This window comes from Zootermopsis nevadensis, unplaced genomic scaffold (genome assembly GCF_977971745.1).
Source record: "Zootermopsis nevadensis isolate Lab colony 2312 unplaced genomic scaffold, Znev_1.0 Znev_ptg000007l, whole genome shotgun sequence".
NCBI classification, from domain to species: domain Eukaryota; kingdom Metazoa; phylum Arthropoda; class Insecta; order Blattodea; family Termopsidae; genus Zootermopsis; species Zootermopsis nevadensis.
This window is the reverse complement of record NW_028259139.1, coordinates 19,084,437-19,192,542: the sequence shown is the minus strand read 5'-3', so window position 1 is coordinate 19,192,542 and position 108,106 is coordinate 19,084,437. Positions and strand designations below refer to the sequence as shown.

The following is a 108,106-nucleotide window of genomic DNA, read 5'->3' as shown; positions in this document are numbered from 1 at the left end:
AAGATACCAAAGACCACGAACAAAAGTGCTTTCAAGTATTTAGGCTGGAAGAGGGTTAAGAATTTTGATTAAATTTTATTTATTAATTTGTGGTTTATATAAACACACTGTCAGAAGCTCTTACATTGTAGCATAGATGACAATATTTACATTCCTGCTTTTAGGTTCATGAACATGCTCTTTCTTGCATGGAAATTTTAGAATGCCGTCTTCTGACAAATTATCAACAAACTGTGAAAGTGTGGAAGAATGGAGTCATGTTTTCATATTTGTTATCTTTAATTTCTAATGCATTAATCTGTTACCAGAATAATGGTTAATTGCAACTGTTGGTAAACAAACTGCTAAGGAAAATATTGTTGAATGAAGATTTCAGTCTACAATTATTACACGTATAGCACAAAATTTCTCAGGTTATGTGCATCTCATGTTACTTGTAGGATAATAAAAGGAAGGAAGGTGGCATTTCAATAATATTGATGCACAAGGCATGCATGTACTGTGTTTGAAAGAATATTTATTGTAATTGGCCACTTCAGTGACGGGGGGGAGGTGGCATGGAAACATTACGATGGATTTTAGGGAAATATTTTTTGAACCTCTGAGATGACTGGAAATGGCTGACCACGGATTCCCATGTGCAGGCGTTGTTATTACTCGTGATTAATCTTCCAACTGTGGGCTACGACTTATAGTGGCAATGACATAAGATATTCAGATAGTTTATTTTTTCTGTACTCCTTAGCTTTTGATTTAGGAATGATCATAATTTCCTGCATTGGAGAACATGACCACATTAAGCTACTGAAAATTTTATCAATGGATGGTACCACACCAATGACCATGGAGTTGTTAACCCAACATCCCCGAATTAGAAAATGAAGAAACACAGTAAATATTATTGAAGAGACAGCATTGGATACATAGGAAGATAATATTAAAATCATCTTCTAACTGGTTCGAACTCAGCAAGTACATAAATTATTGCTCCTGTCAGTATGAGATCTGAGTTCTGAAAAATTACCTCACAATTACACTTCACATTCTGACAGCAGACCCTACACAAAGAGGCGAAATAACACGTGACGTTTACAGAAATTTGTTAAAAAGAGTTACAAAAGACAGGATACTACTCTACCTGTACAAAGGAAAGCACATCACAGAAAAGCGTGGGATACGAACCCACGGTCCCTGCGACCAAGAGGCTACAAGGACCGCGCGGCCACTTTGACGCAATGTACGATGTGACATTTCAGGTCCTAAGGTTTTTTTCGTAATTTTGGTGGCATTTTTCCTCTGGACACGGCGATATTTTGCGAATGATTTATGTACATTTTACAAAATACACACCGCAATGTAGAACTTACGTTGCCACTTATCAACTTCTCGTTACCTTGAACTTGAGGTCGCTGACAGGAAGTTTGGCGTACGGAATTCCAAAGAAACGCCACTTACTATTTCTTGTTTCGGATAGATGCTAAAACTTTTCCCTTCAGCAAACCTTGTTGCCCTCTGACCATTTGTTTTCTTGAGGTCTGCCATCTTCAGAGGCGAGGCTGCCAACGCGCAGATCCGACGGCCCACCATGTCTCCACGTCTGTGCGCTGGACTCCAGAGATCCAGATCCATTTTAAGTTACTGCATTATTTAATAGTAGCATAAATGGAAAGAAATCAATACTTTCGAATGGCATCGAGGACTAATCAAAAGTCAGACAGTACTGATTCTGTCTTGGAACAGTCGGCTGGTAACATTTGAATAGTCGCCATTAAACTACGGTTGGAATTATTTGATTTCAGTCGGTCAGTATCAACGTAATATTGTGTTCTAGAAATAGAGTTCTACGGGACCATCAACAAGATTAATTACCACCGTTCAATCACGTATTAACGCGTGATACCTATAATGAATCTCAATGTTAGGAAGTCTTCTCGGTGACGTGACAGAATAGAAACAAGTGAAACAACAATCCAACATAACACGCAAGAATATGTGCGGTTCGCCACATTGAGACATACGACTTCAGTGAATGGACATTTCCATGCCATGTGTGCTCAGTAAAGACGTTTGTACGAGTTAGTAACACGTAAATCATATACAGACATCGCATATCTGCAGAAGCTGGACCTATGTAATTTGAGAACATTTATTCTTTATAACGATGACTGGGGTCACTGTAGTAATTACATGTAGTGTAATATAAAATTAAATAAATATTTTAATAAATTATTCTTCGTGTGACAACATATATACTTCCACAATGAAATATTCAATAACATCATATTTAAGTGATAAGTGATTGGTGTACTTGCAAATACTGAAAGTATGTGTCCAATAAAATATCCTTGTAAAAAAATTAAATCAGGTATGAAAGTGAAGCCCAGAATATAATATACTTTTTAAAGTGACGGAATCGAATTTTTGAGTGTTTAATAATATACAATTAACCATAACGAGCTCAAGGTGCCCTCACATGCGCAAGTCATACGACTGCACTGCGCAACAACGTATGCGCAGGTGCCCCACTAACATAACCTAACCTAACCTAAACCAAACCAACCAAAACGGGGTAATCTGCATCAGTGCAAAATGGTTTCCTGTGCACGAATTTTGGAAAAAGCGAATGGATGCTCAGAAATTATTGAAATTTTGTATGGACGTCATGCCACAGGTAAGTTAATGATATTCATACTCTATTATGTCTTATCGCTTTTTAGAAATTCGCACGAAGGCATCAAAGTCGTGAGGTGGATGATGCGCAGAGTCGGCCACGACCACTTATCAATAACAATATTAAGCGCTCACACAATCCCCATATAATGAAATTAGTGCTTATAAGCGTGTAATACGTCCTAACACGTCTAAAATTACATAATGTTTCCACAAGAAATATTTCTTCCAAAATTGATGCAGTGTAGATGTTGACGCAAATACGTAGCAGATTCATGCGTAACGATGACCCAATCTAACTCACTATAAATAAGTATCATGTAACGAAAGAATCGAAATAAACATACGTGAATGATAGTACGTCATTTATTAATATAAATTGCCTCACAAAGAAAGTGAATATAAATCTCTGGTACATCAATTGCAATGTTTGGTGGGCGCGGAATTCGTGGCGCACGACAAACTTGTGGTAACATATTGGTGACCTATGTCAAACTTCTACAAAATATATCGAAAATATTGCCTCACATTTACTCGAGGACACGACGTACAAACACAAGGACGCAGTCTATCGCAGAAAATACGGAACCAAAGATAAGACGTGCCACCTGTGACGAACTAAATGGAAAGAAATCAATACTTTCGAATGGCATCGAGGACCAATCAGAAGCCAGTCACTACTGATTCTGTCTTGGAACAGTCGGCTGGTCCCATTGGAACAGTCGCCATTAAACTACGGTTGGGATTATTTGATACCGGTCGGTCAGTATCAACGCAACTTTGTGTTCTAGGAATAGAGTTCTTCGAGACCATTAACAAGATTAATTACCACCGTTCAATTAAGTATTAACGGGTGCTACCTACACTGAATCTCAGTGTAAGGATGTCTTCTGGGTGACGTGTAAGAAAAGAAACAATTGAAAAACAATCCAACATAACATGCAAGAATATGTGCGTTTAGCCACATTGAGACATACGACTTCAATGAAAGGACATTTCCATGCCATGTGTGCTCAATAAAGACGTTTGTACGAGTTAGTAACACGTAAATCATATACAGACATCGCCTAACTGCAGAAGCTGGACCTATGTAATTCGAGAACATTTATTCTTTATAACGATGACTGGGGTCACCGTAGTAATTACATGTAGTGAAATATAAAATTAAATAAATATTTTAATAAATTATTCTTCGTGTGACAACATATATACTTCCACAATGAAATATTCAATAACATCATATTTAAGTGATAAGTGATTGGTGTACTTGCAATTACTGAAAGTATGTGTCCAATAAAATATCCTTGTAAAAAAATTAAATCAGGTATGAAAGTGAAGCCCAGAATATAATATACTTTTTAAAGTGACGGAATCGAATTTTTGAGTGTTTAATAATATAAAATTAACCATAACGAGCTCAAGGTGCCCTCACATGCGCAAGTCATACGACTGCACTGCGCAACAACGTCTGCGCAGGTGCCTCACTAACATAACCTAACCTAACCTAAACCAAACCAACCAAAACAGGGTAATCTGCATCAGTGCAAAATGGTTTCCTGTGCACGAATTTTGGGAAAAGCGAATGGATGCTCAGAAATTATTGAAATTTTGTATGGACGTCATGCCACAGGTAAGTTAATGATATTCATACTCTATTATGTCTTATCGCTTTTTAGAAATTCGCACGAAGGCATCAAAGTCGTGAGGTGGATGATGCGCAGAGTCGGCCACGACCACTTAACAATAACAATATTAAGCGCTCACACAATCCCCATATAACGCAATTAGTGCTTATATGCGTGTAATACGTCCTAACACGTCTAAAATTACATAATGTTTCCACAAGAAATATTTCTTCCAAAATTGATACAGTGTAGATGTTGACGCAAATACGTAGCAGATTCATGCGTAACGATGACCCAATCTAACTCACTATAAATAAGTATCATGTAACGAAAGAATCGGAATAAACATACGTGAATGATAGTACGTCATTTATTAATATAAATGGCCTCACAAAGAAACTGAATATAAATTTCTGGTACATCAATTGCAATGTTTGGTGGGCGCGGAATTCGTGGCGCACGTCAAACTTGTGGTAACATATTGGTGTCCTATGTCAAACTTCCACAAAATATATCGAAAATATTGCCTCACATTTACTCGAGGACACGAAGTACAAACACAAAGACGCAGTCTATCGGAAAAATACGGAACCAAAGATAAGACGTTCCACCTGTGACGACCTAAATGGAAAGAAATCAATACTTTCGAATGGCATCGAGGACCAATCAGAAGACAGACAGTACTGATTCTGTCTTGGAACAGTCGGCTGGTCCCATTGGAATAGTCGCCATTAAACTACGGTTGGCATTATTTGATACCGGTCGGTCAGTATCAACGCAACTTTGTGTTCTAGGAATAGAGTTATTCGGGACCATTAACAAGATTAATTACCACCGTTCAATCAAGTATTAACGGGTGCTACCTACACTGAATCTCAGTGTAAGGATGTCTTCTCGGTGACGCGTGAGAATAGAAACAAGTGAAACACCAATCCAACATAACATGCAAGAATATGTGCGGTTCGCCACATTGAGACATACGACTTCAGTGAAAAGACATTTCCATGCCATGTGTGCTCAGTAAAGACTTTTGTAGGAGTTAGTAACACGTAAATCATATACAGACATCGCGTAACTGCAGAAGCAGGACCTATGTAATTTGAAAATAATTATTCTTTATAACGATGACTGTAGTAATTACATGTAGTGTAATATAAAATTAAATAAATATTTTAATAAATTATTCTTCGTGTGACAACATATATACTTCCACAATGAAATATTCAAAAACATCATATTTAAGTGATAAGTGATTGGTGTATTTGCAATTACTGAAAGTATGTGTCCAATAAAATATCCTTGTAAAAAAATTAAATCAGGTATGAAAGTGAAGCCCAGAATATAATATACATTTAAAGTGACGGAATCGAATTTTTGAGTGTTTAATAACATACAATTAACCATAACGAACTCAAGGTGAACTCACATGCGCAAGTCATACGACTGCACTGCGCAACAACGTCTGCGCAGGTGCCCCACTAACCTAACCTAACCTAACCCAAACCGACCAAAACGGGGTAATCTGCATCAGTGCAAAATGGTATCCTGCGCACGAATTTTGGAAAAAGCGAATGGATGCTCAGAAATTATTGAAATTTTGTATGGACGTCATGCCACAGGTAAGTTAATGATATTCATACTCTATTATGTCTTATCGCTTTTTAGAAATTCGCACAAAGGCATCAAAGTCGTGAGGTGGAGGATGCGCAAAGTCGGCCACTTATCAATAACGTTATTAAGCGCTCACACAATCCCCATATAACACAATTAGTGCTTATATTCGTGTAATACATCATAACACGTCTAAAATTACATAATGTTTCCACAAGAAATATTTCTTCCAAAATTGATGCAGTGTAGATGTTGACGCAAATACGTAGCAGATTCATGCTTAAAGATGACCCAATCTAACTCACTATAAATAAGTATCATGTAACAAAAGAATCGGAATAAACATACGTGTATGATAGTACGTCATTTATTTATATAAATCGCCTCACAAAGAAACTGAATATATATCTCTGGTACATCAATTGCAATGTTTGGTGGGCGCGGAATTCGTAGCGAACGTGAAACTTGTGGTAACATATTGGTGTCCTATGTCAAACTTCTACAAAATATATCGAAAATATTGCCTCACATTTACTCGAGGACAAGACGTTCAAACACAATGACGCAGTATATCGGAAAAATACGGAACCAAAGATAAGACGAGCCATCTGTGACGAACTCAATGGAAAGAAATCAATACTTTCGAATTGCATCGAGGACCAATCAGAAGACAGTCAGTACTGATTCTGTCTTGGAACAGTCGGCTGGTCCATTGGAATAGTCGCCATTAAACTACGGTTGGGATTATTTGATACCGGTCGGTCAGTATCAACGTAACTTTGTGTTCTAGGAATAGAGTTCTTCGGGACCATTAACAAGATTAATTACCACCGTTCAATCAAGTATTAACGGGTGCTACCTACACTGAATCTCAGTGTAAGGATGTCTTCTCGGTGACGTGTGAGAATAGAAACAATTGAAACAACAATCCAACATAACACGCAAGAACATGTGCGGTTCGCCACATTGAGACATACGACTTCAGTGAATAGACATTTCCATGCCATGTGTGCTCAGTAAAGACGTTTGTACGAGTTAGTAACACGTAAATCATATACAGAAATCGCATATCTGCAGAAGCAGGACCTATGTAATTTGAGAACATTTATTCTTTATAACGATGACTGGGGTCACTGTAGTAATTACATGTAGTGTAACATAAAATTAAGAAAATATTTTAATAAATTATACTTCGTGTGACAACATATATACTTCCACAATGAAATATTCAATAACATCATATTTAAGTGATAAGTGATTGGTGTACTTCCAATTACTGAAAGTATGTGTCCAATAAAATATTCTTGTAAAAATATTAAATCAGGTATGAAAGTGAAGCCCAGAATATAATATACTTTTTAAAGTGACGGAATCGAATTTTTGAGTGTTTAATAATATACAATTAACCATAACGGGCCCAAAGTGCCCTCACATGCGCAAATCATACGACTGCACTGCGCAACAACGTCTGCGCAGGTGCCCCACTAACCTAACCTAACCTAAACCAACCAAAACGGGGTAATCTGCATCAGTGCAAAATGGATTCCTGCGCACGAATTTTGGAAAAAGCGAATGGATGCTCAGAAATTATTGAAATTTTGTATGGACGTCACGCCACAGGTAAGTTAATGATATTCATACTCTATTATGTCTTATCGATTTTTAGAAATTCGCACGAAGGCATCAAATTCGTGAGGTGGAGGATGCGCAAAGTCGGCCACGACCACTTATCAATAACGATATTAAGCGCTCACACAATCCCCATATAACACAATTAGTGCTTATATGCGTGTAATACATCATAACACGTCTAAAATTACATAATGTTTCCACAAGAAATATTTCTTCAAAAATTGATGCAGGGTAGATGTTGACGCAAACACGTAGCAGATTCATGCGTAACGATGACCCAATCTAACTCACTATAAATAAGTATCATGTAACGAAAGAATCGGAATAAACATACGTGAATGATAGTACGTCATTTATTTATATAAATCGCCTCACAAAGAAACAGAATATAAATTTCTGGTACCTCAATTGCAATGTTTGGTGGGCGCGGAATTCGTGGCGCACGTCAAACTTGTGGTAACATATTGGTGTCCTATGTCAAACTTCCACAAAATATATCGAAAATATTGCCTCACATTTACTCGAGGACACGACGTACAAACACAGGGACGCAGTCTATCGGAAAAATACGGAACCAAAGATAAGACGTGCAATCTGTGACGACCTAAATGGAAAGAAATCAATATTTCGAATGGCATCGAGGGCCAATCAGAAGACAGTCAGTACTGATTCTGTCTTGGAACAGTCGGCTGGTCCCATTGGAATAGTCGCCATTAAACTACGGTTGGGATTATTTGATACCGGTCGGTCAGTATCAACGTAACTTTGTGTTCTAGGATTAGAGTTCTTCGGGACCATTAACAAGATTAATTACCACCGTTCAATCAAGTATTAACGGGTGCTACCTACACTGAATCTCAGTGTAAGGATGTCTTCTCGGTGACGTGTTAGAATAGAAACAATTGAAACAACAATCCAACATAACATGCAAGAATGTGTGCGGTTCGCCACATTGCGACATACGACTTCAGTGAATGGACATTTCCATGCCATGTGTGCTCAGTAAAGACGTTTGTACGAGTTAGTAACACGTAAATTATATACAGACATCGCGTATCTGCAGAAGCTGTACCTATGTAATTTGAGAACATTTATTCTTTATAACGATGATTGGGGTCACTGTAGTAATTACATGTAGTGTAATATAAAATTAAATAAATATTTTAATAAATTATTCTTCGTGTGACAACATATATACTTCCACAATGAAATATTCAATAACATCATATTTAAGTGATAAGTGATTGGTGTACTTGCAATTACTGAAAGTATGTGTCCAATAAAATATCTTTGTAAAAAAATTAAATCAGGTATGAAAGTGAAGCCCAGAATATAATATACTTTTTAAAGTGACGGAATCGAATTTTTGAGTGTTTAATAATATACAATAAACCATAACGAGCTCAAGGTGCCCTCACATGCGCAAGTCATACGACTGCACTGCGCAACAACGTCTTTGCAGGTGCCCCACTAACCTAACCTAACCTAACCTAACCTAACCCTAACCAACCAATACGGTGTAATCTGCATCAGTGCAAAATGGTTTCCTGCGCACGAATTTTGGAAAAAGCGAATGGATGCTCAGAAATTATTGAAATTTTGTATGGACGTCATGCCACAGGTAAGTTAATGATATTCATACTCTATTATGTCTTATCGCTTTTTAGAAATTCGCACGAAGGCGTCAAAGTCGTGAGGTGGAGGATGAGCAAAGTCGGCCACGACCACTTATCAATAACGATATTAAGCGCTCACACAATCCCCACATAACACAATTAGTGCTTATATGCGTGTAATACATCATAACACGTATAAAATTACATAATGTTTCCACAAGAAATATTTCTTCCAAAATTGATGCAGTGTAGGTGTTGACGCAAATACGTAGCAGATACATGCGTAACGATGACCCAATCTAATTCACTATAATTAAGTATCATGTAACGAAAGAATCGGAATAAACATACGTGACTGTTAGTACTTCATTTATTCTTATAAATCGCCTCACAAAGAAACTGAATATAAATTTCTGGTACATCAATTGCAATGTTTGGTGGGCGCGGAATACGTGGCGCACGTCAAACTTGTGGTAACATATTGGTGTCCTATGTCAAACTTCTACAAAATATATCGAAAATATTGCCTCACATTTATTTGAGGACACGACGTACAAACACAAGGACGCAGTCTATCGGAAAAATACGGAACCAAAGATAAGACGTGCCATCTGTGACGACCTAAATGGAAATAAATCAATATTTGGAATGGCATCGAGGACCAATCAGAAGACAGTCAGTACTGATTCTGTCTTGGAACAGTCGGCTGTTCCCATTGGAATAGTCGCCATTAAACTACGGTTGGGATTATTTGATACCGGTCGGTAAGTATCAACGTAACTTTGTGTTCTAGGAATAGAGTTCTTCGGGACCATTAACAAGATTAATTACCACCGTTCAATCAAGTATTAACGGGTGCTACCTACACTGAATCTCAGTGTAAGGATGTCTTCTCGGTGACGTGTGAGAATAGAAACAATTGAAACAACAATCCAACATAACACGCAAGAATATGTGCTGTTCACCACATTGAGACATACGACTTCAGTGAATGGACATTTCCATGCCATGTGTGCTCAGTAAAGACGTTTGTAAGACTTAGTAACACGGAAATCATATACAGACATCGCGTATCTGCAGAAGCTTGACCTATGTAATTTGAGAAAATTTATTCTTTATAACGATGACTGGGGTCACTGTAGTAATTACATGTAGTGTAATATAAAATTAAAAAAATATTTTAATAAATTATACTTCGTGTGACAACATATATAGTTCCACAATGAAATATTCAATAACATCATATTTAAGTGATAGGTGATTGGTGTACTTTCAATTACTGAAAGTATGTGTCCAATAAAATATCTTTGTTAAAAAAATTAATTCAGGTATGAAAGTGAAGCCCAGAATATAATATACTTTTTAAAGTGACGGAATCGAATTTTTGAGTGTTTAATAATATACAATAAACCATAACGAGCTCAAGGTGCCCTCACATGCGCAAGTCACACGACTGCACTGCGCAACAACGTCTGCGCAGGTGCCCCACTGACCTAACCTAACCTAACCTAACCTAACCCAAACCAACCAAAACGGGGTAATCTGCATCAGTGCAAAATGGTTTCCTGCGCACGAATTTTGGAAAAACCGAATGGATGCTCAGAAATTATTGAAATTTTGTATGGATGTCATGCCACAGGTAAGTTAATGATATTCATACTCTATTATGTCTTATCGCTTTTTAGAAATTCGCACGAAAGCATCAAAGTCGTGAGGTGGAGGATGCGCAAAGTCGGCCACGACCACTTATCATTAACGATATTATGCGCTCACACAATCCCCATATAACACAATTAGTGCTTATATGCGTGAAATACATCATAACACGTCTAAAATTACATAATGTTTCCACAAGAAATATTTCTTCCAAAATTGATGCAGTGTAGATGTTGACGCAAATACGTAGCAGATTCATGCGTAACGATGACCCAATCTATCACACTATAAATAAGTATCATGTAACGAAAGAATCGGAATAAACATAGTGAATGATAGTACGTCATTTATTAATATAAATCGCCTTACAAAGAAACTGAATATAAATTTCTGGTACATCAATTGCAATGTTTGGTGGGCGCGGAATTCGTGGCGCACGTCAAACTTGTGGTAACATATTGGTGTCCTATGTCAAACTTCTACAAAATATATCGAAAATATTGCCTCACATTTACTCGAGGACACGACGTACAAACACTAGGTCGCAGTCTATCGGAAAAATACGGAACCAAAGATAAGACGTGCCATCTGTGACGACCTAAATGGAAAGAAATCAATATTTCGAATGGCATCGAGGACCAATCAGAAGACAGTCAGTACAGATTCTGTCTTGGAACAGTCGGCTGGTCCCATTGGAATAGTCGCCAATAAACTACGGTTGGGATTATTTGATACCGGTCGGTCAGTATCAACGTAACTTTGTGTTCTAGGAATAGAGTTCTTCGGGACCATTAACAAGATTAATTACCACCGTTCAATCACGTATTAACGGGTGCTACCTATAATGAATCTCAATGTATGGATGTCTTATCGGTGACGTGTTAGAATAGAAACAAGTGAAAAATCAATCCAACATAACATGCAAGAATATGTGCGTTTCGCCACATTCAGACATACGACTTCAATGAAAAGACATTTCCATGCCATGTGTGCTCAGTAAAGACGTTTGTAGGAGTTAGTAACACGTAAATCATATAAAGATATCGCGTAACTGCAGAAGCTGGACCTATGTAATTTGAAAATATTTATTCTTTATAACGATGACTGGGGTCACTGTAGTAATTACATGTAGTGTAATATAAAATTAAATAAATATTTTAATAAATTATTCTTCGTGTGACAACATTTATACTTCCACAATGAAATATTCAATAACATCATATTTAAGTGATTGGTGTATTTCCAATTACTGAAAGTATGTGTCCAATAAAATATTCTTGTAAAAATATTAAATCAGGTATGAAAGTGAAGCCCAGAATATAATATACTTTTTAAAGTGACGGAATCGAATTTTTGAGTGTTTAATAATATACAATTAACAATAACGAGCTCAAGGTGCCCTCACATGCGCAAGTCATATGACTGCACTGCGCAACAACGTCTGCGCAGGTGCCCCACTAACCTAACCTAACCCAAACCAACCAATACGGGGTAATCTGCATCAGTGCAAAATGGTTTCCTGCGCACGAATTTTGGAAAAAACCAATGGATGCTCAGAAATTATTGAAATTTTGTATGGACGTCATGCCACAGGTAAGTTAATGATATTCATACTCTATTATGTCTTATCGCTTTTTAGAAATTCGCAGGAAGGCATCAAAGTCGTGAGGTGGAGGATGCGCAAAGTCGGCCACGACCACTTATCAATAACGATATTAAGCGCTCACAAAATACCTATATAACACAATTAGTGCTTATATGCGTGTAATACATCATAAATCGTCTAAAATTACATTGTTTCCACAAGAAATATTTCTTCCAAAATTGATGCAGTGTAGATGTTGACGCAAATACGTAGCAGATTCATGCGTAACGATGACCCAATCTAACTCACTATAAATAAGTATCATGTAACGAAAGAATCGGAATAAACATAGTGAATGATAGTACGTCATTTATTAATATAAATTGCCTCACAAAGAAACTGATATAAATCTCTGGTACATCAATTGCAATGTTTGGTGGGCGCGGAATTCGTGGCGCACGTCAAACTTGTGGTAACATATTGGTGTCCTATGTCAAACTTCTACAAAATATATCGAAAATATTGCCTCACATTTACTCGAGGACACGACGTACAAACACAAAGACGCAGTCTATCGGAAAAATACGGAACCGAAGATAAGACGTGCCATCTGTGACGACCTAAATGGAAAGAAATCAATACTTTCGAATGGCATCGAGGACCACTCAGAAGACAGCCAGTACTCATTCTGTCTTGGAACAGTCGGCTGGTCCCATTGGAATAGTCGCCATTAAACTACGGTTGGGATTATTTGATACCGGTCGGTCAGTATCAACGCAACTTTGTGTTCTAGGAATAGAGTTCTTCGGGACCATTAACAAGATTAATTACCACCGTTCAATCACGTATTAACGGGTGCTACCTATAATGAATCTCAATGTAAGGATGTCTTATCGGTGACGTGTTAGAATAGAAACAAGTGAGACATCAATCCAACATAACATGCAAGAATATGTGCGGTCCGCCACAATGAGAAAAACGACTTCAGTGAATGGACATTTTCATGCCATGTGTGCTCAGTAAAGACGTTTGTACGAGTTAGTAACACGGAAATCATATACAGACATCGCGTATTTGCAGAAGCTTGACCTATGTAATTTGAGAACATTTATTCTTTATAACGATGACTGGGGTCACTGTAGTAATTACATGTAGTGTAATATAAAATTAAATAAATATTTTAATAAATTATTCTTCGTGTGACAACATATATACTTCCACAATGAAATATTCAATAACATCATATTTAAGTGATAAGTGATTGGTGTACTTTCAATTACTGAAAGTATGTGTCCAATAAAATATCTTTGTTAAAAAAATTAAATCAGGTATGAAAGTGAAGCCCATAATATAATATACTTTTTAAAGTGACGGAATCGAATTTTTGAGTGTTTAATAATATACAATAAACCATAACGAGTTAAGGTGCCCTCACATGCGCAAGTCATACGACTGCACTGCGCAACGACGTCTTTGCAGGTGCCCCACTAACCTAACCTAACCTAACCTAACCTAACCTAAACCAACCAAAACGGGGTAATCTGCATCAGTGCAAAATGGTTTCCAGCGCAGGAATTTTGGAAAAAGCGGATGGATGCTCAGAAATTATTGAAATTTTGTATGGACGTCATGACACAGGTAAGTTAATCTTATTCATACTCTTTTATGTCTTATCGATTTTTACAAATTCGCACGAAGGCATCAAATTCGTGAGGTGGAGGATGCGCAAAGTCTGCCACGACCACTTATCAATAACGATATTAAGCGCTCACACAATCCCCATATAACACAATTAGTGCTTATATTCGTGTAATACATCATAACACGTCTAAAATTACATAATGTTTCCACAAGAAATATTTCTTCCAAAATTGATGCAGTGTAGGTGTTGACGCAAATACGTAGCAGATTCATGCGTAACGATGACCCAATCTAACTCACTATAAATAAGTATCATGTAACGAAAGAATCGGAATAAACATACGTGAATGTTAGTACGTCATTTATTTATATAAATCGCCTCACAAAGAAACAGAATATAGATTTTTCGTACATCAATTGCAATGTTTGGTGGGCGCGTAATTCGTGGAGCACGTCAAACTTGTGGTAACATATTGGTGTCCTATGTCAAACTTCTACAAAATATATCGAAAATATTGCCTCACATTTACTCGAGGACACGACGGACAAACACAAGGACGCAGTCTATCGGAAAAATACGGAACCAAAGATAAGACGAGCCATCTGTGACGACCTAAATGGAAAGAAATCAATACTTTCGAATGGCATCGAGGACCAATCAGAAGACAGTCAGTACTGATTCCGTCTTGGAACAGTCGGCTGGTCCCATTGGAAAAGTCGCCATTAAACTACGGTTCGGATTATTTGATACCGGTCGGTCAGTATCAACGTAAATTTGTGTTTTAGGAATAGAGTTCTTCGGGACCATTAACAAGATTAATTACCACCGTTCAATCACGTATTAACGGGTGCTACCTACACTGAATCTCAGTGTAAGGATGTCTTCTGGGTGACGTGTAAGAAAAGAAACAATTGAAAAACAATCCAACATAACATGCAAGAATATGTGCGTTTAGCCACATTGAGACATACGACTTCAATGAAAGGACATTTCCATGCCATGTGTGCTCAATAAAGACGTTTGTAGGGGTTAGTAACACGTAAATCATATAAAGATATCGCGTAACTGCAGAAGCTGGACCTATGTAATTTAAAAATATTTATTCTTTATAACGATGACTGGGGTCACTGTAGTAATTACATGTAGTGTAATATAAAATTAAAAAAATATTTTAATAAATTATTCTTCGTGTGACAACATATATACTTCCACAATGAAATATTCAATAACATCATATTTAAGTGATTGGTGTACTTCCAATTACTGAAAGTATGTGTCCAATAAAATATCCTTGTAAAAAAATTAAATCAGGTATGAAAGTGAAGCCCAGAATATAATATACTTTTTAAAGTGACGGAATCGAATTTTTGAGTGTTTAATAATATACAATTAACCATAACGAGCTCAAGGTGCACTCACATGCGCAAGTCATATGACTGCACTGCGCAACAACGTCTGCGCAGGTGACCCACTAACCTAACCTAACCTAAACCAAACCAACCAAAACGGGGTAATCTGCATCAGTGCAAAATGGTTTCCTGCGCACGAATTTTGGAAAAAGCGAATGGATGCTCAGAATTTATTGAAATTTTGTATGGACGTCATGCCACAGGTAAGTCAATGATATTCATACTCTATTATGTCTTATCGCTTTTTAGAAATTCGCACGAAGGCATCAAATTCGTGAGGTGCAGGATGCGCAAAGTCGGCCACGACCACTAATCAATAACGATATTAAGCGCTCACACAATCCCCATATAACACAATTAGTGTTTATAATCGTGTAATACATCATAACACGTCTAAAATTACATAATGTTTCCACAAGAAATATTTCTTCCAAAATTGATGCAGTGTAGATGTTGACGCAAATACGTAGCAGATTCATGCTTAACGATGACCCAATCTAACTCACTATAAATAAGTATCATGTAACGAAAGAATCGGAATAAACATATGTGAATGATAGTACGTCATTTATTAATATAAATCGCCTAACAAAGAAACTGAATATAAATATCTGGTACATCAATTGCAATGTTTGGTGGGCACGGAATTCGTGGCGCACGTCAAACTTGTGGTAACATATTGGTGTCCTATTTCAAACTTCTACAAAATATATCGAAAATATTGCCTCACATTTACTCGAGAACACGACATTCAAACACAATGACGCAGTCTATCGGAAAAACACGGAACCAAAGATAAGACGAGCCATCTGTGACGAACTCAATGAAAATAAATCAATACTTTCGAATTGCATCGAGGACCAATCAGAAGACAGTCAGTACTGATTCTGTCTTGGAACAGTCGGCTGGTCCCATTGGAATAGTCGAAATTAAACTACGGTTGGGATTATTTGATACCGGTCGGTCAGTATCAACGTAACTTTGTGTTCTAGGAATAGAGATCTTCGGGACCATTAACAAGATTAATTACCACCGTTAAATCAAGTATTAACGGGTGCTACCTACACTGAATCTCAGTGTAAGGATGTCTTCTCGGTGACGTGTGAGAATAGAAACAATTGAAACAACAATCCAACATAACACGCAAGAATATGTGCGGTTCGCCACATTGAGACATACGACTTCAGTGAATGGACATTTCCATGCCATGTGTGCTCAGTAAAGACGTTTGTACGAGTTAGTAACACGTAAATCATATACAGACATCGCGTATCTTCTGAAGCTGGACCTATGTATTTTGAGAACATTTATTCTTTATAACGATGACTGGGGTCACTGTAGTAATTACATGTAGTGTAATATAAAATTAAATAAATATTTTAATAAATCATTCTTCGTGTGACAACATATATACATCAACAATGAAATATTCAATAACATCATATTTAAGTGATAAGTGATTGGTGTACTTGCAAATACTGAAAGTATGTGTCCAATAAAATATCCTTGTAAAAAAATTAAATCAGGTATGAAAGTGAAGCCCAGAATATAATATACTTTTTAAAGTGACGGAATCGAATTTTTGAGTGTTTAATAATATACAATTAACCATAACGAGCTCAAGGTGCCCTCACATGCGCAAGTCATACGACTGCACTGCGCAACAACGTCTGCGCAGGTGCTCCACTAACCTAACCTAACCTAACCTAACCTAACCCAAACCAACCAAAACCGGGCAATCTGCATCAGTGCAAAATGGTTTCCTGCGCACGAATTTTGGAAAAAGCGAATGGATGCTCAGAAATTATTGAAATTTTGTATGGACGTCATGCCACAGGTAAGTTAATGATATTCATACTCTATTATGTCTTATCGCTTTTTAGAAATTCGAACGAAGGCATCAAATTCGTGAGGTGGACGATGAGCAAAGTCGGCCACGACCACTTATCAATAACGATATTAAGCGCTCACACAATCCCCATATAACACAATTAGTGCTTATATTCGTGTAATACATCATAACACGTCTAAAATTACATAATGTTTCCACAAGAAATATTTCTTCCAAAATTGATGCAAATACGAAGCAGATTCATGCGTAACGATGACCCAATCTAACTCACTATAAATAAGTATCATGTAACGAAAGAATCGGAATAAACATAGTGAATGATAGTACTTCATTTATTAATATGAATTGCCTCACAAAGAAACTGAATATAAATCTCTGGTACATTAATTGCAATGTTTGGTGGGCGCGGAATTCGTGGCGCACGTCAAACTTGTGGTACCATATTGGTGTCCTATGTCAAACTTCTACAAAATATATCGAAAATATTGCCTCACATTTACTCGAGGACACGACGTACAAACACAAGGACGCAGTCTTTCGGAAAAATACGGAACCAAAGATAAGACGTGCCATCTGTGACGACCTAAATGGAAAGAAATCAATACTTTCGAATGGCATCGAGGACCACTCAGAAGACAGCCAGTACTCATTCTGTCTTGGAACAGTCGGCTGGTCCCATTGGAATAGTCGCCATTAAACTACGGTTGGGATTATTTGATACCGGTCGGTAAGTATCAACCTAAATTTGTGTTCTAGAAATAGAGTTCTTCGGGACCATTAACAAGATTAATTACCACCGTTCAATCACGTATTAACGGTAGCTACCTACACTGAATCTCAATGTAAGGATGTCTTATCGGTGACGTGTGAGAATAGAAACAATTGAAACAACAATCCAACATAAAATGCAAGAATATGTGCGGTTCGCCACATCGAGACATACGACTTCAGTGAATGGACATTTCCATGCCATGTGTGCTCAGTAAAGACGTTTGTACGAGTTAGTAACACGTAAATTATATACAGATATCGCGTAACTGCAGAAGCTGGACCTATGTAATTTGAGAACATTTATTCTTTATAACGATGACTGGGTTCACTGTAGTAATTACATGTAGTGTAATATAAAATTAAATAAATATTTTAATAAATTATTCTTCGTGTAACATCATATATACTTCCACAATGAAATATTCAATAACATCATATTTAAGTGATAAGTGATTGGTGTACTTGCAATTACTGAAAGTATGTGTCCAATAAAATATCCTTGTAAAAAAATTAAATCAGGTATGAAAGTGAAGCCCAGAATATAATATACTTTTTAAAGTGACGGAATCGAATTTTTGAGTGTTTAATAATATGCAATTAACCATAACGAACTCAAGGTGCCCTCACATGCGCAAATCATACGACTGCACTGCGCAACAACGTCTGCGCAGTTGCCCCACTAACCTAACCTAACCTAACCTAACCTAACCCAAAAAAACAAAAACGGGATAATCTCCATCAGTGCAAAATTGTTTCCTGCGCACGAATTTTGGATAAAGCGAATGGATGCTCAGAAATTATTGAAATTTTGTATGGACGTCATGCCACAGGTAAGATAATGATATTCATACTCTATTATGTCTTATCGCTTTTTAGAAATTTGCACGAAGGCATCAAAGTCGTGAGGTGGAGCATGCGCAAAGTCGGCCACGACCACTTATCAATAACGATATTAATCGCTCACACAATCCCCATATAACACAATTAGTGCTTATATGCGTGTAATACATCTTAACACGTCTAAAATTACATAATGTTTACACAAGAAATATTTCTTCCAAAATTGATGCAGTGTAGATGTTGACGCAAATACGTAGCAGATTCATGCGTAACGATGACCCAATCTAACTCACTATAAATAAGTATCATGTAACGAAAGTATTCTAATAAACATACGTGAATGATTGTACGTCATTTATTAATATAAATGGCCTCACAAAGAAACTGAATATAAATCTCTGGTACATCAATTGCAATGTTTGGTGGGCGCGGGATTCGTGGCGCACGTCAAACGTGTGGTAACATATTGGTGTCCTATGTCAAATGTCTACAAAATATATCGAAAATATTGCCTCACATTTACTCGAGGACATGACGTTCAAACACAATGACGCAGTCTATCGGAAAAATACGGAACCAAAGATAAGACGAGCCATCTGTGACGAACTCAATGGAAAGAAATCAATACTTTCGAATGGCATCGAGGACCAATCAGAAGCCAGTCACTACTGATTCTGTCTTGGAACAGTCGGCTGGTCCCATTGGAACAGTCGCCATTAAACTACGGTTGGGATTATTTGATACCGGTCGGTCAGTATCAACGCAACTTTGTGTTCTAGGAATAGAGTTCTTCGAGACCATTAACAAGATTAATTACCACCGTTCAATTAAGTATTAACGGGTGCTACCTACACTGAATCTCAGTGTAAGGATGTCTTCTGGGTGACGTGTAAGAAAAGAAACAATTGAAAAACAATCCAACATAACATGCAAGAATATGTGCGTTTAGCCACATTGCGACATACGACTTCAGTGAAAAGACATTTCCATGCCATGTGTGCTCAGTAAAGACGTTTGTACGAGTTAGTAACACGTAAATTATATACAGACATCGCGTATCTGCAGAAGCTGTACCTATGTAATTTGAGAACATTTATTCTTTATAACGATGACTGGGGTCACTGTAGTAATTACATGTAGTGTAATATAAAATTAAATAAATATTTTAATAAATTATTCTTCGTGTGACAACATATATACTTCCACAATGAAATATTCAATAACATCATATTTAAGTGATAAGTGATTGGTGTACTTGCAATTACTGAAAGTATGTGTCCAATAAAATATCTTTGTAAAAAAATTAAATCAGGTATGAAAGTGAAGCCCAGAATATAATATACTTTTTAAAGTGACGGAATCGAATTTTTGAGTGTTTAATAATATACAATAAACCATAACGAGCTCAAGGTGCCCTCACATGCGCAAGTCATACGACTGCACTGCGCAACAACGTCTTTGCAGGTGCCCCACTAACCTAACCTAACCTAACCTAACCTAACCCTAACCAACCAATACGGTGTAATCTGCATCAGTGCAAAATGGTTTCCTGCGCACGAATTTTGGAAAAAGCGAATGGATGCTCAGAAATTATTGAAATTTTGTATGGACGTCATGCCACAGGTAAGTTAATGATATTCATACTCTATTATGTCTTGTCGCTTTTTAGAAATTCGCACGAAGGCGTCAAAGTCGTGAGGTGGAGGATGAGCAAAGTCGGCCACGACCACTTATCAATAACGATATTAAGCGCTCACACAATCCCCACATAACACAATTAGTGCTTATATGCGTGTAATACATCATAACACGTATAAAATTACATAATGTTTCCACAAGAAATATTTCTTCCAAAATTGATGCAGTGTAGGTGTTGACGCAAATACGTAGCAGATACATGCGTAACGATGACCCAATCTAATTCACTATAATTAAGTATCATGTAACGAAAGAATCGGAATAAACATACGTGACTGTTAGTACTTCATTTATTCTTATAAATCGCCTCACAAAGAAACTGAATATAAATTTCTGGTACATCAATTGCAATGTTTGGTGGGCGCGGAATACGTGGCGCACGTCAAACTTGTGGTAACATATTGGTGTCCTATGTCAAACTTCTACAAAATATATCGAAAATATTGCCTCACATTTACTCGAGGACACGACGTACAAACACTAGGTCGCAGTCTATCGGAAAAATACGGAACCAAAGATAAGACGTGCCATCTGTGACGACCTAAATGGAAAGAAATCAATATTTCGAATGGCATCGAGGACCAATCAGAAGACAGTCAGTACAGATTCTGTCTTGGAACAGTCGGCTGGTCCCATTGGAATAGTCGCCATTAAACTACGGTTGGGATTATTTGATACCGGTCGGTCAGTATCAACGTAACTTTCTGTTCTAGGAATAGAGTTATTCGGGACCATTAACAAGATTAATTACCACCGTTCAATCACGTATTAACGGGTGCTACCTATAATGAATCTCAATGTAAGGATGTCTTATCGGTGACGTGTTAGAATAGAAACAAGTGAGACATCAATCCAACATAACATGCAAGAATATGTGCGGTTCGCCACATTGAGAAAAACGACTTCAGTGAATGGACATTTTCATGATATGTGTGCTCAGTAAAGACGTTTGTACGAGTTAGTAACACGGAAATCATATACAGACATCGCGTATTTGCAGAAGCTTGACCTATGTAATTTGAGAACATTTATTCTTTATAACGATGACTGGGGTCACTGTAGTAATTACATGTAGTGTAATATAAAATTAAAAAAATATTTTAATAAATTATACTTCGTGTGACAACATATATACTTCCACAATGAAATATTCAATAACATCATATTTAAGTGATAAGTGATTGGTGTACTTCCAATTACTGAAAGTATGTGACCAATAAAATATCTTTGTAAAAAAATTAAATCAGGTATGAAAGTGAAGCCCAGTATTTAATATACTTTTTAAAGTGACGGAATCGAATTTTTGAGTGTTTAATAATATACAATTAACCATAACGAGCTCAAGGTGCCCTCCCATGCGCAAGTCATACGACTGCACTGCGCAACAACGTCTGCGCAGGTGCCCCACTAACCTAATCTAACCTAACCTAACCTAACCCAAACCAACCAAAACGGGGTAATCTGCATCAGTGCAAAATGGTTTCCTGCGCACGAATTTTGGAAAAAGCGAATGGATGCTCAGAAATTATTGAAATTTTGTATGGACGTCATGCCATAGGTAAGTTAATGATATTCATACTCTCTTATGTCTTATCGCCTTTTAGAAATTCGCACGAAGGCATCAAAGTCGTGAGGTGGATGATGCGCAGAGTCGGCAACGACCACTTATCAATAACAATATTAAGCGCTCACACAATCCCCATATAACGCAATTAGTGCTTATATGCGTGTAATACGTCCTAACACGTCTAAAATTACATAATGTTTCCACAAGAAATATTTCTTCCAAAATTGATGCAGTGTAGATGTTGACGCAAATACGTAGCAGATTCATGCGTAACGATGACCCAATCTAACTCACTATAAATAAGTATCATGTAACGAAAGAATCGGAATAAACATTCGTGAATGATAGTACGTCATTTATTAATATAAATGGCCTCACAAAGAAACTGAATATAAATCTCTGGTACATCAATCGCAATGTTTGGTGGGCGCGGAATTCGTGGCGCACGTCAAACTTGTGGTAACATATTGGTGTCCTATGTCAAACTTCTACAAAATATATCGAAAATATTGCCTCACATTTACTCGAGAACACGACGTACAAACACAAGGACGCAGTCTATCGGAAAAATACGGAACCAAAGACAAGACGTGCCATCTGTGACGACCTAAATGGAAAGAAATCAATACTTTCGAATGGCATCGAGGACCAATCAGAAGACAGACAGTACTGATTCTGTCTTGGAACAGTCGGCTGGTCCCATTGGAATAGTCGCCATTAAACTACGGTTGGCATTATTTGATACCGGTCGGTCAGTATCAACGCAACTTTGTGTTCTAGGAATAGAGTTATTCGGGACCATTAACAAGATTAATTACCACCGTTCAATCAAGTATTAACGGGTGCTACCTACACTGAATCTCAGTGTAAGGATGTCTTCTCGGTGGCGTGTGAGAATAGAAACAATTGAAACAACAATCCAACATAACACGCAAGAATATGTGCGGTTCGCCACATTGAGACATACGACTTCAGTGAATGGACATTTCCATGCCATGTGTGCTCAGTAAAGACGTTTGTACGAGTTAGTAACACGGAAATCATATACAGACATCGCGTATCTGCAGAAGCTTGACCTATGTAATTTGAGAACATTTATTCTTTATAACGATGACTGGGGTCACTGTAGTAATTACATGTAGTGTAATATAAAATTAAAAAAATATTTTAATAAATTATACTTCGTGTGACAACATATATAGTTCCACAATGAAATATTCAATAACATCATATTTAAGTGATAAGTGATTGGTGTACTTGCAATTACTGAAAGTATGTGTCCAATAAAATATCTTTGTTAAAAAAATTAAATCAGGTATGAAAGTGAACCCCAGAATATAATATACTTTTTAAAATGACGGAATCGAATTTTTGAGTGTTTAATAATATACAATAAACCATAACGAGCTCAAGGTGCCCTCACATGCGCAAGTCATACGACTGCACTGCGCAACAACGTCTGCGCAGGTGCCCCACTGACCTAACCTAACCTAACCTAACCTAACCCAAACCAACCAAAACGGGGTAATCTGCATCAGTGCAAAATGGTTTCCTGCGCACATATTTTGGAAAAAGCGAATGGATGCTCAGAAATTATTGAAATTTTGTATGGACGTCATGCCACAGGTAAGTTAATGATATTCATACTCTATTATGTCTTATCGCTTTTTAGAAATTCGCACGAAGGCATCAAAATCGTGAGGTGGAGGATGCGCAAAGTCGGCCACGACCACTTATCAATAACGATATTAAGCGCTCACACAATCCCCATATAACACAATTAGTGCTTATATGCGTGTAATACGTCATAACACGTCTAAAATTACATAATGTTTCCACAAGAAATATTTCTTCCAAAATTAATGCTGTGTAGATGTTGACGCAAATACGAAGCAGATTCATGCGTAACGATGACCCAATCTAACTCACTATAAATAAGTATCATGTAACGAAAGAATCGGAATAAACATACGTGAATGATAGTACGTTATTTATTTATATAAATCGCCTCACAAAGAAACAGAATATAAATTTCTGGTACATCAATTGCAATGTTTGGTGGGCGCGGAATTCGTGGCGCACGTCAAACTTGTGGTAACATATTGGTGTCCTATGTCAAACTTCTACAAAATATATCGAAAATATTGCCTCACATTTACTCGAGGACACGACGTACAAACACAAGGACGCAGTCTATCGGAAAAATACGGAACCAAAGACAAGACGTGCCATCTGTGACGACCTAAATGGAAAGAAATCAATATTTCGAATGGCATCGAGGACCAATCAGAAGCCAGTCAGTACTGATTCTGTCTTGGAACAGTCGGCTGGTCCCATTGGAACAGTCGCCATTAAACTACGGTTGGGATTATTTGATACCGGTCGGTCAGTATCAACGCAACTTTGTGTTCTAGGAATAGAGTTCTTCGGGACCATTAACAAGATTAATTACCACCGTTCAATCAAGTATTAACGGGTGCTACCTACACTGAATCTCAGTGTAAGGATGTCTTCTCGGTGACGTGTGAGAATAGAAACAATTGAAACAACAATCCAACATAACGTGCAAGAATATGTGCGGTTCGCCACATTGAGACATACGACTTCAGTGAATGGACATTTCATGCCATGTGTGCTCAGTAAAGACGTTTGTAGGAGTTAGTAACACGTAAATTATATACAGACATCGCGTATCTTCTGAAGCTGGACCTATGTATTTTGAGAACATTTATTCTTTATAACGATGACTGGGGTCACTGTAGTAATGACATGTAGTGTAATATAAAATTAAGAAAATATTTTAATAAATTATTCTTCGTGTGACAACATATATACTTCCACAATGAAATATTCAATAACATCATATTTAAGTGATAAGTGATTGGTGTACTTGCAATTACTGAAAGTATGTGTCCAATAAAATATCCTTGTAAAAAAATTAAATCAGGTATGAAAGTGAAGCCCAGAATATAATATACTTTTTAAAGTGACGGAATCGAATTTTTGAGTTTTTAATAATATACAATTAACCATAACGAGCTCAAGGTGCCCTCACATGCGCAAGTCATACGACTGCACTGCGCAACGTCTGCGCAGGTGCCCCACTAACCTAACCTAACCTAACCTAACCTAACCTAACCCAAACCAACCAAAACGGGGTAATCTGCATCAGTGCAAAATGGTTTCCTGCGCACGAATTTTGGAAAAAGCGAATGGATGCTCAGAAATTATTGAAGTTTTGTATGTACGTCATGCCACAGGTAAGTTAATGATATTCATACTCTATTATGTCTTATCGCTTTTTAGAAATTCGCACGAAGGCATCAAAGTCGTGAGGTGGAGGATGCGCAAAGTCGGCCACGACCACTTATCAATAACGATATTAAGCGATCACACAATCCCCATATAACACAATTAGTGCTTATATGCGTGTAATACGTCATAACACGCCTAAAATTACATAATGTTTCCAGAAGTGTTGTTTCTTGCAAAATAGATGCAGTTAAGATGTTGACCCAAATACGTAGCAGATACATGCGTAAAGATGACCCAATCTAATTCACTATATATAAGTATCATGTAATGAAAGAATCGAAAAAAACATACGTGAATGATTGTACGTCATTTATTAATATAATTCGTTTCTGAAATAAGTTATAGTTCCTTAGAATTTGACGTAAATACGTCTATACGGTAAGGAATTTTATATATTGACTTTATTTCAAATATTTTCTTTATACACGCTTTAAAACTGATTAAGTTTTGAGTAAGTCATTACTTCCTACCTTGAATTAGTTACGCTTAAAATGGGTCTGTTGTAGCTAAAATATATTATAATATTTGTACATTTTAGAATACCAATATATCGTGCAAACTCCATATCTATACAAGATTTTAATCTAGTAGCACTACATTGAGGATTTGACATCAATATTAAGCCAAACGTTTCCTCCATAAATGTGACAAAGCTTTGATTTTCCTCCTTCTTTAAATCAATGTTAAAATCTCCTGTCATTATTATCGGCATTGTATTAGGATCTTCAGTTTCCATAACTGAAAACATCTTTGTATAATTTCTCAAATGACTCAAAATAAATCTCTTACAATCATCAATAGGTGTGTGGTTACATATATACAGGGTTACAATTAAAACTTTTTCACCATTGACCATACACTCTGCCGCACAAATATCACCTCTCCTTTCAGCTGCAGTTATTCTGTAATCTGCTCCATCTTCCTTAGGTATGGGGTAGCCATGGTAGTTGCTCCATGTTTCTCGTACATAGCCACTCCTCCTGCTGTTTGTTCGTCACGCATAAATTGCTTGATGAATTTATAACCTTCCAAATATACAGTTTCATTGTTGTGCATCGACGTTTCGGTGAGCGTCAGGATATCGGTATCAGTTATCACTGTATCCGTTTCTATGTCTTGCACGTGATTTTTTAAACTCTGTACGTTTAGAGTAGTCGTTTTTAGATCACGAATACCAGCACTCCTTATGAATGCTCTCACCGAAGCAGTCAACGTGGGCAATATATATGGTTAGTATGTTAGAAAGTTTTACGTCACTTTGCCTCATTACTTGCATCAGAGGAAAATACGACAGCGATTGCCACAGATTAGCACCAGCCAAGGAATTTTTGTGAGGCTTTTATATGGCTTTCGCATTTACAGGTGGTAAATGTCGAAGATCTCCACAAAATATTACATTCATATCCCCAAATGACTTATCATATTCATTAGATATTGGCTGAAATCTCGCATTTATGTTGTGTAAAATGTCAGCACAAATCTTGTATGTAGTTTATGACGTCACTCATATCGTAGTTAGTATGTCGAATGATTCTAGGGGCATCTCTACATTTGTACGTTCCATCTGTACTTGCCGTATACATGGCACCAAAGTCTGCCAGCGCAACATTTTCCCTGGAGTCTATAGGACGTTTTTCATACATTTGTATAATATTATCATACCATACAACAGTAGAGTTATCATCAAGATTTTCTTGTTCCATCTGTTTCAGTGTTTTTCTACACTTTTGTCTCTCGTGAAGCCAACATGTGGGAATGCATTTGACAAATCTGCTTGATTCCGACATATGTTGCCTCACCAAATACCACGCTGCTTCCTGGCTACTCAACTCGACGCTATTTAAGACATTCAAACTCACCTTCTTCAACAGTTCACAGTAGTCTTGGTCAGGGTAATCCTGTTGCAGTTGAATCATCTCTCTATGCAAGTTGCTTATGCCTCTTATTGACATACTCCACAACATAGGAAGCACATGAATATTCTTCAAGTATGAATTGTAGGTCCATATTGGAATTCAAGATTTCAGCAATCCACGGATTAAACGTATTCGTCCTGAGCTGCGTCATGTTACGCTTTACGAGGTCCGTGGGTCTTTGAACGCTGGCTCCTATTATATTTAAGTACGTGTCCATCTCCAATTCTTGATCGTCCAAGAAGCGTTCCAGAGTGCCAAAGTTTCTATTTTCCAACACCTCACGTAGCTTCGATGATCGACGCTTGTAGATTTCTCTCCTGCCATCTTCAGCATTCATCGGAAGACGAACCATGGTCTTATCCATTGGCCAATATGGAATATTAAATCTACAAACCACATCATTCTTTTTATAACATGTGAACGTGTGACTATGCACTTGATTGTTGTATGTAAATAATGATTCTTCACTAACAAAACATAACTCGTCTATTAACGAAATGGTTTGTGGTATTTTTTCAGAAATTTGTTCCCTCGGATCATTGTCCAACCACATCAAGATGTGTGCATGTGGACTGCCTCTGTGTTGAAACTCAATTCTCTTCAAGTAATCCACGATGCAATATTTACCAAACGGACTATTCTTTTTCAACTGCAATGCATTCATAATTACCTCAATCAACTTATTGAAGTAAGCAATGCACGTTACTGAATCCTCGTTTACCAAAGTCGTTCTTTGTACACATGACAATTCTTTCATAGGCTCTTTTACATCTGTGCCATGTTTTAAGCGATGCAGCGCATTTAGCAATCGGGGCCAGCGAATTTCATTTGCGCTCGTTGTTAAAAACATGGTAGGTTTTCCCAATTGCCTTATCATGGCAAATACTTCTCGCTTCCTCTGAGCCCAGTAGTGTACAGAATTAGGTATGGACATTAGAAACGATAGGTTTTCTCTACGCACGTTTCTAAAAATTCCTTATCTTCAATCATCTTTCTTGTAATGTTATCTGTTTCTCCTATACATTTGAACGTGTTGTGCAAGCCTTCGCTAATTGGCAATCGCATTATTTTCATTGCCATGTACAATATGTCTTGAGATGTTCCACTCTTCTGTCGCTACGGCGAATTTCGCTGGTTGCCATCATGAATGGTGTTACCTTGTGATGTTCTTTAAATTGCCTCGATCTTCCCAAATAGATGCCTGGAAATGACAACTCTCCCGCGTGTTCATCGTATATGATGGATAAGGGAGCAATTTCCAAGTATTTGTCCTCATTCCACAAGAGAGTTTGCTGTTTCGCTAGCATCAATTCTACGTCACTTGACAATTCAGTGTCTTCTATCCATTAATTTCTTCTTCAGTAGTTTCTTGTTTTTGGAAAAATGCATCGTTAATTCTAATCTTGTAATGTTTGTACAATGGAGTATTAATAAAATAAGTAAGCCAACGTTTTATTGTATCTTTTTCAAGGTTCCTTCCAGATACTTAGATTTGTGAATCAAGTTTCTCTTTATATGGACGTTGAAACTATAATCATCGTCCAATTCTCTAGGAAGTAACCTTACCATATTATTAACATCTACTGGAACATTGATTACTTGTCCCAGTATCCCAAATGCACCCAATTGATGTCTTAACCTCCTAATTTGCATAAATGGAAGTCTGGGAGATATTAATCTTTCGCTTATGCAATCTGGAGGAGGCAAATCAATCCATTACTCCTAGACAATATAGGTATTTGCTGCTTATTTAAAGATAGCCAGTGTGTTGTGCGTACCTTAAATTGGGATACATTTTCATTTACAAACTCCGTACCCAATATATCTAAATGGCTATCAGTAACTTGTTTCAAATTTTTTTCAAACCATAACCGATCACATACATTGCAAGCGTATCCAAATCTATTTTTATTAAAATGCTTATGAAAATATTCTGTTGCGTTGTCATACTTTGGTTGTGCGATTCTTGTAGGAAAGCTTGTACTTGCTAATGATGTGGAATCATTAAGTTGCAGTAACTGCTTCTTGCGATTCCTATATTCACTTGTACGTTCGACATTAGTTTTTGGAATTTTTTGGGGGAACTGTAGTTTCATTATTTAATAGTTCTATTTTCTTACGTTTTCTGTACTGTCTCGTATATTCTGCATTACGGACTCTTTTAGTTTCAATGTCATCCGTCTTGTTATCTCTACGTAGTATGACGCAACACACAGACGCCGGAGAAACGTGAATTGCGATGCGCTTCTATTTGTATAAATAAATGTTTGTAGAACCTAAACCATTTGTGATATGTAAAATCCGAAAACAGATATGGAAAGCTCAAGAGGTAATACATATTTCGTATGCAAAATGTCCACTAGATGCTGTTATTCACAGGAGTAAAACTTGCATTTAGTCATTAATCCCGTGTTCGGTGGCCGCCGCTGGTCCCGGCGAACTTTAGTTCTGGCCAATTTCAAAGATAATAATGGTTGAAAATATTAAGTCTTAAGAATCGGGAAATTGATATTACTGCTGCCATCTACTGGTATATTATTAAATAGAATAAATAAAATTTAATCCTTGTGAATCTTGGAAGTCATGAGTGGAGTCGAGTGGAGCTGAACTTCTTTTTAAGCAGAGGAGGTACTGATAAATAATATGTGTGCAAATTAGAATATATTAGTACTAATTCTAATATATTTTGTTGTACCAGAAAAAATACTGATCAGGAAGCTGCAGCTTGGGTAATAAATTATTTTACTATGAGTTATATCAGTGAAATAAACCCAAACCCCATTCAAAATATGAATTGAGGGACACGGAAATACAAATGCCTGTAAATAGTGTAGTTCATAAGAAGATATTAACATAGTTTGAAAAAATTACGAGAGGTTTAGATATGATTGGACAGATATGGACAGGATTCGACAAGTTTTGGCAGGTTTCCACAGTTCTCAACAGGTCCATGCAGGTTACAGTTTGTTCGTATAAACCAGTCTTTACAAGTTTACCACTGTATGAACACATACGGAGAAACAGACATGTTTTACCCCGCAACTATTGATCATCTTTCCATGTTGCAATGAGTGGGACATACAACTCCAATAACTCACGATATTAAAAATCATTTGTGGAAAAGTATGTAACATTAAGCCAATGAGTAAATAAATGACCATTTCATGAAGCCAACAATAAATATTTGCGACATGCATTTGTATAAAATTCGAATGATTTTCTACCACAACACACTAGGACTATATAAAATTTAAGCCTCTACAATATTCCATATAAATCATTTTGAGAAAAACTCACTAAGACACGCAATTCAATTCTGCCTCAATCTCTTTCTCCTGAGCTTCATTTCAGATCAGAAACATTGGTACACCGCTAACCGCTTGCGGTTTACCTGCTCGTCTTTCAAAAAACGTCTGTAACATGGGACATACGTGCCTTCTCCAACTTCTACAAGAATCCCACATGCAAGAAATTATCAAAACCTCTCTCGAAACACTTCAACACGTAAATCGTGAAAATGATAATTTTTTTTCAGTAAAATTCTAATATTATAAAAGAAACATGATAAGAGACGTATACACAGGGTGAGACAGAATTATTTAAACAAACTTCGTGTCCTTGTTCCAGGATCAAGAATAAGAAAAAATATTCCTATGAACATGGGGTAGCAGATGTTTCATTTTCGAAATAATAGCCAAAAATAAGTTTCAATAAATTGTCTTTATATCAAAGTGAATCCAGCTTCCAGCAAAGATTTTCAATTAATGTTTGGCAGGAATTCTTGGAGACATGCTTATTGGTCCACACATGCTTCGATCGCGTCTAAGAGGACCTACTTATCGCTGATTCTTTAGAACACACTTGCCACGTCTCCCTGAAGATGTACCACTGAATACAAGAAGACAAATGTGGTTTATGCACGACGGGGCCCCAGCACACTTCTCCCATCGCGTCAGATATCATCTCAATGAACAGTACCCTTAAGGTGGAGGTCCAGTAGCATGGCCAATGAGATCACCGGACACCCAACAAAGCATTCACCTCGGAAGGATTTCTTAAGGAGAAACAGTTCTATAATCTAGTACACACGTAAAACTAAAGTCAACCCGCTACACGCCATGTAGGCGCTTGGGGAGAAGAACCCTGCATTTTGAACTCTTCGGTCATTTTCGACATGACTTGGGAAATTTCCTTCTGTATTTGGCCTTGGTTCTTCGGCACAAAATAATATTGTCCCTTTTCTACCTTATGGTGAGAGTGGTGTATGCTCCTCGTTGTTCCAGCGACCGGTAGATGGTGACGCTGTACCTGGAGCTCGTCTAACAGTGGCTCCGCCAAGCACCGCATTAGCACACTCGCTTCTGACATAATAGTTCCACTTTAATCTTGAAACACGAAGGTTGGTCACTAGATCGCTCCACCGGACACTATCCTGAGCTATCCTGTACGATTCCATGTACTGAGCCAAAATATCACGCGACACTTCTCAGCATCAACACACACGTCCTAATATCTACGATTTGGTCACCGAGGCTTTATGATTAAAATTTTGTTTACGCTTCACACACGCATGGCTCTCAAATTTTGCTCAATCAGAAACAGATACCTTTCAGAATTTCAATTATTCGGCAGTTTTTCTCGCTTCCAACCACAACGAATTCATATTAATTTAAAAGTAATGTGAACAGAATCATTAGAAATTTTAAAGCATTAAAATTACAATAGTCGATATATTAAAAACGATAGACAAACTTTTAATTTGAATTTAAAACGAAAACCAATTCTGTATTGGCAATGTGCACGTAAACTCCAGTGAAACTTCAAGTATAAACATAACTATGTGAGTTTATGGTAAAATATAACAATTTGTAACTAAAAAGATACGCCTACGATTTAAAAAATTCGTATAATGTTATCTAAATATTTACCCTTGAAGAGGCGGCTAACACCTGTTACATGACGCCAAACGCACATTCCCAATTTGAACTTTACTTCAATCTTAAAAAATTTCGAAAGTTTCTTTTCCCACTCTCATATTTCACGAAATTTGCATATCATTGGAGTCCAAATTCAATAGAAATCCGGCTTTTATCATTTAAAATTTCATAGGCGATTTATATCATTCTTCGAAATTTTTTTGCGTAACAAAAAAACACTCGTTCGAAAACAATTTTGGTTCCACTTTCCACAAATTACTTGTCATTAAATATACGTGACAGCCGACCAAAAAATTCCTCATTTCGTAGCCTCTCTCCATAAATACGACACTGCCTTCTTACCTTATTTTGCCTTTGATGGGGTACGAGAATTATTTACACTTCCCAATTAAACACAGATTTAAAATCCCGTAATTATAAATCAGGTAAATCGAGGTTCGAGATACATTTCAGATTTCACTGCACGACCGACAACGACCAACGTCCAACGAGGAACTGACTGGGTCTGCTCTCGCTACTGAAGGCAACAGTCAAATGGACACCTGCGTCTAGATGACGTCACACATAAACTCAATGTGCCTCATTGCTTCGGACCGGGTGATACGGAATGTACGTTGGTTCGAGTCTCGGGGGAGAAGAAATTTTCTCATGAGCTTTCGACCGGTGCCAACCCAGCATCGTGAGGAAATTGGGGAGCTACAATCCGGTCATGAAAACTAGCAATGGCCGGGGGTTCGTCGTGCTGACCACACGTCATCCTGTATCTGGTTGGATGATCGTTCACAGACGTACACAATGACAAGAAATCGGATTCTGAGGCTGGCCGTCCTGTGTTCTTCAGACGGAAGGTTACGAGGAAATCTCGTTCTAATGCCTGACACAATCGATACCTGAGTCACACGTTGCTTTTAAACATCAACAAACGAGAATTAGTTTCGTATTTCATTCGAAATTCGTTGAACACGACACGCACATCGAAGTCGTCGTAACCGGCCGGAACTTGTTTTGACGTCCGAGCTCAGTTGTTCTTGGTATCTAGCATTTGTTTACAATTGAGTATTGTAGTTGTTCTCTTAATGAGGGTTGCGTTTCTCACGATCTGGACTGTGTGATGTCTCTTCAAGGAAGGAGTCGTAATAAAGATTCATTGATTTCGACGCAATTGTTGGTTCATACGTTTACCTAGGTTCGGAGATAGGGATTAGCACCATATAGCCCAACAGAGTAGGTATCTGAAGAAGGAGATAGAGCCCATCTCCGAAACGTCGGTTCAATTTTATTCTGATTTTTATTATTTTTTACGATGGAAAATATACAAAAATTTTCTTGTTTGGATATCTTAAGAATGAGCGAAAATTTGTTTTCGAAGGTTAAACTTCTAGAATATATTTTCAAAATACTGCTTACCTATATTTCAATCATTTTTTGCCATAATTTATGATGCATTTCGAGTGGAACGTAATAGAACCGACGCTCACAAGACACAGAGAGTAAATTAAATTTACGTAGTACATTATAATTAAATTATCGTCTTCTCTCTAAGGTATTCTAAATTTCCGTTGTTTCTGTAAGAGTGTGGACCTGTAAATGACGAAAAGTATGCCAAATGGAGACAATTGAAGCACGAGAAACTGTGAGTGAAATATCTTATAATTATAATTGCGGTGGTTGCGATGAGTTACAAGTTAAAATGCGTACAGAAGTCTCTGAAGCGTATGACACGCCAATCATCAAATGAATCAAGATCGGCTCCTTCCATCTCCTGCATATTTAAAAATAATTATCATATTTCATCTAATTTCACTCTTTATAGTCTCAGTGGTTTAAACGGCGTCATTAATACCCTGAGAACTAGCCACCCTGCTCTCATCAGATTTCTTCATGATATAACTGTGACCGGCACGAAAAAGCCTAAGGCCAGTATTTCGATACGGCTAGGCTAAAAACCATGACGAGAATCAAGAAAAGTGAGGAACTGTGCCTCGTTCTGGAAATGTCCAGTTTGAATCCAGTCTGTGTCGAGCTAAGCGCATAGGTTTATTTCTGCATTTCGACAGAAATTTCAGGTAACACAGAATAGGGCCTTAATATTCTTCAATTCAACACTCTCAACATGGTGATATAAATTCGTCAGTTTGAACTGTTTTGTAAAATAAATACCAGAAATAACATTTTAAAATACACACCGGCCATTTCATCTTACATACCTCCGAACTTGTCACTCAGAAGTTACTTCATGTTAGAAAATGTTAGCTGTTGGCGCAACATTATTAAACAAATGGACTCTGCATAACAGAATTTATAGTGGACCACTCCTTTCTCCCTCGTCTCCCGATTTGATTTTGCATAACAAGAGCAGTTGGTTCAGCGCAGTATAACTGATTAGCCACGTGTGCATGATGAGAGGTAAACATCTTTCTGGTTTACACAAAATTAATTGTTTTGTTAAAAATATTAATGCATTACATGTAGTTCGAAAAATGTGTGAGGGTGTGGACTTTATGCTCTGAAAGATCGAATCGTGTTAACAGTTTCTTCATAGCGAAGTGAATTGGAAGCCCTTATTCCATTTATGCATTTACTCTTTCAATTTACTGCACGAACAGAAATCGACGTTTTCGCTTATTGTACAATCGGCTTCATGGCCTCACTCTCTCCTACTCGAGCGAATTAAGGCTTTCGCGTGTGCCTGAAATGACCCCCGAATTCCTAGCCATCGGCCACCACTGAAACTTTGTGGCTGATGCATCAGGAGATTCACATGCGATGGAGTCAGAGCGTTTATAGCAACCTTTATCAGTTGGCTAGATTCCGGATCATCTTCAGGTCCGTCTTTCTGTAACAAGTTTATATCAGTTCCTAGCGTAGTGTGACCCGTCTATCTTGACGGGAATGAACCTTCATATTGTTCGACAGTAAAACAATTTATTCCAGCAGTATCAATACAAATCACATTAAAATTACGCAATTTATAATATTTCTCTTTAGAGTAAATTAAATGTAAAAATACCTTCACGGCGACTACCAAAAACACGTAAATAAAACCGAGCGTCTTACTCCAGACTCCACCCAGTTCCACAAGAGGCGCCACCATTACCTCGTTTTCATCTCGTGCTACCAAGGTCTCCTACGTCGCACTCGCATAGCAAATTATGATGAGCATTCACTAATATATTAGGAGCAAACCTTCGTGTGTTTTTAAACATAATTCTCGTGTGTTCTAATGGTGGTGCAATGTATTCAGTACAGCTGTTTCTCTGTCGTTCAATATCCTAGAAACAGAGCCAGCTCCTGAAACGTAATGGCCGCATTTTTGGAATACTGAGCGATGGATGACGTCCAGATAAACACAAAAACTTAGGACTTAGCACCTCGTATTTGATTCTGTCTGAAAATGTTGTTTTGAAATTGATGTTGCTAAAACTTCTGTCATTATTTACGAGATAAATTATTAGTATTAACTGAAATTATGAATTGTAAAATAGTATCAAAGATACTGGACTGAGAACTGTTTTAAGTCCACCCTGACGTCATATATTCAGGGGCTTAAAAAGTCGCGTTTGATACATTTCATTGCCTCATCTTTCTCAATTCCTCGTGGCGTCTGTTTCGATTCTGTCTCTGAGAGTTTGTTTTTGTTTTGTGCGGTCGAAATTAGGACCTCCATTACGACAACGGAATCATCCAAATTCGAAAGATTGGATTTGAAGCGAGTAGCGACAATCAGTCGCTTCAACGTCTTTCCTCGAGACCTTCCGTGACACTCACAAAGCTTTCGCCTCGTAAAAGTTGTTTACGAGGCGAAAACGTAAGCCTTTCCAGATATAGAATGACGTTTGCCCTAGAACAGACGCCTCACTGCGACTGGGACCAATGAAATTCCAATGTGGCTTTTCGAAGCGTTTCCGGCGTTATGGGGTGATTTTGAGGGACGAATTGGATCGCCGCATTCAATTCAAAATTTAAGAACAGTTTCTGTGTTGGGTTGGACTTCAAGTCGTACATTACAGCCGATTCATCGTTCAAACGTCAACATCCGATATCGATAGGTCGAAGCAATGCCAGGAATGACATTCCAAACGCAGGGAAACTTTAACAGAGACAGTCTTTTGGACATGATCCATTTCATCGGCTTTCATGTTCATATTCTGTAACAGACTTCATCTTATTAACCCTTTGAACCTGTTTGTTTTGCGTTTCTCGCGATTCTGAGAGTAAACAGCGATTATTTCCTTAAACAGCGTTAAACAGTTGATCTTTGTAATGGTGAAGTGTAGTGTTTTCTTCGCGGTACGGACTGGATTCTTAAATATTATTTAAACCACACGTCGACACAGGTTTTCTTAGTTTTCCTCCGTCTTTAAGCAAATTCTGAGCTAGTTCCAAGTTGCCACTTCATGCTTCACATGCAGCGATCCGGATTTAAATTCATCAAAATTTAAGCCATTTCAGTGGAGGCCGGTAAATTACTTATTTAACTTTCCAAATTATGGCTTAAAAGTTCATTAAGAAACAAATCAGAAGTCAGAAGTGTGTGCTATGAGGGTGTCAGCTTCGGTTACTTTGTGGCTCTAGCCATGTTCAGATCCGTGCATCGCCGCAGCCGATACAGACGCGAGACAGAGATCTACCCTGGTGGAAACACAAACCACTAATAAAAAATATTCTATTGATCCATCCTCCCCACCGCTCTCCCCAACTGGGAAGGAGGTGTCGAGTTCTGTGTCGTAGGTTCGCTTGGCCCACGCCCCAGACAATAAGGTACTCAAACGCACATACATCCAATAGGCAATGAATTTAATTACTTAAAACAAGTGCCACATCAATACAGTACTTAATATGAATGTCATATATATATTACTTGGGCCACTGAAAACACAAAACGATTACCAACAAAATCTTGATTAAAAATATTTAGATACAATCAAAGCCCACACAACAGCCTCACTATTGGTAATACCCCTACGTCTCCCTCAGCTGGGATCACCCTGAGAGACCAAAAATATCAACCACACGGCAGTTGCCCCGTCAACTGACAACAAAACAACAGGACGGGCAACTACTACAATAAAATACAATACCACCTCACAGGGCGTACCCAGCCGGAGTGGGGTTGTCGACCGACCTGCAGCTACTGACCAGCTGAGAGAGTGTCTCACTGACTTCTTTCTGTGTTCTGGAGAGAAGGGTTGGTCCGCATCAGTTCCCTCTCCAACAAGCTTAACCTCCCCGCAGGCATGCGCACCGTCCGCCGTCTCAAACACCAGAGCCAGCTCTACCTTGGCTCGCTTGGAAATAAAAACAGTAAGTAGACATCAATCTGTAGTCTGTATGAGTGATCATTCCAGAATTTCTTCGTTTTCCACAGTTGCTGAAGGAAGTTTGGTTACTTTACAAATTCTACAACGAAAGATAAATTTATGATTTTATTTCAAAGTATTCATCTGTTCATGTATTGTCTCCTCCAGTAACTTATGAATCAAATAACAGATTGAATGGATCATTTCTGAGAGGTGACCCAACCTTTGTATCTTTTAATTATCTTCACAATAAATCTGCATGGCGTGGTACTTCATTAAGTGCCAGGGACAATTTAACCTTTGCAAGATTTAAGCTTTTCACTGCTGGGAATCTGAGGATGGCTGTTTTCTGGGTTGTTGTGCCTTGTAGTCTGGTAGAATTTTACCGATATTTCAGAGGTCCTTGCTGCCTCAATCATCATTGTGATAACGGAGGCAGCATTGCCCTAATGATGGATTCAGCAAGGACCTCTGAAATGAGTAAACTTCTACCGCACTGAGTCCAGGATAGACAGCGCTCCGTAATTTACACTGCCGAGGGAACTGAAATATCAAAGGTCAGACCTTGAAATTCACACAGGTCCAAGGTCTGTGTACGTACCCAGTTTACCGACTATTCAAACTTTGAATCCCGAGGCTCCTCTAAATAATGCTCACAAATACAGCTGCAAAATTCATTGTTACTGAATGTTAATGTTGGTGGTATAAACAGTTACCACCGAGCTTCAAAGGGTTGGGTAAAAATATTGCGACCGAAGAACATCCACGCCTTCAGCACACCCAAGCAAGCCCACGAGAGATTTCCTTCTCCCGACAGACGAAAGGGGTCCTGATTCCGTTTCAACCCTTCAGCACGCAGATAAGTGACGGGCTCTTTTGAAAAAGGTACTGAACTTTCGGGTTCCATAAAGATCGTGGAATATGTTGACCATATGAACTACCACCAGCTTCTCAGGAAGATTTATGCTCCACAGAATTAGTCTCCGCGTTAGCTGACTAAACAGAAAGACAGTTTGTGAGTCATGACTTGCAGTTTCCAATCACACGCGGAGAACCTGCTATCCGAAATGAGAATTAACCTAGACTTTTCTCAGACTTAGTATTTCTGCTCCGTACCGGTGGTCCAGCGGTTAGAACGCTGGCCTTGTAATCCTGGGGGTCTCGGGTTCGATTCCCGGCGGTGCCCGAATTTATAACTTGTGTTGGGCAAGGCCGTGGTCTAGGCAACGCGGAGTTTTCCTCCGTGGCATCCCAACAATTACTCCATTCACACACAGAAGAAGGCAATAGCAAACCACTTCTGGATCATCTGCCAAGAACGTATATGAACAGGTCCCAGTCCGAGAAAAGGATGGAAGGATCCTGTTCATATGGACCTGTCGTCAGACAGAACACTAAATAATAATAATAATAACCGGTGGAGGTTCCAGAAACAGGCCACACTGAGGTTTCCCGTGGCAAATGCCGTGACTGTAAGCCGCTTTTAATTAAGCCACGACCACTTCCTTCCACACCATTTCCAATTCATTACTCATTCACCAACACGTCGTTCGACACTCATCAACCCAGCCACTAGCATCAGCGTCGTCACATATGACCGTGGAATAAACAAAAGAAAGACCTTAAGTGTATCCTGAGAGGTCTGTAGTAAATGTGCACCTCAATCCAGAAATCGTGATTTGATCCATAGGTTTCCTGCTTGGAATTCAAATTTCGCTGGTTCAGAGTCCAGGACCCACCACGGTCTTTCCCACTGTCGCAATGCCTCAAAATTGTTGTTGCTCTAGTATCAGAAAAATAACAAAGAAAAACCATAACCATGTTCACCAATGGACCACATCCTGAGCCAGATGAATCCAGACTCAAAACTCCCACCTTGCTTCATTAAGATCCATCTACATCTAGGTCTTCCTTTCACGTTTCCTAACAAACTTTGTTGTAACATCATAAACCAAATACAAAACCAACAGACGAACAGGTCCTACATTCCAACATGAAATACTTTTAGAACAGGTTCTTTGTGATTCTGAACTGGAGTATTAGACGACCACGTCATGTAGTCTGGAAAAAGGCGGCAAGAGTTTCACATTTGTTTGCTGCCTCCATCTTCAGGGCAGAATCAGCAATCGTCGACAAACTTCTACCAGACCACACCCAGAAGACAGTCATCTTCAACAAGAAATGATGTTTGCGTTCAGCTGTCAGATAACTTGGGTTCCTCCGCAGAGGATATGGACCCAAAATGACATACTGTAATTAAAAATCAGTTTAACACTTTAACTGCGACCTCTGAATGTACAACTACGTGCTTTTTGTAGTCTGGAGTATGAAGAAATGTCCGTTACATAAACAATTAATCTTCCTATGGGCATTCTTTAAAAATATATGAACAATATAAAATTCCCAGTTATTTTTGGCCAAGGCCCTGGGTAAAATTACGCACTTACATTTTTCTCATAAACTATTAATACTATTGTGTTTACTAATAAAGATGACACCATAAATAATTTTATCAAGATTAACAACATTTTATGCACAGAGGAGCTAAACAGGAAACAGAGGAATATAACTCAATAAAAGAAGCGCTGTCCTATTAACAACAAAGTAAAAGCCCTGCCCCTCGCTCCACCTCACACTGCGCTCGCAACTTTAGACCGGCCAGCCGCGCTGAAATCCTTGCAGCCGGAAATATTAAAATAACGATACAGAGGAAATAAAGTGTTGCAAATTATATAAACACAAAAAATAATTTTTTTTTTCAATTTTTGAAAAATTATAAGGGGTGCTGCAACTCTGCAGCTCTTATCGAGGGGCCACCACTGGCAAAACCACAAGTTAAGAGTATATTAAAAGTTAACACCTTCATAACAACGTCTGAAAGCACAAAATTCAGCATTGTCAAACAAACATATTGACTGACAACGTTAAATACTCTGTGCTCTTAGTTTTGTGTACCGGGTTCAAACACAAAACCTCGTACATCGTTTAAACCAAAGTCGGCTGAGGGAGGAAGGAAAACAAACATTAATATTACTTAAGTCTTACTTACACAGTCTTCATTGGAAATCCTTCTTAATAAATTTATCACAGATCTTAGGCTGTGAATGTTGACGAGTTTTACTGAAATTCTTCGATCTGTTCATTTCTACCAATTCCTCTTTTGCAACACGTTACACCATTTCCAGAACGTGTTCTTGCACGCACGTCAGATGACATTCGTTCACAAACTCGAAGCACAAATCACGTGATACGGATGCTGTGTATACGATTACGTCTCCACGGAGTACCCTGACAATGAACCGACGTGTTACACGCACGACAGGACAAACACCAATTCATACATTAATGGTTCTCGAGATCACTCTGTTTAGAGCACGTACACACAGAAACATGGACACTTCAGAGGACTCCACTGACTGAATGATTTATTACACACGTCACAGGAATATGGACGTTCGCCACTATGTATCTTCAAATGATGATTCTGCACACATTACAGGTACAAGGATACTCTCCGCTATGTGTGCGTTGATGTCTCTTTTGACCACTTGGCCAACGAAATGTTTTACTGCATGCATCACAGGAATTGGGATGTCCCCCACCATGCTTAAGTTCACGTTCATTCCGAGGACTCTGCTGAAGAAATGAGGAAAGAATTATGATAAAGTTAACATAAAGAAGAAGAAGAAGAAGAATGAGATCGAAAGCAAACACGAGAGGTTTTTCTACCAAATCCCATTACCTGACCCAAATTTAGTGGAACGTGTGCAAGAATTTGAAGTCCACATTCACTGAGGTATGTGACGTAATCTGGAACCCCTGCCCCCAATTTAACATCATACTCAAACAATAAATGCCAAGTCACTCAATCATCTTGGTTCTTATTCTGTACCAGGTTGGATCTGAATTCCATAGCAAATGCATTTTTACACGTAAATTTGTTGGTTCAATCGCTTGATGGCTACTTATAGCAAGAGATTAAATATTTTGGAGCCCCTGGTCTTCCATCGCATAACATGTTCTAACTCTGAATGGTAGGTCACTGTATTAAAAGGTAAACACAAATATATTACTCTAGAAGCAGTGGGATAGGAAAATGTTGGATGTTAGTTCATTTAGTTCCTTGATACGAGGCGCGTCCCAAAAGTAAGTTTCCCACTCGTCCCACAGCTAGCAAACCTTATATTGCGCGAAGCGACTGTGCGTACGTGATAGAGCAATGACGTAGCATGGCGCATGCACTAACGGCACCTCCCGCGTTCTCACAGTAGCATCGTTGCAGCTGTTGAAGATGGAGGTTCTTATTCCAGCTTCCGCCGACTGTGAAGTGCGGTCAGTGATAACGCTAGGCCGCACACGGCTCGACGGACAGCAAGTCTCCTGCAGGAGTTCAGCTGGGAGGTGTTTAATCATTCACCCTACAGCCCGGACCTCGCTCCCAGTGATTTCCATCTTTTCCTATACCTCATGAAATTCCTGTCCGGTCAGCGTCAGCGTTTTGAGAATGACAGAGAGGCGGAGATGGTTGTCACACAGTGGTTCCAATCCCAGGTATTCAAAAGTTGGTCCCACGGTATGACCAATGTCTCAATTCCGGTGGCGAATATGTTGAAAAATAGCTGGACACTTGCTGTATCTGTTGCAATAAATATTTACATGAAATTGTGTTTTGTTTCTGTAAACGGCCCCAGGGAAACTTACTTTCTGGACGAGCCTCATACTTGTAACAGAAAGTTGGGTTTCTTGTCAGGCCTGAACTCGGATACATATCAAATGGACTCCCAAATGACAGCATGGTACTTAAGAGGTTCAAAAAAAAATCTCTAATGCACGGAATAGAAGAAAAGTCACGTATGCCAACTATCCCCGAATTCTCATCCTATTTCATAACAAACATACTCAAGTTTTTTGTATCCAGCCAGACTTGTTATTAGAAAACCTATAGCAAAATGATTTGGCTTTCTGCAACAGGCAAGCAGAGTTAACCAATCAGAGTCAAAGTACCAAGGAGTGGGGATATATGAAGTCATGATTTGCTAATGCAAATTTAAATTCAAAAAATTAACCTAAATAAATAACCCAGATTTTTAGAAATGTTTTGACTGACAACAGGAACCTTTCTCTATTTCCAGCGTACCTTCACGCCTTAATAAGTAACAGAAAACAAATAAAATTTCCTGCTCAGACGAAGTGATGTAATAAACCACTTTCCAAACTTTATAGTCTACTATAAAAATTTGTGATTCCTCGTTGTCGTCAAAAAATGACGTCATCAACAATGTCAACTTATGTTTGTTTATACTCAGAATTGTTGTGGAACACAACAATGCCGAGTACAACACAACAATCTATCTTCTTCTCTTCTCTTACTATAAAAATTTGTGATTCCCCGTTGTCGTCAACCAATTTGTTGTCAAAGAATGACGTCATCAACAATGTCAACTATAAACTAACTCGGCATTGTTGTGGAACACAACAATGCCGAGTTTAGTGTCTTACTTAAGATTTTAAAACGCAACCAACCCCCTCGAAGGAGGGGTTGGTCAAGTGTTTTAACCCTCCATTCGGGGGGTTTAATTTAGTTTCTTACACAAGTTTTTAAAACGCAACCAATCCCCCCCCCCGAAGGGGTTGGTTGCTTTTTAAAAACTTTACCAGGCCCTCCAAGGAGCTCCGAAAGGAGCGTTCTGCCCTAGTTGAACTAAAAGAGATGACCACTTCTTAAAAATTTTAATTTTAAAAAAAAACATATTTCTACCAATAGAAGTAGCCACGTTTGGATTCCATATTTTAGAGAAAAATAAATAGCAATTTCCAAATATTATTTAACATTTCCATATTCTCCCTTTTGGGAGCTTGTCCTTTAATTTCATGTTCAAAACATTTAGTAAAACTATCAAACAGCGCACAATATTCCATGTGCTTGTCACTGTCAGAAATTATAGTGCCACCATTAAATCTAATATCCCAGAAATAACGTAAACTGCGAGTGGAGATTTCAGTCCACCTCACTTTTTGAGAAGTCTCTTCTTACACCACAAAGCCCCTCTCTCCCCTACTGACCATCATGCTGCAGTTACAATACTTTCAATCTTAACGACAAGACGAATGACGCAAAAACAACAAACTTGTTCAGAGTGTGGATTTAAATTTTATTCTCTCGGTGATATCACTTATGATGAGAAAAAGGCAAATGGGAATACATAAGACATCCATCCTAAAAAAGATCTACTCTGAGTACAATCTGGTAATTCAGCGTAACATATCCTTACTTCAGAAGGAAGGGGTAGAGCCTGAGTGCACTGCGAAAACAAACAGTGCTCTGATTCCATCTGTAGAATAATTATCAGGATCTACGAATGTCTGAAGATTGTTTATACCATTCATAACCTAGAAACAATTCCAAAATTTATTCATCAGAAGGGACTTTTTTCATTTGGGTGGACAGACACACATGAGGACAATTGACACTTTAATGGACATACCTCCTGTTCAACTTGTGTTACTGAGGTGTTCCTCAATATCTATATCTGAGACATCCTCAGCTTTTACAATCATGACCTGATTTCCATCCTGCCAAGTCTCACTGTCTGAATGAGGTTCATCTTTCACCGAATCCAAACGGTTCTGTAAAACCACAATACACATTACAATTATTACGTTGCAGAAATGTTGTTTTTATAAAAGTTACCCAAAAACAGCATGCATGTATGGATACATTTGTACATACACACAAACAGATAAGAACCATAAATAATTTGGTTAAAGGGAGGCTTACCTTCCATTCATCATTCATTATAGGAAAAGCTGATGGTGTGTTAACCTCATCATTTCTCACGCCAACGGAATCCTCTTCCCTCAGAACATCCCCGTCATATTCCACTTTGATTTTATCAATATTCTGCTGTAAAATTATGAGTTAAACATAAATTCCTTGAGATGATATGCATCAAATGCAGGTATAAACTGGATGGGAATCTACAATTTGGGTATCTTCAGGATAAAATTGTACATCACAAATCAATTTCACATAAAAATTTCCAGAATATAAGAAACTGCTGTAATGCAATGTGCGACAAGAAATTTACTGGAGTCTTACTGTAGTGAAGCCACGGTACATAGCATCTCACATTCAACCCCGATAGATACACATGTTCTTTCTTTCTTTTATAAAGTTAATTCCACACTGTTAACTGTGTAGCGGTCATGCTCATGGTAGCCATAACATAATGAACACAAGACGGGAATCCTTTTCAATCACATTATAACATAATGACTCGAGGCCTTTTCATAACTATTAGCCATCTTTGTTTCTATACACACAAATACTCACCAAGGTCCCATTCAGAGATTGAAATATTTCTTCAGCTCTGTGCAATATAATTTTTGGAATAGTGTGCAGAATTTCTTTACGGTAAGAAACTGTTTATCACACATCATGGTTTGTAGGTTAGGTATAAAATGGCTTGTAACAATTCAGCTTCACATAAATAACATATGTATCTTCGAATATCTGTCCTTGTTCGCAATATAAAGAAACAAACACACACACAATCGCAGCAACGAGACATACACGAGCTCACAACGATTCCTGCCGAACTGTCATGGCGACTAGACGCTATTACGAACAGAAGCCGGTCAAACACGCGAGAGGCAGGAGAACCCGGCCCCGTCAGGTAGTCTTGTCCCTGCACAGCAAAATGCTTGTTTCCCGTGCCGGGGACAAGCATTGCCTGCGTCGCCAACACTCCGACTGCACATACAGCGAATTCGAGCCCAAACAAAATTATTTCTTCGAAGAACGCAAATAATGTCGTCGACAGAGAGACTTTGAAAGAGTCCCAGAATCTCACATGATTTTATTCCGTCTAGCTTCATACTGTAATATCTAAATTGAAACTTTCAGCCATCTCAAAATTCGAAATATAATTTTAACGCTTCTATTTCATGTGTTCCTGTTACTAATTCTGTTTATTGTCGTGTTATCTCGATGATCCACCCGACCGAAGAGTGAACATTTAAGTTTGTGCTCACCATCACAACTGCAACAACTAAATATAGCGGAGTATTGTCAGGTTGGTATCGCCGAACTAGCTCGTAGCTCGCTCGATGTCACGGGCTACGAATCGAAGAGACATTCTAACCAAACTTTTTTTTTTCATTCTCACGCCTATCTTCAGTTCGTTTTCTCCTTGTTCTGCCTTTATATGGTACCAATTCAGTGTTAAGACCGCAATCTTCCGAGATATGTGTACACGCTATTTTACATGAACCCTTAAAAATATAAGGGCATTAACAGCTGCTGCCCTGGAAATGTCGTCTATAAACCAGAACGCCTTCCCATCTGCCGCGTAGAATTATATGATCCCAGACTTGAGACAATTTACAGAGCCATGAACTAATTTTATATGTATCACATATCACATTATTTGTTCTAGCATTAATTTTCCGTTACAGGTAAAGAGGAGGACTGCTTGTTATTTAGATGTCCTCTAAAATCAAATGACGTCTTAAGACAATTTCAAGGACAAAGGAACGTTATAAAAAAAGCGATGCTAATTAAAGTAATCTATAATTAATACGAGGAAGGTGTTAAAATTATGGACGTGTTCTTGGGTGGCTGAAATATTCGACACGCATTTTACGCTCTACACAGATGTTTTAGAAAGTGCTCTAAAGACAACCTTCAGCGCGGGGATTTAGATACAGCAGTTGTGCTTGTCCTGCGGTAATATTTTTTGAATGCCAAATTAATTTTTGCTCTAAAATACTTTATTTATCATAACTTTTGAACTATATGAGATATAATTATGAATTTTTCACTGAAATCCTCTTAAAAGATGGTTTTATAATCTTACCTTATAACATCAACACCCTGTGTGTTAGCAATGGAAGCAAGTGGATCAGAAGTTGAGCTTCGTGTGGTAAGCCTTGAAGCATCCAACTATGCACAACCCTGCCTCACACTCACCACACCAATAAATAGAACCTTTGCTTCTCCCGTTTTTCCTACACACCACACATTTTCTTTGAGGTCTTGCCTTCTTTCCGGAGGCAGGAATACGCTCCGGAAAATGTCGTTCTGAGAGTCTTTTAGGTGGCGGTTCAATTGACGGACGGCCGTGAACAGGCCGAGGAACACTAGAACCGTGTTTTTCCACGAGGCCTTGTGCTAATAAAATTCTGAATATTAGGGTGTCTAAGGTTTTGTTTTGTGGAACGCAGCGATACATGACCATTGCATTATGTATTGCTACATTGAGTAGTCTCTTGAATAGTTTCATGTACCACTTTGTTCCCTTCTTTCGTTCCAGCAAGTACGGTTGTAGCATCTGATCCTTCATATCTACTCCCAGCATGTTTTTGTTGTAATCACCAACAACCAGAGGCTTTGTTTGTTCTTGCTTTGCTTTATTTATAGTCACACAGATATCATGTTTGTGGTATGTAGATATCATGGTGACTCGCCTCTTATCTTGCCACGCGAGAACTGCAACATCACCAGAGTGTTGACCACAGTGCTCACCTTTTTTCAATTTATTATTCTTCACTGCAGGAGGGACATTTTTCCAGCTAGCCCGTAAAGTTCCAACACAGTCTGTTCTTTTGGACTTTATGAACCGAGCCAGATCTGGTGAATTATAAAATTTGTCCATCCACACTGTGTGTCCACGACCAAGAAGAGGTTCTAGCAGTTTGACTACAATTGCTGCAGTTTTGTTCGTTTCTGCAGTCACAAACTGATTCGCCAGTTCCATGTCTTTTCCAATATAAACCAGAAAAGACCACACATAGCCAGAGCTAGACTCGCAGAGTTCATACGTTCTGATTCCAAATTTGGCAGCCATGAGGGGTATGTATTGTCTGAAGGACAAATGACCTATCGAAATGTTCTGGTTCGGAAGATATAGATTTTGAAACTTGTTATTTAGGTGCTGAATGACTGGATAAATTTTGAAAAGTTTGGGAGGTCCTTGATATTCATTTTGCTTACTGTTATCTGCAAAATGCATAAATTTGGTAATTAACTCTAGTCTTTCCAGAGGTAAAGTTTCAGAAAAAAACGGAGTGAACAGCAACCGGTTTTTTGCATAATAAGATTTAAGGGTAGGCTTTTGTACAATGCCCATCGCCATAAATATAGCCAAAACCACGTAAATTTCGTCCACTGTAACATCTTTCCACTTCCTAATCCTAGAGCGAAATGAGAGAGGATGGGCACGTTTAGAAATCTCCTGCTGAGCATATCTGTTGGTTTCATCTACAATCAACTGTACAAGAGCTACATCGAAAATGTTTTCGAATGAACTCACGACATCTAGGCCAGCAGTGTCGAACTGGGGACCATATACATTGCAAAATGTTTCTCGTGATGCAGGAAATGAGTCTATATTTTCCCACACAAACTTACTGGACACCCCTCCCAATCCCACGTGTACGATTTCTTCCCGTCTTTCGTCAGTATCATTATCATTATCATTATCACTCTCACTCTCACTATCACTAATCACGTGAGTTCCAGGAGTCGCAAACTGTGTATAATCAATGTCAAATACACTATCGTCGTCCGAACTATATTCACTTATACTTTCATCTACTAAAACTTCATTTAAAACTTGTATTTCCTCAAGCTCCAACACCGCACAACTTGTTGAAGGGCCAGCCATGATGACTATGAGGTCTGGCACAGCTCGATGAAATGCGACGTTGCCGCTACATGAACAGAGAGAGAGAGAGAGAGAGCATTCTTTTCACAACAGGCCAGTCAGGGCAAACCTCATCGCGCAGGCGTTATTCGTTGCATATATGGGCTGTAGAAATTAAAACTACCCTTCTGATAGTAAGGAATGCAACAGATATGTTTTACTGTACCTGACAATTCCAACAGCTGCTCCTATTTAAACACAGAAACATGCAGAGAATGTGATCTCTATCCTTCTACCCTCTTTTCCGGTGGGTGCGAGTGGCCTCAGAATCTGTCTGAAGGAACGGAGGACAACCAATTTACTGACTGATATATTATCTGATCTCCAATTTCATAAATATCTTATCAGTAGCAACGTCGTAGTCCTTTTTTCAAAGTCATTCCACCCTCAGCCCCATCTTCATAAAGACATGCTTTACCAAGTTGTGTGATTCCAAGCCTGTCCATGATTCTAGTACCAACATTGCAGTACTGAACTTCCCCCAATGTCCAGGTTGATTGGTTCAGTCAGTTCACGTCATAAGTTTTGATGCAAGGTTTAATTAGATTTTTGTGGGATCAATAAATATACGAGTTTCCTGTCTGAATTTATTTTAGTATTTTTAATTAAGTAATAAATGTAGTCTTGGCAAATGATTTCTTATGAGCTGTAGTCCATTTCTGAACAAGACTAAGGGTCTAACTACATTGAGCAAAAATGTCCCACCAACTCTCGTATTGAATGAAGGATTCGTTGTCGTACGATGTTCCTGGGTCGGTTTGGAGTTCGTCTACGTCACTTTACAGGTTTTTGCAAGGAGGGGTCAAACTTCATACACTGTCCCTCCATCTTGGTAATACTCGATTCATCCTTGGACAAAACATTTATGACTCATCGCTTTAGTCCAAGACGTAAACTGTTCTTGACCTAGAGTCACGGGTTTGAATCCTCTTCGATGTACAGATATGGATGGCTGTCGTGGTGTTATTCTACGTACTCGCAGGACTTGCGATGGACCGATTTCTACCAAATGTCTGAGGGTTTATTTTTCCAGACGTAGTTCTGAATCCGAACCAATCAGAAGCCGCTGAACGCAAAATATTCTTCGTGCTGTTGGATCGGCCCATCATCATGTTCTGCAGTCCTGCTTCATATTCCTTTGAACACGGTTAAGACACCAAGCATCCGTACGAGAAACACACACCGAAGAAGGAATTCCTGCTCCTTCAGGTTTGAATGAGTTCTAACGCCCCTGGCATAGCAGCACGCGCTGGCAACCCTGTCTTGAAGAATATCTAGAACTCCGTTAGCAGTGTTGCCAGCTAACAGCTTTCCTAATTGACGTAAGGTTATTCTTTGTTCCACTCATTATCTCTGTGCCATTCGACTTTTACGTCAAAATCATTCGTACACGCTTTCAGAACCTTCTGGAGTGACATCTTCTAGACATCAGCACTACGGAAAATCCACGGCCGATCCAGACTTTCGTATTAATTAATTGTGATCGGTTATAGGGGCCGCTAGGTCCAAAGTGTATGTAGTCTTGAACCACTGAACACTGGGATCGTTTGCTGGAATACCTTCCGAGGTCATGAGGTTAAATGTAAGACACTGAATCAGTACGCTCAGTAAAATGCAGTAACTGCACACGGGCCATAATCAAAATATAACATGCAACATTCTTTCTACACCTATTTACTTCCTAATTTTTGGTGATTTAACGCGAAACTTAATAAGTAGATAAATTCGTACTGATCTAAAACGAAAAATAAATCAGGTTACCAAGACGTGTCCGACGCACTACGAGGTGCAGTTTGGTCGCGGCCATTTTGCAATTACCATGGTAACCGCTGTTGTTGAGCTAGCTCGCCTGACCGGTTCTCCGACTGCTGGGAGGGCGAGAGGGACCACGGAGACCAAGGTCAAACATCGTAGTGCTGATGGGGGAAGCGAGTACAGTGTTGCCAAGCACATGGAAATCAAGAGTACAACAGCCACAGAGGGCGTTATCATTGCTTCACAAACAATGAATGCAGTCGTGTTCATATGAAGGAAAAACCAAAATTGTAGGTCTTAGAGCGTGAACATGAATCCCTTCTGTGTTTCTGATAACGCTGGGACTAAGTCAGACTAGAAATCGTGTCGGAATGAAACAGCAGCAACAAACAGATGAGCAGAAATAAAGCGACAGATGAGTGTAACTTAGCACGAAAACACAGAACTATCTATCAACTCTTTAAAACAGCGATAATTCTATGTTCCACCAGCTTTAATATCATGCCCATTGTGTGGTATCGCATAAATCTCAGAATAAACGGTGACTGAAATGAGTGATATTTGTATAACAGTGACTTGATAACTGTCACTAATAACCACGGTCATCGACAATTTCTCTGTATCCAGATCAGAGATTGCTAGCGTCACAGTTTACATTTCACTGGTTAGGAGATGCATTTTCCAATAACTGGTTATTCGCAGCGAGTGTTTGAATTAGTGGAACTGATAACTGCCGTGTCGCTGTTAGTGGAGATCCCGATCATGTTTCACTGAACAGTAGCTGAGGTCGGCAGCTGAATTACCAGTAACCAGTTTGCTGCAGTTATTTAATGAGAAAGTGCCCTCAGAAGAAACAATGTTTATGCCAAACACGTCTAAAGATTTACATACGTCATTTGCAGCGATGACGCACCTGGCTGAAGGACTATGTCTTAGAGCACAGCTCACAATAAACGTAGAAAATTCTCTTATTTACCTTGACGACACACGAATACCAACATTGTCCATGATAGAATTGAAATTTATTTTGCCCTTAAATACATTAATAACAAATAATAAGGAATAAAGTGCTCTGAAATTTAAAGTAGTTAAAATCAATTCATATGTACGTGTGATTTTAAACTGAAAAAGACCCCGGTAATTGCACAAACTGGTAAATTTCCTTTTAATATTTTCTAATTTATTCAGTTGCGGCTTCAAGTTAGAATCAACGAATAACAACTGCTAAGCCTTTCACAAACAGATACATACGACATAAAGATCGAAGTTATTGCCTGCGCACACATTATTAATCAGGTCATGATCCATACGTGCTAGCATTAGGATATTAACTGAGTTTATTAAGGAAATAAATGTTAAACGTCAATCAATAGATAACTGATCGGTATTGGGAGCATAAATCGATCTGGAAATTCCCTAATCGAGAAGATTCGATATTCGATAGTTAAGTCGATGAGTTTGAAGTCTCGACCGCTAGGAATACTGTTACTAACCTGTAAAAAATTTGTAAAGAAATTTTAAAGGAACTCAAACGTCTGTATAACAAACCTTTGAACCTACCATGCAAGCTGTTATCTTTTGTGTGAAGGTTTCCGCACTCTTCCGAGTGAGTTAGGTTATGTTCGATAATACGACATAAAGTAGAGCACAGCAGTGATGACGTCACGAAACGACAAAGTGAAGTGTAAAACTTCAAAACCCCTTGTGAATGTCGTAGCATCGACTGACGAATAAAAGGACTGAGCACAAACCTGCCACAAAGCCTGTACGTGTGTGGCCACGCGTAGGAATATCTTACAACAAAGGTAAATTTCGTGTTTAGAAATTGTACTTTTCGAATTCAAGTTCTCAATGCGGCTTATGTGAAGATTTCTGTCTTTTGGGGCATCGTATCTTAAAGTATGTTAGAAGTTTACCGACATTTCAGAGGTCATCTCCCTGTCTGTATTTTCAGAATTGCGTTAACGGAGATTTTTACATGCTGTGTATTCCACCAGATTGTATCAGTTCAGTGACAAACTTCACACCGTTATCATATGTAAAAATAATTTAGTGTGCAGAAGTAGACTCAACAGTAAACATTCTTATCGACTGAGTACGAGTGTCAAGAACCCACCGCTGTTGTGTTGTATCAACAATAGATGGCAGGACGGTAAGTATGACGTCATTGGTCGGAAATTATTATTCATTGAATTTGTGATCTGTTTTAAATTAAAATTGAAAAATATAACTGCTGTTTGTAAAAAAGAATACAGTGTGTGTGGTTGGATACTATCATTGCATTGACCTGATAAAGTTGAATTGAAGGACTAACTATATATTTGTAGAATGGAAGGAAAATTAAAAAGTGAAAGGTTATCTTACAACATTGCAAATCGGAGTCGATTGGCGAAGCCTGTTTTCATACACTGTAATATAGACGAAACACTTACCCCAACTTCATGCTCTAAAATTGTAACAGAAATTGAGAAATATATCCTTTGCAATAAGTTGATTTCTTATCCTTACTATACATTAAAGAATGCTACAGAAAACTTCAACACTGTAAGTTGTGTGTGTTTATGGTCGTGTATTTTGTCGTTAATGACTGAACTGAATGTGGAAGGTGGGTAGAAATGCAAATTACGGTGCAGGTTTCTTAAAATTAACTGAGTGTAACCACGTAGAAGCATGTGTGTGGGATGAAATCCGACTCTGGACTTCGAAGATCAAGTTCCATAACCTGTAGTGTAAGCTGAGAACAAAAGGGTTATGAAGCATATAGTATGGAAGGTGTTGGCTTTGCTTAAGGTTGAGACCTTATGACTTACCTTCATTAAAGTGTGTCATAGTGCTAACAGTAATTTTTAAGATCTTGGATTCCAGTTGCACTAAGGAAATTTACTTGTGTGTGTGATGTTTTATGATATGTGGGGTATTGTGTGTTATTAGAGAAGAAATTTAAGGAGTAAAACCAGTTATACACTGGGGAGAGATAAATCAGACCTTGTACTCTACTTGGTGTCACATTTGTGTTAGCTACTGTTCATTTTGTGGCAAAATTTGGACGTCTGAGCATGTCTAAATTATTTTGATCATTCAGTTTTTCTAAGACATTAATTTATCTTTATTTCTTTGAATTTTCTCAAAACAAAGTAAATTTATTACACCACTATGTTTGTTCATGCACTTTGTTCCATGAAGTTAATCCTTTGTTTATGTCATAGTAAGAGGTATAATGTCTTGCTCGTGTTTTAGCGGTCGACGGAGGAACCTGGACACTCGCAGAGAAGAATATCTGTGCGGATGAAATGACACCACAAGAAGATGGTTGAAGCATACAGAAATTTGAGAGTATTTTTCAGGTAATAAATCTCTTATTTCGAATATTGTAGATCTAAAATTCTGAATTTACCTGAATCAAAGATAAATTGTAATTTAAGGTATCTCCTTAGAGTAGATACTGTAAAAGCATTTAAGGAGAAATTACTAACAAAGTGATTTTAAGAAAAGCTGTTTTGAACTATGTTCCCATGTTTAAAAGATCATTCTTTTAGTCATTTCACTTAATTCAATGTCTTTGCAGTCTGCTGTGGTAAGATCAATTCTACGATTGCCCTTTGTTTATGCTTAAGCAACTATTTTTGTGTATTAGATGTGGGTCTCTCGCTAAAGTTTCTGATTAAGGACTGGATGACTGGAGTTTGATCTCCAGCAAGGACAAAGGATTTTTCTTACAGCATCTGGATCTATGTCAGCTCTGGGATCCACCCAGCCTCCTATCTGTCGAGTACCCGAGATTATTTTCCTGGGGATAAAATGTGACTGGGGCATGATACTGACCACTCACACTCATCTAGTGCCGAGGTTAAGAATGGGGCTTTGTCATCCCTCCCCCCAAGCGCCTCTGTGGCACGCTGAAGTACAACTTTGCTTTACTCTTATGTTAGATTTGCAACATTTAATGAAAGCGCGAAGTTTACAGGATTGTCATACCGCCTGTGTCGTGCGTGGAGTTGGATCAGAAGCAAAGTGGAAACAGCATTCATCTGAACTTCGTTCGGTATTTATCCTTTCAGAGCCACGATACCTTAATCAGTGCAGGATTTATTGGACACCTGGGGGTTTGACTCCTGATACGAGCAGACAGTTTTCATTTCTAACTTGTCAAGGCTCTTCTGGGGAATCGTCTCTAATCCAGATTATACTGGAGTCACAGCCCTCGGCAATAAACCTGACCGCTCACCTCACTCATCACCGTGATGATCGGGGCTGTAAGCTCCTCTGAAAAATCACTTTCTAGTAGACTGTACGGTTCAACAAACTAGAAGACGGTCATCTGGTAAAAGTGTGACCAGTTAAATATAACGTGAAAGCTTATAGTTTCCCCTTTCACTTGTTATTTGAAAAAAATTGATGTTACGAGACTAATTGGAAATTTCAGTTACGCTGGGCGTGCGACAGTGACACGCGATCAAACGCCAGGCACGCTGTGTATATCAAATAGCATTGAAGGATCAATCTTAAAAAATTTTACAAGCCATTTCAATTTTGTGTTATCACTTTTATTTCTCATGAAGGAAATTATCTGTTTCTGTCTTGATTTGAAGAGCAGCTGCTATTTTTAAGCGGTTTAAAACACTAAAGGGCAAACTCCTCATGCATATTTCTCAATTCACCGTTTATAATCATCTTTTTGTTTCTTATTCAAAGTTCCAGATTGTTACTTCTCAGTTCATAATATTTTGTCTTCCCGTCTGGTTTCTAAAGGCCGCCATTCACGATCGCTCCATTCGTCCAAATGGCGCGGTGTCGCTCCAAAATTGTACCGTGAATGCGGAAACTGAAGTCCATTGGCGTGGCGTGGTGGGCTCGTTTGGATATTCTGTCGAGCCATAATCCATCCGATCGCTCCATCACTCCATCGTATCGTGAATGGGGGAATCGGCGATCGAGCCACTCCAAATCGGTTCGTGAGTGGCGGAAACGTGGTCCATTCTCATGCCAGTCTGCCACGAGCCTTCGTCAGTGAAGTCCAAACTTGTATAATGTCGGGTCGTGAGTTTGTTATTGAGGTGATTGAGAAATATAGAGAGTTGCCATGTTTGTGGCAGATAAGTAATGAAGACTATCATGATAAAGCTAAAATAAGCTTAGCAATGGAAGAATTGGTGGTTTTATTTAAAACCAAAGATCCTACCGCCAACAAAGAAAATTCCCTTAGAAGTTGCTTCAGAAAGGAGCATAAGGACTTAAATTGCTTCTGTTTAAGAGCCATTGCTTCGACCACTTTCGTTTTGTTTTTTTCCTTTTAATATACAGGCATACTGCCGTAGCTAGTACCAATTCTTCGTCCATCGCAAACACCACGCACTTCACAGAGGGACAACAAACCGCGACTGGCGTGACGCGACCGTGAATGTAGTACCTCTTTGGACGTCATCCATTCGGATGTCATCCATCTGGAGCGATCGTGAATGGCGGCCTTAAGAACCTGAAGATCAAAATATACAAAATAATTTTGCCTGTTGTTTTGTATGGGTGCGAAACATGGTCTCTCACTCTGAGAGAGGAACACTGGAGTGTGTTCTTGCTGTATATCCTTCTGTGCTCTAAATGTTTCTCGCTCTGTATAATGGCATATAGGGTGTGTGAGTTTATTGATTCAGTTGTTTGTTCAAGAGCAGGTTACCTGAGGCACTTTGTGCTTTAGACTTACAACTGAGATATATTCTCGACCATCAATAATTCTTTGATTTTCTATGATTTACTTCAGTCCTTACACGTAAATATTGAATGCCAGTTGTGAACATAATTTTTTGTTTGTACAGTATGAAACATTCTAAACATGTCAAACTTTTCGTTATCTTAGATGCGTAGTCTGTCGGAAGATCTCACGGACATGCTGAACCAGTCCATCGGCCCGACGAATATGTACGTGATGCTGAAGAAGAAATGCGGGACGAGCTCACACTGGTTTGTACCAAATGATTCCTACAGTCTCCCACTCTGTAGGCAGCAAGCCGTAATTTTTCTGAGTGAGCGAGTGGGACAGCGGATCGACAGTTACGCTATTTGCAAGGAAGTCACTGAACCCTGACCTCCAGATAGCAGTATGACTGTAGAAGCTGAGACGAACCTCGACGGACAGCGGACACCTCAGTTGGAGTTGATTGACGGTCTGCACATCGATCCAAAGGGTACGCAGTGGTTCCAGTCCCGCGTCTGTTGGCTTCAGGCACTGTAAGAATAGTGGCTTGTCTGTCTGTAGTAGCTCGTAGACCAGACGTGTTTCAATGTGACAAGTTTCTTATGCGGTCATCGTGGATTTCCATTCCACATGTTTGATTCTTACATGGTGTTTGAAAAGTCATACAAACTGGGGCTGTTGAAGATTTTTTTTGTTGGTAAAATTACAGTAACTATTATGATGTTGATATGGTTTTATTTAGTTTGCGAGAGCTTGTTACATGGTGTGACGGCCCGTTCTGGGTTCAAGTCCCGGTGACGTGCCAATGAATATAATTTTGAAACAAATAATGAAATTTTACGCGTTTCACTCGTTAGGCAACTGCTTCCTTTCCAGGCCATGAGTCAGTGTTGGTAGGTGGTCTGCATCTCAGTGCAGAATGCTATCTCACACCAGAGTGACAGCCACAATTCTTGGAGGGCCATTCGCAAGCTAAAAGGTTTTCAATGGTCCACGTGGAGTAGGGCTGAGCTGACCAATGAGAGCATCGCATCATTACTGGCCAAGCAGATCATTTTTTGTGGAAATTAAGGGGGAAGTCTGGCGACAAAAAGAAAGAAGGCTTCTTTGAGCATTCAGACGAGGACGTCATCCCGGATAGTCTGTAGTTCGCTTCGGTAAAGTGGTTAAGGGAATAAATAAATTGTGCTTGCGAAACTACGAACTTAAATCTCAAGACCATTACCGAAACCTTCCTCGCTGGCATTCAGCTTATACTTCGCCACGTAATACTCCATGAGAAAAGTTCCATGCCTACCTGAACAGAAATTCCCGAATAACATCGTAGACGTCTGTGATCGACAAGACTGCAACCGAGCCGGGCAACTCCAAGCGGCAGGGACCGTTACATTGGGAATGAGCCTCCTTCTTATTTAATTTTTGTACCGCGGTAAATCTGACAACATCGAGCGTTTCATTTGAAGACCTAACTGAATTTCTGGTCCGGGAAATAACTTGGTGAGGAATTCATTGGCTATTAATAATGGTTTATTCCTGGTAAATACACCAGAATTGTTACGCAATGCGTACATTTCCTAATTTGTTTAAGGGTTCTGTTTTCATTATATCTATCTGCCTTTCCTCTCTTCGTTAACTACAAGTGTATATAAAAAATGTTTTTTTTCCTAAACTGATTTTGTAATCAACCCAAGAAATAAGATTTTGTTTCAACACCAGTCATTGAAATTTATTGACTGCAGGATCAATGGTATCACAGCGAAATCGAAACTGACAGTCGGTTTGCGTGATAAGTGTTACGGTAATAATAACTCCTGATTTCATAATTACAGACAGGTGACGTGACGAAGGCTGGAGGAAGTTGACGATTTCTTGACAAGGCCACGTCAGAATTCTCAGTATAATGTGAAACTGTTCAAGATCGAATGAACTTAATTTGTACTTTTCTGTACTCGGCAACATGAGATGCGTCAGATTCTTACGAGCACTGTAATGAACCTTTAAGTTCCTTCAAAGCAGGGAGTTTGACTGGCTTCTCAAGGACTCCACAGAATGTAGGCTCACTGAAAACTTTTATCTACACACATCGTGTTCTTGTTATCCCACATCTCAAGTCACACACCAAGTAAAGCAGCGGCTACCAGCTTATTTCGTGGGGTAAAAAAGCATCCAGACGTAACCATGTTTGAAACTAACGTTTCATGCTGCTACTTAAGATTTGGATGTCTGGGCGTAGATTCTTTAACATTAAGCGGGATCTCACAGAAATAGGGTGTGAGGTCGACATGGGACTCGTGGCGGGCTCCATAAAATTTGGATAATTTCTGAGTTAGCTGAGCGACTGTCAGCTTTTCAAGGACTCTGCTCTGTGGAGTCAGTTTCTACCCTGAATCTGCTAAAGAGTTATTAAGGTGTGGAGCTTGGTCTCAGGCAAAGGAAAGATTGTGGGTGGGGGTGTTTGAGAAGACTTCTATTACAGTACATTTTTATAAACTTAATTTCAAGTTTCAACATTAATACTGCTTAGCAGATATTCTTTATTTCATGCATTTTTGAAATAACATTCACATGTTAATAAAACCGATGATAAACATTTCAAAAAACAATTTTGGTGGTTACAAAAATGAAGGATATGCATGGGTTATGATGGTTCGCTATTGCTTGAAGATTGCGTTTGATACGGTCGGATAATGCGAGTAAAATGGTGGATAACTTTGGCCGGCGCACCTTCAGCATATATAACGATTCCAACAAAGCATAGGTTTTGCATTCTGAATGTTCGTAACAAACGTACAGACGATAATTGACAGGGAAACTCGTGGTGGGAGTTTGCTTCTGCTTTGGTACAAGTATGCGCAGTGTCATCTCTCGTTCGTATTCCCCGCTAGAGGTGGCTGACCACGACGTATCTGGACACAATGCAAGACAATTTCTACTTACATTCAAAAACAATGTGAAAAAGACCTATTACTATATTTATCTGACTAGAATACGAACTTCGTTTATCAGCAGAGTGGAAATATAATTCTATTACTTGTTCAAAATTTACAAAGGTGGTTAGTTATGGCAGGATAAATGTTTATTGACTAGAAATAACGTCCACGCCACAGGCAGGATTTGAACTTCGGAAAAAGAAGGATCACACGCGAATGTGAAAATATTTTTTAAATCATATGCAAGATTGTGGTAGGTCATTACCCGGGAGCTCCAGAGCCCATTTCTGAGGCGCACCATCTGCGAGTGTTAGGCCATCATGTAGTGCGACTGATGGAATCAGGCTGATTTCACCACCGGCTGAACTGATTGTTAGATCTGTTGGTAGCACTGTACCAGTCTTATTACTTTTGACCTCTTGTGGCAGGAATATTTCCAGCTGCAACAAACCATCTCGTAACACCATCCTTCATCCGCTGATTATAAATTATGTATAAATTCTGTCCCCATTCGCTATGAGTAATATATAAAATTGTTGAAAATGTCTCAACACTTCTGATTTGTATCGCAGAGATGCCCAGTTTAAATCTTATCTTAGACACTGAATTTAACGACTGATCTTTTCATTGTTTTCCCCCTCTAAATTTCCAGAGAGCACCATTTAATATGGCAAGACTGCTCCTTTCAGATCCTCTCAACTTCACTGAATGGAGCTAACCTTTAACATCATTTGACATTAAATAATCACTGCATTTGATACAGCAGTCGTTAAATAACCTCCTACTAATCCAGTAACAAAAAAATTAAATGTGTTTATTTTTTTATAAATCAGGACACCAACATATGATAGTTGCAACAAATTAAGAAATCTGTAAAGCTAAGACTGACAGGTTTGGAATTACAAATATCAACGACTTAAATGTGCCAAATTATCTCCAGAAAACATTATGAGGACTTAGGGTTACCGCACACGTAAGACAAGCAGTCAGACGACTGTTTCGTCGTTCGCACAAAGCCCTTAAGAACATATAGAGATGCGCACACTGTTACGACACGACTGGCAGTCGGTTACCTCTACCGACAACCCCGGACTTTTCTGTCGTTGGCCCTTCGAATTATATGAAAGCGCGCAGACGAACGACCTTTCAGTCATTCTGCCTTTCATTTCGTGAGAGCATTTGCAGACAGTAGACGATTGTCAAACATGGATTTTGTTGACATTGCTATAGTATGTGCACCTGTGATTCGCCTCAATAAAAGGAGGAAAAGGAATTGCTGGGTGCATCCATTATACAGTGAGAGACTGTTGAAAGGGAAATTCCATACTATGTATGAAACATTACGGAATTATCCTGCAAAATTCTTTTCATATTTTCGCATGAGTACACAAAGTTTTGAAGAACTTCTATTATTGCTGAGACCGAGTATAACCTATCAAGATACGGATATGCGTCTCGCTATTTCTAACTCTTCAATTAATTGTTCGATATTCTCTTGCGACATTCCTGACTTCTGTACTCGGCGAGCGTAGAGCGAAGAATGTGGAACAAAAGAACGACTGTTTAGACGTATGTGTGCGCATGCTCGTGGACTGAACTGTCGTGTCGTTTATGGGTCGTATGCTTCAGCCGACAACGACAGAACAGTCAGCCGACGGTTAAGTCTTACGTGTGCGCTGGCCCTAATGCAGCAGGTCTTTACCTTCTCAATTGTTTTATCCTCCTAGTGGACAGTGGTTGTTGGTGTCAGCAACGTACAGCTGATGACTGGCATGACCGACGCAAAGACCTCCTGGTTCATTCAGCTGCGATCGACAGACACAAGAGTAGAAGCTTCTGTACATTTGATTATGACAACAAAATCTTCCATATGAGGGAATTGGGAACACAAATGATGATATAAAATAAGCAAACAAACTATTAACACTATAAAAAAGACTATAGTGCAATAGTTTGTTTGTTTGCTTATTTCATATTCTAATACACTACATGGTATGCAAAGTTTTAAGACGAATGATGATGCTTCAAGTGGCATTATCTTGGGCATGCCACAGCTCAGGCGGTTAGTTGCACCTAGGTCAGTCCAAATGAGAATTGTGGCGAATAAAGTGGCACTGACGTCAGACCACAAAAACAAAATACCAGTTTCAGACCTTCTAAGCTTTTACTTACGTAGTGGGTTCAGCTTTCCTACGAATGCTATTCCATGAATGCACAGACAGAGAATTTTATTTATAATTAAGTAATATTAACACACTGACTGCCATGGTTAGAAAGTTCCAATGAGCATATTAAAACAGAGCAGAAAGTATCAATCAAAAACCTGACAAGGATATAAGACACATATACACTCATACGTTGGCAAGAAATAATAAATAAATACTTACACACCTGCTTAATCTGGATCATGATTTTCTACCATCATCAGGAGTAGTTGCAGTGAAAGCACCTGGAGATGGACTTGTTGTATCACTGATTGGGATACCACAATCATCTAATAAAGTCAGCAGTGATTGTCGCACAAACATCCCATGGTTCTCTTTGCACTTAAACAAAAGCAATATATTTACAATGGGAGTTATACATTTTGCCTAAGTTGTACTGTAATTTACACACTGACAATACTTCTGCACAGTTGTTTTGTAAATTTAACACTGAGAATATGTCTGCATTTAAGACACAAGTATTTTATAACAAATACAAGCCATTCCTGGTCAGCATACAATCTAAATTACTACTTTTCAGTGGTAACTTCATACCAGATATGGAGAGAGTCGGGTTTTCCAAAATTATGAAAAACTCTCCTACCACAATACACATCCAAAAATTGAGGCAAGATTAGCTACAACACTGTGCAGTCTGGTATGTTGTTACCTAACACAGTATTGCAACACAGAAGACAACAATCTGAACTATATCTCCCGTATAAATCTGAAATGACTTAGAAGATTAGCTACACATCTTAAAAACCTGAAGACCTTTACAATTAGTAGTATGTTTAAAGTGACTGTGAAATAAACACGAATGAATATTTACTTGAAAATATGATTTTCCGAGGACTTCCATTATTCTTTCCTTTCGGTTCATCAAGTATAATACCAACCCATTTTGCAGTTGTAAACATAGTACTACCAACATAAGCAACAACACCAGGAATATCTTTCCCAGTAACCTCTACTCGCTGATACAAACGTAGTGACTTTTCAACCATATCTGGTGGCGAAGGGGGGAGGAAGCAAACCCCAGACAAGGGATTAAATTCTGTCTACACACCGCACAAGCATGGCGGATTTGTTTGCCAACTATAAATGATTCCAACACAAGGTCTAATTAATGCATTATCAACGGATTTGTTAATGATTTAAAAGCAGAAATGAAACACTATAAACATTTCTTATTTTATATAGAACATTATTTCCACACATTCAATGACATTCCAACATTGACCTAACTTGACTTTCATTATTGCCTAATGTGGCACAGTGCGATTTTGTAATTATGTGTTAGTGTTTAAAATATGTACGCTAATGACAATTCATATTTAGCAATCTGTTTCGCTGGAAATTGTTCATACTGGAAATAGTCTGCTGCAAGAGAAAGGTATATCGATTTATTTACATGGGTTATGTAAATGATATGGCATCACTGTAAACTTCTGCTTTGAATCGAACACCATCGTCAGGAAATTTCCCACGAGAGCAGTCGGTTGTGCTTACGTGTAGCCAGTTGAAGGCCATCTTTATATTAAAATTGTGAAAGGTGAGTAGCAAAATACAGAATACATAGCTTTATTTATTTGTCGTATTTCGGAATTATGTGTGAAATGTTTATGGGGTCAAGAAGTATCATGTATAATAATGAAGCAGGTAATGACAGAATACAATTGAGGCGATGTACGAATTAATTATTTGAATGAATTTTGTACAGTTTTGTGTGAAGTATATTTTTGTTCAGGCAATATCTAGACAGTGGTGCTGGTGTCAAGGGGCGACGCATTTTTTTTCTTAACTGTGTTTCAGTGTAGCGTCATCAGACGCGACGTTGCCTCATCTGAATACAGTGTTGACTTCATTAAATTAAATCTATCTTCTTCTTTCTACTATAAAAATTTGTGATTCCTCGTTGTCTTCAAGAAATGACGTCATCAACAATGTCAACAGATATTTGTTTACTCGGCATTGTTGTGTTCCACAACAATGCCGAGTAAACAAATAACGCTTCACTACCAAGCCAGTCGCATTATCACTGCTCTGTAGGCAGCACGTCGCATTATTAAAAATTGATTGACAGTTGGCCTAAAATATCAGAAAAGTGAAAAGAGAAGTTATCAAGTATTTGAATTACCAACACCAACAAGGTAAAGTGATACTTATTCGATATATTACGATTACGAAAACTATTATGATCGATTTTAAGACGAAGATTTGCAAGGGTGGGGCTGGACGTAGAAAGTTGACTGGCCAAGAACAGTTGGCCTCTGAACAGCGACGTAAGAAACTGAAATATCAGAACTATTTAACAAATGAAGCAAAGCGAAGTAAGACTTACAATGATAGACGAGACCATATTAACGACACACGTAGAAAAACTTATTCGATAAGAACAGAGGAGCAAAATAAAACAAGACGCTGAAAAAGAAGGGGGGTTGATCAAGTGTTTTAACTAGTTTAGTTTCTTACTCCAGATTTTAAAACTCAACCAACCCCCCGGAGGGGGGGGGGGGTTTGTCAGATATTTTAACCACCATTGGGGGGTTGTTTAGTTTCTTACTCAAGGGTTAAAACACTTGAATGAGACACTAAACTAACCCTTCCAAAGGGGGTTAGTTTAGTGTCTTACTCAAGACTTTAAAATGCAACCAACCCCCCCCCCCAAAGGGGGGTTGGTCAAGTGTTTAAACCCCCCATTCGGGGCGGTTAGTTTAGTTTCTTACACAAGGTTGGTGGCGTTTTACAAACTTGAGCAACCCTCCCCAGGAGCTCCGAAAGGAGCGCCCTGCTCTAGTGTATGTAAAGAAACAAAAGGCTGTATTGTTCATTTCAGAGCACGTAGCTGATTGTTTTTCCGCAACTGAAGAAATTTAGAAGAAGAAAAAAACAAATTAACGTTTGCTGCTAATGTCGCATGTTATGCCTCAAAATGGCGTTAATGCAGCTCTCTCAGTGCCTATTGAAAAGAACCGCCAACACCCCAAATCCTCCGTGGACACTGTGGACAGCCCTCCAGCAGACGTCACACCTTCCAGCTCCACTGCCCCTTGTGCCTCACCACCACACCAGCCTGCCACTAATATCTGTCAATCATTAAACTTGAAGAGTGAGGCTGAACGTCTGAAAACGTATGAGAAATGGTCGATCGTGTTCATGGACCCACATGCTCTGTCAGCTGCTGGCTTCTACTACACGAACCAAGGTGATGTGGTGCAGTGTGTCTTTTGTGGAGTTCAGGTGGGACAGTGGGAGGAAGGAGATGCACCCTTCACGGATCATCAGCGCTGGGCCCCATCCTGTGGGTTTGTTAGAGGGATGCCAGTTGGAAACATTCCCATCAATTCTGACGGCCACCCTGAGACACAAGAGAGTCGCAGCTATGATGTCTGCGGACCGTTCTTGGAGTTTAGGCCGAATTCTGGCCCGGAGCGAGGTGCGTTGCATCGCTCACAACTCAGACTGCTGCTGGTTGCTTGTGAAACTGGACACAGCTTTGAAAATTGTTTGTTGTTGCAGCTGTCAGCCGTGGGCTGTATCACAACCTTTTGACACCAGAGGAGTTGCAGAAGTATGGCATCAACCAGAGCCACGGGCCAATGCACCCGTCTTACAACACGTATGATTCACGTGTGCGGTCGTATGAGAACTGGCCGCGCTCCCTCAAACAGAAGCCAGACAAACTGAGTGAAGCAGGGTTCTATTACACGGGTAAGTCATGGCTGGTGTGTATTGCCTTCCGGTTTGTCTAAAGTAAAACCGAGAGGCGCGAGAAGAGTGGCCACTCGATTGTCTTTGAGGACGCTGTATTCAGGCTCATTTGATGTAGCGGTGTCTCTGTGCTGGCAGGTAACGGAGACCAAACGGTGTGTTTCCACTGCGGTGGAGGACTCAAAGACTGGGGGGAGATGGATGACCCGTGGGTTGAGCATGCAGCTTGGTTTCCCAAGTGCGTGTACGTTGTGCTGAACAAGGGGCAGGAATCCATTCAAGAATGTCGTCGGCCAAAGGAAGCCGACGCTCCGGTCCAGGTGAGCATCTGGGAAAGAGAAATCGGTAATGGGTACCTGCTTCTGAGCCACCTCCGTTTTCTTTGAGCAGTGGTATGCCTGTGGTAGCAACTGAGCACATAAAATATAAAAGGTTCGTTGTGGGGGTGTGTCATTCGTTCTGCTACGTGCAGACCTTGCCGTCGATGAAATTGAGCTTTCCGACGTGGCACGCCGGATATCTGAAGGCGGGATGATTGGGACTCTATTGTAGTTTGCAGTATGGTTTTGCGTAGCGTCTTGTAATTGACTCATTCTGCGTAATTTACCTCAAAATTTCTATTCTTGTTTGCAGAAAAGGTGTAAGAAGCTGCATATTTATGTTTCTCACACCAAACTTGACATGTGTCAGCGTAAGATTATTTGTTTTTCATGTGTGAAGAATAAGACTTGGTTTTTGCTAAGAACGTTATGATCGCACCTCGTACGCATCTAGTGCCACGCTTCACTGAATTCCCTGTTTTAACGTTCACGTCAGTGGTGACTGCTGATGTTCCAGGTTGTGGCAGCATCTCTTTGTAAGATAAGAATTTAAACGAGTCATAACATGAGCAGACGTACGTTTCTGTGGCTGTAACATTTCTCACTGCTAGGGGTTCTCTGGCCTCAGGGTAAGACACCAGACTCCATTCAGAAGGTTCTGGGTTTGATGAGATTCCTGTGCTCATTTTTGGGTCACCGAATCGTACTTTTCTGCCAGGCCAAGATGTGTCTCAGAGCCAGCGTTAAACTTTCTGCCAGTACCATCTGTATAAATCACAGAATCCATTGATTTTAAGACTTGCGTGAGTACGGCAGAGGAACGTTACCATGAAAATCCCTGTGGACATTCGGTGTCTGCCAACATTTCTCGGCAATATTCAGTATTTTTCTTGCACAAAAGTTTTCTTGTTCTTCAGTTCATTCAACCCAGAAACTGATCAAGTTCATTTTCTTGGAACTGCGCGTCTTCCGATCCCGAAATCGGAGGTACAGGCCGCTGTGAAGTTTTATGTCTGCCTGTGTCGTAGTAGTTTGTGATGGTGTCACATTTTCGTGTGCTCGTAATTCAGCGGAGACTTGATTTTGGTGAGTCCTGAGCGTACTCGTGAGAACTGCTTCATGTTCTAGGATCTGAAGAACCTGCTGGGAGACTTGCAGAAGACAGAGGCATCATCATCATCATCATCATCATCAAGGTGTGTATTCAGAGAAGTTCACTTTTACCTTGAAGATTTATGTTTGTCCAAACTGTGGTATCCGCCCACGAACAACACTAATTAGTGTTATGATCCAAATAAGGAAAGGAGGCTAAATGGTTGGTGGTGTGTTACATGCACGTTAAATGGATGATTGGCTCTATCCCCGAGTTAATTAGTTGAAACAATTAAAATGTACCGGCAATGAGGTTTGGATGTGGGATTTTTGTTGCAGTAAGGAGCCCAGCCTGAAGGCATCCACTGTGCAAGCAAATGGTTCACATGGAAAGGTAATTGACGATGCACGAGTCTGCCAGATTTGCTACGTGGAAGAACGGGGAGTCTTATTCTTACCTTGTGGTCACCTTGTGGCATGTGTGAAATGTGCACCATCGCTCTCGACGTGCGCTGTGTGCAGGCAACCATTCACTGGCACCGTAAGAGCATTCCTGTCGTGAGCACCACGCTGCAAAAATCCATTCAGCAGTGGTGCGATCGGAAAGTTTCCAGACTGCGCGTATAAAAACCCGTACACTTATCTCAGGTATTAAATTCATCCATCACCCTCGAAGTAGTTCCCCTGGGAGTGAACACAACGATCCCAGCGCCGCTGCCAAGCCTGGAAGCATCCCTGGAAATCTTTCTTTGTCAGCCTGTCAAGCACCATCTGCGATTCTGCCTGAATCTCTTCTATCGTCTCAAATCTCCTTCCCTTTAGCTGAATTTTCATCTTTGAGAAGAGGAAGAAGTCACACGGAGCTAAATCCGGCGATCCGGCAAGATCTTTGAGCTCCTGACAAACGAGAAGTCGATTCTGCTTCTGGTCCTCAGACAGGATGCGTCGCATGTGGAGTTCTTCCTTTAGAATCAGCTGACAGGTCCCATAGCCTATCCCAACAATGTCGCACAAGTCGTTGATGGTACGACGTCGATCTTCGTGAATGGCCTGCCGAATCTTCGTAACATTTTCGGGCGTTGTGCTCGAAGATGGTCGTCCAGAACGCTCGTCATCATCGACAGAGGTTCGGCCATTTTCAAAACGTGAATGCCACACAAAAGTTTGTGCACGACCCATTGCGGACTCCCCAAATGCTTGCTTTAGCATTTCATAGGTTTCCATAGCCGTTTTGGCGAGTCTTTGGCAAAATTTGATGCACACGCCATTCCAAAATCGCAGGAGGGTCGGTGTAATGTACTACCAAAACGCCCGTAACTAAGAAACAAATGCTAATTCGATGATGCCGGCTGGCACACTGATTCACTATGAATGTAGGCCGCACCCCCTAGCGGCAGAAGCTCGTACTACATCCGGTTCGCCCTCTATTGACACAGTCTGGAAAATTTCCGATCGCACCTCGTATACCATCGTCTGACTGACTTAAAATATTAGTGCATTTGGGTCAGTTTCACCACAAAATTCCACCACCAAAAGTGAATGCAAACTCTGTCCTTGTAATACTCATGCATCTCGTACTACATAATCTTTTTTAAAATTTGTTTTCACCGCATAATTTTATTTTGAAGCGTGTTGTACACGAATAATTGATTTTTTTTCATTTTGTGACCAAAAAATAAGGACGCACGGTATCTTCATTTTCTAATGATTACATTGTTGTTGCAACAGAAATTTAAAATGTAAGTTGTGTAATTATATTAAACGTGAAGAATTCGAAATTTGGAGAGTAGAAAATGTTGACAGTGAATGTAATTTGTGAGAATGACAGCGTTAAGAATGTTCCATTCCCACAGTCGTCCTTGCTCTCGAGTTATGTAGTTTTTCTTACGTTTATGCTTCAAGTGCGCACAGGCCATTGTCTGTTTCGATGAGCTGCGGAATTTTAATTCACTGTAGCTGACGGGCGAGACTGTGCGATGGATTTTTGGAACAGACTTCTCTGGGTAGTCTAGGTAGTCTGTTGAGGTGAATTTATATTATGCTTATTTCCAGACTATCATATTAATTTTAACGGTGGATCACAATGAAGCAAGCAAGTTACTATGCTGTTTAGTATAACGGAACTTGTAGTCGCATTTTCTCCAAACCCAGTTGTCGGAAGACAATAAATTGATGGTATTTGTTGGTACAGCCAAAATTGCCATGTGCTGCCCCCAGATTAGTCCTGGGAGACTGTTAGTACTGTTGTTGCAGGCAATTGAATTCTGGACCTCGCACCCTGAACTGGTCTGATAGAATGTGCAGGAAAGGCTGTAGTGGTCCCAGCACGTGTGTGTATCCTGATACGTAACATTGAGATGGGGCGTTCTGTTTTCCAATCTCATTCTCAACATGAAACGATGAAAAAGAGGGGACATAGTTGTCATCAAAACTTTAAAGTTTCTTGTAATTGCAAGAGGATTTTTTTTTTGTTTGTCATCAGTCCTCCGAATGATTTGATGCGGTCCTCCATTTTCACCTTGCGCCAATCTCTTCATTTCCACGTATTTTTTGCAGCCCACATCCTCAAAAATCTACGTCACATTCCAATCATGTCTCCCCTACTATTCTTCCCTTCAACTGTTCCTTCCATTACCAAATTAACCAATCCTGGGTGCCTCAGGATGTGTCCCACCATCCTATCTCTTCTTCTCGTAAGATTTTTCCATAAATTTCTTCCTTCGCCTATCCTGTCTAAGACCAGCTCATTTCGTACTTTATCAGTCCACTCAATTTTCAGCAGGAGGATAAGTATGGTTTTAATTACAGCATTTCCATATATAATGGAAGGAGTTACATAGTTCTGGGTAAAAGTTATGACCCCTTTTGGGCGCACAACACAAGAAGAACAGACTAGTGTCAGTATGAGGCAGGTTTTTTATAACAACACGTAGCGTTTGTTGTCGGTGTAAGCCCATTGGTGCCACCAGAAGTGGAAATAAAGTTTGGTGTTACAGACACTCGAGCTTGCAATGATAAAAGACGACACCGTACCTGGACGGAAGGTAACAATTTTAAAATTACCGTGGAGACTGCATCAAGCATGCAAATGCGTCAGAATTAATTGACCTGGAACTGAAAAAAAAAGACGGCCATTTCGTGGTGTCACCCCAAGATTGAAAATCATCTTTTGATATCGTATCTTACAGTCACTAATAAATGCTGACCGATGCAAAGTATCGAAAGGTAAAATATTGTGCACCCTCTCCTGTGTTGTAAGAATGGCGGGCGACGTAATGTAAATGTGTAGTTCCAACACCGCTTTGCGCCTTTGTGCAATTTGTGCGGAATATAAAGAAACCCACAGTCATTGCGGTTTATTTGAATTTTGGCAATGCAAAGGCTTAGTTTTGCTATTGAGTGAGGAGTGTCATTATTCAAGATTTAATTCTGTAAATTTTCATTTCGTGTTTAAGAGCAATAACAAATAGTGTGGCAGTCACGCTACTAAACTACGAGGTGCAACACACCTGAAGATGGATGTCCTCATTCTGCCTTCAAGAAATCTCTGGTCATGGTATATGTTTTTTTTTTTGACAGGAACCTAAATTCTAAATCTGATGAAAGTTTGTTTTAAAAGTAAGGTTGTTGGGGGAAAATATGACAAGGAACTGTTTATATCAGAAAATTAATCTCATTTAAAATAATGTTACAATGTACTGTGATGGATATATTTTGAAATACAAGTGTGTATAATTTATTAATAAAGTGATCTTTATTTATGTACATACTATGGTAATACCATTGCTTCTGAGTACAGGTCACATATGTTGTCTCAGACTGTACGAATTCTATAATCATATATATATATATATATATATATTATTATTATTATTATTATTATTTAGTGTTCTGTCTGACGACAGGTCCATATGAACAGGATCCTTCCATCCTTTTCTCGGACTGGGACCTGTTCATATACGTTCTTGGCAGATGATCCAGAAGTGGTTTGCCATTGCCTTCTTCTGTGTGTGAATGGAGTAATTGTTGGGATGCCACGGAGGAAAACTCCGTGTTGCCTAGACCACGGCCTTGCCCAACACAAGTTATAAATTCGGATATATATATATATATATATTGTGGATGCCGTCTTGATTAGCAACACCAGTTTACTTCATTAAAATTATGGATTTATAAATATTAAGGACTGTAGTTAGGAAACAAAGTGCAAACTGAGTTTAGAAATTTGTTAAAGAATTAATTCAAATCTCCTGAGGCCACATCGTTGGAGATTACAAGGGTAATGTGGCATACCACCACATTTTAAACGGAACCGGTAGTATCAATACCCCTATAAAGGCATCACATAGCTGTTTTCTTTTCTTTCACATTTTGACGTGAAATAATTATGAATGATATCGTTAAAATCAATATTTTCAAAAATGAGATTTTCAGTTTACACGTCTTGTGTATATGCACGAATTTTGTAGAATTATTATATTAGTCTGTGGTTTTTGGGTAAATGCAGATGATTCATAAACAACAAAAAAGAAACGAGGTTTACGTATATGCTGCGTTTGTTTATAACGTCGTTTCAAGTGTAGAATCTAAATTTTTGTGGCTTTTGTGGTAACTTATATTCAGTTTATTTGATATCCGGACAAGCAACCTGTTTTGTGCTTTGTTTTTCATTTGATGAGGTTGAACACCGGACATTTTTCATCGAAGTTTACCCAACGCTAACTGTTCAATATGCATTTCAGCAACGGAATGCTGGATTGATTTGTTTAGACGAAACGTTTGTACTTTTCAATGGAACTGCTGAGGTCTGATGTGACATTGGTTTTAACCACTTTACATTCATACACCTTCAAAAGTGGAGATGTTTCTTTACATTGTCATTTGCGTAGTTTGTAAATCTGAGCTTTCAGTGGCGACAAGAAGGTAATTTGTCTTGTATTTCACTGTTTAGTCCGGTATAAATTGACTGACATTTCAGAAGTGCAACTCTGAAACATCTGTCAGTTTCTACCAGACCGCAGTATCCTAAAAGATCACCATTTTCAGGTTTCTTAAATTGATTGTAGCTAATGTTCTGTCTTTGGAACGGAAGGAAATACTAGAAAAATGTTGGGAAGGAACAAGCATATGATTCCATACATGGAACTAAATCAGTCTTATAATGCACCAATTCAAGATACATGGGAAACTAATAAGACTTACGAATATGACGATGGAAGATACTACAGCACATGTGAAGATACAAAATCAACTGGGAGACAGCCTTACAATAAATCAAGGCCTCAAGCGAGGAGACGGTTTAGCACCACTTCTCTTTAATCTCGCCCCTCGAACATGTAATTAGAAAACTAGCAGAAGACACCAAACGCACTTTTGAATATAAAATTGAACAAATAGTAGGGTATGTGGATGACATAAATATTTTGGAAAGATCAGTCAAAGAAGTAGTTGAAGTGCTTGGCGAGAAAGAAGTTGGATTACAAATTAACACAAGGAAAACAAAAGCCTTAATACAAACAAGGAGCAGATCATTAGACCATCATATAAAGATCAAGGAACGTGAAATAGAAGTGGCGCAAAGATTCTCATACCTGGGAGTATGCGTAACAAATAAGAATGAGGAAATGGTAGAAATACAAAGCAGAATTCAAGCTGCCAATAAAGCATTTTTCTCGATATTACCACTGATAGAATTCCACGGAATGAGTAAGAAAGTAAAAGTCACATTATATAAAACTCTCATCCGTAGCATAATGACATAAGGGAGTAAAACATGGGTACTCAACGAGAATTCACCAGATAAAATGGATCTGTTTGAACGGAATATCCTGAGGAAAATTTTTGGCCCAATACAAGAAGCAGGTGAATGGAGGATAAAAACTAATCAGGAAATCTATAAATTATATAAAGACATACGAGGTGCGATCGGAAAGTTTAAAGACTGCGCATATAAAAACCCGTACACTTATCTCAAGTATTAAATTCATCCGTTCTAAAGGAAGAACTCCACATGCGACGCATCCTGTCTGAGGACCAGAAGCAGAATCGACTTCTCGTTTGTCAGGAGCTCAAAGATCTTGGAAGAACCGACCCCAACTTCCTTTCTAAGCTCCGTGTGACTTCTTCCTCTTCCCAAAGATGAAAATTCAGCTAAAGGGAAGGAGATTTGAGACGATAGAAGAGATTCAGGCAGAATCGCAGATGGTGCTTGACAGGCTGACAAAGAAAGATTTCCAGGGATGCTTCCAGGCTTGGCAGCGGCGCTGGGATCGTTGTGTTCACTCCCAGGGGAACTACTTCGAGGGTGATGGATGAATTTAATACCTGAGATAAGTGTACGGGTTTTTATACGCGCAGTCTGGAAACTTTCCGATCGCACCTCGTACCATTGTCACAATTTATAAAAATCAAGAGACTTCAATGGGCAGGTCACCTGATTCGGTTGGACGACATCCGAATTCCAAAGATGGTACTCAAAGGAAGTGTTGGAGGAAGAAGACCAGTTGGAAGACTCAGGAACAGATGGGAGGATGCAGTTCAAACGGATGCCACACTGCTCCTGAGGATTAGAAATTGGAAGAAGGCAGCGGAGGATAGGACCGAATGGAAGAGGAGAACTGAGGAGGCCATGGACCGAATACGGACCGGAGAGCCATAGAAGAAGTAAAATCTTTTCCCAATATTGTCAGTCAAAATAATAATACGAACATCCTCTAGCAGACTTCTTGAATTTCCATAATAAATTCACAGTTGTCTGAAAATGCACTTAAATCATTAAAACTAATGTGATGTGGTCTTTAATACAGGTAGAGGACATTTTTGGGACAGAAGAAAACCTGTAAACTTTATTACGGTAAGCAGGAGGGCAGACATGATGTTCGCTATAGAACTACTAAAAGACAGTTTTGATTATAAAGAATGTTACCTGATAGGAGCCAGTGAAGACTAATTCTTACAGACATTTGTGCAGACAGGTGTTATCACTGTGTTGGTCCTTTTCTGTCATTTGTCTAACAATCTATATTCTTCCCTTAGAGTGGGAGACCAAGTTTCACATCCATACACAATAACAGGTAAAATTATATACTAACCCATCAGCTTGGAGTGTCGAACATCGCTCGTCATGACGTAATCATCCCACGGCGTGGAGTGCCGAGCGCTGCTCGCATGTTGCACCCTAAAGGCCGCCATTCACGATCGCTCCAAATGGATGACGTCCAAAGAGGTACTACATTCACGGTCGCGTCACGCCAGTCGCGGTTTGTTGTCCCTCTGTGAAGTGCGTGGTGTTTGCGATGGACGAAGAACTGGTAATAGCTACGGCGGTATGCCTGTATATTAAAAGGAAAAAACCAAAACGAAAGTGGTCGAAGCAATGGCTCTTAAATAGAAGCAATTTAAGTCACTTCAAATTTAATTAGTGAACTGAGTTTGGAGCCGTCAGACTGGAGAAACTATTTATGAACGGATGAGTGTGCTTATTTCCGCTTATTGGGGCTAGTCACGCCTATGATACAAAAACAGGACACGAATATGAGACAATGCATCAGTCCTCATGAAAGATTGTCAGCGACTTTGAGATTTTTGGCTTCAGGCATGAACTATGAAGAACCGAAGTATGTGACAGCTACTTCTCCACAACGTTTAGGAGTAATTATCCCCGAGACTTGCAGGGCAATACTGCAGTGTTTGAAAGGATACGTTAAGGTAAGGTATGGATTGTTACTATATTTTTTTTAAATTTAATTAGTATTTAAATGTAATTAGTTTTTTACGTTTAATTAGTTTCAATTAGTTCGTGAATCACATGACTGATGATGCCACTTAAGAGGCGAAACATGTCTCATAATATATTTTAACTTATTTGTAAAATAAATGCGAGTGCTGAATGGCGTTTTTTACATATTGTAATGTATCTCTTTAACCTAGAAAAGCCAAGGTTTAGGTATAGACACTCAGTACAAGCATAAGAAATGTATATTCAAAAAATACAAAAGTACAGTACAGAATATGAAACATGAAAAAAAGAAACACTTTCATAGTCAATGATACAGAAAATACCATATGCCAAAAAGTCATTACACATTTGGATAGTCCTTACTAACTGCATCCATGAAAGCTAACATCAGAGGATTTTCATTTGTGCATGCAGTTCCTTGGGATGTTTCCTTGGTAGTGATTGTGATCCCTGATGACACGTCGAGTTTTTCCATCTCTCCATAAAAAAGTACATCACTGATCAGTTTTTGGCGTATAGGTACCATTGCTCGCGGCATTGGTCTTAATTTTTCAGCAACATAGTCTCCAAAAGAGTCGTACGGTCGTGTAATTTGCTGCTGTGAATCATCGCGACGTTCATCCATCCTTTTGGCAATTTTCTCTAAAACCTGGTCCGCTTTAGATTTCGGCCTCTTGAAGCCACTTGTTGAGGGTCGCGAGGGAACACTGGATGACGTGCTTTGGCTGTCATCTGTATCTGCAGGATTCTCTTCGAAATTCTGAAAATAAACTTTTATGTTTCAGATGCCAGAGAGTGAACGCGAACGGAGTACAATCGCAAGGGGTTTCGAAGAAAAATGGCAGTTTCCTCATTGTCTGGGAGCGATCGATGGCAAGCATATTAGGATTACACCACCACCTGGAAGTGGTTCTTATTTTTGGAATTACAAATACTTTCACTGTACTATATTGATGGCATGTGCGAACGCTAATTATGAATTCATTTGGTGTGAAACGGGCACGAACGGGAGAATATCTGATGGTGATGCTATAAGGAGCACATCTTTTCTTGAAAAACTAAACCATGAACTAAAGATTCCGAGGCAAGAGACATGCAGTGGAAGTTTAATTGAGCTGCCCTAGACCATATAGCCAACAAACATTAAACAGAGAACGACGAATTTTCAATTATCGTTTGTCTAGGGCAAGGAGGATTGTAGAAAATGTTTTCGGCATAATGTCAAGTCGGTTTAGGATCTTTAACGCAAACATAAATCTAAAATTGGAGAGGATACATCTTGTAGTGCTAACATGTTGTGTTTTACACAATTTCCTTCGCAAAGAAAGCTCCAGATATTTTGAGGAAGAAAGCGATGATTGCACTGACACGGAGTCAACATTAACACACCCACTGGAAACGCTACTAATGCAGCAAAATTAGTAAGGGAAATGTTTTGCGAATGTTTCAACGGTGAGGGGGCAGTATATTGGCGAGAAAAAATCTTTGAGTAGTTATGAAACCACGTGTAAAGTAACGTGATGACTCAATAATAATCATCAAAATATTTGAACAATATTAGCTCTGAGAAAAGTGATGTTTTGTTTCCCTTTGTGCTTTGTGTACTGATAAAGCAAGTATGTTTATTTGGAATAAATAAGTTACTTTAGACCTTATTATTATTATTACTTACCTCAATCTCATAGCCAAAAGGCATGGCGTCTAAAATTGAATCAACCGACTGGCTCCTTCTCGGTATGTCCTGGTCCTCCAAGAACAGCATATGGTCGTAGTACCATAATTTAGGTACATGGACCTCATATTGACCACAACCTGATTTTTGTGAGGCTTTGACCTGAGAAATTATGAGATCTAATCAGTCATTTTCATCATTGTTAATAAATCATATGAAACTCAAGTTGTATAAGCAACCAAAAGTAACAAGAATATTTTATTCTTCTTCAAAATTACCATACTTTGTGGAAATAATATTAATATTATAGTATTCCTTTAGCCTTACCTTATTATGCTCCTTTCTGAAGCAACTTCTAAGGGAATTTATTTTTTTTTTGAACCGTTTCTTTGTTGGCGGTAGGATCTTTGGTTTTAAATAAAACCACTAATTCTTCCATTGCTAAGCTTCTTTTAGACTTCTCCTTCTTCGTAACGACTGACCTTGTAGTTGATGTATTCTGACTCTGACAGATCGATTTTACCAGTGTCTTTCGACTTTGAAATATTGATCGATTATTGAACACAACTGCGTTCAGCCTCTACTTTGTGGCTCTATCTATCGAAGACGAATGGAGTAATATAGTTACAGTTACGACAGCTCTGTAGGACACATTGCAAGCTTTGTAACGGTATATGATGTCAGCACAGCCGTGATTATGGCTTCGAGTGGCATACGTGTTTTGTCTCCTAAAGACATTGATAGAACAGTAGCTGTGAATGTGTTCAAACTCTTTTTCACTCACGAGCTGATAGCTCTAATCTTGCGTGAAATGTATTTTTTTTTGTACTATAAAGCATAGTGTGTTGTGAACATTTTGTTCAAAGTTTTACTAAAATTCATCAATTATTAGGGAAGTTGTGCCCATATAAGTAAAATGATGCACTTTCAAACTCAAAATTAAATCCCCAAGCAGAAAATCCTCCAACAGCACAGTATAGACTTTGGATTTAAATGCTCCCACGCTGAGGGGTTAATCTTTTCATTTTTAGATGATAAAATGGAATAATGAATTTTGAACTGCATGGTAGCAAGCATTCTCAAAAATGAATCTTTTTTTAAACTTGTTTGTGAATGAAATTTTGATTTGTTATTGTTACCAAAAACATGAACTTTGCTATAAACGCATACAAAAAAATGAAAAACGTGAATGTGTTTGTAAACTTCCTTTTACAAAATTCCATGTGCTTCAGCTATCAGTATCTAACAGACAAGTAAACTTTTTATGCACGACATGTTAGTCTTCATACTAAATGGCACAAGTATTGTTCCTCTTCCATTGGTCTGCAAGGCCACATTTTTGGCCGTGAACTAATGTCAGGGCAAACTCAAATAACTTGACCTTGAAAGTTAGTTTCATAGCAATGCCAAATTATATCATAGGTTAGACAATATGAAATGCATGATTGTTGACAGACTCTGGTGATGGACCATCTCAAAGTAACGAGTTTATCTGTTTCTTAGGTTTGTTTGGATATTAGTGATGGCATTCTTGTCTGCAATTATAAAAGAGTTATGATGAGAGGGGCACATACCAGTGTATGCCAAGATGAGCATGGATAACCATTTCAAATGCTGTCTAAACATTTCATCTCAGGACCAGTTCTAAGCACAAAGAGTGAGTGAGGCTAACTTTCATGTGGCCTACTGGAAGTAATACAGATGTATTGCATAACTGTAGCAACAGGATAAATATGGTGAAGTGCAGATCAACTCAGGAACAAGTTCACTTAAGTGTTATGAACGCCCTTGCTTACACTTGTATATATATATATATATATCTGTATATTCGGGTTACCTTTGTTTGATTAATCTATTGATGATTGTTTGATATTTCTTTATTTCATCTTACATATTGAAATACATGAGTAAACATGTTATGAAGCAAGATCCGGAGAAGTTGCAGTGAACTGCAACCACACTTTGGTCAGCTGCAACCACAAGTTGCATCCTGTAAGACAAGCCCATCCGAGTTGCAGTTAGCAGGGAAAACCTTAGAAGGATATTGGGAAATCCAAGGCGTACGTGACTTGAGGACAGGAGTTGTGAAAGAGGAAATGACGTACGAATGAAGACATCAAATCGGACACCTTCTTTTATAAAATATTGTTTAGAATTAGGGTGTGGACAACCAATCAGAATTCATGTATTAAATGTTGCTTGTCATGTGATGCATGATGAAACACATATTTAAGGGATACTTTTTGGAAATTAGTTATTCTCTTCAGTACGCATAGACTGTGATAAAACGAACCTTAGTCAGAGGGGAGGTCTTGGTGTTCGTCCGAACATTTGACTACTATGGGACTTCATAGAATTAAACAGAGATGGGTGTTTCTGCTGGCATACGCATGTAAGTAAAGAACTGAATAATCTTACGAGCCACACAGTAATAAAGCATAATGTAGTACAGAAGGTGACTGATTAATTGTCAAGTAGAGAAACGATTTGAAGTATATAAAAGTTGTTATATTCACTTATCAATGTATTTGATTTATTTTCTTGAATTAATTGTTTGAAATATATTTATGTTAAAACCGTGTTGTGATTGATTGGGTTAACTTTGGGTAATAAGTTACCTATGGTTAGGTAGGGTAGGCACCTGTCTGTGTCCCCATCCTCCAGCCATAACATAAGACACTTAAGGGCGGTATCGCACTAGGATGCCATGGCAGCGACACCAACAGCGATGCCATGGCGTCCAGCTTCCAGACAAGCTGCCAGCTTTCGACGCCAGTCGAGCGAACAGATGGATCAACATTATGAGATCACGAAATGAAGGGCTATTAGCAAGGAGAAATGCCAACTTTTATCACTTTTGAGAAAATGAGATTTACCTTTATCAAAACTACATACCTGGAGTGAATTTCAAATCTGTAACAAAATAAATAAGTAAGAAAAATTCTTCAAACACACACTTTGCACGTCCATACCATTATTGAATTTGAAATGTTTCAGTTCTTGCAAATCACATGTAATATTACATGAACAAACTTTATTTGTTTAATAAAACATTATAAAAGCAGGTTTCTTCTTAATTCACATTATTTCAGATATCAGGGTTCCAAAGTTTGCAGTGAGAAAATTTCAATATTAAATTCTTTCACGTTGTTCGCCAGTGACTGCTTAAACTGTTTTTGGCATTTTCATCTTGACGCTGAGATTTGTTCCTTTCTAACTTTCCTGAAAATAATTTTCATTTTATTTCCCTGCCCTCATGATTCAATGACACTGGAATTTGCTGACTAACATCTAGTGAGTCTGTTTCCAGAACACTGAATCTGTTGTCCAGTTTAACTTGAGAAGCATCATTAGCATCTTATGACCAAGCCTTTCCATAGCATTGACAATTTCCATATCGGATCTATTTCGTTTCTATTTTAAACATGTTGGATTCTTCACCCTAACCACTGAGGTCCATTTATGACTTGAAAAGATGTCAAACCATCAGAAACAGATTCAGTTTCTATTCTTCAGACTCAGTCTCTCATATACATTATTAATATACTACTTTTGTAAATTTAAAGGAACTGTGAATTATTCATTAAAAGAAAACCTGACAATTTTAAGCGGATTACATGTCCAGTGAACACTTCATTACGTATTATTATAAACAGCACGCCTGAACTTCACTGCATCGATTCAGTAAAGTATATTTTTTAGAACAGGAAATATTTAATATGCTTGTTAGTTACTGGTATACATTTGAAGAGTCTGAATTCTTTTCCATTCTGTAGTGTTTTAATACATGTGAAATGGGGTTTAACCCTTTGAAGCCGAAGCTCGTCTTCATAATATTTACGAATCCAGACCGTACCGCGAAGAAAACACTTCACCTCACCATTACGAAAATCAGCTGGTTAACCCTTTGAAACCGAAGCTCGTCTTCATAATATTTACGAATCCAGACCGTACCGCGAAGAAAACACTTCACCTCACCATTACGAAAATCAGCTGGTTAACCCTTTGAAACCGAAGCTCGTCTTCATAATATTTACGAATCCAGACCGTACCGCGAAGAAAACACTTCACTTAACCATTAGAAGTCGAATCAGGCGGTACCACATAAGATTTAACATCCCGGTCAAAGCCTTAATTGTCTTGGGCATAAATGAAACCTGCTTTGCACATTTCTTCATTAATGGTCTCTTAATTCACTTTTTTATCTGAATCCTGTGAATAAATTTTGAATGTTTATTGTTTTATGCATTACATTCAGTAAATCAGTCCTGATTTGTAAATACTAATCATGTTTCAATTTTTGTTGTATATGTCAATACAAAAGATATGCCAGAGTTATATATTCATATACCTAACCTGCAAAAGAAGGAAAGAGCTCTGGTAAAGTGTTGCCTAGAAATGACACTTTGTTATCATCCATGAATATGCCCATTTCTTTGGGTCTTAACCATGAAATCTCTCATTACATAATATCCTCCATCCATCTTTGGTCAAAGTATTCTGTGAACTTCATTTTCAGATACTGCCTACTTCATTCTTTTTCTAGAGTAAGAAAGAAAGCTTGAACTCTTGAGAAACAACAAATAAATGTTAAGTTTCATATATTTTACCTTATGTTGTTGTGCAAAGGAAAAGTACATACTCAGTTTTATAAAATTATTAAGTATTCCTTGTCTTTTTTATATTTAGGCACTTTATTCACAGTCAAGACGCCACACAATCTTGTTCATGAAATATCTTACTTTTCTTCTTCTTAATAATAATAAACTGTACTAACTTATAAGCAGCTCTCCAATATCAGTTTTTTTTCTGCAAAAAGTTTGCTAGGATTCTTGAGTCATTGTCTAAACATTAAATATGGCTGCTGTGGCCTCAAACACAACGATTTTTTATTTGCCTAACTCACCAAAACTTACCTGAATTAATAAACAATAACTGTATTTTGCCTACACTGCATCTTTTTAGGTTCATATGATTCTCAAAATAGACTGATTCTGCTCCTAAACAGTATTAAGCAATGATTTTTATAATGGAGAAAGGTGCATAAAGTTTCCTTTGAGACAAAATCTGAATTTTTTAATGGTATGATGTAGAGGACCTTCTGGCTTAAAGAGTGTTGAAAATCCATTAATTTTAAACTTCATTTGTTCTACTTCCTACTTTCTAGACTTTTCAAATATGTTAAACAATTTGACTTGATAGCAGACAAAAATTACAAGACCCTTTGTTGAAGACAAACTTTGTTGACATACTGCAAGTAATTATCCTCAAAAGAATTTGTTGGTAATAAGTATCTGATTGTTTTCACCAATTTCAATTAACAATTATGTAAAATTCTACTAATTTCGGTTAATGAAATGAATAATTCTGCCATATGATGATCTCTATAATAGAAAGCCATACGTTTATACAAACACTTTGTCAGTTTTCGGAGATGAGTTGCAGTAAACTTCTAGTGGTGTTGAAGATGGCTTGTCTTCTGGATTGTTGTGTCTGGTAGAAGTTTGCCAGCGTTCTAAGTCCTTGATGGCAGCAGCAACACCTCTGAAAAGCCATTAAACTGCTGCCAGAATACACGACAACACAGAAAACAAATCATCTTCATATTTGCCGCCGTGATAACCTAAAATTTTATATTTACTTTGTGGTGTAGCAGTCAGGCAAACGAAAACATAATAAAACCATACTATAAGGGACAATTTAAACTTGATAGCCGGAAAAATGTGATTTAATATTAACTGCTGAACTTTTAAAGTCGTTTCTAATAAGGTTTTCTCTCCTATCTATCAGTTTGTGGCTTTCTACGCTATATTTATTTGTGAAATTACATCGATTATTTTGTTGTATTGTATGCTGAAAGATGGCAGCACAAACCTATCCTGGTCATCTGCGCCATCTGTAAGCACTTGAACAAAATGAATTATTTCGATGACTAAAACAAAAAAATGGCGTGCGCAGAGGCAGCAGGATCGATTTGAATTACACTGCCCCCTACACTGTTTTCAGGCTGCCGGACAAAATGGAAGAAAATAAGACACACAACATCAAAATTAAATGGAAGGCTACGGATTTGTTATGGTTGGATATCGTGAATGATGATCCTTATACGTGTGAAATATGTATTTTGTGGTTTTGATACTAAGAATAGCGACAGGTGAAGGAAAATTGTGAAGAATGTCACTCTTACATACTTTGTGAGTAACACAATTCAAAACTTATTAAGATGCTGGATTTATATTATGTTATTGTTTTTACATTGACAAGTAATTTGTGTACAGTATTTTTGCTTTTAGACGCATTTTATAGGCAACTCTTTGTTTTTAATCAATTGTAAATAGGTGAGGTATAAGATAAATTTGTCCCTGCCCCTATTCATGACAAAATATTGGTGCCTGGTGACAGTAGTTTCCTAATTAAGAGTATGCTATTAATTAAAAGAAATCTAGTATTAGTGTGGTTACAGTGTATAAGCACTTCTGTAATTATTTATTTTCAGACAGTTCATATACATTCACTCTTCAGTAATTCACAGGTGTTGAAAGCTGTGTAGTGTGTGTGTGTGTACGTATATATATTAGTTCTAATATTTGTTAATGGTAACTTTATTTCCAGTAGCAAATTTTTTGTCAGATTTTTTTAAATTAGTTAATCCTTGTAAAATATGTTTCGCATGGTCTTCTGTGCATTTATTAATAATGTGTAACATCCAGTTTGTAACCGGTAAGAATACACCTAACCTTAGTAGCATATATGAAACAAAAGCTCTCAGCAGATACTTACATTTGAGAGTAATTTGTATTTCTTGCTGAGATACATTTCTTTTATACATTTTACATTTATATCCAATACACATTGAATAGTAGTCATGGACCCAGTTGCAATGTAAAAGTATGCTTCCTCTATGCTGAAGCATCATGTCATGAAACAAAGGTCTGCATATTTACTTGATGGATGTGGAGCATAATTTGGACTATGTGCCCAACCATTTAAACTTCCGTAGCGCTAATATATGATTCATATTCATCTGTTAAACTGATGAAGCATCACAGTTCATGATTAATTGAATAAAATGAGGTGGGGAGGTCGTGTAGCATGCACAATTTTATGTGGATGGCCTAAAAAGAAGAAACCACTCGTGAATCATAGATGTTGATGTTACGGTGTGGAATGGATTCAGCTGGTTTAGTGTAGGATCCAATGGCATACTTTTGTGAATATGGTAGTGTACTTTTTGGATCCATTAACAGTAAGGAGACCAGCTGAACTAACTCCACGGAACAAAGTCCTCCTTGAGAAGTTAATACTGTGCTCATCTGGATAAAAAATTCCTCACCATTTATGCAAAGCCAAAGGTTCGTTACGGTACTCACAAGACTGGCCGCCATCCTCCAACTCTGTATCAAAACATCAATTTTGGTATTATCCTCCCATCTTCTCCTAGGCATTCGGAGTGTAACCAAAATTTTGTATGTATTTCTGATTTTCCTCAAATGCTGCACGTGCCCTGTCCACGTCAGCACCTTCAATTTGATCGTGTCAAGCCAAGCAACTGTTATATGTATTTTCAAGAGAGTCCTTGAATCATTGGTCCATAAATTAGCATTTACAAGCTGCTGAGTAGACTAGTTTTGTTATAATCGTTCCTGATGACGTGTGCAAAGTGCAGATGAGTGTAACTGGAATAAAGCATTGTGAAAATTACAATTTGAGAATTGTTCTGTAGTGCACTTCGAATCCCGTGGTACATTATATGTGATGTTTGTTGGGTGTTACGCCAATGTTTTTCCACATTGTAGGTACAATAGTCAACAAAGCTAATCATTACAAGCACGTCTAAACATGTTTATTTGCGATATTATGTACAAGTGCCAGTGATCGAATGGATTATTTAACGACGCTCCAAGAACATTACAAAGATATCGGATGCCAAGTTTTTAAGGTGTTATCTCGAACTGTTTCTCGAGAATGGCGGAGTAGGTGGGCAACTGCGAAAGTCCCCTAGAAAATCAAGTCGGTGGGATTTGTTTCTAGAGCTCGACTGTATCTCAAGCATAGCTGCGAATAACTTTTCCTTTGGTGGGGGAGAGTGACCCGAGAACTTTGATTGTTGTCATTTAAACCAGGCCCGTTCAGTCCTCTTCTGCAAGCCCCTCTTAACATCAGTAAACGTCTACTACACAGCCATCTTTAAAACTGTGTGGTTTTGCATTTTTTTAAAGAATTCAAGGTTTTTGGAGGAACAGAAATAGATTCTTCTGTTGTCAGTATTATTATTGTTGTTGTTTCCTGCAGTAGGTCGTAGACAGAATATAGGGTCTATTTATATAGGAACGTAACGATAACGACACGAGCCCTTGACGATTTTTCAGAAAACATTATTCAACGTTTTTTAATGAAACTGTTTTAGGAAAAATATCGTTGGAGACGTAAGTCGGCGAGACTCGTTCGCGGAACGGACGAGCTCGGAGTCAATATAAACAGTTCCATTGAAAAACGTTGAATAATATTTTCTGAAAAATCGCCAAGGGCTCGTGTCGTTATCTTCACGTTCCTATATAAATAGACCCTATAGGGCACTGTAACATCAGAATGGCGGACGTGGAATTGTTTTTATTTAAATTTAATTTGCATTGTATTTTGTGTAATCGACGTACCTCATATGTGTGCTGGGTCGGAATGCATTATTTTTAATATTATACTTCGATATGAAGATACGTTTGACTTTAATAATGCAGAAAACGTTTGTAAATGAATCCTTATCATTTAAAAATCACGATTGCAGGATTTTGAACTCAGCCCGTGAGCTGTGGCCCTCCCGTTTTGTTTTATAAATGCCCTGTTTACCAGTTCCTCTGCTGTCAGACTGAATTTGGAGTTGAAATCAATGTAACTTGTTTTTATTTGTTATCAAAAGTTTAGCTTCTTATTTGAATAATATGAGATTTTGTGTTTTACGGCGGTCAATGTCTGTGGTGTTCTTCAGGACTGCAGACTCAGAATTTGGACGACCTTGAGTTATAAATCTACGCCGATTGGATCGATGTTGCTTTGAGCGCAGTGATGGCGCTGGTGAAGTCTTGTTTCATTATCAGGCAATAGGCGTATAGTCTTATCGCGATAGTTGTGTTATAGAAAGCGTTGGAATTTTGGGGTGGGAGTAAAGCCTTCGGATTCATCATCTTCATAGCAGTTAGTTTTGTTTTTAATTTGAATGCATTGTATTTGCATAATAATTTACGTGTCTGAATTTAATTTGTTAATTTCCATCGCTTCACATCCAACATGCATCCGCGTTATGAAAACAGCATTCTCTTATAAATCAATGGCGTTATAGCCAGTTCGCGTTGTGAAAACACGCGTTACAGTATCTTAATGAAACTCTTTTATTATGTTTACTTCAAATAATTCAGTCCAATATTTGGTATTACTATTATGCGTGTTGTTGGTTGACTCTGCAGGGTTAGACAGTTGTCGGTTCCTTAATTCTCTGGGCGAAGTTCGGCCTTCATTTATTTTTATGTGGTTTGAGGTTATGACCGTCCACTCTCTTTGTTTCGCTCCAGCTAACTCAGGGTCGCTCACGGAGATCGAACGTAGAATGAATGAAGCGATGGCGATCAAGTCTTCTCACACCATACAACGCGGTGGTAGCGATCAGTTTGAAATATCGCGTAAGCACAAGATCGTAAACGATGCATCGATTATCTCGTCTGTAAGAAGAAGCGATACTCTTGTCAGCGCTGGTTGATGATGAGAAGCGGCAAGCCAGGTAATTATTCATTTTATTGTGTACAATTGTAGAAATTTGAGAAGTAATTACAAATATTAACATCACAATTAATATATATTAATGAATTAATATATTTTTCAGAAAGAAGCGTAAGAAAACGTGGTTTCTGCTTCATGAACATGAAGGAGAATTTCATACTTTATATCAGCAACTGTGACAACATGAAGAACGTTTCTATATTACATTCGGATGCCAATTGTATGCTTTGATGATGTACTGGACCTAATTAAGGGAGATATAAGGAAGAAATGTACGAAGTACAGGTGACCTATTGAACCCGTGGAACGCCTAGCAGTTGCCTTGAGGTAAGGGGATGCACAGACAGTTTTCATTAGAAAAAAATAACTTATTTGAGACAAACAACTATGACATTTGTTCAGTTTAATAATTAATTAAAGAATACGTGACAAAATTACAAGCTTCCCACTTAATTCAACAATTTCTCAGAAATCTTACGTGTTACAGAATTTTCAAAAGAAATATCACTTTGAAAAGAAATTTACAATATTGTGTTACGTAACATCTTTACAATGCTTTTCCAAAATCCTGAAGCCAGCTTGCAGATGTAGTCGTATTTTCAAGATCTATGCTCTGCGAAGGTAGGTTACTTTCGGAGCTATACTGTGAGCAACCTGCTGATCTTGAACGTCCTGGACTAGGCGTACTGCAGTGACAATTTGATCTAGTAGCATCTTGCATTAATATTTGTGCAATTTTAAATTTCACTACTGTTTGCCATCGTGGTGAGAATTTCTTAATGGTTTTGGCATATCCCATACAGAGTAAATCAACATCATCATAGGCTGAGTTTTCGATCGGTCTATTTTCCAAATAATTCAATATTTGTCCTACTAAAGAAGAATGCTGGGGAGATGTTTCTCCACCTTTCTTTTTTGAATACGGGTGGATGGAGGATATGCCGGTCTGGAAAAACTTTCCTGTCCAGGTTGAAGGTGTGATGATATGACTTAAGCCTGTTGAGTGCCTTTAGCTTCTTCAGTCAGAATAGATTCAGATTCATCTACTTCGGAATTAAGGACGGAATCTGGGATGGATATATTTGACTCTGTACTTGAAAAACTGTAGAAAAGGGCTGAAAAATGACATCTGCTGGACCCATGGCCAAGTTTTATATCTATTCAGACTTTTCGCTGCTTGCCCTGTACGCGTCTTCTCAGCTCTTAGGTGTTTCCAGTTCTTCACCTCCTGACCTGAAAAGCACACAATCAGACATCACCTAAGTGACAAATGTTTTCATTTATATTTTCTGCTTCAGGTTTCTAGCAACTGGTGACTCTTATAGCACAACAGGCCACGGCTTTCGGATGGGATTTTCTACAGTTAGTGGTATTGTTAAGGAAGTATGTGACACAATTTGGAAACGTTTGCAGCCTAGTTACATGCCTGAACCTACAAAAGAAATGTGGGAAGAAACAATATTAGGTTTTAATGAAACGTGACAGTTTCCTAATTGTGTTGGAAGCATTGATGTGAAACACATTACCATAAAGTGTACAAATAATTCTGGTTCAAACTATTTTAGCTATTTGAAAAAAATATTTGATAGTTTTAATGGCTATTGTTGACCACAATCACAAATTTATTTGTATAGACGTAGGTGGTATGGGGAGAAAGATAGCTGATGGAACATTTAATATTCCAGCAGATAGGTCCTTGCCTGGTCAGAACGAACTCACTCCTTGTGTCGTAATAGGCGTCGAAGCATTTCCACTACGATGCGCCCCTTTCCATACAGACAATCAAGAGAGGACTACAAAAAGGAGATCTACAATAAGCGACTCTTTCGAGCTCGACGTGTTGTAGAAAATGCGTTTGGAATTTTAGCTCAAAAGTGGAGGATGTTTCTTGGGGAAATTCAGGTATAAAAGTGGAAACTACTGTATGTATTGTAAAGGCCGCATGCATTCTACATAATTATTTGCGTTCAAAAAACTCTGGTTTGAGGTTCGAGCACTTACTAGAACCTCAAGAAGCAATAGCAGAGGCTCTTGGAAACCTACAACTAGAAGGAAAAAGGGCAACTCATTTATCTGCTCAGATACGTGATAGATTTGTTAACTATTTCAATACGTAAAAAGCTGTACTTTTACTCCATTTATTGTAATAACATAACAGACTGATTTACAAGAGCAGTATTTGTATATTAAGCATTGTTGTCATAAGATAAATATGAAGAAAACTATTACATAAGTGTTTAAGTATTTACTTAACATAATTGACGTGTGTAATTATTCTGTTAAAGTTATTTTGTATACAACTATGAATAATAGATTAAATAATTGATGAAAATAAATGGGAAATGTGTGAACTTACAGCTTGTTCCTAGCGATCTGCCTATTTGTTCCCAGACTTCATCTTTCTTTTTTATATTCTTGTAATCAGGATGCGACAAATTAAATAATTTTACTTCTTCAATAAGTTGCCCTGTTGTACTCTTTGTTCATGCTAACACACAATGACGCGGGCAGCGATCAAACTCGACAAACTGCATCTGATCGCCACCGCGGAGTAGATCGCTGCACTGTCCGGAACGCTGCCCGCAAGATCGCTGCCTGTCTGAAAGCAGGAAATATCTGACCGCTACATCGCTCTGGTGTGCGGGAGCCTTTACAATCGTATCTTTGTTCAAAGGGACTTTGCCACAATTGGCAACGCAGCATTCCTTCTCATAATTCCAGTACACGATCATAAACGTAAGCATGCGGACGTTTACTCACTGTAGCTCTTGCGAAATGGAAACTGTCCATTCAGTGCATGTTCGTGTCATGTGTGAACTGAGGCGTGTTGGTTGTGACTTGTTAAAAGTCCATGGAAATGAAGTTCTGCGCTGCCTTGAAGTAAGTGATTTCTGAGTGAGTTGTGTACCGTGAAGTCTCCTTGTGTTACTAGGGGATCCGGGGGGAATGCAAACCTTATATTATTATGGCAGGTGTTAATTGTAAGTCTTCTATAACGAAAATAAGTCATGATAGGCTGTGGCTGTGCGATATACAATGTGATGGTGGAATCAATATGCTGAAATATTTTTAACATCCTTCGATTGATAGAGGCAGTTCAGCAGTGGCAGCCATCAAAACAAAGTATCGTTCTACGATGAACGTGGAAAGCGACCTCAGAACGGCCATTTTAAAAGTACAGAGCATTTACCTGGCAAGACGTATTTTATTTTGGATGTTTTTAGATTGACTGTTAATTTAAAATCTTGTATTTGTTGCTGTCGTAAATAAATTATTCAACACTTTTATATTTTATTGACATTTCAATTCGTGTCTGTACTATTGGACCATGCATTTTACATCGATTAATAATGTGGTATACCTTGTTTGCCACCAGTTTAGATTTTATTTTTTGTAATTAAAAATATTACAGTCATGGCGTTGTGTGTGACTCAATTTCACACCTCTGTCCCAATCTCTACACATTCACCCTGATGATGGCAACTGCAGTGTTTGGCGAAACGTTTGATAACTGTCAACATTTGACGCGGCCTGTCCTCGTTATGTTAATGTTTGTAATCAGAACGTAACGGAGAAAACATCGAGCAGGTTGACTTGTCTCGGCATTTGTTTGCAGAGACTCAGTAAAACCACGAAACCCCTAATCACGATCTATAGCTGCTCAACGCCACTTAGATCCTTAGTACACTGGCATTCTCTGTACAAATCTGACTTCAGCACTGGTTCAGATTTGTCACAAATTTTCTCCTAAACGTTGACTTTCACCTGGCGAGTTCTACTTTCAACCCTGCGTGCCAGTTTCGTCTGCTTAGTGCTGAAACGGAAATGACGGTCGAGAACAAGTGCGTGCATGTTCGTAGGATAAAAAGGGTAAGTTTAGTCATGTATGTGGGGTACGCATGCGCAGCTGCTAGGTCCCCCTCCTGCTGGACCCTCAGAATACGACCATTCAGCCCCTCTGTCAATGTGATCCCCTCGATTTCCGCTCCCACACCTTCATGTTTACATTTACAGTTTATTTCTCTTACGCTAGATGTCGGACCAGTCATCCTTTGGGTGCGCATGTGCGTTGCATTTACAGCTAGTGCATTTCTCTTACGCTAGATGTCAGACGCTGCGTTCTCAGCACGTCCTGCCTGTGGTCTACCGCTCGTCTTTGTGCAACTGTTTCAGTGCTGTGGCTGTCTTTGTGTGAGAAGCGTCTCCAGATTTGGTTTGGTTCGCGTTTAAATATATGCTGTGGCGTCTGTTGTTTACGTCGTGTCCATTACTTATCTTTGTTCTCAATTTGTAAGACGAGAATATACAAAGGTAGATAGACGAAACGTGTGCAGAAAACATGGAATATTGCGTTCTGTTATTTATGCGCGAGCGTTAATTTAAAAAAAGTAATTTCCGTTTGTCGTAATTGTGTGTGTGGTGGTTCAACGTAGCAGTCAGAATTTCGTGTGATAACTCATCATCCCCATCTGGGGAACATCCTTCCAAAATGGTTAGCAAGTGAGTATGCTGTGTTACTAAATATTTTTATAATAAATTTAGAAAAGTAGGCAGAATTGTTACAAACACAGTCAAACTGGTTTCCACATACAAACTCTTGAAAATGCGTTACTATGGTAACCCGCGCGTAAATGTACTCTTGGTTTCTGTGTTGCCCACTGTGACTGCAGGGTTTGCAGGTGTGTAAGCTTGGCAGCTACGTAGCTGTAGGATGAGTTGTACGCCTACAAAGGTGTCTCCGTTTACTCACAATATGAATTTGTTTACTCAAGTCTGTAATTTTCTTACGTTAAGTAATGGTACCAACCTTAACAACAAAACGTAACGTGTTCAGTAAAACCATCGGTGATGAACCAGTGTGTGTGATTACGAAAGATAAGGGAATTGCATGTTTATAACTACAACGTGTTAATATACAATTTATTAAAATTCGCGACACAACCGAAGCCTTGTTGCATGCAGTACACTGATTAATAAGTGTATTATAGAAATGTTAGCAGTCTAATAAAATTTCCTCACGCCTCTACGTCGACCCAGCCCCCTCGGGGCGTGTCGCTGACCACTTTACCCCAATTAGTACCAAGGTTGAGAATGAGTATTACCAAGTTGGAGGGACAGTGTGTGAAGTTGGGCTTGCCTTTACGGGCCTGGTTCAAGCAGAAACCTGTAAAGTGACGTAGACGAACTCCAAACCGACCCAGGAACATCGTACGACAACGATTCCTTCATTCGATACAGAGAAGCCCACAGACGCGGCCATAATGAAAACAAAAACAAATACATTATACAACGTGAAGGAAATTATGAAAATATCGTATTCAACCAAACAAGCGACCCGTGTAATTATTGTCGGCGTGATTTTATGATAATTAATCTTCGAGGTCAATAAAAGGCGAGGCGGTCAGCGATACGAATTGAGTGAATTGAAACAGACTTACAAGTGTTAAGAAGTGTTTTTTTTTGTTTCGAGACACCGGCCGTGATTGACTTCAATAGAAATCTCCGAATCAGCTTCCGTCGTCAGAGAAAAGAAACTATACGAAATTTGCCAGAGTGTAGTTGGTACAACGAGGAATATATTTTTGGCTACGCTGGCTCTATGACCCGTTAACGCCAAATACTCTCACTGGGTACGTATTGCGTGCGTGTCCCAGGAATCTACGAAACTTGTTCACGAATTAAAATTCCTGGCTACCCGTAACACTGCTTTTATGATAAAACAGTTCTTACAGATATTTTAAGTACTCTTAATTCTTATTAATGTCCTGTTTCGTATTATTTGTGATAGAAGTTTCGTAGAGAGTGTTGTCTTAGATAAATAAGACTTTGTTCTGACGCTGCTAGGAAGTAGGGGTCACGGTAGCCGTTCTCTCTCTCTCTCTCTCCACCGGGTGTTTCCTCGCCTCAGTATACCAAAATGTGCCGCGAACATAGTGATGAAAACACAAAAGAAGAAACATACGAATTACTGTGACATTATGAGAGAGTTTTAATTGTGTGGGCCTCTGAACGGCCAGAACCTTGAGACTTTTGGAAATATGTAACTGCCCATAATTGATTATTAGTCCTAAGAAACTTATTTTTACGGCGAGCCTGAGAATTTCAGTGCTGTACTTGTACAGGGTTTAAAATTCAGGAGTTAAAACATGCACAGGGAACTAAAAACCTCATTAAAAATGTCTTATAATTTTTCGAAGGGGGGGAGGGGTATGTTTGTGTTCATCAAGCCTTCCCCCGGTGCATTTGACAGTGGTTGTAGTTTAAAGAAATAAAGGTCTGTTTCCAGCTAAGTACCGGGTCTACAATTTATGAGGCTGCGGTCGTGCTTACATTGCGTTATCGGCCGCTGCTGTTGACGTAGGCGGGACTTGTACGCGTGAGTCACGGGCGAGTCAGTTTCGGTGCCGCTGGCAACAGCGAACTACGAATATTTCTCGTCGCTGATACATGTTATTACGTTAATTGTTCTTACCTTAAATCACAGAAGATGTTCAAAGTGACTTCCTTGTGCTTGCAGGCAACTTCACATCTCGTTAATCGAAATACTCGACGAAGCTGTTCTTGGGAAATTGCCGACATATTTTATGAACATCAATTGAAATAAAGAACGTGGTAGTTATTGATTATATATTTTTCTAACTTTATGGTATGGCCTACGAGTCGTCATTTTTCAAACACAACTAAGAGAACTATTGCCCCGAAAGAAAATACTACGCCAAGATATTTTTGCTGCCAAAGAACATAATATCAAAAGCGTTACGCAATGCTTTAAGAATCAGGAGTTTAGATTTTGCCTGAAAGCCTGTCGTCTGTTGTTCGTTCAGTGGTTGTGGAACGAATGCTTGTAGGATCGGTCGTCGCTCAGCGCGAAATCTTGCGCATGCGCGTATATCGAATTCCTAGCAGGGATTTTCTCCTGATCTGCTTAACCAGCTGGTTTTCGTAATGGTGAGGTGTAGTGTTTTCTTCGCGGTACGGACTGAATTCATAAATAATATTTAGACGATCTTCGGCTTCAAAGGGTTAACCCTTTGAAGCCGAAGCTCGTCTTCATAATATTTACGAATCCAGACCGTACCGCGAAGAAAACACTTCACCTCACCATTACGAAAATCAGCTGGTTAACCCTTTGAAGCCGAAGCTCGTATTCATAATATTTACGAATCCAGACCGTACCGCGAAGAAAACACTTCACTTAACCATTAGAAGTCAAATCAGGCGGTACCACATAAGATTTAACAAAAGAACATCCTGGTCGAAGCCTTAATGTGACATCGTCTCGAATTAAAGTTCGATGAAGTGACTCGTATGTAAGGATTTCTGTCTCGTATGATGCAGGTTTCTCTGTGCGTTTGTGGTTCTTTTCCCCAGACGAAATTCAATTGTTTTGTTACACAATTTCCTTATTTGATTTGATCTGTTCCCTTTAATAGGAATTCTGTTGCGCCCCGCTCAACGCGTATCACGTCCGAGCTCAAGTTGCTGCGCAGTTAACTTTGATTTAGAAATGGTGTGCAGAACGGTAAATCTATTTGTAGGAGATCTAGGGGATGCTTGAAAGATGATTTTGAGACCGGCACTGGCTTAAATCGCAAATTTCATTCTACAGAGAACACGAATTTGGCTTGAATATGATTTATTCAAAGTAAAATAATTTTTGTAACCGCGAGATGCAGTCGTACGTATTGTAACAATTTTGATGTTTTTTTTTTCGAAAATGGCAAATTCTGTCTCTCTGAAACTTATGTTAAAACATTTTTTTATTTTTGCGTTCGTTTCAGATCGGATGACACCGAGAAACATGAAGAGTCGAGTTCGGCGCGCGAACCCAAACAGATGACAAAGTATGGCGAGCTGACCATCGTAGGGTGAGTTACATTGAGTATCTGTTGTCTGTTTGTGTATTGGAGTTGAATATCGCAAAATAATAAAACTTAATCCATGCCCTTTTAATAAATCTCGAACAGCGACTCTGGAATTATCGTTCGCGAACCACTGGGCAGTGATTAGGGTTTGTCGGTTTTTAAAAACTTGTTTTTTGGATAAATTTGAAAAATTCGAAAACCGTTTTTTTTCTTCAAAAGTCGGTTTTTGTATAAACCCTAGCAGTGATGCCACCATTGATAGGCGAGTTCACCGGACAATGAGCAGTTTCTGTGTCTGTTTCAGGAAACATTTATCACATTTTTTATCTTTATAGAAGAATTTCTTTGAAAGTGTCTCTTCGTCTTGACCAATGAGGAAACGTCTGTGTGAGGGGTCGTTTATATAAAATTATTCTTTTCCACTGATTATCGTCAAAAAATAAACAGTGGATGAAGTAGACTGTGGTAGAGTAGTTGGTCGATGCCATGGCAGCGACACCAACAGCGATGCCATGGCGTCCAGCTGCCAGAAAGAGACGCCAGACAAGCTGCCAGCTTTCGACGCCAGTCGAGTGAACAGATGGATCGACATTATGTGATCACGAAATGAAGGGCTATTAGCACGGAGAAATGTCAACTTTTATCACTTTTGAGAAAATGAGATTTACCTTTATCAAAACTACATACCTGGAGTGAATTTCAATTCTGTAACAAAGAAATAAGTAAAAAAATTGTCCATACACACACTTTGCACGTCCATACTCATTATACATTATTGAATTTGAAATATTTCAGTTCTTGCAAATCACATGTAATATTACACGAACAAACTTTATTTAATAAAACATTATAAAAGCAGGTTTCTCCTTAATTCACATTATTTGTGATATATAGATAGATGCATAGATTACTAAACAAAAAAAAATTAAAAATGAAGTTGCCATATTGGAAAGCGGCCCCACAAATGAAGCCATAGAAACACTTCTTACCTAATTCTTTCTTTTCTACTGTAAATAAATCTCCTCCTCCAAATATTTCCACAAGTTCTTCCCAGTTTCTTTTTTTCAAGTCCCGGTTTGCGTATTCAATATCAGATGAATCCCATAGTCGGGGTTGAATTTCAATTATCAATCTTTCGGTGTCGAAATTATCCACGTTTGGAAGAAACAGAAATACACACAAGCACATTCACGCACGGACGTCAATGGACTGGCCTCAGACTGTCGTGTGATGTTGATTTGGGCTTGGCAGCGATGCCAGTAGCAATTGAACTTGGCATCTTGGTTGGCAGCGATGCCAAGTTGGAAGCGCTGCCAGACGGATGCCAGGTGCGATATGTGACTACTAAATTAATGCATTGAGTTTGGCCGAGATGCTGGCAGCTCCGCCATGGCCTCCCGTTGGCATCCTAGTGCGATATCGCCCTTAAGTGTTTAGATGGATGCCAGAAGTCTGTTTTCTTGAAGAATAAATTCTAAATTCATGATTTTCAAGGTGGTAGTTGTGAAATGTGTCCCTGACGCGTGGCCTATGAACCTTGACCTTGCTCATTGTGTAAATAGAGGTTGAACTTTGTGGTTGCTTCAGGTTCAGTCCTCATAGGATGGTTTAGGCTTGCGTTGTGGTCGCTGCCCATGGGTCATGTTTTTGTTGTGGGAATTCTTTAATTAAATATTAAGATGAACGTTTTGTTTATTTTTGTTATGTGGTGTAAACGTGGCTGAAAGATGCTCCATGAAAGTGAATTGCAAATCATTTTACTTAAAACAAACAGTTGGTACTCCTGAAGCAAATAAACGAGGCCTACTGTAAACGGAAGTTCAAAATCCACATTAATATGGAATTTACTTAGCGTCATTTACACTGTCAGATTAAATGTCACTAATATACAGGGTGATTCAAAGAACTTTCGAATAGGAATCCGTGTCCTCCGAAGTCATCCCGAGTCAGTCGAGGTCATTGAAGGTGGGGAAGTCTGAAAACGTACCGCTGAAATAATTGTACTTCCTACTTCTGAATCCGTGTCCGAATTTTGATGAAATTTTGTGTGCTAGAAGCTGATCCTTAATCACTAAATGTAATTTGAATTGTATTAACCAGTGCTTGAAAGACAAGCCGTGATTTTCAGTGTCATCCTTTCCTTAACAGTTTTACGTGACTCGCCTTCAATTTAATTTTGTTCACTTTGTCAATAATTAAAGCCTGTTACGAAGGTGGCACTGTTTCATAGTTCTTACTACGCATTAGGGGTCTATTTATATAGGAACGTGAAGATAACGACACGAGCACGACACGAGACCTTGGCGATTTTTTCAGAAAATATTATTCAACGTTTATATTGACTCCGAGCTCGTCCGTTCCACGGATGAGTCTCGCCCAACTTACGTCTCCAACGATATTTTTCCTGTGATGGAATTCGTCGTTAAAGCAAGCCTTTCGTTAATCTTGTATTTCTGTTGGTAGACTTGTGTCTTGTGTGTTGCAGATATAATGGCTTCCTGCCACCGGGCGACCGAGGTCGGAGGAGAAGCAAATTTGTGTTGTACAAGAGGTCATCGGCTAACGGAGTCAAGCGGTCACAGCACTATGTCGTCAAAACACCACATTCCTCCCAGGTAGGCGTAGCCCCTCAAGCTGTAGAAAAGTTCTGAAATTGATGCTCAAAGAAGAAGAAATCGTCCCTTGATGCTCAGCTGATAGGACCGATGGATAGTTTCTGAACAGCAGTAGGAAGAAGGCTGTTCAAATTTGACTTTGGAATATTTAAAAAATTCCGGATCCACGGTTATCCACAAAAATATTGTCTATAGAGTCCAGGGGTTTCCCCACCAAATATGCCGTAGTGCCTTAGGTTTAGAAAAGAATCGACCTACACCGTATAGCTTGTTATTTAATTTAAATTTCATGCACGCTGAGTCCTGTGATCGTATTTAGTAATTTTGTTTGCAAAACTATGTCCGAAATATCGGGTTTCCATTTTATGAGGCTGCGGTCGTGCTTGTATTGCGTGGTCGGCCGGCGTCCCGTTGATGCGGGCGGGAGTTGTGCGCGATCTTCCGGTGGGTGACCGGCGAATCAGTTTCGGTGCCGCTAGTAACAGCGAACTGCGAATATTTCTCGTCACTAATACATGTTATTACGTTAATTGTTCTTACCTTAAATCATAAAAGATGCTCAAAGTGACTTCCTTATGCTCGTAGGCAACTTCACATCTCGTTAACTTGTTTCGAAATACTCGGCGAAGCTCTTCTTGGGACTTCGTTTCTGTGGACGTAGTCTCACAAGGGTGTGAATACTTTTCTAGGAATCTCTTCACCAAGATTCTTTATGTCATAGTTTGGTGCATGATTGAACCTTCGTTTATTTATCGAAGTTTTATAAACGTTGTGTGAGAGGATGAATATAAATAAGGGAGCGTTTGTCGGCTACTTAAAGTCCTCGTGGATTCGCGGATTTACTGAGGAAAATTGTGAAACACATCGGGACGACAGGAATTGAACTCGAGATCACATTACACACATTAACACATTAACATTGTTCTAATTTAAGTCTGTCTGAAACGTCGGAGAGTATTTACCAGACTACTTGGTGCAACGTCCCACAAGACAGTCATTTTCATTCTCGTTGTCGCGAGAACCTCTTATCTAACAAAATGGGTTTGGTTTTAGTTTTCAGAAAATGAATTTCATTGCCTTGTTCCAAAATACTGTTATCTGGCGTGTATTACTCAAAATGAGTCAAATAAGCAAGAGTCGTTTGAAGGGAAACATAACCAGTTTGGTTAAGTATAAATAGTATTATATTTTTTAAAATTCATTTCATTTTACAATTAAAAGTGTAACTTAACGAGATATTTCTGAATTCTAGACACTGATGTCACTGGTTCGTTATTACTGCCCCCTAAAATCAATTTCGTATCTTAAGACAATCAGTTTAATTAATAAACTGTGTTGTTCTTGTCTCAATTGTTTCCCATTCATCACAAGTCCTCTGTGTCTGCGCAAACCTTGCATTCCTTTAGCATCGATCATATTTCGTATTCAGATGTAGTCTTTTTCAAACTCTCGAAACATGCAAAAGCCTGCTTTAAAACTTGGGTGGGTTTCCCTTATTTCACGCGAATTAAGATAATGTTTGACATTTGGAATTTACAAATTTAATTGGGCAGAATCGATCTTGAGAAGCTGATGACGACTCTTAATATATGTTTCATCATCATCTTCCTATCTTCGCACAGGTCATCTCTTCACATTTCTCTCTTCATGTCGTAAATTGTATCGAGTTCTTTGTTTCCAGGCAATCCTCGACGTGGAACAACACTCCATATCCTACACATTATCGAAAAACGAAGCTGTCATCGTCGAATACATGCCTGATGAAGAGAAGGACATGTTCCAGGTGAGATATGATCTTTCGCTGCGTCCACAGATTCACAGATCGCACGTGCACTTGACAAAATACTCTTGCCATGTTGTACTCATCGATGTTGTCTTCTGGTAGACGTTTCAGAGGTGCTTGCTGCATGTACCATCAGGGCTGAACACCATCATCACACCGTGAGTACGTCAGATCTCGACACGTCTCACGCCTGGATTTGTACTTTCTGTGATGGACTTCGCGTGTCATTGCCTCCCATCACTTATGATAACGCCACATCTCGCGTATTGACTAAAAACATGTTTGCAGATGCTCGTGTTTTGTGTTTTTGGTTGGACTGAGTTTAGTTTTCGAGCAGTGTTGTTCGTTGTCACCCATGGGATTAACTGTCTTGTACTATTATGTTAAGGAAAGCAGAGGCACTTTTAAGTTCATTAGACACTACTAAGGAAGTTGGTCTACACGTATACGTCTTGTCGCCAGATTGCAGGATACCGAGAACGAATAAATTTGGGCAGTGCTTGGTGCCATGCAGTCAAGGACTGTTTTGTCTTTCCAAATGCTGTCTAAACACAAAAATAAATGTAATCTTACGTATTTTGTGTGGGTGTCAAACTTTGCCTTTCACATTAAGAGAAAAGAACAACTGATTGGAGATCTCAGAAGACTGAAGAGAATATTTGGACCTAATTGGGATGAAGTGACTGTAGAAAAATACTTAATTAGGTGCTTCATAATTTATATTCTTCGCTAAATATTAGAATGGCCAATCGAGGATGATGAACTGGGTGTGGCGTGCGTCGCTTTCAAAGCCTGAAGGAATGAGGTCACTCAGAACAGCGAGACATGGATGGGAGGATAATATTAAAATGGATCTTTGGAAATAGTGTGAGAATGTGTGGGGAAAGATGTGCAGTTGTAGTGAAAATTTGAGCACGAGATTTAAATTCCTTTGAATTTGATGTTTTCTGAACACTGTCGACGTCAGATTGTGTTGTGCTGTTACACTTGTTATGAATGTTTACAGATTTCTGTCATCAACTTTGTGTTCGTTTCTGCAGATCGGCCGGTCGTCGGAGTCGCCCATCGACTTCGTGGTAATGGATACAATTGCGGGAGACAAGGTCGGCGAGAACAAGTTGTTGAGAAGCACGGTGTCTCGGTTTGCATGTCGCATCCTTTGTGACCGCTCCAACCCACGAGTAGCGCGGATCTATGGTGCGGGCTTCGACTCTTCGCGGAACATCTTCCTTGGGGTGAGTGGAAGTGCTTGGTGCAAAGAGAAAAAAGGAAATTTGATTTTACCAGACTTCAATGTCCCCATGCTCAATATACAATGCTATGGAATAGATAAGTTGAGAGACGTTGCGGTAAGATTCGAAGATAATATTAAAATGGATCTTGGTTGTATGTTGCGGAAACGTGACTACATGGATCTTGATTCTGAAGGTGGTCCAATAGCAGGTTTTGTGAGCACGGTGATGAACATTCGGGTTTCACAAAAAAACATTTCATATCATCTGCTCAAGGAAGAGAGAGAGGATGTAATGTGTACCTGTCGGTGTTCGTGCATTGGAAATGGCTGCAGAGAGCTGTATTACCGACTGAACTAACGAGTGTATGTAACCGTGAACTGTTATGTGCAGGAGAAGGCGACGAAATGGCAGGACAGTCGCGAGATCGACGGCCTGACGACTAACGGCGTCCTCATCCTGCACCCGGGGGGATCTTTCTGTGGTGGCGAGGTGAAACCCAGTCTGTGGCGAGAGGTGTCTGTCGGGGGCAGCTTGTTCTCCCTGCGGGACCCCCGATCCGCCCAGCAGAAAGGAGTGGTGGTGAGTGTGAATACCGCCAACGCGACTGTTTCGGTTATAGCGGGCTACCGGGTCTACAATTTATGAGGCTGCGGTCGTGCTTGCATTGTGTGGTCAGCCGGCACTCTGTTGATGTGGGCAGGAGTTGTGCGCGTTCTTCCGGTGGGTGACCGGCGAATCAGTCTCAGTGCCGCTAGTAACAGCGAACTACGAATATTTCTCGTCACTGATACATGTTGTTACGTTAATTGTTCTTACCTTAAATCACAAAAGATGTTCAAAGTGACTTACTTGGGCATATCGGAGCACACAGCTCGTACCTCACCTCTGCTTACTGCAGAAGTGGAGAAAGCACGGAGCTTTGCCTACATATATTACTTTGTGGTGTAATACTTAGGAACAGAACAGGAGAAACTTCGAGGTTCCCGAAGAAATCTAAAGATGGATTCTTTTAAGATCACAGTTTGCTTTTACGCTGCATCAGAAGACAGTAGGAACAGCTTTATGAAAGTTAGACCACGAAACAGGTTCGTATGTGTGTTTCAGCTTGATGACGAGACGAACGTTCTTCAGGACGGAACTCTCATTGATCTCTGCGGTGCGACGTTACTCTGGCGGTCACATGAAGGACTGGAGAAATCACCGGTGAGTAAGATGGAACCCGTGTGTTTGTTCGTAGGAGAGTCGACGTTTTGAAACGAAAGTTCGAAACTTAATGAATACGTACTTTGATTTTCCTCCTGTACGTCACTTCCAGAGGCTGTATTGCATCTGTGTTTCAAGATCTTGTTATTGTCCATTGAATGTTTGATCGTCATAATATTTGGTGATGGAAATTGGTTTTTAGAACTAAATAATCACAACATTTATGGATGTTTAGTGGTATTAAATTTTAACGGTTAATAAAGCGTAGTAATAACGAACAGTGTGAAGATTGACTGAGAAGATTTAAAAACTAAGCTACTCGTTTGTTGTAGACAAAGCATCACTTGGAGACTCTGGTAGGCGAGTTGAATGCCGGACGACCCCAGCGCCCTGTGGGACTAAACACGCTGGTGATTCCACGCAAGTTAACTCCGAGTGATGAAACGGGGAATGAAAGGCGGCCGTACCTGTACCTGAAGTGCGGTCATGTCCAGGGTCACCACGACTGGGGACAGGATAAAGGCTCGAAGGACAGGCGTTGTCCAGCGTGTTTAAAGGTACTGCAGTGTAAATCCAGTACTGAAAGATGAGCTGTGTAGAACAAAGTGGTCTTCTGGCCTGTGATTTATTTCTTAAAGAAAGAAATTCATTTCTGCAAATAATGAACGTCGCTTATTTATGAAAATACAGTTCACAGCTGTTACTTGCAGTTATTTTAAATATGATTCCACTGTTAAAATCAGCCATATTTTCCTTCTTCTGTACATTACAGCTTAACATATTATGCTTTAATTATTGTGGCTTTCTAAAAGTGACAATACTAAAAACTTAGGTGAATAAAAATGAGTAAGTATTTTTCATATCAATAAAGTTCTGATAAGACGAGTAGTCACATACGGACGTGAAGCCTGGACATTGACTAGCTTTGACGAGCAACAACTTAGAATATTAGAACGCAAAATATTACGGAAAATCTATGGTCCAGTACAGAATAGTGATGGCTCCTGGAGAATTAGGATGAATCATGAACTAGATTGTATCATACAGGGAGCAGATGTCGTGAGGCTGATGAAAAGCAAAAGGTTAGCCTCGCTTGGCCACGTTGCAAGAATGGAATGGAGACCGATGGGAAGAAGGATGAGAGGGAGTCACGGAAACGATGGATAGACGACGTGGAGGAGGATGTGAGGACGATGGGAGTGAGTGAATGGAGAAGGATTGTGAATGATAGGACAGAATGGAAAAAACTCGTCGAACAAGCTAAGACCCACATTGGGTTATAACGGTACAATAAGAATAAGAAGTATTTTTCATACTTTTGTTTAGTTGGCAGTTTCCTTTTTTCAAAGGTAAATTCTGAGTTCTCCTAAACATATGCTGCAATAGTTCCGCACAACCACAAAGCAATCCTCTGAAATTGATATGTCATCATTGAATAATCTGATTCAACCCATCACTTGTGGCATTTAAATGGCTGAAGTTAGGAAACTGGGAATTATTACCAGATACACAGTGCAGCATCAGTTTTCAGGGACCTGCCACTTCGTTAAATTGAATTGCTACCAACATAAATCCTCGGGTTTTGAAACTATTTGATTTCCCATAGAAAGCAACATTGCTTTCACCGCTCTGGCCAAACAGCTGTACCACGTCTCTGTTTTAATTTAAAAGTAGAAGTTTTCAAATGGTTAACACACTTTTAACTTGTGCTCATAACTGCGGAGGCTTTTCAATAAGATACAGGATAATTAAATTAAATTGCTTTGACGTTTAGGAAAATGGACCAAATGAGTAGTTGTAACGTGTAGACAGTTTCTATCTTCTGGACTTACGTGGTTTATTTTTTATATCTTATGCAGTAGGCTCTTTGTATTGTTTTCATTAGTCTAAAGATCGCTGTGCATGCATTTGTTCAAAGAATTTTTTTTTATTTTTTCCAGATGGGGCCCGTAGTAAAACTGTGCATGGGAATTGAACCGGCGTTTTACGTAGATGCCGGACCTCCGACATTTGCTTTCAGCCCTTGTGGCCACATGGCCACGGAGAAAACTGTGAAGTAAGTAGAATTCCTCTAGATTTTTAAGAACACATTGAAGTTTTAATTCATTAACTGATTATGTAACCATTAAAATTTCTCACCAGATATTGGGCCAATGTTGCGATTCCTCACAGCACCAACAGCTTTGACGCAGTATGTCCCTTCTGCGCCACGCTGTTGGTTGATTATCCGGGCTACGTCCGCCTTATCTTCCAGGATAATGTGGATTAAAAACCTACTTATGTTGCCGATTTGTTTGGTATTTGAACAGTTTTAATTTATTGCGTAATCTGGCGTCACCAGTCCAGAAGAAATTGCATTGGAATGAAAACTTTTACGTTGATTTGAAGGGGAAGCTAACATTATGGTGCCTTATTTTTGTTTTTATAAAAATATATACTGTATATAATTTCACAATTTAACTTTCGTGTAGAAAAGGAAATTAAAAGTGTTTAAGTTATTTATTACTTTTGAAAGATTTTCATTCAATCATGATTGAATTGATAAGACTGTTTAGATGTTAAGTAAGAAGAACAACAACATTAGGTAAACAAATTATAACCAAAATATAAACGTTTTTACAAAAGCAGTTGAGGGCAGTCTGCAGTGGGAATCAGGGATGAACGTACATCTCAGTTGTAGATGAGATGATCCCATACCAGGTGGATGTTTTGTGTTGGTGGTACGTTGTGGAGTACTTCGTATTTTTTCCCCAGTCTTCAAGGAAGGTGTAATCTCAGTTGGGTACTTTGGGAGTGCAAATTAACGATATATCGTTAAGCATCCGAAGACATTTTGTCGGTATGAAAATTCATCTACATACAGACCCAGAATCATAAAATCGGAAAAGCTTCAATTCCTAGGGTTTCCGGACGAGGGGTCCGGTACTTTATCTCTGTTAGGCACGGAACATTTTAGGTCTTAGACTTTGTTCGATCACGCATTCCTTCAGAAAGTACAATAAATTAATATATCAGTGACTGTGCCCCATATATACAGTGAAACCTCTATCCATCGTTCCCCGAACTATCGTTTTTTCCGGATGCATCGTCCGTTTTGTTCGGTCCCGGATACATCCCATATAAAATAATGTTACATTTTCCCGCTTCTATCGTTCCTCGAACTATCGTTCAAAAATCCTAGTCCCGGCCCACAATTTTCCCGCAATGATCGTTTCTGAGAAATTATAACGAAATTTACGCGATGTTTTTAGAATTTAAAATGCTGGGTTTTGAGATAAATGAATACCGAAAGACGCACAATGTTTTTGGAATACGCAGTAGCGGTAACCTGTTATGTCGCCCAGCCAGCACAGATTCTTTTGGAATGAGGGGTGATAGTTGGAGAGAATGGCGGTGCCCATTGTCAGAAATTTGATGAGTTTAATTAGGGTGCACTCATATTTCGTTCCAGCGATGCTAGATGGCATGTGCAGTGTGAATTTCTTCACAAATGCTTTTATTACAAGTACAAAGGAAAGGCTGGCGGCACTTTTCATTCTTCTGGTTCATCTCGTTTCCAGTGGTTCAGTGGTACAGTTACGTTTCGTTGAGTTCGGCAGTAATAGTACTTCCATTCTTCCTGTTATTGTCCGCGAAGGGGGCGGGAGCGAAGAGGAAGATGATGAATGCGAGCCCGAAGCTGTGCCGAGTTTTGCCGAAGCGCACGCTGCATTGGCGAAAGTGAAGTCGTTCTTTTATGCGCATAATATTAGTGAACTTGACGAGGAAAACATTTTGAACGTGGAAAGAGCTCTGTTTGGCCCAAAACGTAAAGTTTCGACAAACCAGTTGTCCATTAAAGACTTTTTTTGGTAAAAAGAAGTAACTTTGAAACAGAAACATTGTTTTTTTTTTAAAATTTTTAATGCTTTCATAGTTTTTATTTCCCACCCCCGCCAAAAACGATGCATCGAGGTTTCACTGTACATATATAGAAAGTAGAATTGGGGTCGGACAAAGTACAGACTCACGTCGGCACACCAAGACCAAGTATTTGATCTTTGCACTTCATTCCCAAGTGTGATTAAGGAATTAAAATTTTAGGTTTTTTGTTTAAAATTGTTTTTACTCCACTTCCTTGTTCTAATTGTTGGTCCACCTGTTTATTATGATTATTTTAATTACTATATTTTGTCTGGCACATCTCAAACTGTAAAGCTCGTGCTTTGCAGACACGTTCTTTCATTTGTGACATATTTTGGTGTTTTATTGCTACATTAAACACATTTATTTTTAAAGTACATCTAGAATTGAATTCTTAAATAAATACAAAGTGGCTTTCCTGATCAGTGAATTATGAAACCCAAAATTTGCTGGACAGCAGAAGATTAGGTTTGTACGTGCCAAAGTTGGGTTTGGTTCTTGTGAACTGTTGAGGGTAGTGTACGAGGTTTTGATTATAGTGAGTTTGTGTTTATGTCGAGACGTGGAGTTCTGTAATAAATGGTTTAGTTGTAATGAACTTTGTATTATATTATATTTTAATCCTATTTGTTATGTTGTCTGTGTAGTCTGGTATAAGGCGCGAAGCATCTTCTGGATTAAGAGAATTTGGTGCCACATGATTGTGGACACCGGGAAGAAAACGCAGCGTTTGATGCAATTAAGTAAGAGTCCTTATTGACAGACTTATATTAGGCCTATGTTTACTAAGACAAAAAATCCTGCTTTGTACTGAAACCAAAGGCTCAGAAAAGTTTACCACTGGTCTCTATCTTAACCAGTATTTGTTCATTATTTTATTAAGCTTAGCCCTCATTTAATCAACTAGTAAAATTACCCTCCAACTTTAGCGGTGGAGATGGAAGTTGTATGTTTCATCGAAACGTCAGTATATACTTAAAGGTCCACGCGGGCGTTACAGACCACGGGACCGAAATCAATGACAAAGTCTGTTTTATTTTTAAACAGCAGAGTGATTCATCGCACTCTGTGGTCCGCAAACCCCGGTGTAAGACGGGTACAATCTTCTGTACAGAACGCAATAAATGAACGGGTTCACATAAAGTAACGCATAAACCGCGAATTAGGCCTATTAATGTCTTCATTCTTACAGAGTAAAGGTTTCGGTGGCTTTGACTTAGCCGCAAAAAAAGATTTTTATTGCAGGTGATTCTGCATGCGCATTAATGCAATTTATTTATTTATTTAAAGTTTAGAAAAAAGTCAACTGAAAATAAAACAATTTTTTTTTTCATGCTGAAAACACATGAGCAATCTTCTTCAATTGCTTTTCTTGTTTCAAAAGCTGAAATAGTATTCTTATTCATTGAAAATAAAATATTGATTCTGAAAATTAATGAGTATTCTGTATTCAGCTCCGGTTTTAACACTCCACAACCACCCGGAATTGTTGAAACAAAAAAGTGAACAACATACGTATCAGGTTATAATAGGACGCGATATTTTTCAAAGCGGGGATAATGGAGCAAATTGGACACACACTTCATCTTTCTCATCGAACAAAGGAAATCGACGAGCTATGAATGAAATTTAATAATAATTTCCGCATATTCGTTTGTATGTTCTACGACCAACAGGAAAGTACACGCACTTTTCTCTACTGAATTGTTTTCCTGTTATTAATGACGTTTTTGGGATGAGAATGGAAACCCCCGAGAGAAAACGAGACAATGAAACAAAAATGTGTTGTCATCAGGGTAGAAAAACAAAACAAGCCGCAAAGCCGTCGAGAGATGCAAAAGGCATTTATCATTTTTCAATCTGATCTCTGGCTGTATGCATTGCATTCGAACACGGAGACCACGGAAAACTTTCGGTCGCAATAGAGACATTTACATGCTGTAACATCATAACACAACTTTACTCCAGAAAGTTTAATCGTGACGTCTGAACAAAAGATCCTAACGATGAAAGTTAAATGGCAGTGGTTATGTTAAAATTACAAGCCAATTTGTTCTGAAAACTTTTGTCTGGAATTCACAGCGACAAATGCCGAATGAGTGAATGATTTTTACTTTTTAAAGTCCCCTACATACGTAAGAAATTCCATACACGTGCCTTCGCAGTTCAGTTGCACCTGGTAATGTGTCATTATTATTATTATTTAGTGTTCTGTCTGACGACAGGTCCATATGAACAGGATCCTTCCATCCTTTTCTCGGACTGGGACCTGTTCATATACGTTCTTGGCAGATGATCCAGAAGTGGTTTGCCATTGCCTTCTTCTATGTGTGAATGGAGTAATTGTTGGGATGCCACGGAGGAAAACTCCGTGTTGCCTAGACCATGGCCTTGCCCAACACAAGTTATAAATTCGGGCACCGCCGGGAATCGAACCCGAGACCCCAGGATTACAAGTCCAGCGTTCTAACCGCTAGACCACCGTGGCTAATGTGTCATTATGAATACAAAATTTTTAATATCTAGTGAAATGCCTAAACCCAAAATAAAAAATGCATTTTTCAGAGTGTTATTGGATAATTTAATTCAGGATAGGAACAGATAAAAGTGTTTCCTAACTAAAGTCTATATAGGCCCACGAAACTTTTAAGATGTTACATAACCTGATTTTTATGAGAAAAGTTATGCCGATGCCGCCTTTTACAAGGATCCACAAATCGAAGAAAAGAATTTGCTAACAACGTCACATCACGTTTTATTTGTGGCATATCCGATGAAGAAGTGAAGGGAAAGGGAGGTAAAGTTGAAATTATTAAATTAAAATATAAAAGTTCAATTTTGGAGTTGGAACAACAGAATCCAATTTATCAGCTGAGGAAGTAAGAGTTGGCTGATACAGATTTAATTAAATGTTGGTTCCATACAGAGTATTTTTTTGTGTTTGTGGCTTATTATTTCAAAGGTGTGGTCAGAAAATCGTGCATCATTTAAATCAGTACAAATAAACCAAACTGCGGAACAAGAAACAAATGCAGAAATTCTATACCTTGCCCATGTGGTTTAGTCCACATTTGACATGAGTATCAGTGTACAAGTAACTTCGATTTATCCTATTTTCAAAACAACCTATAGTAAGCATAATTATTTGGCTTTGATACATAATTGTGGGGTTTCTTCAATTAATCAGTGTCGTTAAATAACTCCTCAATCAATTTACTTTATTTCTATCTTCAGTTTCACTGAGTTCAAGAGAAAAAGTTAACTGACTATTTCTTACCTGAGGGGCCTTTTTCTACAGAACTTACATTTTCAAGTACTAAAGTGTTGTAGCAACATTATCCTTTATTGTTCCATAATTTCTTTAAAGAACCATTTGCTTTGTGAGATTACTGAGAGCTGCTAATGAAGAAACAGAAAATTGCACTGCAATATAAAATAACTCAATGAGAACCAAATGATTGTCTGATATAAACTGGTTAAATTTCAAAATATAACTGAGATGCACTGGCCTTCCCTATATCTTCAAGACACCAAAGACATCATTCATGCAAACTCGGAAAATCGATTTCTGAATGTGAAATGATAACATTCATCATTCATTTTCAATTCAAGGAATCAGGCAGTTGCTGAAGACAACTTCTCCTTATATCTTAACATTAGTACCAACCGTAAAAAATACGGGTTTCAACTAACAGTTAAGGGTTGACGGTAAATCATTTATATATATATATATATATGTATTGTGAAATGCTTAGGGATAATTCATAAACATCGATAAAAACAACTATTATTTATCTTATGATAACACCATTCGAGATGAGAATATTGTAGTTGTCAACATGCCCTGGTCCTACGGTACCCTAACTTCCATAGTACTAAAGAAATTAAACTTTAGTTCCGAAAATAATAATATATTGGCGCGTATCAAAATAAAAGGAAATACTTAAGAGTATTATCTACCCCCTATAAATATTAATTTGCCAAGGGCTTTCAAAATTACTAATATAAAAGCTACGACACGCGTCACACACTTCAAATACAATTTCAAATGCAATTACCAGATCGCAGAATAACCCACTTGCGACACCCAATACTCTGTTTAGCAACATGGCACACCTGCCACAATATAAGGTATTGTGCTGCGCCCTATGAGCGATTTACAAGTAAACACAACCCAGTCGGTAAGAAGGTAAACTACTCTTCAGCCTTCACACTGCCACCTCTGTTTCTTGACCGCCATACACAACATACACCCGGAACAATTTTGGAACA

At 38.8% G+C, this 108,106-nt stretch overlaps 4 protein-coding genes and 3 long non-coding RNA genes across 28 annotated transcripts; 3 read left to right on the top strand and 4 right to left on the bottom strand.

Moving 5' to 3' along the window:
- Positions 1-52,268: 52,268 nt before the first annotated feature.
- Positions 52,269-57,507, top strand: LOC110829769 (uncharacterized). 3 transcript variants are annotated; one of them, XR_015534006.1, is made up of 3 exons: positions 52,269-52,708; positions 53,341-53,447; positions 55,955-57,507. It is a non-coding gene; the product is annotated as an uncharacterized LOC110829769 (long non-coding RNA). The 3 variants fall into 3 exon arrangements; XR_015534005.1 differs by having other exon boundaries at positions 52,269-52,832; XR_015534004.1 differs by having other exon boundaries at positions 52,269-53,447.
- Positions 57,508-58,306: 799 nt separating this feature from the next.
- LOC110829768 (dynactin subunit 1-like) lies at positions 58,307-61,936 on the bottom strand. 10 transcript variants are annotated; one of them, XM_087344556.1, is made up of 6 exons: positions 61,826-61,936; positions 61,110-61,268; positions 60,895-60,921; positions 60,425-60,527; positions 58,988-59,162; positions 58,307-58,698 (listed from the first exon to the last, which is right to left on the bottom strand). In XM_087344556.1, the coding sequence occupies exons 1-2, from the start codon at positions 61,931-61,933 to the stop codon at positions 61,128-61,130; spliced, it is 249 nt and encodes an 82-aa protein (XP_087200682.1). In that variant the 5' UTR covers positions 61,934-61,936; the 3' UTR covers positions 58,307-58,698; positions 58,988-59,162; positions 60,425-60,527; positions 60,895-60,921; positions 61,110-61,127. The 10 variants fall into 10 exon arrangements, with proteins under 10 accessions (XP_087200682.1, XP_087200681.1, XP_087200676.1 ...); XM_087344555.1 differs by having other exon boundaries at positions 61,114-61,268; XM_087344550.1 differs by having other exon boundaries at positions 58,988-60,527; positions 61,759-61,936.
- Positions 61,937-62,333: 397 nt separating this feature from the next.
- Positions 62,334-69,817, top strand: LOC110829766 (death-associated inhibitor of apoptosis 1). Of its 2 annotated transcripts, none has more exons than XM_087344541.1 (6): positions 62,334-62,481; positions 63,766-64,365; positions 64,449-64,640; positions 64,779-64,960; positions 66,089-66,156; positions 66,392-69,817. In XM_087344541.1, exons 2-6 carry the CDS (start codon positions 63,840-63,842, stop codon positions 66,612-66,614), a joined length of 1,191 nt encoding a protein of 396 aa, XP_087200667.1. In that variant the 5' UTR covers positions 62,334-62,481; positions 63,766-63,839; the 3' UTR covers positions 66,615-69,817. The 2 variants fall into 2 exon arrangements, with proteins under 2 accessions (XP_087200667.1, XP_087200668.1); XM_087344542.1 differs by lacking the exon at positions 62,334-62,481 and adding an exon at positions 62,830-63,079.
- On the bottom strand, positions 69,569-76,057 carry LOC147874677 (uncharacterized). Of its 3 annotated transcripts, none has more exons than XM_087344545.1 (4): positions 75,790-76,057; positions 75,463-75,624; positions 74,372-74,550; positions 69,569-73,383 (listed from the first exon to the last, which is right to left on the bottom strand). In XM_087344545.1, exons 2-4 carry the CDS (start codon positions 75,550-75,552, stop codon positions 73,287-73,289), a joined length of 366 nt encoding a protein of 121 aa, XP_087200671.1. In that variant the 5' UTR covers positions 75,553-75,624; positions 75,790-76,057; the 3' UTR covers positions 69,569-73,286. The 3 variants fall into 3 exon arrangements, with proteins under 3 accessions (XP_087200671.1, XP_087200669.1, XP_087200670.1); XM_087344543.1 differs by having other exon boundaries at positions 74,135-74,550; positions 75,790-76,049; XM_087344544.1 differs by having other exon boundaries at positions 74,154-74,550; positions 75,790-76,037.
- Positions 76,058-76,168: 111 nt separating this feature from the next.
- Positions 76,169-105,152, top strand: LOC110829762 (protein pellino). Of its 8 annotated transcripts, none has more exons than XM_087344537.1 (10): positions 76,169-77,854; positions 93,012-93,098; positions 95,581-95,710; positions 97,392-97,493; positions 98,534-98,728; positions 99,119-99,307; positions 99,833-99,931; positions 100,264-100,488; positions 101,872-101,987; positions 102,074-102,436. In XM_087344537.1, the coding sequence occupies exons 1-10, from the start codon at positions 77,829-77,831 to the stop codon at positions 102,198-102,200; spliced, it is 1,296 nt and encodes a 431-aa protein (XP_087200663.1). In that variant the 5' UTR covers positions 76,169-77,828; the 3' UTR covers positions 102,201-102,436. The 8 variants fall into 8 exon arrangements, 7 of the variants coding, with proteins under 7 accessions (XP_087200663.1, XP_021919534.1, XP_087200665.1 ...); XM_022063842.2 differs by lacking the exon at positions 76,169-77,854 and adding an exon at positions 81,268-81,656; XR_015533998.1 differs by lacking the exons at positions 76,169-77,854; positions 102,074-102,436 and adding exons at positions 87,984-88,110; positions 100,979-101,216 and having other exon boundaries at positions 101,872-101,971.
- Positions 80,047-81,277, bottom strand: LOC147874676 (uncharacterized). The gene is made up of 2 exons (XR_015534007.1): positions 81,104-81,277; positions 80,047-81,022 (listed from the first exon to the last, which is right to left on the bottom strand). It is a non-coding gene; the product is annotated as an uncharacterized LOC147874676 (long non-coding RNA).
- LOC147874675 (uncharacterized) lies at positions 85,614-87,726 on the bottom strand. The gene is made up of 2 exons (XR_015534003.1): positions 87,587-87,726; positions 85,614-86,463 (listed from the first exon to the last, which is right to left on the bottom strand). It is a non-coding gene; the product is annotated as an uncharacterized LOC147874675 (long non-coding RNA).
- Positions 105,153-108,106: the final 2,954 nt, after the last annotated feature.

Excerpts from the sequence above, each read along its gene's own strand:
- LOC110829768 (XM_087344550.1), bottom strand. The coding sequence starts at position 59,189 with ATGGTGTTACGAGATGGTTTGTTGCAGCTGGAAATATTCCTGCCACAA. Across the intron at positions 58,699-58,987 it reads ATGGGCTCTGGAGCTCCCGG|ATACGTCGTGGTCAGCCACC; the intron begins GTAATGACCTAC and ends CATTGTGTCCAG.
- LOC110829766 (XM_087344541.1), top strand. The coding sequence starts at position 63,840 with ATGTCGCATGTTATGCCTCAAAATGGCGTTAATGCAGCTCTCTCAGTG. Across the intron at positions 64,641-64,778 it reads AGCAGGGTTCTATTACACGG|GTAACGGAGACCAAACGGTG; the intron begins GTAAGTCATGGC and ends CTGTGCTGGCAG. Across the intron at positions 64,961-66,088 it reads AAGCCGACGCTCCGGTCCAG|GATCTGAAGAACCTGCTGGG; the intron begins GTGAGCATCTGG and ends TTCATGTTCTAG.
- LOC147874677 (XM_087344543.1), bottom strand. The coding sequence starts at position 75,552 with ATGCTGTTCTTGGAGGACCAGGACATACCGAGAAGGAGCCAGTCGGTT. Across the intron at positions 74,551-75,462 it reads CTTTTGGCTATGAGATTGAG|AATTTCGAAGAGAATCCTGC; the intron begins GTAAGTAATAAT and ends GTTTATTTTCAG. Across the intron at positions 73,384-74,134 it reads AGTAAGGACTATCCAAATGT|GCATACCGCCGTAGCTATTA; the intron begins GTAATGACTTTT and ends TTTAATATACAG.
- LOC110829762 (XM_022063841.2), top strand. The coding sequence starts at position 88,082 with ATGGAAATGAAGTTCTGCGCTGCCTTGAA. Across the intron at positions 93,099-95,580 it reads GGCGAGCTGACCATCGTAGG|ATATAATGGCTTCCTGCCAC; the intron begins GTGAGTTACATT and ends TGTGTGTTGCAG. Across the intron at positions 95,711-97,391 it reads AAACACCACATTCCTCCCAG|GCAATCCTCGACGTGGAACA; the intron begins GTAGGCGTAGCC and ends CTTTGTTTCCAG.